This window comes from Bubalus kerabau, chromosome 1 (assembly GCF_029407905.1).
Source record: "Bubalus kerabau isolate K-KA32 ecotype Philippines breed swamp buffalo chromosome 1, PCC_UOA_SB_1v2, whole genome shotgun sequence".
NCBI classification, from domain to species: domain Eukaryota; kingdom Metazoa; phylum Chordata; class Mammalia; order Artiodactyla; family Bovidae; genus Bubalus; species Bubalus kerabau.
The window spans coordinates 170,086,283-170,230,461 of record NC_073624.1 but is presented as its reverse complement, the minus strand read 5'-3'; the positions used below and the strand labels follow the sequence as shown (position 1 = coordinate 170,230,461).

General features: G+C 39.7%; 1 protein-coding gene across 4 annotated transcripts; it reads left to right on the top strand.

Annotated features, from left to right (window-relative positions):
• Positions 1 to 37,236: 37,236 nt before the first annotated feature.
• Positions 37,237 to 119,944, top strand: CNOT6 (CCR4-NOT transcription complex subunit 6). Of its 4 annotated transcripts, none has more exons than XM_055539047.1 (12): positions 37,237 to 37,607; positions 57,948 to 58,061; positions 95,282 to 95,468; positions 97,372 to 97,457; positions 109,052 to 109,141; positions 109,238 to 109,306; positions 110,562 to 110,719; positions 111,506 to 111,660; positions 112,385 to 112,539; positions 113,431 to 113,661; positions 115,409 to 115,611; positions 117,607 to 119,944. In XM_055539047.1, the coding sequence occupies exons 2-12, from the start codon at positions 57,950 to 57,952 to the stop codon at positions 117,817 to 117,819; spliced, it is 1,659 nt and encodes a 552-aa protein (XP_055395022.1). In that variant the 5' UTR covers positions 37,237 to 37,607; positions 57,948 to 57,949; the 3' UTR covers positions 117,820 to 119,944. The 4 variants fall into 4 exon arrangements, with proteins under 4 accessions (XP_055395022.1, XP_055395021.1, XP_055395025.1 ...); XM_055539046.1 differs by having other exon boundaries at positions 37,238 to 37,607; positions 109,052 to 109,156; XM_055539050.1 differs by lacking the exon at positions 57,948 to 58,061 and having other exon boundaries at positions 37,240 to 37,607; positions 109,052 to 109,156.
• The last annotated feature ends 24,235 nt before the right edge of the window (positions 119,945 to 144,179 follow it).

Genomic DNA, 144,179 nt, shown 5'->3' with positions numbered 1-144,179 from the left:
TAATTGCAATAACAAAAGCAATGAAAAGCAAGTCAGAGAAAGAGTTTCCAATACGGAGTCAGAATTGGCTTCTCCCTGCAACAATTTCCCACTTTCAAAATCCATTCCACAACCCTGTGGGAAAAAGGGGATGACAGTCATTCTGCTTCAACAGATGGATCTTTCTGGGGGCATCTGCCATTAGTGCCCGTGTTCCAAATGTTAAGATATATACTTAGAAATACTGAACTTCAAACTCAGGAGGCAGCATTTCAAGTCAAGGAATTTAGTTCTTTCCTGTGTGTGGGAAGATGCAAGAGTTAGAGCTTATTAAAATCATTCTCCTGGTGTATACCCAGCTACCTGAGGCCTGGAGCCCTGTATTCTCAGAGCTTTCTCTGTGCTCACCATCGAGAGTGGCTGCAGTCTGATGGCCGCTGGCAGGTAGACCTTCCTCTGGGCTTACCAGCTCACACTGGAGAGCTGCAATTGCTGATTCCATTTTTCAGCTCTTCCCATCATGGTCAGGAGTTTGACCATTATTTGGGAGATATTTCATGATCAACTTTTGTCCCATGGTGCTGACAAGTTCATCCCAGTTCAGGCAAAATTCTTGGTATGCCATTCCAGGTGTTAAGCTTTGGACCAAACTCCATCAATAATTAAAATTCTCTGGATTCTGTCTAACTATAATCCAGGAGATATTTTCCTTGTTCCTTCTTCCTATGCCTACAATCACACTATTACAATTATTTTATGTCATAAATTTGATTTCCTCAAAATGTTTAGCTATAGAAGTTTTGTTGGAGGCCTGATTACACATTAGTTACTGCAAGAGACAACTAATTAGAATATAAGTAATGCAGTTAGTAGCGTTGACAATGACATAGAGCAGTAGGGAGACAAAAAGCACAATTTGAAAACAAAGAACAAATTTAAATAATGATTAGTGTAACTAATTACAATACAGTCACAATAATCAAGTGACCAAAGGAGCCCCAACTGATTTAATGAGCTACCTACATTTCCATTGTACCGGCCATGCATATTTATGCATGGCTTAATCTTATGAAAGTGAAAGTGGAGAGTGAAAAAAATTGGCTTAAAGCTCAACATTCAGAAAACGAAGATCATGGCATCTGGTCCCATCACTTCATGGCAAATAGATGGGGAAACAGTGGAAACAGTGTCAGACTTTATTTTTGGGGGCTCCAAAATCACTGCAGATGGTGACTGCAGCCATGAAATTAAAAGACGCTTACTCCTTGGAAGAAGAGTTATGACCAGCCTAGAAAGCATATTGAAAAGCAGAGACATTACTTTGCCAACAAAGGTCCATCTAGTCAAGGCTATGGTTTTTCCTGTGGTCATGTATGGATGTGAGAGTTGGACTGTGAAGAAGGCTGAGCACTGAAGAATTGATGCTTTTGAACTGTGGTGTTGGAGAAGACTCTTGAGAGTCCCTTGGACTGCAAGGAGATTCAACCAGTTCATTCTAAAGGAGATCAGCCCTGGGTGTTCTTTGGAAGGAATGATGCTAAAGCTGAAACTCCAGTACTTTGGCTATCTGATGTGAAGAGTTGACTCATTGGAAAAGACTCTGATGCTGGGAGGGATTGGGGGCAGGAGGAGAAGGGGATGACAGAGGATGAGATGGCTGGATGGCATCACAGACTCGATGGACGTGAGTTTGGGTGAACTCCAGGAGTTGGTGATGGACGGCAGGCCTGGTGTGCTGCGATTCATGGGGTTGCAAAGAGTTGAACACGACTGAGCAACTGAATTGAACTGAATCTTTGAGATAAGCATATGTTACTGGCAGGATTAACCAGGTAGACAGAAAAAGATAAATGCTACATTTCCACTCATGAAAGGCATAATCTACCAAACTACTGCAAGTTATAAATAGTTGAAGGAGAAGGTTCTTCTTACACCTGGAAAACACAGATTTAAACCAGTAATTTTTACATAGAAACCATAAAAGTTATAAACATATTCACTAGTTAATTCAGTCATTTTGTTAGTCTTTGTGAAGCCATCAGATTTCACATTAGAATCTTTTAATTTCTTACCCAGTTCAGAATTATGGCCTGAAAGTCAGGAACTTGCATTTATTCAAAGGTCCTTTTTATAAATCTTGAAGAGGAGACATTTTTGCAGAGACCTTAGAGAGAACCATAACTGTCTACAAAAGACTTAAGAAGGCACATTTAAATCTGATTACAGTGCAATTGACAAAACAAACTGGTTGCTGCTGTGTCATATAACACTTTCAGAAAATAACTAGAATTATGACTGATAATATTCTACCAGGACATATCAGATTTTTAGGAACTCCATATGATCTCTAGAATATCTGTATCATTTACCACAGAATATAACTTAAGACATTACTCATTTGACAACACTCCCCTTATATTATAACATACCAAGTGAGCCTAATTAGTTTAATATCTCCCTTTGGGGTGTTTCAGGGTCCTTATGAAGCACCCTGAAGCTGAAACTCCAAACTTTGGCCACCTGATGCGAAGAACTGACTCATTGGAAAAGACCCTGATGCTTGGAAAGATTGAAGGCAGGAGAAGGGGACAACAGAGGATAAGATGGTTGGATGGCATCACTGACTCAATGGACATGAGTTTGAGCAGGCTCTGGGAGTTGGTGATGGACAGGGAAGCCTGGTGTGCTGCAGTGCAAGGGGTCGCAAAGAGTCAGTCACAAGTGACTGAACTGAATTGAACTGATGAAGCACCCTAAAGTTAGCTAGAGGTCAAAGGAATTTTATTAAAATTGATTTGGGAAGCTTTGTCAAAAGAACACTTAAAAAAAAAAATTTAAAAATACAACAGGACCATAGGTCACTGTGAAACTTAGCCAAAGTGATAATTAAAGATTTCAAAGGCAAATACAGATTACTTAAAAGGTAAATAAACAAAATCTGTTATAAAAGGCAGTTTAGCATTTTCAGAAAACTTGTCTGTTTTAATAGAGAGAAAAGCCAAATTTATATTTTGCACTAGCTTAATTTTAAGGTTCATTTACTCAATTAAATTTGTTTTAAACTTAGTCAGTCCTAACTGATCACATACAAAACCCTTTTGGGGTTCCATTTTCCATAAACCTTTCATCATTTAACATACTTTAGCACAATTTTAATTTTTTAAGTTGTAGAATATCTAAAGATCATAAAACACATTTCTAAAGGTACACGCAAAACTCTTGTCTCATTTGTACTTTCTTTCCTCGAAAGTTTCTTCACATTGAGTTACTTTCCCTGCTGACAAATTTGTAAAGGATGTAATACCTTATGTAGCTCATGTTAAACCTAGGCACAATTAAAGTACTATACTTAATATATTTATATATATATTATATATATAATATATATATATAATATGTTGATGACTCATAACATGTCTATATTATATATAATTAGATCAACAAGCTTAAACATTAATGAAGTGAAAGTGAAAGTCTCTCAGTCGTGTCCAACTCTTTGCAACCCTGTGAGCTATACAGCCATGAAATTAAAAGATGCTTACTCCTTGGAAGGAAAGTTATGACCAACCTAGATAGCATATTGAAAAGCAGAGACATTACTTTGCCAACAAAGGTTCTAGTCAAGGCTATGGTTTTTCCTGTGGTCATGTATGGATGTGAGAGTTGGACTGTGAAGAAGGCTGAGCGCCAAAGAATTGATGCTTTTGAAGAGTGGTGTTGGAGCAGACTCTTGAGAGTCCCTTGGACTGCAAGGAGATCCAACCAGTCCATTCTGAAGGAGATCAGCCCTGGGATTTCTTTGGAAGGAATGATGCTGAAGCTGAAACTACAGTACTTTGGCCACTTCATGCGAAGAGTTGACTCATTGGAAAAGACTCTGATGCTGGGAGGGGCAGGAGGAGAAGGGGACGACAGAGGATGAGATGGCTGGATGGCATCACAGACTCGATGGACGTGAGTCTGGGTAAACTCCGGGAGTTGGTAATGGACAGGGAGGCCTGGTGTGCTGAGATTCATGGGGTCGCAAAGAGTCAGACACGACTGAGTGACTGAACTGACTGAGCTATACAGTCCATGAAATTCTCTAGGCTAGAATACTGGAGTGGGTAGCCATTCCCTTCTCCAGGGGATCTTCCCAACCCAGGGATCGAACACAGGTCTCCTGCATTGCAGGTGGTTTCTTTACCAGCTGAGGCACAAGGGAAGCCTTAAATATTAATGCCAGGTACTAATTTGATGTTAAATATTTCCTAGTTCATGTGAGCCTGAAACTCATTTTGTTGGGGCCAATGTGAGAAAAGCAGGAGAGACTCCATCTTGAAGCCTGTCATCCATCTTAAAGACAGGATGTGAACTGGGCCTGAACCCTGCCCAAGAGTGAGGAAACCATTGCTAATGAATACCAGGTCTCCTGGAGACTTCCCTCCTACATATGGCAAACAGAGATTGTAGTTGAGGTCTGGCTGCCCCTATTAGATTAACCATGGAGACATCCCCCCTTGATGTATAATCATTGTCCCCCGCCACCAACCTTAATTGTTTGTTCTCCTAGTATCCACTTGTTGTAAAAATCAATCATATACAACATACACAAGAGGTTGCTAACACATAACCAGTCACATAGCAGAGGGCATGGGGGAGCAGGAAGTGGGGGCAGGTCTAGAACTGGGCCTCTCAGAAACACCAGGGTCCTTTTTGGGTACTGATTTTCCTTGGACCTCCTGGCATAATAAACTGTACTCCATCGTCTTGAATGTCCTCTGTGGTGTGTTTTGTGACTCCAGATTCCACAACATTTCAACTTCTGTTTTATTTAGAATTGTTTGGTTTGTAAGCACTTATTACTTTTATTTAAGCCAATTAAATAGAGCTTTTTTATAAATCAACCATGACAGTGCTATCCAAAGACAAAGATGCATACAAATACAGGGAGGCCTTGATTCTTCTTTCAAGATTTCAGTCCTGAATCAGGTATAGCAATGTAAACCCATCAGTTTACAAAAGAGGTTGGGGTAAAATTGGGTTCTGACAGTTGGAACAAATCAAGCTCACTTGGCTAGATAGCTAAATATTTACCAAAAAAAGCAATTTCTAATTACCTTGGACAAGCCAATTTCTAAATTACTTTACCCTTTCTAAAATTTGCCTTTTAAAAAGACAGCAGAGATAAAGGTTCCTGAGAAGATCAGATAGGACATTTGCATCTCAAAGATACAGACAAGTTCTTCCTGTTGTTGTTCATTTGTTTAGTCTGTTCAACTCTTTGCAACCCCATGGACTATATTCCACCAGACTCCTCTGGGCATGAGATTTTCCTGTCAAGCGTACTAGAGTGGGTTGCCTTTTCCTTCTCCAAGGGATCTTCCCAACCCAAGGATCAAACCTGAATCTCTTTTAAGTCTCCTGCACTGCAGGCAGATTCTTCAGCACTGGGCCACCAGGGAGGCCCAAGTTAGTTCTTCCTAGGATGACTTTGTTACCCCTTTGTTTAATATTTACAAGCCTCTTAATATAAACAAGGAAGGTTTGGGGAGTGGTAAAAGGGTTTTTGGAGCCACCCTTCTGGTCTTGTAAAGACTACATTTGTAAAAACAAGGTCAATTTTGTTTTTCCTTTTTGTTTTGAAAGAATTGGGTGGCTACTTCAAAACTGAAGGACTGGCATACCCATTTACCTATGTTGAAAAATTTTACTTTTCCTTCTTTAGCTTAGGGGAGAAGGCCTCTTGGGAAGACTAAGAGGCAACACCTTGGCCCCTATAAATCAATCTGGACTTAAAGGGAAAGAAGTGAAGGTAACAGGATTCTTCAGACTAAAGAATCCACCTCATAGTCCTGCTGGGAAGGCAGTGACCAGGAAAGTGGGCTCTGTGTCTTGCTTGAACCAGTATGTGCCTGACACAGTGCACGGAGTTTTCTTGTCGGGGCAGACGCTCTAAGAGCCTGGTCTGTTCTGTGACCCCCTTATCCTGTCATGCTACTACTGCTGCTAAGTCACTTCAGTCGTGTCTGACTCTGTGCGACCCCATAGATGGCAGCCCACCAGGCTCCCCCATCCCTGGGATTCTCCAGGCAAGAACACTGGAGTGGGTTGCCATTTCCTTCTCCAATGCATGAAAGTGAAAAGTGAAAGTGAAGTCGCTCAGGCGTGTCCAACTCTTAGCGACCCCATGGACTGCAGCCTACCAGGCTCCTCCGCCCATGGAGTTTTCCAGGCAAGACTACTGGAGTGGGAGTCTTCAAATGGCAGATGCCTTAATGGCTTTTAAGTGTCTGACCCCATGACCTCATCATATTGATTGGCCTGGTCCTCAGTTTAAGGGAGGAAGAGGAAAGGAGAGCCCTCACCCACTTGGGTGGCAGCTACCAGGGCACAGTGGGCTGTGAGCCTTTAGAACACACAGGAGAGTAACCTCAGCCAGAGTTCTTCAATCGCTTCCACAGCTACTCACCTGTTCACAGAGGGTCTAAGGAGACAGAAACAAACTGTAGAGGAAGCCTTAGAGGAAACAGTTAGTACTAGATGTCTGTGCATCACCAAAGTAGCCAGAATAAACCAGAACCTCGCCAGCCAGAAAGTCACAGTAACTAACATGATTTCCCAGGCTCATTAGATTTGTGACCTTTCTCCCAAAGGTTGGAGTTTTCCTTCACATGGGAAGCTCTCTAAACTGGAGCTGAAACTCCCCATTGTCAAATTTACCAGGGGCTCCTGTAGAGGAAATTAGAATCAGATGTTTCAAGTCCAGGGGAGCCCGTAGTGGTGTTCATTATCACAGTGTTCCTCTCCTTTGCAAGGTGCTTCTAATTGTGAGATGGTAATATGCACTCCAAAGAGCTTTCCTTTCAGTTCAGTACAGTTCAGTCGCTCAGTTGTGTCCGACTCTTTGCGACCCCATGAATCACAGCACGCCAGGCCTCCCTGTCCATCACCATCTCCTGGAGTTCACTCAAACTCATGTCCATCGAGTCAGTGATGCCATCCAGCCATCTCATCCTCTGTCGTCCCCTTTTCCTCCTGCCCCCAATCCCTCCCAGCATCAGAGTCTTTTCCAATGAGTCAACTTCTCGCATAAGGTGGACAAAGTACTGGAGTTTCAGCTTTAGCATCATTCCTTCCAAAGAACACCCAGGGCTGATCTCCTTCAGAACGGACTGGTTGGATCTCCTTGCAGTCCAAGGGACTCTCAAGAGTCTTCTCCAACACCACAGTTCAAAAGCATCAATTCTTCGGTGCTCAGCCTTCTTCGCAGTCCAACTCTCACATCCATACATGACCACTGGAAAAACCATAGCCTTGATAGACGGACCTTTGTTGGCAAAGTAATGTCTCTGCTTTTCAATATGCTATCTAGGTTGGTCATAACTTTTCTTCCAAGGAGTAAGCGTCTTTTAATTTCATGGCTGCAGTCACCATCTGCAGTGATTTTGGAGCCCCCAAAATAAAGTCTGACACTGTTTCTACTGTTTCCCCATCTATTTACCATAAACTGATGGGACCAGATGCCATGATCTTCATTTTCTGAATGTTGAGCTTTAAGCCAACTTTTTCACTCTCCTCTTTCACTTTCATCAACAGGCTTTTGAGTTCCTCTTCACTTTCTGCCGTAACGGTGGTGTCATCTGCATATCTGAGGTTATTGATATTTCTCCCAGCAATCTTGATTCCAACTTGTGTTTCTTTCAGCCCAGCGTTTCTCATGATGTACTCTGCATATAAGTTAAATAAGCAGGGTGACAATATACAGCCTTGACGTACTCCTTTTCCTATTTGGAACCAGTCTGTTGTTCCATGTCCAGTTCTAACTGTTGCTTCCTGACCTGCATGCAAATTTCTCAACAGGCAGATCAGGTAGTCTGGTATTCCCATCTCTTTCAGAATTTTCCACAGTTTCTTGTGATCCACACAGTCAAAGGCTTTGGCATAGTCAATAAAGCAGAAATAGATGTTTTTCTGGAACTCTCTTGCTTTTTCCATGATCCAGCAGATGTTGGCAATTTGATCTCTGGTTCCTCTGCCTTTTCTAAAACCAGCTTGAACATCAGGAAGTTCACGGTTCACATATTGCTAAAGCCTGGCTTGGAGAATTTTGTGCATCACTTTACTAGCGTGTGAGATGAGTGCAATTGTGCTGTAGTTTGAGCATTCTTTGGCATTGCCTTTCTTTGGGATTGGAATGAAAACTGACCTTTTCCAGTCCTGTGGCCACTGCTGAGTTTTCCAAATTTGCTGGCATATTGAGTGCGGCACTTTCACAGCATCATCTTTTGGGATTTGGAATAGCTCAACTGGAATTCTATCACCTCCATTAGCTTTGTTCGTAGTGATGCTTTCTAAGGCCCACTTGACTTCACATTCCAGGATGTCTGGCTCTAGGTGAGTGATCATGATTATCTTGGTCATGAAGATGTTTTTTGTACAGTTTTGTGTATTCTTGCCACCTCTTCTTAATATCTTCTGCTTCTTTTAGGCCCATACCATTTCTGTCCTTTATCGTACCCATCTTTGCATGAAATGTTCCCTTGATATCTCTAATTTTCTTGAAGAGATCTCTAGTCTTTCCCATTCTGTTGTTTTCCTCTATTTCTTTGCCTTGACCATTGAGGAAGGCTTTCTTATCTCTTCTTGCTATTCTTTGGAACTCTGCATTCAGATGCTTATATCTTTCCTTTTCTCCTTTTCTTTTCACTTCTCTTCTTTTCACAGCTATTTGTAAGGCCTCCCCAGACAGCCATTTTGCTTTTTCGAATTTCTTTTCCATGGGAATGGTCTTGATCCCTGTCTCCTGTACAATGTCACGAACCTTATTCCATAGTTCATCAGGCACTCTATCTATCAGATCTAGTCCCTTAAATCTATTTCTCACTTCCACTGTATAATCATAAGGGATTTGATGTAGGTCATACCTGAATAGTCCAGTGGTTTTCCCTACTTTCTTCAATTGAAGTCTGAATTTGGCAATAAGGAGCTCATGATCTGAGTCACCATCAGCTCCTGGTCTTGTTTTTGCTGACTTATAGAGCTTCTCCATCTTTGGCTGCAAAGAATATAATGAATCTGATTTCGGTGTTGACCATCTGGTGATGTCCATGTGTAGAGTCTTCTCTTGTGTTGTTGGAAGAGGGTGTTTGCTATGACTAGTGCATTGTCTTGGCAAAACTCTATTAGCCTTTGCCCTGCTTCATTCCGCATTCCAAGGCCAAATTTGCCTGTTACTCCAGGTGTTTCTTGACTTCCTACTTTTGCATTCCAGTCCCCTATAATGAAAAGGACATCTTTTTTGGATGTTAGTTCTAAAAGGTCTTGTAGGTCTTCATAGAACCGTTCAACTTCAGCTTCTTCAGTGTTACTGGTTGGTGCATAGACTTGGATTACTGTGATATTGAATGGTTTGCCTTGTAAATGAACAGAGATCATTCTGTCATTTTTGAGACTGCATCCAAATACTGCATTTCAGACTCTTTTGTTGACCATGATGGCTACTCCATTTCTTCTAAGGGATTCCTGTCCATAGTAGTAGATATAATGGTCATCTGAGTTAAATTCACCCATTGCAGTCCATTTTAGTTTGCTGAGTCCTAGAATGTCGATGTTCATTCTTGGCATCTCCTGTTTGACCACTTCCAATTTGCCCTGATTCATGGACCTAACATTCCAGGTTCCTATGCAATATTGCCTTTACAGCATTGGACCTTGCTTCTATCATCAGTCACATCCAAAACTGGGTATTGTTTTTGCTTTGGCTCCATCCCTTCATTCTTTCTGGAGTTATTTCTCCACTGATTTCCAGTAGCATATTGGGCACCTACTGACCTGGGGAGTTCCTCTTTCAGTATCCTATCATTTTGCCTTTTCATACTGTTCATGGGGTTCTCAAGGCAAGAATACTGAAGTAGTTTGCCATTCCCTTCTCCAGTGGACCGCATTCTGTCAGACCTGTCCACCATGACCAGCCCATCTTGGGTGGCCCCAGGGGCATGGCTTAGTTTCATTGAGTTAGACAAGGGTGTGGTCCTATTGTGATTAGATTGACTAGTTTTCTGTGATTATGGTTTCAGTGTGTCTGCCCTCTGATGCCCTCTTGCCACACCTACCGTCTTACTTGGGTTTGTCTTACCTTGGACTAGGGGTATCTCCTCACCGCCACCCCTCCTGACCTTGAACGTGGAGTAGCTCCTCTAGGCCCTCCTGTGCCCATGCAGCCACCACTCCTTGGACGTTGGATAGCTCCTCCTGGCTGCTGCCCCTGACCTCAGACATGGGGTAGCTCCTCTCTGCTGCTCCTGTGCTGTCGCTGCCTGGTACTCTCGGCTGCCACCTCTGACCTCGGACGTGGGGTAGCTCCTCCCGGCCACCTTGACTGGTCCTCCTGACCTTGGATGTGGAGTAGCTCCTCATGGCCATTCCTGCATGGTCACAGCCTGGCACTCTTGGCCGCTGTCCCTGACCTCGGGCATGGGGTAGCTCCTCCCGGCCGCTGGCTCTGACCTCGGACGCGGGGTAGCTCCTCCCGGCCACCGCCCCTGACCTCGGACATGGGGTAGCTCCTCTCGGCCACGCTTGGTGCCGTTGCAGCTTTCCTTTAGGATAGATGAAATATTTCCCATTTTTATAAGTGTCATAATATTAAAACACAAAAGATATAGGCAAATTTCAACAAAAAACAGTACAAATAAATTGTATCAATGCTCAGATGATCCGGTTCCCAACTCAGGTAAATAAATTTACCTTACAAAAAGGAACTAGTTTCAACTAGGGTAGGCTTACCCCCATAACTTTCCCAATGAACCATTTCCAACTCAGATAGTCCAACAACATCTCCCCCATCCAACAGGGTAGCCCGACCAAATTGGCTTGTCCTGTAAAAGAAAAAGCCCAAATTGAGGTGAAATATGTTCTTGGTGTGCACACCAGAGTGATCTACCCTACAGAATCAAGCCCATCAACTCATAACACAAAAAGCATACACAAAACCACAAGCAAATGAACTGGCTATTGAATTGGGTAGATTTACTCTAAAAATAAGTTTTTTTCAGTTCCGTTTCAAAACTGCCAAGCACTGGGACAGTTGGCATTGTTTCAGGGAAGCTTGAAGCGAAGATCCTCAGGACAGATGGTCCCAACAGCTGCTTAGGGCCATGTCTCAATATTTCCTAATAGGGGCTGGCTAGCCATGAGCAGCAAGGCTCCTGAGTTGGCTCACCAAACTTGTTACCGATCCCAAGCTCACTCTGCTTGCTGCACGATAGTCCAATGAGTTCAAGAGGTGAGATGTTGAGGCAAGGAATGTGACCTGAGAATCCTGAGAAGAGGAACATGAGCCCCTGGGTACCTGGGAAGCAGATGATGACCAGGACCATGGAGGCATGTGGAACCAAAAGTCATGAATGACATCACTCCTAGTCCTCTGCCCAACTTGGTCCTGGCAGTGAGGTGGGCTTTAATCCTTGCTGCTCTAATGAGGAGATAGAGGGGATCAGTCCTAAACAGACCCATCTCCTAGAAGGCTACTCCCCAGGCCCAGAGATTTGTCTCTTTTGTTCCCAGAAGTGTCCTGAGTACCCACTGCAGGGCCTGGCACAGGGTGGACCACTCATCAATACTTGTGGAACCAGGGGAATACTTGCTGGTCACTAAGCAACCACTCTGAAGGGACAGGTGAGTCTCCTTTGGGGTGGACCCACGGCTATAAAGTGGCTACTGCGTTGTCTTTACAAGGAGACTGTTTTAAGCATCAGGGATACCCAGGAGTGGGAATAGCTCTGAGGACCAGGCCTTTCTCCTTTTCCCATTATGGCCCGAAGGGCAGGATCTGGCCTGATTGGGTTCCTGCACCCATTAACTCCAAGGGATGGGGTGAGCCTGAATATTTTTTGAATGGACAGTCCTTCAGACCCAAGGAAAGCTGGTTTATGCAGGAAAGCATCAAGGCTGTATACCCAATCTCAGCCCCCTCCCCACCACTGCCTTCAGCATCAGGTCTGGGCACCAGCAAGAGTGGAAACCCTGGAACCTTAACTCTGTGAAGACTTCCTGGACTTCCCTAGCACTCTCCTCAGGGGTTCTGGTCCTATCAGCAACCCCCCGCATTTCTGGGTTCAGGCCCATGACTCCTCCTGCCCATCCTTAACATCTGTCTCACATCCACACTTCTGAAGCCACCCTAATGCCCACTCAGCTGGATTCCCACAGCTGTGCTCCATGTTCCCAGCAGGACATCAAAGGTCTGGCTTCAGCCACTGGGCTCTGAGCCCTGCTGTGCAACTCCAGGAAGAGGTGGAGACCAGTGCTGTCTGGGTCCAAGATGAAAGACACGAGTTGCTTGCATCAGTTGAAATCTGAGGGTGGGCTACAGGCATCCCTTGGCAGGGGCTGGTCCCATCTCCAGGCCCATGCATCTCCCCAGGTTCTCCTGCCTTCTCCCAGCTCTGTGCTAACTCTCAGGAAGGTCCCAGCACTTCAGACTTCCACATGCCCAGCTTAACAAACCTACAGGAAATAGTCCCTACAAAAGTCTTCAGATAGGGTCCTCTCATTCTGGGTTCAACGGCTGCCCACCTCAGAACCAGTAACTTTGTCAAGGAATGGAATTCTCTGAATCAGTCTTTGGGCCTTGGCCCTGTGCCTAGAGTGGGGGTGCTAGGAGAGGTAATCTTTCTTGGACCCCATATACTGAGAGTGGGGCAGGGAAGATCTCCAAGGAAAACCTACTAAAATAAAGGTGGATGCTGAGTGGGCAGAAAGAGCTAAGAGCTGTTTCACCAAAACACATTGGTGTCCGCTGTGTCCTCCAGTGGCACTCCTCAGCACGCCTCATGTCTCTACTGCTGATGCTGCCCAGACATGGCTATGGAGCTGTGTCTGGCCACTGGATATGCCATTTGGGCTTCAGGGCCTCTCTTCTTTGTTCCCTCTGCATGCAAGCACCTACCCCAGTTCCAGCCCAATAGGCCCTTTTGTGGGGAATAGCCTGAACCAGCTGAGTCCTGCAGTGGAACCCTCCCCACATTCCCCACTGGAAGAGTCAGTGAGGGGCATCAGGGCAGGGAAACATGCCTGACACTTAATATTCTGGAGGACCAAGTCCCAGCCTCTCTGATCTCTAAATGGAGATTAGTGGCCCAGGAGTTATCAACTGAATTCCACTCAGAGGCCTTTGTGTCTTCCTGGGTCTGGCGTGGTCACCTGATGTTTGAGGCCCCCTATGTTCACATTCCCAAACCCTTCTACTCATTACCACGATTCTGTCTTTAAGGATGAGGATATCTTCTTAAATTAAGGGTGAGGATAGCTATGGGAGGATTATTCTTTGCAGAATAAGTCATTCTTGAATATAAGCTGGCCAACGTGTCTCCCAGGCAGTGCTTCTAATGAGGCAGTAAGCTTGGAGAACATGCCTTAGACATTCCTAGATGAGCTACTCTAGGTTGGAGATTATTGTTTTCAGGGACATAAACAGTGGTTCCTAAAGGTCATCCACAAGTAGAGGGTCCTCTGGAGTCTGGAGCAGAGGTAAGGGATGAGAATGGTCTGACTGAATTCAGTGACTGAATTCAGGGGCTTACCCAGCTCCTCCTTCCACAAGTTTCTTGCACCATCTCCCCACAACACCTGTTAAGAACACAGCGGTGAGGGGCAGGCCTGCTCAGGGCCTTGCCTCTTGCCCTCTGACAGGGCTAGGAGGGACAGCATTTGCTTTGGCTTCATTGGCTGATCAACACCCCACTCAAACCTGTACATTCAGAGTGTCAGGCCTATTCCACTCAGAAGAGAGCAACAGTGTGGGTGGAGAGAGTTCCCCAATCCTTCCCTTGGTGGGACTGTACCTGATCCTTTCTGAGAGCAAGAGAGCCTGGAGGGCTTGGAGCATATCAGATCTAACAGTATGTGTGCATGGGGCTCCTGGCAGCCCTTGAGCACTGGGAACTTAGCCAAGGCACAAAGGGAAAACTTGGCACAAAGCCCCAAATTGATGAATGAAGTTCTGCATAAGGCCCAACATTGTCCATTCCAAGTACTATCTTAAGTGGCACAGACAACTGAGTTCAGTCAGGAGGAGAGCACTAGGAGATGGGGCTCATCCAGGAAGCTCCTCAGAGAAAGAAGCCTGAAGTTAAGAGAAAGGGGAGCAGCAGGCAGTGTGTGTGGGTGAGGCCACAGTGGTGAGAAGGTAACAGGCAGGAAGGCCAAGGGTCTACAAACAGAGGAAATAGGCTGCAAGTGTCAGATATTTTTTATCTCTCCCATAAGCGGCAGGAGGAAACAAACTACAAGTGTCAAATTTTTTTCCTTCTCTATACAAAATTAAAAGGAAGTTTCTCTTAAAATTCTGTGTTGCCATGATGACACCTGGTTTTTCTCAAACCTTGAACTAACCAATGTGTTTTTCTTATGGAAATGTTTTTCTTAACCTATGTTAAGGAGACTACCTATTTGCTTTGGAATTTGCCTTTCTTCAAAATCATTCCACCTAAGACTAACTTGTTTTTTCTTTTCTCAAACCCTGGGCTGATAATAGCTCAGCAAACCAGTGTTCATAGCAATTGTTTTATAGCTGGGGGATGACACACCCAGTGCCATCCTATCTCAAAAATACATATTATGGGAGAGGGGTCTGGTGAAACTCCCTCAGCCTTGAGGTGTCTTTCCTATCTGATTAATAGCTTTCTAACAGACATAAAACATCTGGCTAAAGACTAAGCGGGGCACCCTGCTAAGGGGGGCACTCTTTCTGCCCCCCTTCTGATGTCTATGTCAGAAGCTTTGTCTATCTCTTTTATAATTTAATAAAACTTTGTCACACAAAAGCTCTGAGCAACCAAGCCTTGTCACTGGCCCCGGATTGAATTCCTCTGCTCCGGAGGCCAAGAATCCCAGCGTCTTTCGCAGCTCAGCAACAACTTTTCAGTGGTATTGGAGGCAAGAAATGGTGACTCAGGTTAGCAGCAGTAACAATCTTGGAACTCCCCAGGGTTTTCCAGAAGCCAGGGAGCCAGGGTGGAAAGGGTTATCCCTCCTGTCTTGTTCTTCCTACACCAGCTCCAGCTAGGAAGCCCTGGGCAGAACCCAGGGGCAGCTGGCACACTCTGCTTTTAGCAGAGATTCGAGGTGGGCTGGGAGGACTAATAGGAGGGAGGAGGGCCTGGGGCCCTGAGCCAAGGGCCCACCCTGCACTCAAGATAAGAATCCAGAGAGCTAAGGGGAGAGGGTGACAAAGGGGGCCAGCCCATCCAGCTATTGTGCAAGAAGAAAGGAATGTTTCTGGCCAAATTTCAAGGCTTGTGGAAACTGTTTACTAGTCCTGGGTTAGCTCATGTAGACCCCCTCCCCACTGACCTAGATCTGAAGTATGGAAGATAAGGGAAGCATTTCTCATTGTCAGGGAGAAGAGATTCTCATCCCAGTTTACAGACAAGAACATTGGAACTCAAGGAGTTGATAAAGCAGCCAAAGGGTCAGGCAAGTGGGAGCAGGCTGGGAGAAGCCCAGGGTTTCTAACTGCTGACACTGGGCTGTGGAAGGAGGGGCTGGATGGGCTTATGCTGGGAAAGGGCAAACCTCTGAGGCAGTTGTAATTACTGACTTGGAGAACAGGAGGGTGAGAGTCGGGAAGACTGACAGGAGTCAGGTTCAGAAGCCATGGCGATCTTGGGTCAGCAGGGGCAGAGCCATACTGTGGACTGATCCAAAGGGTATGGTCAGGTCAGGAGGCAGGGCATCAGGAGCAGCCCAGGAGTATCACTTGGATCCCACTCAGAGGCCTCTGGGGCTTCCTGGACCCGGCATAGTCACCCAGTGTTTGAGGCCCTTTGTGTTCACATTCCTGAACGCTTCTAGTCAATCCCATAATTCTGTCTTTAGATAGGTCTGTCTTTTATCTCACCGTAAGCACTTTCAGTCCCATCTCACGATTGACTGCCTGAACTAGTCTGTACTTACAAACTGCAGCTTACCAAAATTCTGAGCTTCTGCCCCCACTTCCAGTTTTATCTCACAAACGCCTTCCAGGAAGCACTCCTGCACCCGGAATTTCTCTGGGTCCTGGAACATATCAGTGAATCACTCAACACTGGCAGAAAAACTAGTGTGTGTCAGACACGCATGGAGAAAAGAGTACCCACCATCCTCACTTCTTGGAGCTGACATCGTTGAGAAGACAGCCAGCCAGGGGAAGGAGCAAATACACAGTGGCAACTTTGACATGGACTAGTGAAGGGAATGATCAGTGTGCTGAGAATGGAGATGAGAGAGGAGGCCTCTTTGAGGTGGGGAGGCCTCTCTGAGGTGGGGAGGAAACCTGCTGGCATTCCTGGGTGGACCTGAGATGGAGCAGAAGGGCAGGAGGCTGGTGCTGCCTGTGGGGGATAGAGGCCCCGGCAGAGTGGACAGATTGTGTGCACTGAGGGCCTGATGGCAGGTTTGGGCTTTGCTCTTAGGTCCATAGGAAGCCACCGTAAACTCCTGGGAAGTGTGTAATAATGATAGTAACTAATTTGAATTTGGGAAACTTCTCTGCCCGCTGTTGTGGGATGAATTGGAGAGTTCAAGGTTGGATCCTGGGACAATTTGAGGCCATGAAAGTCATCTGGTTCAAGATGATGTTCTTGGACCAGGGTGGTTGCAGTAGAAATAAGAAATAAATGGATTTGGGAAGCAAATCCTTCACGGCTACCCACCCTTCCAGATGGATTTCATTTGTACTCAGGACAGCCATCGCAGGTATGTTCCCAGTTCCCAAACCAAGCACTTCCTGCCAGATCTGGACCAACTCCCAAGCTCCTTCCAGACACTACACCTCAGGGTCCTCAAGCACCCCAAATCCCATAGGGCCAAACGAAACTTACATATCTCCCACCCTTCCCTCAAGCCCTGATCGCCCCTGGCTCCTCTTTCTCCTCCTGCATACTCTATCAGAGCAATGTCACAACAGCCACCACTCTAGACCAGGACCTTCAGACTCGAAGGTGCACGTGTGTGTGCGTGTTCAGTCGCTTTAGCTGTATCCGACTCTTTGTGACCCTATGGACTGTAGCCCATCAGGCTCCTTCTCTAGGCAAGAATACTGGAGTGGGTTGCCATGCCATCCTCCAGGGATTCCTGACCCAGGGATCAAATCTGAGTCTCCTGCAATTGCTAAATTGCAGGCAGATTCTTTACTGCTGTTTACAGCATCGGACCTTGCTTCTATCACCTGTCACATCCACAACTGGGTATTGCTCTTGCTTTGGCTCCATCCCTTCATTCTTTCTGGAGTTATTTCTCCACTGATCTCCAATAGCATATTGGGTACCTACTGACCTGGGGAGTTCCTTTTTCAGTATCCTATCATTTTGCCTTTTCATACTGTTCATGGGGTTCTCAAGGCAAGAATACTGAAGTGGTTTGCCATTCCCTTCTCCAGTGGACCACATTCTGTGAGGAAATGGAAAAGGTCAGTTTTCATTCCAATCCCAAAGAAAGGCAATGCCAAAGAATGCTCAAACTACCACACAGTTGCACTCATCTCACACGCTAGTAAAGTAATGCTCAAAATTCTCCAAGCCAGGGTTGAGCAATACATGAACCATGAACTTCCAGATGTTCAAGCTGGTTTTAGGAAAGGCAGAGGAACCAGAGATCAATTTGCCAACATCCCTGGATCATCGAAAAAGCCAGAGAGTTTCAGAAAAACATCTATTTCTGCTTTATTGACTATGCCAAAGCCTTTGACTTTGTGGATCACAATAAACTGTGGAAAATTCTTCAAGAAATGGGAATACCAGACCACCTGACTTGCCTCTTGAGAAACCTGTATGCAGGTCAGGAAGCAACAGTTAGAACTGGACATGGAATAACAGACTGGTTCCAAATAGGAAAAGGAGTACGTCAAGGCTGTATATTGTCACCCTGCTTATTTAACTTATATGCGGAGTATATCATGAGAAACGCTGAGCTGGAAGAAGCACAAACTGGAATCAAGATTGCCGGGAGAAATATCAATAACCTCAGATATGCAGATGACACCACCCTTATGGCAGAAAGTAAAGAAGAACTAAAGAGCTTCTTGATGAAAGTGAAAGAGGAGAGTGAAAAAGTTGGCTTAAAGCTCAACATTCAGAAAACTAAGATCATGTCATCTGGTCCCATCACTTCATGGTAAATAGATGGGGAAACAGTGGAAACAGTGTCAGACTTTACTTTTTGGGGCTCCAAATCACTTCAGATGGTGATTGCAGCCATGAAATTAAAAGACACTTACTCCTTGGAAGGAAAGTTATGACCAACCTAGATAGCATATTCAAAAGCAGAGACATTACTTTGCCAACAAAGGTCTGTCTAGTCAAGGCTATGGTTTTTCCTGTGGTCATGTATGGATGTGAGAGTTGGACTGTGAAGAAAGCTGAGCGCCAAAGAACTGATGCTTTTGAACTGTGGTGTTGGAGAAGACTCTTGAGAGTCCCTTGGACTGCAAGGAGATCCAACCAGTCCATTCTAAAGGAGATCAGTCCTGGGGGTTCATTGGAGGGACTGATGCTGAAGCTGAAACTCCAATACTTTGGCCACCTCATGCAAACAGTTGACTCATTGGAAAAGACTCTGATGCTGGGAAGGATTGGGGACAAGAGGAGAAGGGGACGACAGAGGATGAGATGGCTGGATGGCATCACCGACTCGATGGACAGGAGTTTGAGTGAACTCTGGGAGTTGGTGATGGACAGGGAGGCCTAGCGTGCTGCAATTCATGGGGTTGCAAAGAGTCGGACACAACTGAACGACTGAACTGAACTGAACTCTTTACTGCTGAGCCACCAGGGAAGTCCAAGTTACACATAAACCACCCAAATACAGGTACTGATTCAGCAGGTCTGGAAGGTCCAAAATTTCAAATTTTTGATAAGCCCCCAGGTGCTGCCACTGCTACTGGTCCTTGGAGCCCAGTTGGAAGAATGTGGCTTGTGGTCTTCCCTCTCCCTCACCCACCCACCTCCACATCCTGAATACTGTTTGAATCTGCCGTCTCCTTTCTTCCTACCACACCTACTTTCAGGTCCCATGATCGCTAACCTGGGCTGTTTCAGCACCTGCTGATCAGTCTTCCTTAGGTTCATGTTGCTAAGGGGTGTCCCCAGGAGAAATCAAATGTTCCATGAGAAGTACTACTTGGTCAGGCATCTTGACCACAATTGCCAACAGGGTTCTGGCCAAGGGCAGGCTGCAGAGTTGAAGATGTTCCTCACCACCAACTCTGAGCAAGGCTGGAGGCTGTGCACAGAGTGGAGTCCTGGAGGGGCATCAAGATGAAAGCCAGCAAACGGGCTTGAACGGAGTCATCCCATCAACCCTGGGACCCATCGGACAGCGGACCCGAAGGTCCTGGGCCAAGGAAGGACACTACATAATGATCAAGTGATCAACCCAGGAAGAAGATATAACCATTGTAACTATTTATGCACCCAACATATGAGGTTCTTAATACAAACGCAAATACTAATAGCCATAAAAGGGGAAATCAACAGTAACACAATAAGAGTAGGGGACTTTAACATTTCACTTACACCAATGGATAGATCATCCAGATAGAAAATTAATAAGGAAACAAAGAGTCACATTTTGGGGCAGCGAATTTTGCTCTCTTATGATATATGGACACACTGCACAGGAAACATCCCTAGGTCCTCCATAAACTAGTAGTGAAGGTTAATGATGTTTCTGGCATTATCATCTTTCACTTGATTTATGATAATTTTACAGGATAGATTTAAATCAAAATTTTTTACTTTTTAATCCTAGAAAATTTTTAAATAAGAGATTATACTAGATGACAATACATTTTGGTTTTTTCTCTTTTTTAAATTTTTATTGGAGTATAGTTTCTTTACAATGTTGGGTTAGTTTCTGTTGTACAGCAAAGTGGATCAGTTATACATATACATATACATATATCTAATCTTTTTTAGATTCCCTTCCCATTTAGGTCACCACAGAGTACTGAGTTCCTTGTGCTATACAGTAGGTTCTCATTAGTTATCCATTTTATAATAGTAGTATATATATGTCAACCCCAATTTCCCAGTTCATCCCACCCCCTCTTCTCCCCTTGGCAACTGTAAATTTGTATTCTACATCTGTGACTCTGTTTCTGCTTTGTAAATAAGTTCATCTCTACCAGTTCTCTAGATTCCACGTATAAGAGATATTATATGATATTTATCTTTCTCTTTCTGACTTACTTCATTCTGTATGATAATCTCAATATGGAATTGGCATTCTTTTATTCCTTTGAACAAAATAAAATTCCATTGTATATATGTACCACATCTTCTCTATCCATTCCTTTGTAAATTATAATACATTTTGAATTGGGGAAAGAAAAGAATTAAAAACCCCAAACTTCTATCAATTTCCTCAAAATAAAAATACATATAAAATTATATAAATATAGGTTAACTCTTCCCACTATGTAAATTGATGCTGCTGTTTGAAAGGCTTGAAAATTATTTTTCAAGTTTTTAAAGTCCATCTCAATCCCTCAATAAAGTATAACTATATTTTCTGAATGCTAGTTTCTGGGAAGGCTTCCCTGGTAGCTCAGCTGGTAAAGAATCTGCCTGCAGTGCAGGAGATCCCGGTTTGGTTCCTGGATTGGGAAGATCCCCTGGAGAAGTGATAGGCTACACACTCTGTATTGTTGGGCTTCCCTGGTGGCTCAGACAGTAAAGAATCTGCCCGCAATGCGGGAGACCTGGATTCGACCCCTGGGTTGGGAAGATCCCCTGGAGAAGGGAAAGGCTACCCACTCCAGTATTCTTGCCTGGAGAATCCTCATGCATAGAGGAGCCTGGAGGGCTACAATCCATGGGGTCTCAAAGAATCGGACACGACTGAGCGACCAAGCACAGTTTCTGGGAGAGAAACTACTCCATGTGCTCAACCAGCGGGTCTCAGATTTTCATAGTGTGTACTAAAATCACTTGTTAAAATGCAGATACCCTAGCCCCAATAGAGACTGTGATTCTGTCTCCTCTGGGGAATTAATATTTTATAAGGAAAAAACAACAAACCAAAAAAACCGTTCAGGAGACAAAGATGGGCATTCAACTTTGGTTCTGGCTGCTTTTCTTCCCTGATGCTAATGGCCCCACCTGGCGGTCTTAAGGTGAATTACAGGCACTCCTAAAGGAAGGTTACCAGACGAAAGGGTACAGGCTCAGGACATACGGTATTTCTTCTAATTTTCCTCAAAACTCCTTTCATGAGATAGCCTCATCCCATATCACTGACGGAAAAACTGAGACTCAGCAAGTAGAGGTGACTTGCCTTATTGATTGCTTTGCAGTTTCTACAAATATCATTATGCTGTATACCTGAAACTAATATAATGTTATTTGTTAATTATACCTCAGTAAAAGTAAAGAGGAAAAAGAAAAGGGAGTATTGACAGTTAAAAGTTTCCACAGAGAAATAGGGAGTGTGTGAATTGGGTAGCAGCAGAACCTCCTGAGGTCCTCAATGTCACCCAGCCCAGAGGGAGTTTGGGAACTATTCCCAGCTGCCGAAGGGGCCCAAAAGTACCAGGCTGACCCAGGCCAGGGGCCCTTACTCTCTCCCAGGACAGCTCTGTGGTGGCGGCTACTAGACAGCCAAGCCCTGCCTGGTTTTTCTTCCCTGTACATGCAAACAGAAGAACAAGAGCCATTTGGCACTTGAGGAAAGACTAATAGAATCCCCATATTGCATATTTTATCCTCACCTAAATGATGTCCACAGGCTTCCCTGATGACTCAGACAGTAAAGAATCTGCATGCAATGCAGGAGACTTGGGTTCAATCCCTGGGTTGGGAAGATCCGCTGGAGGAGGGAATGGCTACCCACTCCAGTACTCTTGCCTGGGAAATCCCATGGATAGAGGAGCCTGGCAGGCTTCTGGGGGTTGCAAAGAACCGGACACAACTGACGGACTCACACTTTCTTTTTTTTTTTTTTTTTCAAATATGTCCACAACTTGCTTTTTCTTTCTGTGTGGTTTTTCAGATTTTGTTGTTGTTTAGTCACTAAGTCATGTCTGACTCTTTGCAATCCCATGGACTGTAGCCCACCAGGCTTCTTTGTCCATGGGATTTCCTAGACAAGAACACTGGAGTGGGTTGCCATTTCCTCCTCCAGCGGATCTTCCTGACCCAGGGATAGAACAGATGCTTGAGAGGTGGATTCTTTACCACTGACCTGCCTCTTGACAAACCTGTATGCAGGTCAGGAAGCAACAGTTAGAACTGGACATGGAACAACAGACTGGTTCCAAATAGGAAAAGGAGTACGTCAAGGCTGTATATTGTCACCCTGCTTATTTAACTTATATGCAGAATACATCATGGGAAACGGTGGCCTGGAAGAAGCACAAGCTGGAATCAAGATTGCCGGGAGAAATATCAATAACCTCAGATATGCAGATGATACCACCCTTAAGGCAGAAAGTGAAGAACTAAAGAGCCTCATGATGAAAGTGAAAGAGGAGAGTGAAAAAGTTGGCTTAAAGCTCAACATTCAGAAAACTAAGATCATGGCATCTGGTCCCATCACTTCATGGGAAATAGATGGGGAAACAGTGGAAACAGTGGCTGACTTTATTTTTCTGGGCTCCAAAATCACTGCAGATGGTGATTGCAACTATGAAATTAAAAGACGCTTACTCTTGGAAGAAAAGTTATGACCAAACTAGAGAGCATATTCAAAAGCAGAGACATTACTTTGCCAACAAAGGTCTGTCTAGTCAAGGCTATGGTTTTTCCAGTAGTCATGTATGGGTGTGAGAGTTGGACTATAAAGAAAGATGAGTGCCAAAGAATTGATGCTTTTGAACTGTGGTGTTGGAGAAGACTCCTGAGAGTTCCTTGGACAGCAAGGAGATCCAACCAGTCAATCCTAAAGGAGATAAGTCCTGAGTGTTCATTGCAAGGACTGATTTTGAAGCTGAAACTCCAATACTTTGGCCACCTGATGTGAAGAGCTGACTCATTTGAAAAGACCCTGATGCTGGGAAAGATTGAGGACAGGAGGAGAAGGGGATGACAGAAGATGAGATGTCTGGATGGCATCACCGACTTGATGGACATGAGTTTGAATGAACTCTGGGAGTTGGTGATGGACAGGGAGGCCTGGCATGCTGCGATTCATGGGGTTGCAAAGAGTCGGACACGACTGAGTGATTGAACTGAACTGAGTTACCTAGGAAGCCCCTTTTGAGATGTGTTCATTGTAAATAAATCAAGTAGTTAAAATTTTCAAAATTCCTATATATGCATGTTTCTCAATTTATTGAATGACATGTAGGTTGATCAAACCAAACATGTATGGTTTGATTTGGTATAGCCCTGTGGCTTTGAAAAGTTACTTCGAATCTCTTTGAGCTTTTGTTTACAGAAGCTCAGTTTACAGATATTGATCTGTAAAAATCAGTGTAACATTAGGTTTGCGATTAGGAGTAAATGAATTCATAATTGTAAACAGCATATCTCAATCAGGATAATTTTGTGCCCAGGGAAAATTTGGCACTGTCTAAAGACATTTTTGGTTGTGACAACTTGGGGAAGAGGCTGCAGCTGTTACTGGAAGGTAGGTTAGAGGCTAATGTTACTGTGGTAGGCAGAGGCCAGGGATGCTGCTAAATATCCTACATTGTACAAGACAGCCCCCATGCACAAAGAATTATCCAGCCCAATGTATCAGTAGTGCTAAAGTTGAGACATCCTGGAATAGTGGATGGCACAAAAAAAGCACTCAGTAAACATTAGTTTTGAATTGGTGTTGGAGAATACTCTTGAGAGTTCCCTGGACTACAAGGAGATCACACCAGTCAATCCTAAAGGAAATCAGTCCTGAATATTCATTGGAAGGACTGATGTTGAAGCTGAAACTCCAATACTTTGGTCACCTGATGCGAAGTACTGACTCATTGGAAAAGACCCTGATGCTGGGAAAGACTGAAGGCGAGAGGAGAAGGGGTCGACAGAGGATGAGATGGTTGGATGGCATCACCGACTCAATGGACATGAGTTTGAGCAAGCTCTGCGAGTTGGTGATGGACAGGGAAGCCTGGCGTGCTGCAGTCCATGGGGTTGCAAAGAGTTGGACATGACTGAGCAACTGAACAGAACTGAAACATTAGTTATTTTTCAAGAGCAGCAGTGAAGATTCTCTTATTTTCTGTATACAAGCATAAGAATCTCTCATAGAAATAATCACTGCCTACAAATACTCATAGAACATTTACCAAAATTATTTTACTCAGCCATAAAGAGCACCTCAGCAAATTCTGCTGCTAAGTCATTTCAGTTGTGTCTGACTCTGTGTGAACCCATAGACGGCAGCCTACCAGGCTCCCCCGTCCCTGGGATTCTCCAGGCAAGAACACTGGAGTGGGTTGCCATTTCCTTCTCCAATGCATGAAAGTGAAAAGTGAAAGTGAAGATGCTCAGTCGTATCCAACCTTCAGCGACCTCATGGACTGCGGCCTTCCTACATCCATGAGATTTTCCAGGCAAGAGTACTGGAGTGGGGTGCCATTGCCTTCTCCACAGCAAATTCTAGAATGCAGCAATTGTGCAGAATATTTTCTTACCAAGAAGCAGTAATAGGGAATTCAACTACAGAAGGAGAGTTTCTTCCTGCCCCACCATTACTTCTCACACCTACTAGAATTCCAAGGCCACCAGAATTTTTAAATTTTGTAAGTAGCTCTTTTTAAAAAGAGTGACATAGAGTGAAATATTAATTTATAAAGTACTATCAATAATATATAATATATTAAAAGCTATTGAGCATAACCAAAAGAAAATGTAGGAATAAAACACACCACAATCTTATGAAATTTTATAAAGTAAATATTTTTTAACTTTTTAATTGAAGTATAGTTGATTTGTAATATCACATTAAGTTTCAAGTGTACAGCACAACAATTCCACTATATACGTGTGTGTGTGTGTATATATATATACACACACACTCTTTTTCAGATTCTTTTCCCTATAAGTTATTATATGATATTGATCCTGTGCTATACAGTAGGTCCCTGTTGGCTCCACACTTGGTCATGCTGTAACAAATGCTATCTTTCTCCTCCTTCTCTCCTCCTCCTCCTCCTCCTCCTTCTCTCCTCCTCCTCCTCCTCCTCTCCTCCTCCTCCTCCTCTCCTCCTCCTCCTCCTCTCCTCCTCCTCCTCCTCTCCTCCTCCTCCTCCTCTTCCTCCTCCTCTCCTCCTCCTCCTCCTCTCCTCCTCCTCCTCCTCCTTCTCTCCTCCTCCTCCTCCTCCTTCTCTCCTCCTCCTCCTCCTCCTCCTCCTCCACTGCCGACACCATCACCATCGTCACCACCACCACCATCACTCAGCCCCATCCTGGGCAAACACTTCCATGTGTTGCTTCTTAACGTTTTCACTGCAACTCCAAAAGGGAGAATTATTATTTTATAGATGCAGAAACTGAGGCACAGAGAGGCAAAGCCACCCACCAAAGGTCCTAGAGTCCCAGTGTGGTTGGGACTAGAGGGCAGCAAGTGAGCTGAGTCATACAAGTGCAGGGTCTGCTTTGGGCTTGATTGAATGAAACAAAGACAATTCAAAATAAATGAACTAAGCATTCACTTTTAGAAAGATAATAAGTAGTAAATACCAAGATAGTAAGAGGAAGAAATTAATAACAACAAAAAATGAAATAAGAAACAAAAACAGCCCCAATAAATACATATTTTTGTAGCCCGCCAAGTTCCTCTGTCCTAGGGATTTTCCAGGCAAGAATACTGGAGCAGGTTACCATTTCCTACTCCAGGGGATCTTCCTGACCCAGGGATCAAACCTGAGTCTCTTGTGTCTCCTGCATTGGCAGGTGGGTTCTTTACCACTAGCACCACCTGGGAAGAGAGGTAAAGAAACCCACAAAACAAAAATGCAGAGAAGAGAGGGGAAAACTTTCTGTTTTGGAGTACTTCCATGGTGGTCCAGCGGCTAAGACTCTGCACTCCCGATGCAGGGGGCCCAGGTTCGTTCCCTGGCCAGGGAACTAAATCCCACATACCACAACTAAGACATGGCACAGCCACATAAATAAATATATTAAAAAGTTTGGAAGCTAGAAAGCAGATATTGACACATAACTGACTTAGACCCCAGATAATCCACACAATAAGCCAATGAGGAAAGCTGAGAAACTCAATTAAAACCTTGGATTAAACCCCTGAACCACAAACTGAACCACGTGATCCACCACCAGCCACAGAGCAGTGAAGTCCCTGGCTACCACAGCTCTCACTCCACAAACAGTGCACGGGTGATGGTGGTATCTGCCTGCAGCAGCAGCCAAGTCTCGGAGTGTCCCAGATCACACACTATAATCAGGGACTAGCAGGCCCTGCAATGGCACCAGCAGGAAAAAAGCTATGCCTCCCTGACCTTCACCAGTGGCCAAAGGAGACCCAGCCCCATTATCTTCTGCTGTAGACATCAGTTCAGTTCAGTTCAGTCACTCAGTCGTGTCCAACTCTTTGCAACCCCATGAATTGCAGCACGCCAGGCCTCCCTGTCCATCACCAACTCCTGGAGTTCACTCAATCTCACGTCCATCAAGTCAGTGATGCCATCCATCCATCTCATCCTCTGCCGTCCCCTTTTCCTCCTGCCTCCAATCCCTCCCAGCATCAGAGTCTTTTCCAATGAGTCAACTCCTCGCATGAGGTGGCCAAAGTACTGGAGTTTCAGCTTTAGCATCATTCCTTCCAAAGAACACCTTGATCTGATCTCCTTTAGAATGGACTGGTTGGATCTCCTTGGACTGTGAAGAAAGCTGAGTGCCGAAGAATTGATGCTTTTGAGCTGTGGTGTTGGAGAAGACTCTTGAGAGTCCCTTGACCCTTGGGACTCTCAAGAGTCTTCTCCAACACCACAGTTCAAAAGCATCAATCCTTCAGCGCTCAGCTTTCTTCACAGTCCAACTCTCACATCCATACATGACCACTGGAAAAACCATAGCCTTGACTAGACGGGCCTTTGTTGGCAAAATAATGTCTCTACATTTCAATATGCTATCTAGGTTGGTCATAACTTTCCTTCCAAGGAGTAAACATCTTTTAATTTCATGGCTGCAATCACCATCTGCAGTGATTTTGGAGCCCAGAAAAATAAAGTCTGACACTCTTTCCGCTGTTTCCCCATCTATTTGCCACATGAAGTGATGGGACCAGATGCCATGATCTTCATTTTCTGAATGTTGAGCTTTAAGCCAACTTTTTCACTCTCCTCTTTCACTTTCATCAAGGGGCTTTTTAGTTCCTCTTCACTTTCTGCCATAAGGGTGGTGTCATCTGCATATCTGAGGTTATTGATATTTCTCCCGGCAATCTTGATTCCAGCTTGTGTTTCTTCCAGTCCAGCGTTTCTCATGGTGTACTCTGCATCTAAGTTAAATAATCAGGGTGACAGTATACAGCCTTGACGTACTCCTTTTCCTATTTGTAACCAGTCTGTTGTTCCATGTCCAGTTCTAACTGTTGCTTTCTGACCTGCATATAGGTTTCTCAAGAGGCAGGTCAGGTGGTCTGGTATTCCCATCTCTTTCAGAATTTTCCACAGTTTATTGTGATCCACACAGTCAAAGGCTTAGGCATAGTCAATAAATCAGAAATAGATGTTTTTCTGGAACTCTCTTGCTTTTTTGATGATCCAGCAGATGTTGGCAATTTGATCTCTGTAGACATCAAGCAGCAGGAAACGCAAGAAGTACATCCTGCCCCAACAAATGGCACCAGTCAGCATTGAGCAGGAGCTGATCAATACTAGAAGGACAAAGCTGACCACAATGCATGACAAGGACACAGAAAACTAAACTGTCTTTGGAACTGAATCTACAAAAGTAGATAGAAACCACTGACTAACGTGGTGACTGCCTGATAACATTGAAGATTAAGTGGGACTGAGAGTGCCCTCATAAAATAATAAAAATGGAAGAGTACCATAGAAAATCACTTGTCATACAAAGATGCAGGAAGACCACTATCCAAATGAGAAAAGATAGTCAAGTGAGGCCAATATGGAGATGAATCAGATGTTGGAATTATCTGACAATGATTTGAAAGCAGCTGGCATAAAAACCCAGATGGTCAATACTGAAATCAGATTGATTATATTCTTTGCAGTTGAATATGAAGATCTATACAGTCAGCAAAAACAAGACTAGAGTAGACTGTGGCTCAGATCATGAACTCCTTATTGCCAAATTCAGACTTCAGTTGAAGAAAGTAGGGAAAACCACTAGGCCATTCAGGTATGACCTAAACCAAATCCCTTATGATTATACAATAGAAGTGACAAATAGATTCAAGGGATTAGATATAATAGAATGCCTGAAGAACTACGGACAGAGATTTGTAACACTGTACAGGAGGCAGTGAACAAAACCATCCCCAAGAAGAAGAAATACAACAAGGAAAAATGGTTGTCTGAGGAGGCCTTACAAATAGCTGAGAAAAGAAGAGAAGCAAAAAGCAAAGAAAAGGAAAGATATATCCATCTGAATGCAGAGTTCCAAAGAATAGCAAGGAGCGATAAGAAAGCCTTCCTCAGTGATTAGTGCAAAGAAATAGAGGAAAACAATAGAATGGGAAAGACCAGAGATCTCTTCCGGAGAAGGCAATGGAAACCCACTCCAGTAGTCTTGCCTGGAAAATCCCATGGACAGAGGAGCCTGGTAGGCTGCAGTACATGGGGTCACTAAGAGTTGGACACAACTGAGTGACTTCACTTTCACTTTTCCCTTTCATGCATTGGAGAAGGAAATGGCAACCCATTCCAGTGTTCTTGCCTGGAGAATCCCAGGAATGGGGGAGCCTGGTGGGCTGCCGTCTATGGGGCCGCACAGAGTAGGAAATGACTGAAGCGACTTAGTAGTAGCAGCAGCAGCAGCAGCAGCAGCAGTAGCAGAGATCTCTTCAAGAAAATCAGAGATACCAAGGGAGTATTTCATGCAAAGATGGGCACAATAAAGGACGGAAATGGTATGGACCTAACAGAAGCAGAAGATATTAAGAAAAGGTGGCAAGAATACACAGAAAAACTACACACTAAAGATCTTAATGATCCAGTTAACCATGATGGTTATGATGGATAACCATGATCACTCATCTAGAGCCAGACATCCTGGAGTGTCAAATGGGCCTTAGGAAGCATCACAATGAACAAAGCTAGTGCATGTGATGCAATTCCAGTTGAGCAATTTCAAATCCTAAAAGATGATCCTGTGAAAGTGCTGCACTCAATATGCCAGCAAATTTGGAAAACTCAGCAGTGGCCACAGAACTGGAAAAGACAGTTTGCATTCCAATCCCAAAGAAAGGCAATGTCAAAGAATGTTCAAAATATTGCACAATGCACTCATCTCACACGCTAGTATAGTAATGCTCAAAATTGTCCAAGCCAGGCTTCAACAGTTCAACCATGAACTTCCAGATGTTCAAGCTGGACTTAGAAAAGACAGAGGAACCAGAGATCAAATTGCCAACATCCATTGGATCATCAATAAAGCAAGAGAGTTCCAGGAAAACATCTACTTCTGCTTTATTGACTACACCAAAGCCTTTGACTGTGTGGATCACAACAAACTGTGGAAGATTCTCCAAGCGATGGGAATACCAGACCACCTTACCTGCCTCCTGAGAAATCTGTATGCAGGTCAAAAAGCAACAGTTAGAACTGGACATGGAACAATGGACTGGTTCCAAATTGAGAAAGGAGTACATCAAGGCTGTATATTGTCACCTTGCTTATTTAACTTACATGCAGAGTACATCATATGAAATGCCAAACAGGATAAAGGACAAGCTAGAATTAAGATTATAGGGAGAAATATCAATAACCTCAGATATGCAGATGACACCACCCTTATGGCAGAAAGTGAAGAGGAAGTAAAGAGCCTCTTGATGAAAGTGAAAGAGGAGAGTGAAAAAACTGGCTTAAAACTCAACATTCAAAAAACTAAGATCATGGAATCTGGTCCCACCACTTCATGGAAAATAGATAGGGAAACAATGGAAACAGTGACAGACTTCATTTTCTTGGGCTCCAAAATCACTGCAGATGGTGACTGCAGCCATGAAATTAAAAGACGTTTACTCCTTGGAAGAAAAGCTATGACAAACTTAGACAGCATATTAAAAAGCAGAGACATTACCCACAAAGGTCTGTATAGTCAAACTATGGTTTTTCCAGTAGTTATGTATGGATGTGAGAGTTGGACCATAAAGAAAAGTTGAACACCAAAGAACTGATGCTTTTGAACACTGTTGTTGGGTTAGACTCTTGAGAGCCTTTTGGACTGCAAGGAGAGCAAACCAGCCCATCCTAAAGGAAATCAATCCTGAATATTCATTGTATCGACTGATGCTGAAGCTGAAGCTCTAATACTTTGGCCACTGATGTGAAGAGCTGACTCACTGGAAAAGACCCTGATGCTGGGAAAGATAGAAGACAGGAGGAGAAGAGGACAACAGAGGATGAGATGGTTGGATAGCATCGCCAACTTGATGGACATGAGTTTGCGCAAGCTCCCGGATTTGGTGATGGACAGGGAATCCTGCCGTGCTACAGTCCATGGGGGTCACAAGAGTCAGACACTAATGAGTGACTGAACTGAACTGGCATAAAAACACTTCAACAATCAATTACAAATTATCTGGAAACACATGAAAAAAGTTTCAGCAAAAAAAACATTTGTAAAAAAAGAATCAAATGAAAACTGTAGAATTGAAAAATACAACATCCAAAATTTAAAACCTCACTGAATAAACACAACAGTAGGTTGGAGACGACAGAAGATAGAATCATTGAACTTGAAGACAATCTGAACTACAGAGAATAGACTGAAAAATAATAAACAGAGACTCAGGGACCTGTGGGTCTATAATAAAGGATCCATATAATTAGGGTTAGAGGAGCAGAGGAAGGTGTGGGACCAAAAAGATAATCAAAGAAATAATGGTTGAAAATCTCCCAACCTTGGTAAAAGACATAAACCTACAGTTTCAAGATTCAGAGAGAATCCCAAACATGAGAAACACGAATAAATCCACATCAGGACACATCACAATTCAATGGCACCCCAATCCCATGGATGGAGGAGCCTAATAGGCTGCAGTCCATGGGGTTGCTAAGAGTCAGACACGACTGAGCGACTTCACTTTCACTTTTCACTTTCATGCATTGGAGAAGGAAATGGCAACCTACTCCAGTGTTCTTGCCTGGAGAATCCCAGGGACAGGGGAGCCTGGTGGGCTGCCGTCTATGGGGTCGCACAGAGTTGGACACGACTGAAGTGACTTAGCAGTAGTAGCAGCAGCAAACTAAAAACAAAGGGAAAAAACTGAAAAAGCTAGAGAGAAATAATGTACTATTTACAAAGCAACAGCAATTTAAATAACAGTGGATTTCTGATTTCTCTTCTGAAACCATGGGGCCAGAAGCAAGTGGCATAACATTTTTCAAATGCTGAATGAAAAACTGTAAACTCTGAAGTGTAAATCTGTTGAAACTATCCTTCATAAAAGAGAAGGCAATAAAAAAATTCTCAGATAAAGGACTTCTAAGAGAATGTATTGCCAGCAGATCTATTCTTAAAGAATGGCTAAAGGGAATTCACTAGAAAGAAAGGAACTCATGACAGAAGAGACTGGGCCTTCAGAAAAGAAAGAAGAATGATACAATTAGTAAACAGAAGTAAACACAATAGATTATCCATTACCACATGAGTTTAATTATATTTTATGGATGAAGACAAAAGGTGCTATAACATTTAATGTATTGACAGTATAACTTTAATGGGGGTGCTTTCCTGGTGGCTCAGCTGGTAAAGAACCCACCTGCCAATGCAGGATATGCAAGAGATGTGAGTTTGATCCTTAGGTTGGGAAGATTACCTGGAGAAGGAAATGGCAATCTTCTCAAGTATTCTTGCCTGGAAAATTCCATGGACAGAGGAGCCTGGCAGGCTACAGTCCAGGAGGTCAAAAAGAGTTGACTCATTGGAAAAGACTCTGATGCTGGGAGGGATTGGGGGCAGGAGGAGAAGGGGTCAACAGAGGATGAGACAGCTGGATGGCATCACCAACTCGATGGACATGAGTTTGAGTGAACTCCTGGAGTTGGTGATGGACAGGGAGGCCTGGCGTGCTGCGATTCATGGGGTCGCAAAGAGTCAGACACGACTGAGTGACTGAACTGAACTGAACTGAACTAGGCTGGTCATAACTTTTCTTCCAAGGAGCAAGCATCTTTTAATTTCATGGCTGCAGTCACCATCTGCAGTGATTTTGGAGCCCCCCAAAATAAAGTCTGACACTGTTTCCACTGTTTCCCCATCTGTTTGCCATGAAGTGATGGGACCAGATGCCATGACCTTAGTTTTCTGAATGTTAAGCTATAAGCCAACATTTTCACTCTCCTCTTTCACTTTCATCAAGAGGCTCTTTAGTTCTTCACCACTTTCTGTCGTAAGGGTGGTGTCATCTGCATATCTGAGGTTATTGATATTTCTCCTGGCAATCTTGATTCCAGCTTATGCTTCATCCAGCCCAGGGTTTCTCATGTTGTACTGTGCATATAAGTTAAATAAGCAGGGTGACAATATACAGCCTTGACGTGAAAGTGAAGTCACTCAGTCGGGTCTGACTCTTTGTGACCGCGTGGACTGTAGCCCACCATGCTCCTTTGTCCATGGGATTTTCCAGGCAGGAGTACTGGAGTTGCCATTTCCTTCTCCAGAGGATCTTCCCGACCCAGGGATCGAACCTAGGTCTCCCACATTGTAAGCAAGATGCTTTACCGTTTGAGCCACCAGCGAAGTCCTCCTTTTCCTATTTGGAACCAGTCTGTTGTTCCATATTCCATGTCCAGTTCTCACTGTTGCTTCCTGACCTGCATACAGATTTCTCAAGAGGCAGGTCAGGCGGTCTGGTATTCCCATATTTTAAGAATTTTCCACAAACTGTGGAAGAGTGGATTAAAAACTAATAACTCAACTCTATGTTATTTATAAGAACCAATACAATATTGTAAAGTTAAAAAAAAAAAAGAAAAAAAAAAAAAAGAAATTCACTTCAAACATGATGACAGAGGTAGCTTCAAAGTAAAAAGATGGAAAAAATATCTCCAAACCCAGATGGCATCACTGGAGTATTTTACCAAATATTCAAAGAATTAATAAATGATTTTAATCTATTTCAGAAAATAAGAGAGGAAGGACGCCTTCCAACTAATTTTATGAGCCTATACTATTCTGATCCCCAAATCAGACAAAAATAGCACAACAAAGAAAAACACAGACCATTATCCCTCATAAATTTAGATGCAAAAATCCTCAGAAAAATTTAGCAAATTAAAGAACATATAAAAAGATGATATACCACAACCAAGTGGGGTTTATCTTTCCAGTTATAAAGGTTGGTTACGTATTTCACAACCAAGACTGAAGGTCATATGAACATTTCAAATTACACAGGAGAAACATTTGACTAAATTCAACAAGTTCATCATTCATGATAAAAATTCTATGGAATAAAAAGGGACTTAATCTCATAAAGAACATTTACAAAGCCAATAGAGAACATCATACTTGATGGTGTGACTTTCCCCATGAGACTGAGAAAAGAAGGCAACAATATCTGCTTTCACCACTCCTACTCAACATAATACTGGAATTTCTAAACACTGTCACAAGTCAGTTCAGTTCAGTTCAGCTGCTCAGTCGTGACTCTTTGCGACCCCAGGAATCACAGCACGCCAGGCCTCCCTGTCCATCACCAACTCCCGGAGTTCACTCAAACTCACGTCCATCGAGTCGGTGATGCCATCCAGCCATCTCATCCCCTGTTGTCCCTTTCTCCTCCTGCCCCCAATCCCTCCCAGCATCAGAGTCTTTTCCAATGAGTCAACTCTTCGCATGAGGTGGCCAAGGTACTGGAGTTTCAGCTTTAGCATCATTCAGACAAGGAAATGCAAAAAAAAAAAAAAAAAAAAAAAAAAAATTGAAGATATCCAGATTGGAAAGAAGGAAATAAAACTTTCTCTACTTGCAGACAGCACGCTTGTTTATGTTGTAAATACCAAGGAATGTATAAAAATCATCTAGAATTAATAAGTGAGTTCAGAAAGATGGCAGGATACAAAGTTACTATGCAAATGTATTTCTATATGCTGATGACATTCAAGTGGAAACCAAAACTAAAGATACCATATAGAATTGCTCCAAAGAAATGAAACAGGTATAAATCTAACACAACATGCCCAAGATCAATGTGGTAAAATTTATGAAATGCTGATAAAGAGACATAACTTGTTCAAGATTTGAAAGATTCAACATAGCAAAGATGCTAATTCTTCTCAAACTCATTCACAGATTTACCACAATCCTCAACGAAATCTCAACAAGATCTCTTTTTATAAATATAGAAAGGCTTATTCAAAATTTTAGATGGAAAGGCCCTAAAACAGCCAAAACAAATCAAAAAAAGAAAAGTGGGAGTCATCATTCTTTTAAATGTGAAGTCTTTGCTACTAGCTACAATAATATTAATAATATCATATTAGCAGAGGGATAGTCATATAGATTAATGGAACAGATAGAAAATGAAGAAATAGATCTATACAAATTTGTTCATCTACTTTTAACAAAGGAAAAAAATCATTCCAGTGAGAGAGAGTTTTCAGTAAATGGTGCTGAAGTACGTACCTATAGCAAAAACAAAAAACCTTAAACTAATCCTTCAACTTTATACAAATTTTAACTCAAAATGGTGAGTTTTTACAAGTATGTAAAATGTAAAACTTCTAAAAAAAATATGATAAAATATTCAAGACCTATTAGGCAAAGAGTTCCTAACCAAAAGTATGATTCATAAAAGGAAAACTTGATTAATTGAACCTTATACATTCTAAAACTTTTGCTCAGCAATTGACCCCATTAATGAATATGAAAAGACAAATTACGGACTAGGAAATATTTGCAAATCACATATTTGACAGAGGATTTGTGTGTGGAATTTACAAAGAACATCTCAAACTCAAGATTTAAAAAGACAATCTAACTTTTAAAACAGGCAAAAAATATGCATCGATGTTTTATGAAATAAGATATGCATATGGAAAACAAGCACATGAAAAGACATTCAACATCATTAGGAAAATGCCAAATAAAACTGCATACCAAATAGAACTACATACCATTCATAATTACAGAAATAAATACAGTAATAACACAAATGATGGTGAGGATGTGGAGAAACTGGATCCATGATAAATTGCTGCTGGGACTGTAAAATAATACAGAGTAATATAATTTTTGTAAATGATATCTTGACCCCTTTTTGATGCCCTGGCTAGAGGTTGGTCAGTTTTCCTTCTTGAGCACCCAATTAAGCCCAAACTCCCAACTATTGATTTACCGGGCTCTCATACTCCTAGCCATTATTTGTTGTTTTTGATGTCAGTCACTAAGTCATGTCCGACTCTTTGAGACCCCATAAACTGCAGCACGCTAGGCTCCCCTGTTCTTCACTATCTCCCAGAGTTTGCTCAAATTCTTGTCCACCGAGTTGGTGATGCTCCTTCTCCTTATGCCTTTAATCTTCCCCAGTATCAAGGTCTTTTCCATGAGTTGGCTCTTCACATCAGGTGGCCAAAGTATTGGAGGTTCAGCATCAGTCCTTCCAAGGAATATTCAGTCTTGCTTTGCTTTTAGGATTGACTGGTTTGATCTCCTTGCAGTCCAAGGGACTCTCAACTGTCTTCTCCAGCAGCACAATTGGAAAGCAGCAATTTTTCAGTGCTCAACCTTCTTTATGTTCCAACTCTCACATCTGTACACAACTGGGAAAAACCACAGCTTTGACTACAGGGATCTTTGTCAGCAAAGTGATGGCTCTGCCTTTTAATATGCTCTCTAGTTTTGTCATAGCTTTTCTTCCAAGGAGCAGGTATCTTTTAATTTCATGGCTACAGTCACCATCCACAGTGATTTCGAAGTCCAAGAAAATAAAATCTGTTCCTGCAGCCACTTTTACCCCTTCTGTTTGCCATGAAGTGATGGGACCAGATGCCATGATCTTCGTTTACTGAAGGTTGAGTTTTAAGCCAGCTTTTTCACTCTCTTCTTTCACCCTCATCAAGAGGCTCTTTAGTTCCTCTTCACTTTGTGCCATTAGAAGGGTATCATTTGCATATCTGAGGTTGTTGATATAGCTCCAGCAACCTTGATTCCAGTTTGGGAGTCATCCAGCCCAGCATTTCACATGATATATACTCTGCGAATAAGTTAAAGAAGAAGGGTGACAATACACAGCCTTGTCCTACGCCTTTCCCAATTTTGACCCAGTCCCGTTGCTCCATTCATCTTTATTGGATTTTAACAGTCTGCAGGGCGAGCCTCTCGCCCCTATGCTGTGACCTTACACCTGGCAGGCTGGAGCCTGATTCTTCTCTCTGCCCTGGTTGGACCACAGGGCCTTGACCACTAGTTAACTAATGCACCTTCATGCAAACATCATCTATCAGCTCAGTCCTTTCTCTGCCCATTTTCAACCACCACCTTAATAGAATATCTTTATCTTTGAACACAGCTCAGGACAGTTACATCCGGCTAGGATCCCACCACCAGAATTATCCTTGAATTTACTGGACTGAACGACAATTTATGGACTGAAACGGGCCATTAACTATTATTTGCTGTATATCTGAGGCCAGAAGAATCATTCACGACTACATGTCTTGTCTTTAGAGAGATCAACATACTGGCTAAGCTGGAAAGTCTGAAAGCCTGTCCTGTTTCCAAGTAACTGACAGGCCAAATGAAAGGGAGGAAGATCAAGGAAAAAAGAAAAGAGAGGGACAAAAATGAACAGCCTGAGACAAAAAAAGAAGAAGAAGAAAAAAGAGTTAGTTGGCAAGAGTAGGAGCGTCAAAAAGATGATGAAGTAGAAACAACAGGCAGTAACAAGCGAAGTGTGCAAGAAGAGAACTCAGACCCTGAGAGGCGGGCACTGGTCACTGCGCCCCAGAGCCCGGGATAGGGAAGAGAAAGGGCGGGGCCTGCGGAAGCTGCGAGCGGAGAGCGACCGCCCCGGATGCTGAGTGGTTGCGCCCTGCGGCGGTGGCCAATGGGCGCCCGGGATGTTGGAGCGGCAGCGTCAGTCGCGGCGCTCTCTCGCTCGCTCGCCGCAGAGGGGGTGAGCTGGGGGAGGGGGACGGCGGCCGCCGCCATGATGCTTGTTTGCTTTCAATGAAAACAAGGGGGACGCGGAGGAGGAGGAGGCGGCGGCGTCGGTGGCGGCGGCGTCGGCTGCGCGGAGGCCAAGGCAGCGGTGGGTGCAGCGAAAAGGGAGAGGCCGGAGGCCGAGAGGCCGAGAGGGCGTAGTGGCGGCCCGTCGAGGAGGCTGAAGCGGGCGGCTGACGCGGTGGATCTCGGAGGGGGAACAAAGAGCGGCAGCTAAGGCGGCAGAGGAGCGGCGACGGCGGCGCTGCAGCTGCGGGCGGGACTGGTATGGTGGTTCCACAGGTCAGACCGCGCTGCACTCACAGGGAGGAGGCGGCGGCAGCGGCGGAGGAAGGCGGCGCACCCCAAGAGGTGAGCGAGACCGGCCCGAGGCCCAGCCGGGCGCTGCTCCTCGCACTGGCGGCGCACGGGCCGCTCTCAGTCGTGTCCCGGGGACCGTAGCGCGGGGCACTCGAGCGAGAGCACCTTAAGTTTTGTGGGCGGCGGGCCTGCAGCTTGGAGGAGATGGCGGCTATTGAGGGGTCCCTAGATGCGCATCTGTCGCGACCCCGCTGATTTCGGGACCGCGCCCCCGAGCAGAGTCCGGGGCTGAGGGGTGTTGATTGACGGCGGGGGTGGGGGCGCGCAGCGGGGCGCCGGGGTTAGGGGGAATGCCCTGGCTCTCGACTCTGGCTCTGGTCACTCGCAGGAGGAGAGTTGGTTTCTGGGACTCTCGGCCAGGATGGGTGGCAACTTTGGAGAAGTGGCAGTGTGGGATTGCGCGAAGTGTAGTATGGAACTTCGTAGTTACCGCAGAGCGGGAAACTGTTTGCCCCAAATGTGTTTAAAATTAAGTTTTAGGCAATTATTTTTGGAGGGGGGGCGGGGAATGGATTGGGAGGATGGGAATGGCATGGTTAAAGAAGCCCTTAGCGGCAGATGGAGAGATTAGGATATTGCTGAGGACTCAAGTGATACAGTTACTTGAAGCTTTTATGTTTAATAACCCAAATCTTATCTTTCCTCCTTTTTTCTAACTACCAGTAATTATTTTCTTCGGAAACTTTTTTTCTTTTAACTCTTCTCCTTCTATCCCTTTCTTGAAGAGCTTGCTAAGCAATACCTGTAATCGTTTCTTGAACTGTTAACTGTAAAATACCGCGTTGTGAATGGTCATTTTGCTTGTCCTTTTTGGATGTGTTATTGTGCTAAACTGACTTTTAAATAATCTCTGAATATGAGTTAACATACTTTTTTCCAGGTGGATTGCCCCATTAGTGGTAGTGCAGAATCTTCTTGCCTCTTTGTATCTGGGGATTTTAATTTTGGGGAGGAAGAGAGTGAATATGAACAAGTGAAAAATAAAATGGCATATAATTACACTTTGTGTTTTTCTGAATACACTAGAGTTTATCATCCCAAAACAGTTTTGTAGGCTGTAGGAGCTATGTCCATTGATCAAAAGGGTTTGAAGGCTTGTTTTGTAATTGCTATCTGAGTAATTATTACAGTCTTTAGAATATGATGACTTTTAGAATAAAAATTGCTTAATATTTTTAGACCAGTGATCTGGTCCAGTCGACTTGCTTTAAACAAAAATTCTTTTGAATAGCTACTAATGAGGAAACAAACTTAGGTTAAAGCGACTTGCCCAAGATATTACAGTTAAGAGGGAAAGGATTAGGTTTTGTGTAAGTGTGAGAGCACATGAGAGTGATGTACTTGCCAAAGATTAGTTCTTTGGGGAGGGCAGAGTGTGTTTTAATAAATGGAAGTTATTTGAGGTAGTTGAGTCTGATCAGTTTCAGTAGGTGAAAAAGATACTTAATGAAATGGTCAAAAAGGGAGGATGTGACAAAAGACAACGTTTCTTGTGAAGCTAAGAAGATTTTGCATAGTTTCAGAAGTGTCTTCATCAGTGGTAATGTGTTAATAGATGAAGAAGCTCTTCTGAATGCTTGTTTGTACGGATTTTCAGTTTTCTTAGACCTTGGTGGCAAAGTAGAACTTTTCAGACTCTTGAATAGACACGAATTTGGTTATAGAACTTAGTCCTGACTACAGATATTGGCATTTGCTTCTGTACTTGTGGTTTATAAATAATGTATTTTGGTTAATGCTTAGGCATTCCACTGTGTCCACATTAGCCTTTTTTTAATGTTCTTTAAAGCATAAACCTTTTTCATGTTGTAGTGCAGCAGAAAGGGGTAATGTGAAAGGCATACTGGAATAAATGGTTAAGGCTGCTCACAACTTGTAGCTTTTGGGTCATAAAGCATGAAGACTCTTTAGCACCCTTGTAACTTTCTCAAACTTAAGGTGCACTGGTTGAAAAACTGCTTTTAAAGTGTTTATTTGCATATAAGGTGGAGGCTCATTTAGGCTGCCTTAATCTTACCCTTCTCTGGGCTTTACCTCTCCCTCATCCATTTTAATTTTCTTGGTTACTAATGTGCAAGGAATAGTATATGCTGGACATAGTGTTGGGCCCTGAGAATTAAAAAGTGAATAATAGTTGCTGTCTTCTTGTTGCTGTAGTCTTAGTAGGTGTACAGAGCTGTGGGAGAACAGGAGAGAATGATTAAATTTGTAGAAGGTGTGGGAGCAGTTTACAGAAAATAACATGGAATTAGGTTTGTCAAACTGGGAAGACGGGTCTTTTCAAACATAAGGAACTCTGGGTGCACTGAGGCGCCAAATGTTGGGGTAAGGCCAGTGGTGACATGTTACTGAAAAGGAGAGTGATGAGATGAGCCTGCAAAGGTATGTCCATCTTAGATTTTGAAGAACCATGCTTATTAAGCTAAAAGTGAGGTTTATATCTTTATCCTATAGGAAAGGAAAGAGCAAAATATTTTTCAGAGGGGAGCAATGTGATTTAGAGATCATTTAGGCATCAGTGTGGATAACTAAGTGGAGGCCTTACATATAAGAAAGTCACATTTGAGATAGTGTGAAGTTAGTGAATCTGAATCTGTTTTAAACTTGGATATATAGGGTATTTTGTTTCTGTGATCCCTTTTGTAGTGGGCTTGAGGACTCGGTTCAGTTGCTCTGTAATAACAGGGTAATTTAAAATGTTTTGAAGATGAAGAGCCATGAAAACAATGAAACCCATATAGTGGTACTGTAGGTAGGCATTCAGGCTTTCAGAACTTGTCTTCTCAGTTAGGCTGAGGCAGATTGTAGTAGTTAAGCTGGAAAAATCAACTCTTTGCTCACCAGAAGTGAGAGCCACCAAGCTCAAAGGTTATGGCTATCCTGATGGTCTGTGAGGATATGGACTGTAAACATTTTGTGAAATTGGGTGGAGGACAGAGTTTTCCCTTCTGTATGGTGGTGGTGGTTTAGTTTCTAAGTTGTGTCTGACTCTTGAGACCCCATGGACTGGGGTTCCTGCCAGGTTCCTCTGTCCATGGGATTTTCCCAAGCAAGAATACCTGAGTGGGTTGGCATTCCTTTCTCCAGGGAATCTTCCCAACCCAGGGTTTGAATCCAAGTCTCCTGCATTGGCAAGTGGATTCTGAGCCACCAGGGAAGCCCAGAGCAACATATAGGTTCCTAAAAGTCACCATGGTAGGCAGAACTGTGCAGTAAAAACTATAGGCCTTTTGGGAAAAATGGTGCTGGGACACAACAGTCAGAACATTGTCAGTGACTTTATTTTTTTAAAAAGGAACCTGATAAAAATGGTACCATAGTTTTAATCCTAAATGATTAAGGAATACATAAATACCACAGGTGCTGGAGAAGACTCTTCAGAGTCCTTTGGACAGCAAGGAGATCAAACCAGTCATTCCTAAAGGAAATCAACTCTGAATATAGATGGGAAGGACTGATGCTGAAGCTGAAGCTCCAATGTGAAGCTGATGTGAAGAGCTGACTCATTGTGAAAAGACCCTGATGCTGGGAAAGATTGAGGGCAGGAGGAGAAGGGGACGACAGAGGAGATGGTTGGATGTCATCACCGACTCGATGGACATGAGTTTGACCAAACTCCTGGAGATAATGAAGGACAGGGAAGCCTGGGGTGCTGCAGTCCATGGGGTTGCAAAGAGTTGGACACAGCAGCTTGAACAAATACCATGATAAATGTGACACTTTACCTTGAAAAAGACCTGGTTTGCTTGTGGAAATGGGCATCAGAGGGGTTGCTGCTTGTGAGTTATTGTAAGGTGATGGAAAGAGGGTAACCTGAAATCAAATGGAATGTTATAACACCAAATGTGGATGGGTGTGGCTCAGCATATGTGTACACACAGACTGAACTGATGGAGCTGATAGATGTTTTCAGGTGTGTGTATTTTGTAAATTTCTATGTAGCTCTGTTCAGCCAGGGGCAGGTTTCCACCTTTTTCAAGTGTTTTTCTCAGACAAAATCATATGTAAGCAAATGGGAATTTTGTGTTATGCTCAAATTTTCTAATATATCAGTCACGTTGGAACAGATTATTTTCAAAATAAAGGATACAGCAGAACTAATTACGCTTCAACATAGCATTTTAAAGTAGTGCTAAAACTCAGTTCCAAAAATACCTGAAACACGCTATTTTAGACTTGCTACTGTAATTGGGATGGTTGGAAAGTGTCACCGACTCTGGACATGAATTTGAGCCAACTCTGGGAGATAGTAGAGACTGGAGGAGCCTGGTGTGCTGCAGTTTATGGGGTCGAAAAGAGTCAAGACTTAGTGACTGAACAACAACAACAGTAGTAGGGCTTATGCTCTTTTATTTCAAGTGGGCTTATAATTGTGCAGAGAGAAAAACAAATGAACCAATAAAGCGCTCATCAGGTTACATGAGGAATACACAAAGTATTTGGGGGATGCTAAAGAAGGAGCAGAGGCTTCCCTGGTGGCTCAGATGGTAAAGAATCTGCCTGAAATGCAGGAGACCTGGGTTCAGTCCCTGGGTTGGGAAGATTCCCCTGGAGAAGGGAATGGCTACCCACTCCAGTATTCTTACATGGAGAATTTCATGGACAGAGGAACCTGGCCAGCTGCAGTCCATGGGGTCGCAAGAGCTGGACATGACTTAGCAACTAAATCACCACCGCCAAAGAAGGAGCATCTAATTCTGCTTTGGAAACGGGGGAATTCATCTCAGAGGTCTTTGGGCTGAATTTTGAAAGTTGAATAGAGGTTTGTTAGACTGAGTGGGGGCATTTCAGTGGGAAGAAAGAGCATGTGCAAAGACAAGTTACATACAACTTGGACTGTGAAACAGGTTGCAAAGATGTAAGGGACAGGAGGAGTTGCCAGAAATAGTCTGTGAATGGTCTTAGGCTCTTAAAGTGTTAGGATGTAAGTTTGTATATAATAGGGATTCATTGAGAGTTTAGGTGGATGGGGTGGGGAAATTGTGTGTGTGACATACTTTTTCAGGAGACGTAGTAAAAATGTGAAGGCTTGATGAAGAGGGTCAAGAAACTGGGGTCATAAAGTCCTTAGGACTTCACTTAAGTCCTTATAAGAGAAATACTCTAGAATTGTTAAAGCCTTCATGATTTATGTGGTCAGCATTTTGTGAATAATTTTCTGTCTTAGTTTTCAGGGGGAAAAAGGACTAGAGGGTCAAAATTGATTTCTAGTATACTAGAACTTCCCAAAATGATTGTATGTATGACTTAACAGCTAGAATAAATGTTGAATGTCTCAAAAGGCCAAAATTGCAATGAGATGTGGTGTGGTCACTCACGTAGAGCCTGACATCCTGGAGTCTGAAATCAAGTGGGCCTTAGGAAGCATTACTACAAACAAGGTTAGTGGAGGTGATGGAATTCCAGATGAGCTATTTCAAATCCTAAAAGATGCTGTGAAAGTGCTGCACTCAATAAGCCAGCTAATTTGGAAAACTCAGCAGTGCTCATGGGCCTGGAAGAGGTCAGTTTTCATTCCAATCCCAAAGAAGGACAGTGCCAAAGAATGTTCAGACTACTGTACAATTGAGCTCATTTCACAATGCTAGTAAGATGTTGCTCTATATCCTTCAAGCAGGAACTTCCAGATGGACAAGCTGGATTTAGAAAAGGCAGAGGAACTAGATATCAAGTTGCGGACATTTGTTGGATCATAGGGAAAGGAAGGGAATTCCAGAAAAACATCTACTTCTTCTTCATTGACTGTGCTAAAGCTTTTGACTGTGTGGATCACAGCAACTGTGGAAAATTCTGAAAGAGATGGGAATACTAGACCCCCTTACCTGCCTCCTGAGAAACCTGTATGCAGGTCAAAAAGCAACAGAACCTTACATGGAACAACTGACTGGTTCCAAATTGGGAAAGGAGTATGACAAGTCTGTATATTTGTCACCCTGCTTATTTAACTTATATGCAGAGTACATCATGCAAAATGCCAGGCTGGATGAATCCCAAGCTGGAATCAAGATTACAGGAAGAAATATCAACAACCTCAGATACACGGATGATACCACTCTAATGGCAGAAAGTGAAGAGGGCTATAGAGCCTCTTGATGAGGGTAAGAAGAGAGTGAGAAAGCTGGCTTAACACTCAGCATTCAATAAACAAAGATCTTGGCATCTGGTCCCATCACTTCATGGCAAATAGAAGGGAAAAAAGTGGAAGCAGTGACAGGTTTTATTTTCTTGGGCTCCAGAATCACTGTGGATGGTGACTGCAGACATGAAATTAAAAGATACTTGCTCCTTGGAATGAAAACTATGACAAACTTAGACAGCATTTTAAAAAGCAAAAATATGTTGCCAATTAAAGTCCATATAGTTAAAGCTTTGGTTTTTCCAGTAGCCATGTATGAATGTGAGAGTTGGACCATAAAGAAGGCTGAGTGCTGAAGAATTGATGCCTTCGAATTATGGTGCTGGAGAGTCCCTTGGACCACAAGAAGTTCAAACCAGTCAGTCCTAAAGGAAATGAACCCTGAGTATTCACTGGAAGGACTGATGCTGAAGCTGAAGCTCTATCTTCAGCTAGAGCTTTGGCCTCCTCATTCAAAGAGCGGACTCATTGGAAAAGAGCCTGATGCTGGGAGAGACTGAAGGCAAAAAGAGAAAAGGGCAGCAGAATAGATGGATAGAGAGCATCACTGAGTCAGTGGACATGAATTTGAGCAAACTTTGGGAAATAGGGAAGTATAGGGAAGTCTGGTGTGCTGCAGTCCATGGGGTCACAAAGAGTTGGTTGCGACTTAGTGAATAAAAGACAACAAAAGGGGGTAGTTATAATAATGTGATCGTAAGAGAGGAAAGAGCAATTCGATGATTGAAAATCTGGCAAAAAAGAGATGAAAAGGTTTCTGTTGGCAGCCATCATTGTTGGATTGGTTGTTGCTTGTCTCATGCTAAGAGAAAAGATTTAGATTTAGTACTGGTGGTTGGCTCTCCTTACCTTTTTGATCTCAGTGATGTTTCACCACACAAATTTTGACTCAGCACCCTTCATATTAGTTGGCATTCAGCTTTGTTGATTAGATCATAAATCATGATTGTCTTAATATATTCTTTTGCTCTGTACTTCATATTTGACTTAAAATATAGAAATTAAGATTTCTACACTGAGAAGTATTTGTATTTTAAATTGAAATTTGTGGATGATCTGTATTTAGTGTACCTTTGTAGTTATATTTTGAATTGATTTATTGAGTTGAATTTGATAGTATTTGACCATTTTTGACCTTCAAAATTGGTAGTTTCCTGTGGTGTTGCAGTACACTCTCACTTCTCTCTGTATTTTATATTCAATCATGTTATTAGGCACAGGCACATAGTTAGAACTGCATTTTATCAGCAGTCTGTTGTGGTGGTTGGTGGTTTAGTTGCTAAGTTGTGTCCGACTCTTGAGACCCCATGGATTGTAGCCTCCCAGGCTCCTCTGTCCATGGAATTTTCCAGGCAAGAATGCTGTAGTGGGTTGCCATTTCCTTCTCCAGGGGATCTTCCCAACCCAGGGATCAAACCTACATCTCCAGCATTGCAGGCAGATTCTTTACTGCTGAGCCACCAGGGAATACCCCTTAATAGCAGTCTAGTAAACTCTTATACACGGTTGGTTATTGACTGGGCACTGCAGATACAGATGGGTATGCCAGTCTTCTCCTTTGAGAAATTAGACTACTACATCTGCTGTTTGACTCTGTATTTGGAGGATTATTTTATCATCATTTAAAAATCTTTTTTGCAGAGGTTTTACTGGTTGTAAGTTTTAGTTAAAACAATATGAGAAGTGAGAAGTGTTAGATGGTCTGTCATGTCTGACTCTTTGCAACCCAATGGACTATAGCCTGCCGAACTTCTCTATCCATGGAATTTCCCAGGCAAGAATACTGATGTGGATTTCCATTCCCTCCTTAAATTTATTTTTATTCTCTGTGAGAAAAGGATTTAAGGAATTCAGATTTTGGGACACAGGAGAAGATAGCTACTGAAACCTTAATTTTTTAGAAATACCACTGCAATGTTCTTTGCCTTTTTCATTCTCATCCTCTTATGCGTATACTGCGCAGTTTTTCATAGACCAACAAATGTGTGTGATATCTGATTAATTGAATTCAGAGTAGACAGGCTGTCTTCGAGTATGTTAGACTTTAAAGATTTTCAAAAATGTAAGACAGTGTCACTCTTCTTGCAAAATGTTGCTTTGTTTTTGAAAGTAGTTACTTTTCATTAAAATGCTGTGGTTAACATGTGCTAGGTTTATTATATTTAGTGAGTTAATACATGCCGGAGTCTAGCTCCAGCAGCCAGGAAATCAGCCTGAAGAGATGAGTGGTGTCGGCGGAAAATGATGCAGCCTCCAACCCACTCCAGTGTTCTTGCCTGGAGTATCCCAGGGACGGGGGAGCCTGGTGGGCTGCCATCTATGGGGTCACACAGAGTCGGACACGACTGAAGTGACTTAGCAGCAGCAGCAGCTGACTCAAGGTGCGGGACTGCATGTTTATTTCAAGCTTCAGGTTTTCTTTTATACGTTGACAAAAGCATTAGGTCAGAGGTTTGACATTTTCAGTTCCCCCTCACCCAGATTATTGTCTCATTGTTGCCCTTCAAACAGAGTTCCTGATTACATTGTAACTCATGCTTATGTCTGGGCCGCATACCACATTCCTCAGTTTATTTCTTATCTTTCTAAATCCTGCTTGCCCCTAGTCTTAAGCTCACTATCTCCTAAAAAGGCTTATAGCTATCTCTAAAATTCCTAATCGTATAAGCTGTAGTAAAATATGCCAACACTACAGTATTCCTTAAACTTTTAGCTTCTAACTATTCTTAATTATTCCTAAACCCTAAACTCGGCAAACTTCCTTTGCTATTAACATTCCCCTCACAAACAGGTCTTAACAATCCTTCCCATGGCCTCGAACTGCAGCCTACGTGCTCATCCTAGAACATTCTTTGTAAAGATCCTTGAACAAATGTCAATAGTTACTGTATACATTATTTTCTGGGCACAACTGCAGAAGGCTTTGTGCTTTCTCATGCTTCTTTTAAGAACAATAAGCACCTTAACATTCTTTCCAGCCAACTCAACCGAAGAAAGGAAAAAACAAGTCAGAATCACAAGACCTAACTCCTTCATCCCGGGACCGTGCCTGTGGGACAAGGAGAGGGGGTTGGGGCCGTGCCTCCACTTTGTCAGTAATGCCTAACGCGGCTCCCGACAAATACACTTTTAAATTCCTTAGTTCTTATTTCTAATACAGTAAATATTGATAGATAGAACTCACATACAAAAGGTCTTTGAGATACTGGAGTATAAGGATCCTGAGATGATAGCATTTGAGATCTGCTGGAGAAGGCAATGGCACTCCACTCCAGTACTCTTGCCTGGAAAATTGCATGGACAGAGGAGCCCGGTAGGCTGTAGTCCATGGGGTTGCTAAGAGTCAGACACGACTGAGCAACCTCACTTTCACTTTTCACTTTCATGCACTGGAGAAGGAAATGGCAACCTACTCCAGTATTCTTGCCTGGAGAATCCCAGGGATGGGGGAGCCTGGTGGGCTACCGTCTATGGGGTCGCACAGGGTCAGACATGACTGAAGCAACTTAGCAGCAGCAGCAGTCTTAAGTATTAGGCAGAGTTTGGGAGTAGAGAATCTGAGTGAAGAGTAGTTTGTAAAGATGATATATCTGAGAAGGCAACTCAAGGACTCATGGTCTTATCAACATAATATTTGAAGAATGAACCCAGAAGATCTTGGTTTCATCAGTGACAGAATTTTAGAGTTGTATGAGGCATTGGTGTACAGCTTGCAACTATATTGTCCTAGTTTCAAATCCTAGCTCTACTATTAGGTTGGTGCAGACACAATTGCGGTTTCAGACTGTGAATCATTATAACTAGGCTGAAACACAAATCTTTATTAATTAAAATAGGAACCATTACAATCCACACATGTTTGCCAATGAAAAAAAAGGTTTTGTTTATTCCTGTAGTATAAAAATCCATGCTTTGGGTTTTGAAAAACTCTTAGAAAGCATTTTCTGCATCCTGCTGGTTGTGGAAGTGTTTTCCTGGGGAAAAAGTTGAGATGCTTGAAGAAGTGGTAGTTGGTTTATGAGGACAGGTGAGTATGGCAGATGAGGCAAGCCTTTGTAGCCCAATTAATTCTTCAGCTTTTGAAGCATTGGCTGTGAGATATGCAGTCAGGCCTTGTCATGGAGAATTGGGCCCTTTCTGTTGACCAATTCTGGCTGCAGGCCTTGCAGTTTTTGGTGCATCTCATTGATTTGTTGAACATACTTCTCAGAGGTAATGGTTTTGCCCTGATTCAGAAAGCTGTAGTGGATCAGACTGGCAGCAGACCACCAAGTTTGGCTTTGGGAGAAGCTTTGGAGCTTTTTGGTTCAACCACTGTTGCCAGTTGTATAAAATCCACGTTTCGTTGCATGTTACAATCTGATTGAGAAATGGTTCATTGTTGTGTAGAATAAGAGAAGATGACACTTCAAAACAATGATTTTTTTTTTTTTCTAATTTTTGGTCAGCTCATGACCCACTTAACCGAGCTTTTTCACCTTTCCAATTGCATCACACGCTGAATGACTGGAGAAAGCTGGACATTGAAGTCTTCGGCAACTTCTTGTGTAGTTGTAAGAGGATCAGCTTTGATGATGGCTTTCAGTTGGTTGCTGTCAACTTCTGATGGCTGCCCACCATGCTCCTCATCTTCAAGGCTCTCGTCTCCTTTGCAAAACTTCTTGAACCACCAATGCACTGTATGTTCATTAGCAGGTCCCCAGGCCAAATGTGTTTTTGATGTTGAGAGTTGTCTCCCCTGCTTTACAACCCCTTTGAACTTGAATAAGAAAATTGCTCAAATTTGCTTTTTGTCTAACATCTTTTCCATAATCGAAAATAAATATAAAATACATAGAAAGTAATGTCAAGAGCGGGGGGAAAAAGGCAAAAACATGTATTAAAATGATGTATAGCATAATCACATTTATTTAAGAATGTATTCCAATATCAAACAGCAAATTTCAACAGTGCTAAAACTGCGGTTACTTTTGCACCAACCAAAGAAAGGCAATGCTAAAGAATGCTCAAACTACCGCACAATTGCACTCATCTCACACGCTAGTAAAGTAATGCTCAAAATTCTCCAAGCCAGGCTTCAGCAGTATGTGAACCGTGAACTTCCTGATGTTCAAGCTGGTTTTAGAAAAGGCAGAGGAACCAGAGATCAAATTGCCAACATCTGCTGGATCATGGAAAAAGCAAGAGAGTTCCAGAAAAGCATCTATTTCTGCTTTATTGACTATGCCAAAGCCTTTGACTGTGTGGATCACAAGAAACTGTGGAAAATTCTGAAAGAGATGGGAATACCAGACCACCTGATCTGCCTCTTGAGAAATTTGTATGCAGGTCAGGAAGCAACAGTTAGAACTGGACATGGAACAACAGACTGGTTCCAAATAGGAAAAGGAGTTCATCAAGGCTGTATATTGTCACCCTGTTTATTTAACTTATATGCAGAGTACATCGTGAGAAACTCTGGACTGGAAGAAACACAAACTGGAATCAAGATTGCCAGGAGAAATATCAGTAACCTCAGATATGCGGATGACACCACCCTTATGGCAGAAAGTGAAGAGGAACTCAAAAGCCTCTTGATGAAAGTGAAAGAGGAGAGTGAAAAAGTTGGCTTAAAGCTCAACATTCAGAAAACGAAGATCATGGCATCCGGTCCCATCACTTCATGGGAAATAGATGGGGAAACAGTGGAAAGAGTGTCAGACTTTATTTTTTTGGGCTCCAAAATCACTGCAGATGGTGATTGCAGGCACGAAATTAAAAGACGCTTACTCCTTGGAAGGAAAGTTATGACCAACCTAGATAGCATATTCAAAAGCAGAGACATTACTTTGCCAACAAAGGTTCGTCTAGTCAAGGCTATGGTTTTTCCCATGGTCATGTATGGATGTGAGAGTTGGACTGTGAAGAAAGCTGAGTGCCGAAGAATTGATGCTTTTGAACTGTGGTGTTGGAGAAGACTTGAGAGTCCCTTGGACTGCAAGGAGATCCAACCAGTCCATTCTGAAGGAGATCAGCCCTGGGATTTCTTTGGAAGGACTGATGCTGAAGCTGAAACTCCAGTACTTTGGCCACCTCATGTGAAGAGTTGACTCATTGGAAAAGACTCTGATGCTGGGAGGGATTGGGGGCAAGAGGAGAAGGGGACGACAGAGGATGAGATGGCTGGATGGCATCACCGACTCGATGGACATGAGTCTGAGTGAACTCCGGGAGTTGGTGATGGACAGGGAGGCCTGGCGTGCTGCGATTCATGGGGTCGGAAAGAGTTGGACACGACTGAGCGACTGATCTGATCTGAATACTAACCAAGCGTGTGTGACTTTGGGCAAGTTAGTTAAATGTAAGAGCCTCAGTTTCCTCATCAAAAGTAAAAAGAGGGTAGTGTCTACTTCATGGGCTGCTATGAGAATTAAATTGAGATAATACAAGGAAATAATTGCATAATGGTTGAAAGCCAGACTTTGGATCAGATTTGAGTTAGTCTCAGTTGTGCCACTGGTACCTGTGATCTAGGCAAGTGACTCTCTGACCCTTCCTTTCTTTATGTATGAAGAATAGTAGTATTTATTTCTAGGAGTTGTGAGGATTAAAGGACATAATGTATGTGAAGGGGCAACCAGTTGGTGAGTGCTCAGAATGTGTTAGCTGTTATATGCCCTGTGCAGAGTGTGGCAGACAGGCACCCAGCAGTTTTGTCATTACTGCCGCCTGTTTGAGGTTTGCTCTCATATGTCACTAAGATTATACAGTTTTTACCTTTAAGTTTGGGCTTTCCTGGTGGCTCAGTGGTAAAGAATCTTCTTGCCAATTTAGGAGATGTGGGTTTGATCCCTGGGTTGGAAAGTCTCCTGGAGAAGGAAATGGCAGCCTACTCCAGGACTGTAGCCTGTTCCCATGGACAGAGGAACCTGGCAGGCTACAGTCCATGGGATCGCAAAAGAATAGGACAGGACTTAGCAACTAAACAACAACATTCACTGAGCACCTACTATTTGCCAGGCTCTGAAAATATAAAACTATTTAAAATGTAAGTGCAAGGATCCTATAGTAGAGTAGGTGAATGAGATGTAAAAAAAAATTAAGGTGGGGTTAAAGAGGCAACATAAGAAATACCTTCAAGGTTCAGAATAGCTCAAAGCAGGAAATTATAGACTCCTGTGTTGGTGAGGGATAGGGAAGGAGTCCTAAATTAATGTTTGTAAAAAGAAAGGTTTGTAGTGTGATTACACTGTTGTAAGGTTTTTGTTTGCAACCCCCTCCCCCCACCCCGTAGATTAAGATCCAAGATCATGTACATGCTTCTTGCTTATTCTTTTTCCCCAGCACCTGACAGAGTGCTTGAAACAGAAGCAGAAGGTGCTTAGTAAATATTTGTTGAATGAATGATTCTGTAAAGAAAGCTTTCTTAAGGAAGCATGATTCAGTTGTATTGAATTACCTTTATTATTATTACTATTTTTAGTTTTCTTTGAAAACCTGATTTTGAGTTTGAAGGAAAGAAGGTTTAGACCACTTTATTAGTGTAACATGCTAGGTCTGACACAGGACGCTGGGAGATAACAATTGGACTGATAAATGCTGAGTAAACATGTGGTGTGCAGAGGAAAGAGGAGTGGATTTGTGCCTTTCTTGGGAAGGGCTTACAGGGGCTCTGATGTTAACTTGAGTTGCTGTGAAGGGGATGAGTAGGAGTTTCGAGTGAAGGTTGTCTGGTGAAAGGATTAGGATGTATCATTGAAAGATTGTCTTCGAAGTAGGTATGCTTTGATCAACTTCGGACTTGATAGAATGATGCACGTGTAAGTGTCTGAAGATGAGTGAGAAAATAGTGCCCTAAATCCAGGTCGTAAAGGACTTTGATGTTAGGGTTTTAACTAACTAGGTAGGCAGAAAGGGCCATGTTAGATTTTTAAGCAGCAGAGTTACATGGGCAGGCATCAATCAGGAAGATATAGAGAAGGTTGTTTAAAAGTTGTAGCTGATAAATGAGGGTGTGAATTAACTTTAATAGCTGTAAAAATGGAAAAGACAGGTTTAGAAGTCCTGAAGAGGTAAAAATCAGTTGGATTTAGTAAAAGATTTGTTAACATCTAGTGAAAATTTGGATTGGAAAAAGTAAATGGGCACCAAGGCTAGTGGCACTTGACCTTTCGTATGTTCCCTAACTTATAGTTCTTTGAGGAGCCTGATCAATAAAAAAAGGGTGTTTTTTTGAGAAATGAGTCTATTTCTCCTTTTTTCCCTTGCCTGCCTTTCCTCTGCCCCACTCACTCTTTTTCTTGGTGTTTCTGAAAGAAGTAAAACACCAAGAATGGAGGAGAAAATGTAACAAACAAGAAAAGGAAAAGAACTTACCTTTTTGTCTTGTCAGTTAAGATTGGCTGTACTTTGAAATTGGTCTTTTGTAGTGGTATGGATGAACCTAGAGTATGTCATACAGAGTGAAGTAGATCAGAAAGAGAAAAATATATATTAACACGTATATATATGTGGAATCTAGAAAAATGGTACTGATGAACGTATTTGCAGGACAGGAATAGAAACACAGACCTAGGCAAGGGACTTGTGGATGTGGGGAAGCAGATAGTGGGACACGTTGAGAGAGCAGCACTCGCATACATACACGGCCGTGTGTGAAATAGGTGCTGATGGGAGCTGCTGTGGAGCACAGGAAGCTACGCTCCGTGTTCTGTGATGACCTAGGGAGTGGGGCTGGGGGCTGCGATGGAGGCTCAAGAGGGACGGGATCTATGTATGCTTACATCTGATTCATGTTGCTGTACAGCAGAAACTGATGCATTATAAAGCAATCATACTCTAATTAAAAAATAAAAAAATTGGCTATGACTCAACCTTATTTCCCTTGGGAAAAAAAATCTGGCCATTACAATTAAATTATTTAACTTCAGAGTGTCTTTTAACAAGTTTTTATACATTGCTGCAATAAAATCTCATAATAATTTATTAATATTTCAGAATATGAACTAGGTATTGTTTCTCCAGCTGTCTGCAGAATGTTGTTTGTTGTGGATTTGTGGATCATTCATTACATCTCATTATATACATCTCTTCATTCTCTTCAAATCGATAATAGTTCTGACCCCAGTTTGTTGAAGGTAGCAGACCAGTTATCCTGGAGAAAGTCCTTCATTGCAGTTGCTGCTTTGGTGTCATCTAGCCAGTTGCTCTGGGCTTCCCTGGTAGCTCTGCTGGTCAAGAATCCACCTGCAATGCAGGAGACGCCAGTTTGATTCCTGGGTTAGAAGTTCCCCTGGACAAGGGATAGGCTGTCTACTCCAGTGTTCTTGGGCTTCCCTGGGGACTGAGACTGTAAAGAATCCACCTGCATTGCAGGAGACCTGGGTTCGATCCCTGGGTTGGGAAGATCCCTTGGAGGAGGAAATGGCAACCCACTCCAGTATTCTTGCCTGGAAATCCCCATGGACAGAGGTGCCTGGTGGGGTACAGTCCATGGGGTTGCAAAGAGTCAGACGTAACTAAGCACAGCACAGCACAGCCAGTTCCTCTAGTTCTGAAAAGGGTAAACATTATTGGTGTATTTCATATTCTGTCAGATCAAAAGACCCACAGTATCTGGTTCTGCCCCTTACTAGTGTTGAGAAGATTGATGAAGAGGTAATAGTTTATTCCTCTGTTGAACATTTTCTACCTTATAATCAAAAAACAACCTGGGTGGTGGTGTTACCTTAGCATTATGCCAGTGCCAGTGATTCATCCCAAGGTTTTAACTCAGTTTATAAGTCTTTGTTTTAGAAAGGCTCATTGGGAATTATGAAATGATATTGTTTTTATTTTTTCATACTTCATTTATTGTCTTTCTTTTGTAAAATAGGACTTTTTTTCACCTAGGCCATTTGATGACTGAAATAGAGTACCCATTGAAAGGATAGACGCTTAAATCTTTTTCTTTAGTACTAAATGTCTTAGTTTGGAAGCTGCCTCAAATGGTGTTTGACTTGCAGTTAGGGTCCCCCACGGGACCCCTTCCTCTCTCCTCCTCCCTCCACTTCTCTGTTACCCTTTCTCCTGTGTATTTTTAAGCCATTTCATAAAATCTTTAATAACATAAGCATATCTTTCTGTCTGGTAAATAATGTCCTGTATTTCTTTAAGGTAAATAATTATTTTATTCTAAGATAATGAAAAACCATTTCCCTGAGGTCTAGATCAGGGACAGATTTTATGCTGCCAGGATCAGTAATGATGTTTGGCATTGGATTGGGGGAGTTGAAGATTGACTAGTCTGGGGTTATATACATGCTGACTCTGGCCTAGCTATTTTTTAAAAGTCTTGTAATTTTCCTTGGCAGTTTTCCAGTCAGTTTTGGAAACCTTTTACTCTTTTCAGATAATAATCTGCAGCGACATACTGTATATTTTAGAGAGCAAGAGCTGCTTGTTGATTTCAAGGCCTGGGGAAAAATCCTGAATAGTTTGTGTTCTTATGTCCTTTTTACTACCTAGTTTCCAATACTATGTTCTGTTGGACTCCAAGAAAAATGGGTGGAATTGCTTAGTGGGCAGATATGCTTCTCAGAAGGGCTTGATTGTCCAGTTTGCCATCATTTCTTTTATTCTGTCATGTTCTTTTCGCACTCTCGGGGATTTGGAAAATAAAGATTGTGCCTCTTTCAAGTTTAGAGTGATGTGCTGTCTCTTAAATTTTAAGACAACCCATCACATGTCTTGAAAACTCAGAAAGGGAGTGGCTGGCTGCCTAGGCAGAAATCATGACTCTTGATGGAATGACCCCAGGTCTAGGACCTGGATTTCAGTTCGGTAATACTTTTATTTATTCTCTGAAGCATGAACTCTGGACATTGATTCACACTAACTAAGCTTGCATGAGATTGGTAAATCAGACTTCTGAACTTTCACTAAGAAGTCAAATGATTTAATAACTCAAAGGGAACCCTCTTACACTGTTGGTGGGAATGCAAACTGGTATAGCCACTGTGGAGAACAGTGTGGAGACTCCTTAAAAAACTGAGAATAGAACTGTCATACGAACCAACAATCTCACTGCTGGGCATACACACTGAGGAAACCAGAATTAAGAGACACATGTACCCAAGTGTTCATTGCAGCGCTGTTTACAATAGCTGGGACATGGAAGCAACCTTGATGTCCATTGACAGATGAATGAATAAGGAAGATATGGTACATATACACAATGGAATATTGCTCAGCTATAAAAAGGGACACATTGAGTTAGTTCTAATGAGGTGGATGAAATTGGAGCCTATTATATGAAGTGGAGTAAGAAAGAGAAACACCAATACTGTATATTAATACATACATATGGAATTTAAAAAGACGGTAATGATGATCCTATATGCAAGGCAGCAAAAGAGACAGATGTAAAGAACAGACTTTTAGACTATGGGAGAAGGGGAGGGTGGGATGAATTGAGAGAATAGTATTGAAACATATATATTACCATATGTGAAATAGATGACCAGTGGAAGTTCAGTGCATGAAGCAGGGCACCCAAAGCCAGTGCTCTGGGACAACCCAGAGGGATGGGTTGGGGAGGGAGAGGGAGTGGTTCAAGATGGGGGGGACACATGTGCACCCATGGCTGATTCATATCAATGTATGGCAGAAATCATCATAATATTGTAAAATAATTATCCTCCAATTACAGTATATTAGTTAAAAAAAATAGCTCATAGGACCAAAATACTAACCTTAGCTGAACACAGCAGCTTATCATTAAATTCTATTTGGAAAGCCAGTGAAGATCAGATGGTTGCTTTGTAAGTAAAATCTAGTCAGAACAGTGGCATTTGAGTGATCTTAAGGACTCGTAAGGGATGTTGTCATTAAGCTCTGGTCGCCTTACACAGTGTTTTGTTATTACTGGTATATTCATATGATTCACAGTAGGCACTTGCTTTGCCAGCTTGTCCTCTAGATGGAATAGGAACAGTTCTTGACAGTATAGCTCTTTGTTAGGTATGTTTTGTATTAGTCTAAAAACTTCAGTCATTTCTATTCTGGAGAAATCAACGTGTAGGAGAACAGTTTTATTAACAATATTTAACAAAACAAAAACTAGATATTCTGTTTCTTGTGCAGGTGGTTAGTCTCACCATTTACTTACCTTTTTCAAAAAGGGATTACTTACCTCTTCCTGTGTTTTGACTACATAGTCAAAACCATCTTTGTGTTTGAAAAATAGCTCTAGTTCTCATCAGTACAGAAGCGGCATAACATAATGAAAGTAGCTTTAGCCCTTTTCCAATTTTTTTACTGTGTAAAATATACATAACATAAAGTTTACCATGTTAACCATTTTTAAGTGTAGCATTCAGTGTTATTAGATACATTGATGATGATGTGCAGCCATCACGGTCATCCTTCTTTGTAACTCTTTTCTTTTTGTAAAACTAAAACCTCAAACCCATTTAGCAGTAATTCCATTTGAGGTAAGTAATTGCTGACTGGCTCACTTTAACTTCATATGATAGTGGGTTTTTCTCCAGCTTTGTTTAGCTGTGTAGGTATCCAGAGTAGGTGTTCAATTCAGTTGCTCAGTTGTGTCTGACTCTTTGCTACCCCATGAACTGGAGCACGCCAGGCTTTCCGATCTATCACCATCTCCTGGAGCTTGCTCAAACTTTTGTCCATCGAGTCGGAGATGCCATCCAACCATCTCATCCTCTTTCATCCCCTTCTCCTCCTGCCTTCAATCTTTTTTGCAGCATCAGAGTCTTTCCCAATGAGTCAGTTCTTCGCATCAGGTGACCAAAGTATTAGAGCTTCAGCGTCAGTGCTTCCAATGAATATTCAGGATTGATTTCCTTTAGGATTGACTGGTTTGATCTCCTTGCAGTCCAAGGGACTCTCAAGAGTCTTCTCCAACAACACAGTTCAAAAGCATCAATTCTCTGGTGCTCATCTTTCTTTATGGTCCAACTCTCACATCCATACATGACTACTGGAAAGACCGTAGCTTTGATTAGACGGATCCTTGTTGGCAAAGTAATGTCTCTGCTTTTTAATATGAATTTTAAAATAACCACAAGTAAAATGAACAGTAGTCCCAGTATCAGCTTAGATATAATTCTTCCAGTTTGTCTGATTCTCAGAAATGTTTTTTACACTTAATTTGGTTACATTAGACCCAGATGAGGTTTATACATTGCATCTGATTGCTGTGCCTCATAAGTCATTTAATATCAGTTTCCTTTTCATATCATTCATTTGTTGAGGAAATTGGGCCTTCTGTCATGTAGAACTTTCTGTTGTCTGCATCTGGCTGGCTGTATTCTTGTGGCATTATTTTAAGAGTTAAGAAAAAATTTTTTTACTCATAGTAAAATATACATAGCAAAATATGCTATCTTAATAATCATTTTAAGTGTGCAGTTCCGTAGTGTTAAGTATATTCACATTATTATGTCTTATGTTACTTTTACCATATTCCTCTGTCTCCTTACTTGGTGTAAACTGGTTCCAGATCTAGAGAGGCTTATTTGATTCAAGTTCAGTCTTGTAATTTTTTTTTGGATGAAGGGGCAAGAGTGTACTTAGTATTGACATATAAGTCTAGTTGTCCTAATACTGAGATTGATCCTTGGGTTGAGGTCTTACAGCCTAATCTATTTAAATTTTTTCCACTGGACATTTTTCACCTGATTCCTTTATTAGCCATTAATGGTCATCCGTTTTTTTTATTAGAGGTTGTGAAATAGTGGTTTCTCTAATTATGTAACTTTCTGCATTTATTAGCTAGAATTCTGTTAAGAACATTTCCTCAACTAGTTTCTGCCAGAAATGCTGGATAAATACTTGATTCTTTCCCTTTATTTTCCAACTTCAGGTGACAGGTTTTTTTTTTTTCCATCAGAGTTTTGGATTCATACAGTTTAAAATTGATTCATGGTCTTCCTTTTGTTGTTCAGATTGTCTTATCTTGGCCAGTGGGACCTCTTCAAGCTAACTCCTATGCCCTTCACAGCGAGAGCATCTTTCTTAGTGTCCAGGCTTGTTTATATTTTTCCAATCCCATTCTTGAAATCTTCCATTTCTTTTAGGAGTTCCTGGTTTGTTTTGGTGGGAAATTGTGTTTAGAGATCATAATATGGATGTCTGCTTTTTAAAAAGATGTTATTTTCAGCTATTTGACTCTTTCAAATATTGATTGGTTTCTTTTCTTGATTCAACAGGCATGCCCAAAGAAAAATACGAGCCCCCTGACCCTCGGAGGATGTACACAATTATGTCCTCTGAGGAAGCAGCAAATGGAAAGAAATCTCATTGGGTGGAGCTTGAAATAAGTGGTAAGCCATACAGGGCTAAATTTATGGTTTGGGAGTTAAGATCTAGTAATGCCAATACACAAGGGAAGCAATGCTATATTTTACCAATGCTGATTTGTCTTAGAAGCTGAAATGTTCAGTAGAAAGAACATGGTTTGAGTCAAAGTTCAGAACCCATTCATTGCTTATTTTCTCACTGTCAGTGTCCTTTTATAAAAAGAAGAAGATAATATCAAAGATAAAATGAAAATAGCATATGTAGCGACTAGTATATAAAGGTTTGTTCTGTTCCTTAATTCTCTGATGACATAGGGTAGGGATTTTTGTGTTATCCAGTTACAGGTTTCCAGTGAGGTGGGGAATGCCTGTTCTGCTGTAGATTCTGAGATAGATTTGTTTCTCCTTATTTTCTGAATTTGTGTTTCAGTCTGAGTCTTTGGGGACAGCCTTGTTCAGAAACACAAAATCTTGAAAGAGTTTGAAGCAGCTCTCAGGATTCCCTTCTGCCTTTAATGCAAGTCTTCAAAAATATGGCCAAGGGGCGTGATTGCTTCTTAAGGCAACCAGGGCTAAAGAAATTTTGTGTTCATGTTGGCCTAACATGCCTCCTCATGCTTTCCTTCTAGTTTTTCTTGACTCTTGCTTTCTGAAATAATATTGACCAAATTTTCTTTTCTTTCACCTGGCTGCCCTTGATATTTTTAAAAGTTTAATGCAACAAACATACTGAGTATATGCTATGTGTAAAACATTTTTCCAGGTGCTGTACTAGGCATATGTAGGATATATAGATGGGGGAAAAAAAAGGTCTGTTTCATTCTGACGCTTTTGGCATATTACTGAGTGAGAGGAAGGGACTATGCCAGTGTAAGTAACTAATAGACAAAATATAGCTGTGAAGTCTAAGTAGAAAAGTGCTGTACAGAAAGCAAAAGGAAGTAGTGATAGTAGCATCTCTCCCTTGTCAGCTCAAAGTTCTGATTAATTATTGAGTGAACCTAAGCACCTTCATGCAGCCATGGTAGGGGTTGGTACCTACATGGGTCTCTCCTGTTTTCCCTCTTCCAGTTTCTGGAGTGCTGGTGTAGAGTGGTGGGAGAGTGAAATTTCTCTCTTCTTTTGGCTGTCCTGTCGAATTTGATTTTCTCTCTCAGAGAGCCTTTGAAGCATAGGCAATTACCGTTCCAACTTCCCCTTTTAATTTCTGCAGGATTGGTATTTAACTATATTTTTCTTTTTTCAGTCTGTATTAGCAGTTTTTGAATTACAAGTCATTTGCTTCTAGGAAATTTGGATAATCTAGAAAGTGTTCACTTAGGTCAGTGAGGTTATATCTCTGAGGTGAAGGAGATTTTTCTCTGTCTGCTCACTCTACCTCATGTTTGGAACTCATTGGCAATTTTGAGTCATTGTTCTCTGCTTACTCTGAACTTTGGGAAGAGATCTGTGTAGAAGATAGGAATGAAAAGGAGAGATTTTTCCTTTAAAATAGCATCTTAACAGTTTTATCTTTACCAAGTGTTGTGGAGGATAAGCTGTTGATTGAATAGGTCTGGTGGAACAGGACCTTGTAATTAACAAAACCGCTATCAGGAAGGTCACTTTATTATCTTAATACATGAATATAAACTCCAGTGTGTAGAAATTTTGAAGACTGAATTCATTTCATGCTAAGATGAGAGTTATTTCAAGGCTAGAGTTATCATGTATATTATATACTCTAGCATTCCTTAAGATCTGTGATACAAAATTCTAGTGATCTGAGGTCACTGAATTCTGGACCTGAAGTAATCTCATATATTCTTCTGGTTCTAGGGAGATGGGTGGTTAGATCCTTGTGCCATTTGGAGGTAGCCAGATAATCCAAATGACTGTTAGTCATTTACTTTTTTAAAGAAGGCCATTTTTTTAATGGTAAAATGAAACACAGATAAAGAAAACCCCAGAAGCATATTAGTGAATTATTTTAAGGCCAGAAGCCTAGTAATACCCAGGTCAAGAATTAGAGGTTTTCTGATCAGTCCAATAGGCATGAAACGCATGTGGCTACTGAGCATTTGAAATGTACTTAGATTAGTCCAGGGCTTCCCTCAGTGGCTCAGTGGCAAAGAATCCTCCTGCCAGTGCAGGGGCCATGGTTTCCATCCTTGGTTTGGGAAGATCTCACATGCCTTGGAACACCTAAGCCCATACGCCACAACTAGTGGGCCTGTGCTCTAGAACGCATGCTCTGCAGCAGGAGAAGCCACCGCAATGAAAAGCCTCTGCCTGCAGCAACTAGAGAAAGCCCATGTGCAGCAACGAAGATCTAGCACAACCAAAAATAAATAAATAAATCTGAAAAAGAAATGTCCTTAGTCCAAACTAGGATGTAGTCTAAGTATAAAACATATGCCTGATTTCAGAGACTTATAAAAAAGAGATGTAAAAGCCTTTGTTAATAACTTGATATTAATGAAATAAATGTTTTAGATATAGAGGATTAAATAAAATATTATATTACAGTTTAAAAAAAAGGAATTAGAAGTTTTGCACTTGTCCCAGAACCCCTTCCACACCACAGCCAAACACAATCCCTTCCCCACTCCCCAAAAGTAACTGTTACCCTAACTTTTATAGTAATCACTTCTTTTGTTTCCTTAGGGCTTGCCTGGTAGCTCAGATGGTAAAGAATCCGCCTGCAATGTGGGAGACCTAGGTTTGATCCCTGTGTTGGGAAGATTTCCTGGAGGAGGGCATGGCAGTATGGCAATACATCTCCAGTATTCTTGCCTGGAGAATCCCCATGGATGAGGAGCCTGGCGGGGTTGCACAGAGTTGGACACGACTGATGACTAAACACAAGTGTTACGAGTTTAGTGCTCAATTTACATGTTCCCCGTCCATCCTTTTCTTTACAATTTATCTGTTGAACTTCTTATTACCCTACAGTATGTATTCTCCTGCATGCAGTTCAACATGTTTTCCATCCATATTTGCAAGTAGGATGCAGAGACTTGATCAAGAGTTGGATTTAAGACCCTTGACAGGATTGAAGACTGCGTTGTGTGTGTGGTATTATTCTTTTTCTTTAGGAGGCACATAAGATACAAAAGCCTTCTTTTCTACTGATGTTCAGTGCCTAGAGCCATTAATTCTTTGAAGGTTGCAAAATAGTGATACTCTTTTTTTTTTTTTTTTTTTAATTAGATGAGCTGTATCTGTTAAGAGATACTTTCCCTCATCTTAAAATTTTATTTTATCTTGGGCTTCCCAGGTGGTGCTAGTGGTAAAGAACCCTCCTGCCAATGCAGGAGACACAAGCGATGCTTGATCCTGGGTTGGGAAGATCCCCTGGAGGAGGGCATGGCGACCCACTCCAGTATTCTTGCCTGGAGAATCCCATGGACAGAGGAGCCTGGCGGGCTGCAGTCCACAGGCTCGCAAAGAGTCGGACACGACTGAGTGACCTATGGTGCACACAGTTGATTTATTCCCTCATTTATTAATTGATTGCTCAAGGTATAAATTTGTATAGGAGAGGTAGAAAAGAATGCTTCTTTCTTTCCTTTTATTTACGAGTTTTCAGGATAACCTGTTGTCCTTTGAAGGTGACCAATCAGATTTTTAAAGTTTCATTTTTAAAGTATCCAGTGGTTTTAAGAATCTGACTTCCAATTCAGGGAATTCAGGGTTGATCCTTGCTCCAGGAACTAGGATCTCACATGCTGCAGGGCGACTAAGGCCTTGCGCCACAACTACTGAGCCGATGTGCCACAACTGGAGAGGCCCCCATGCCACAAGGAACAATCCCACGCCGCAGCTGAGGCCCTGCCGAGCCAAAAATAATTAAAGAAATAAAGTATATTACTGTTATATTTGGGTTTCAAACATATGCTGTGAGTTGTCATTATTCCTCTTTATTTTATTGCTTAAAATTGTCCTGTTTTGCCATAGGCTTGATGGCAGTCAGATTTTTTTTCATTATTCAGTTCAGTTCCGTTTCCCAGTTGTGTCCTACTCTTTGTGACCCCATGGACTGCAGCATGCCAGGCTTCCCCATCCATCACTAACTCCTGGAGCTTGCTCAGACACGTCCATCGAGTTGGTGATGCCATCCAACCATCTTGTCGTCCTTCGTCCCTTTCTCCTTCTGCCTTCAATCTTTCCCAGCAGCAGGGTCCTTTCTAATGAGTTGGTTCTTTGTATCAGGTGGCCTGAGTATTGGAACTTCATCTTCAGCATCAGTCCTTCCAATGAATATTCAGGACTGATTTCCTTTAGGATTGACTGGTTTGATCTTGCAGTCCAAGGGACTCTCGAGAGTCTTCTCCACCCTCACAGTTCAAAAGCATCAATTCTTCGGTGCTCAGCTTTCTTTATAGTTCATTATTATTTTCTCTTTTTTGCTTAGATGCCCAAAGAATTTTTTCCCCTTGAAGTCAGTAATTTTTACTTGAATATATTTTGGTATTGGTTGTTCTACTTTGATATTCTTAGGTATAGTATGCTCTTTCAATGTGTAGTTTGAGTTTTTTCTCTTTTAATTTCAGGGAAGTTTGCTTGAAATTAAAATAGCTTGAATAGCTTTAGTGTTTGTTCTGAGTCCTTTCTTCACTTTTTCTTTCAGAGAGATTTATTCTCTGAATTTGAATATTTACATATTTGTCTCAGAATCACTTTTAAAGACCGAGTACAGTAAGTTCACTCCCTTACTGTTGTGATTCTTTTACATGTACAGTCAGACAGGCGTTCAGCCACCATCACAGTTACAATATGGAATGATTTCATCACTGCAGAAAACTTCACCCTGCTCCATTTTAGGCAGACTGTCCCCCCACTTTCGGCCCCTGGAAACTACTGAGTTTTAATTTTTTTTTTTTTTTTTTTTGACTAAACTGTTTTAGGTTCATAGCACCTTTGATGTAAAGTACAGTGTACGATCCTTCCACTGTCAACATCCCCCACCAGAGTGGTGCATTTGTTACATCCATGAATCTGCTTTCGCACCCCAAGGTCATAGTTTATGTTAGAGTTCACTCTTGATATTGTAGATTTTTGGGTTTAGACAAACATATAATGACATGTATCCACCACTGTCATATCATACAGAGTAGTTTAACTGCCCCGAGAGTCCTCTGTGCTCTCCCTGTTCATTCCTGCTTCACTCTGCCTGAACCCCTGATCTTTTTACTCTCGCCATTGTTTTGCCTTTTCTATCCTTGGGATCAAACAGTGTGTAGACTTCTTAGATTGGGTTCTTTGACTTAGTAATATGCATTTAAGTTCCTCCATGTGTTTTCATGGCTTGATACTTCATATATTTTTAGTGCTAAGTGATATTCCATTGTCTAGATACATCACAGTTTATCCATTCACTTACTGAAGAACATCTTGATTATTTCCAAGTTTTGGCAATTATGAATAAAGCTGCTACAGATGTCTACATGCAGGTTTTTGTGTGTTTGATGTAGGTTTTCAACTCCTGGGTAAATGGCAAGGCGCGTGATGGTGAGAATGTTTAATTTTGTAAAAAAAAAAAAAAAAAAAAAAAAAAAGCCAGACTATTCCAAAATGGCTATTATTTGGCATTTCCACTAGCAGTGAATGAGAGTTCCTTTTGCTCTATATCCTCTCCAGCATTTGACATTGTTCTGGGTTTTGCCCATTATAATGGGTATGTATAGTGGTATCTCATTGTTGTTTTAATTTTCATTTCCCTGATGATGAAGGATTAAGAGCATCTTTTCATATACTTATTTACTATGGACATATCTTCATTGGCAAGGTGGTGTCTGTTCAGGTCCCATCCCCCCCTGCCCCCCCAGTTTTTTTTTTTTAGATGTTTTTAAAAATTATTTTTAATTGGAGGATAATTGCTTTACAGTATTGTGTTGTTCTCTGCCATACATCAACATGAATCAGCCATAGGTATACATACCTCCTCTCTCTCTTGAACCTCCCTCCCTCCTCCCACCCCATCCTGCCCCTGCATCATACAGCAAATTTTCATTGACTGTCTGTTTTACATTATGGTAATATATGTGTTTTCATACTACACTTTCAATTCATCCCACCCTCTCCTTCCTCCACTGAGTTCATAAGTCTTTTCTCTTTCTGCAGTTCTTTGCTGCCCTGCAAATAGGTTCATCAGTACCAGACTTAGCAGCAGTAGCAGCATATATACACATTAATGTACAATACTCTTTCTGTCTTCATTCTATATAAAAAGTTCTAGATTCAGTCATTAGGACTGATTCAAATGTGTTCTTTTCTGTGGCTGAGTGAAATGTCATTTAATTTAGATGACCATTACATTACTACTGTAGGCAAGAATCCCTTAGAAGAAATGGAGTAGCCCTCATTGTCAACAAAAGAGTCTGAAATGCAGTTTTTGGGTACAGTCTCAAAAATGACAGAATGATCCTGTTCATTTACAAGGCAAACCATTCAATACCATAGTAATCTAAGTCTATCCCCCAACCACTAATGCTGAAGAAGCTGGAGTTGAACGGATCTATGAAGAACTAAAAGACCTCCTAGAACTAACACCAAAAAAAAGATGTCCTTTTCATCACAGGGCACTAGAATGCAAAAGTAGGAAGTCAAGAGATACCTGGACTAACTGGCAAATTTGGCCTTTGAGTACAAAATGAGGCAGGCAAGGGCTCACCGTTTTGCCAAGAGAACAGACTGTTAATAGCAGACACCCTCTTGCAACAATACAAGAAACAACTCTATGCATAGACATCACCAGATGGTCCATACCAAAATCAGATTGCTTGTACATTTTGCAGCTGAAGATGGAGAAGCTCTATACAGTCAGCAAAAACAAGACCTGGAACTGACTGTGGCTCAGATCATGAACTCCTTATTGCCAAATTCAGACTTAAGTGGAAGAAAGTAGGGAAAACCATAAGACCATTCAGGTATGACCTAAATCAAGTCACTTGTGATTATACAGTGGAAGTGACAAATAAATTCAAGGGATTAGATCTGATAGAGGGCCTGAAGAAATACAGATGGAGGTTCATAACATTGTGTAGGAGGTGGTGATTAAGACCATCCTCAAGAAAAAGAACTGCAAACAGGCAAAATGGTTCCCTGAGGAGGGCTTACAAATAGAAGAGAAGCGAAAGGCAAAGGAGAAAAGGAAAGATATATCCATCTGAATGCAGAGTTCCGAAGAATAGCAAGGAGAGAGAAGAAAGCCTTCCTCAGTGATCAGTGCAAAGAAATAGAGGAAAACAATAGAATGGGAAAGACTAGAGATTGCTACAAGAAAATTAGAAATACCAAGGGAATATTTCATGTGAAGATGGGCTCGATAAAGGACAGAAACGGTATGGATCTAGCAGAAGCAGAAGATATTAAGATGTGGCAAGAATACACAGAAGAATTGTACAAAAATATGAGTGATGCGGATAACCATGATGGTGTGATGACTCATGTAGAGCCAGACATCCTGGAGTGCAAAGTCAAATGGGCTTTAGGAAGCATCACTGTGAACAAAGCTAGTGGAGGTGATGGAATTTCAGCAGAGATATTTCAAATCCTAAAGGATGATGCTGTGAAAGTGTTGCACTCAATATGCCAGCAAATTTGGAAAAATTTGGAAGTGGCCACAGGACTGGGAAAGGTCAGGTTTCATTCTAGTCCCAAAGAAAGGCAATGCCAGAGAATGTTCAAACTACCACATAATTGCACTCATCTTATGTGCTAGCAAAGTAATGCTGAAAATTCTCCAAGCCAGGCTTCAACAGTACATGAACTGAGAACTTACAGGTGTTTAAACTGGATTTACAAAAGACAGAGGAACCAGAGATCAAATTGCCAACATCCATTGGATGATAGAAAAAATCAGAGAATTCCAGCAAAATGTCTGCTTCATTGACTACACTAAAGCCTTTGACTGTGGGGATCACAACAAACTGTGGAAAATTCTTCAAAAGATGGGAATACCAGACCACCTTACTTGCCTCCTGAGATACCTGTATGCAGGTCAGGAAGCAACAGTTAGAACTGTACATGAAACAGTGGACTGGTTCCAAATTGGGAAAGCAATATGTCAAGGCTGTATATTGTCACCCTACTTATTTAACTTATATGCAGAGTACATTGTGCAAAATGCCGGGCTGAATGAAGCTCAAGCTGGAATCAAGATTTCTGGGAGAAATATCAATAACCTCAGATATGTAGATGACACCATCCTTACGGCAGAAAGTGAAGAGGAACTAAAGAGCCTCTTAGTGAAAGAGGAGAGTGAAAAAACTGACTTAAAACTCAACATTCAAAAACAAAGATCATGGCCTCTGGTCTCATCACTTCATGGCAGATAGATGGGGAAACAATGGAAACAGTGACAGACTTTATTTTTGGGGGCTCCAAAATCAGTGGATCTGGTGAGTGCAGTCATGAGATTAAAACATGCTTGCTCCTTAGAAGGAAAGCTATGACCAACCTAAACAGCATATTAAAAAGCAGAGAGATTACTTTGCTGACAAAGGTTCGTATAGTTGAAACTATGGTTTTTCCAGTAGTCATGTACAGATGGGGAACTGGACCATAATGCTGAGTGCTGAAGAATTGATACTTTTGAACTGTGGTATTGGAGAAGACTCTTGAGAGTTCCTTGGAACACAGGCAGATCCAACCAGTCCATCCAAAAGGAAATCAGTCCTGAATATTCATTTGAAGGACTGATGCTAAAGCTGAACCTCCAGTACTTTGGCTACATGCGAAGTAGTGAAGTGAAATCTCTCAGTCATGTCCAACTCTTTGCGACCCCATGGACAGTAGCCTGCACCAGGCTCCTCCGTCCATGGGATTTTCTAGGTAGGAGTACTGGAGTGGGTTGCCATTTCTTTCTCCAAGGAAGAACTGTCTGATTGGAAAAGACTCTGATACTGGGAATGATTGAAGGCAGGAGGAGAAGGGGATGACAGAGGATGAGATGGCTGGATGGCATCACTGACTCGATGGACATGAACTTGAGTAAGCTCCGGGAGTTGGTGATGGACAGGGAGGCCTGGCGTGCTGTGATTCATGGGGTCGCAGAGTCGGACACGACTGAGCGACTGAACTGAACTGAAAATGTCATTGTGTATATGTACCACAACAACTTCTTTATCCATTCATCTGTTGATGAACATCTAGGTTGCTTCTATGTTCATGTTGTTGTTTTTCAGTCACTAAGTTATGTCTGACTCTTTGTGATCCCATGGACTGCAGCATGCCAGGCTTCCCTGTCCTTCAGTATCTCCTGGAGTTTGCTCAAACTCATGTTCATTGAGTCAGTGATGCCATCCAACCATTTCATCCTCTGTCTCCCCCTTCTCCTCCTGCCCTCAATCTTTCCCAGGATCAGAGTCTTTTCCAATGAGTCAGGTGTTCGCATCAGGTCACCAGAGAATGGGAGCTTTAACTTAAGGTTTGCATGGGTCCTTCTAATGAATATTCAGGGTTGATTTCCTTTAGGATTGAGTGGTTTGATCTCCTTGCTGTCCAAGGGACTCTCAAGAGTCTTCTCCAACACCACAGTTAGAAAGCATGAGTTCTTTGGCACTCAGCCTTCTTTTTGGTCCTGCTACCGAGTCCAGGCTAAATCTGTTCATAGCAAGTCAGTGAAAATCAGATGAGGTGTTGGGACCAGGAAGATGGGTGCCTTGTGCCTCAAAAAAAACTATTATGTTGGGGCCTGGATGTCAGATTCTTCTATGAATCAGGGATGAGGGGAAGTGAGGAAACAAAGTAAAAAGATCATTTCATTCCTGCAAATATCTCTTAGAATGGCAATACTCAGGTAGGGGGATATATTAGTTTCACTTTTTCACAGTCATTTCATGGGTAGTATGAAATGGAATATTGCCTGTCATACAACAAAGATGCCACATTTATCTGTGATTCCAGCCTCTCGAATTGTGAATTTCTGGGGCGAGCCTGTGAGCAGAAAATGAAGGATGCCTCACATGCCGTGCCTCATGCTGAGCCATTTGCCACACAAATGATTTAAGTTGTCACAGTCCTTCACAGGTGGGCTGGGTCAGGTTATCTTCCTGAGGCACACCATTATGTATGCTTAATAACAAAAAGGGTTAAAGTCACAGAAGCTGTTCTGGTGTAAATTCAAAATTAACCCTTCTTGGTTACAGTCCAACTCTAGTATCATTACGTGACTGCTGGTTTGACGATCCAGACCTTGTCAACAAAGTAGTGTCTCTCCTTTTTTAATATGCTGTCTAGGTATGTAACAGTTTTCCTTCCAAGGGCCAAGTGTTTTTAATTTCATGGTTGCAGTGATTTTGGAGCCCAAGAAAATAGTCTGTCATTGTGTCTGTTTTTCTTCCTGTCTATTTTCTGTGAAGTGATGGGACTGGATGCCATGATCTTAGTTTTTTGAATGTTGAGTTTTAAGCCAGCTTTTTCACTGTCCTCTTTCACCTTCACAAGAGGGTCTTTAGTTTCTCTTCCATGTCCTAGCTATATACAATAGTGCTGCAGCAAACATTGGGATACATGCGTCTCTTTCATTTATGAAAGAGTATATGCCCAGTAGAGGGATTGTTGGGTCATATGGTGTGTTTTACTCCTAGTTTTTTTAAAGGAATCTCCCTATACTGTTCTCCATAGTGGCTGTATAAGTTTATATTCCCACCAACAGTGCGAGAGAGTTTCCTTTTCTCCACTCCCTCTCGAGTATTGTAGATTTTTTGATGATGGCCATTCTGACCAGTGTGAGGTGGTCAGTGTAGTTTTGATTTGCATTTCTGAAGGAGATCAGCCCTGGGATTTCTTTGAAAGGAATGATGCTAAAGCTGAAACTCCAGTACTTTGGCCACCTCATGCGAAGAGTTGACTCATTGGAAAAGACTCTGATGCTGGAAGGGATTGGGGGCAGGAGGAGAAGGGGATGACAGAGGATGAGATGGCTGGATGGCATCACTGACTCGATGGACGTGAGTCTGAGTGAACTCCGGGAGTTGGTGATGGACAGGGAGGCCTGGCCTGCTGTGATTCATGGGGTCGCAGAGTCGGACACAACTGCGACTGAACTGAACTGAACTGAATACTGTGTGATGTTGAGCATCTTTTCATGTGTCTGTATGTCTTCTTTGCAGAAATGTCTGTTTAGGTCTTCTGCCCATTTTTTGATTGGGTTGTTGGTTTTCCTGATGTTGAGCTGTATGAGCTTTTTACATATTCTGGAGATTAATGATTTGTCAGTTGTTACTTTTGAAATTATTTTCCCCCATTCTGATCTTTTAATTTTGTTTATTGTTTCCTTTGCTCTGCAGAAACTTTTAAGTTTAATTAATTCCCATTTGTTTATTTTTGTTTTTATTTCCATTACTCTAGGAGGTGGGTCAAAGAGGATCTTGCTGTGATGTATGTCAGAGAATGTATTGCCTGTGTTTTCCTCTAAGAGGTTTATAGTTTCTGGTTTTACATCTAGGTCTTTAATCCATTTTGAGTTTATTTTTCTGTATGGTGTTAGGAAGTGTTCTTGTTTCATTCTTTTACACGTAGCTGTCCAGTTTTCCCAGCACCTCTTATTGAAGAGACTTTGCCCATTTTTTAATTGAGTTGTTTTCCTGTTGAGTTTTAAGAGTTCTTTGTATAAATAACAGTCCCTTATCAGCTATATCTTTGCAAGTGTTTTCTCCCGGTCTGGCTTGTCTTTTCATTCTCCTAACAGTCTTCCATTGAGCAGAAGTTATTTTAATGAAGTCCAGTTTATTATTTCTTTCACAGATTGTGCTTTTGGTATTATATGTAGTCATTGGAGAAGAGTGAAACAGAGACCAGAAACAGACCCCCATAAATACCAATAGACCCACATAAATATGTAGTCATTGCAAACTCAAAATCATGTAGGTTTTCTCCTATGTTGTTTTCCAGGAGTTTTATGGTTTTGTGTTTTATGTTTATTTCTATGATCCATTTTGAGTCCGTTTTTATGAAGAGTGTGAGGTTAGATTTTTTTTTTACTCGTGGATGTTCCAGCACCTTTCATTGAAATGACTTTTCTCTATAGTATTGCCCTTGCTCCTTTGTCAGAGATCAGTTGACTGTATTTATGTGCATCTGTTTCTGGTTTCTTGTTCATTCTTTTGCCAATACCACAGTCTTGATTACTGTAACTTTGTAGTATTGAAGTCAGGTAGCATCCAATTTTTATTCTTCAGTTTTGTGTTGGCTATTCTGTATCTTTTCCTCCTCTATATAAACTTTAGAATTAGTTTGTCAGTATCCACAGAGTAACTTATTTGGCATTTAGAAGTCTTATGTTCTTTTATCATTTCTTAATACCTTTCAGCTCATTTTGAAATTGTAGGTGATAGTTTTGAGGTGTGTTTGGTATGTTTTTGTTGTCTGTAGGGAGTTTTTCCTGCTCCTTATATATATGTTTTCCTGTTATTTATATATGTTTTTCTTATATAATTTTTAGAACTATATGACAACTTTTATAGGATTTGACCTTATAACTTCTGTTCATTTTTATTTAAATTTAATTTTTATGAACTTTTAGGTGTGATTCAGGATAGTTTTTCTAACTTTAGAGCTCCTTCTCCTTTGTTTTTTGTTTGCAGAGCATTCACAATTGTGGTAATGTATTTTATTTTCTGAAACTTTCTGGTTCTGTTCCCTTCTTTCATTTTTATCTGGACTTTTCCCCCCTTTATCTCTTTTATACCTGTCGTACATTATTTTATTTCCTATTTTTTTGAGTTTTTTTTCTTGTTTCTCAGTGTGGGGCCTTGGCTGGTCAGTTTGGAGAAATTCTGGGACCCAGGCTACTGTGAAATGTACTATCTCCTGCCATATCAATAAACAAGAAATGTCACAGCCATCAGCAGTTTCGGGCCTCCAGATGTGAGTGAGGGCTCTCAAAACGGAACACAGGGCAATCCAGCACAAGTTGCCACCTTCCCCTGCCCCGTGTGGTGATTGCTGAGGCGCTGAGGGGAATGGAGGCAGCAGCCAGCCCCACTCCTTAGGGTGAAGGTGAACAAGGCATTAAGGATGTAAGCAATCAGGAAACTGGATTTGGCTCCAGATAGCTGAGATGCATATGACAGGAATGAATTCAGTGAGCCCAGAAGCTTGCATCTTCCCTTACAGAGAGGAATACCAAATTCCTTAACTCAGTATCTGAGTTTCCTTACCTCGCGGTAATCTTTGATGTTCAGACTGCCTGCTCTCTTTGTTGCAGACTTTGTTGCAAACTGACTCCCCCTTTAGTGTCCTCTTCAGATCTCCAGAGCTTTCAGTCTGTGTAGTCTCTCCTCTTTGGTGCTTTTGCCCTGTCACCTATAGCCACCTTGGCATCTTTGGACTCCCAGCATCATCTCTTCAGTTTACATAATGTTGCCAGACTCCATTTGGCAATGTACTACTCCTTGTACTACTTTGGAAACTGTAGCAGTAAAGTGGAACAGACTTAAGGGCTCACCTTGTTTTCCGTCTCATCAGTGATCACTGTTCTGTGTTGCCTATTGTCTGTCCAATGCCTTAAACTCAATATTTCATATATTTGTCTGGTTTTTTAGTTGCTTTAGGTGGGAGGGTAAATCCAGATCATGTTACTCTATCTTGCTTAAAATTAAGTCTGTCAGTTTTTTTTTTTTTTTTCTCTTTAATATTGTGTTTGGTAACTCCAGTATCTAAATCTCCTGAGCGTTCTGTTTTGCTGTTTCTCTTTTTTCTTCTGTTTTTCATTTGTTTGGTCTGGTAATGTTTATTAAATAATAGGAATTATATGTTAAATGGTAGAATAATTTGATGGTCAGGATGGTATTCTTTTTCTTAGGAGTGAATTTTCTTTTTTGTTTGTCAGACAGTTCTGTAAGGAGTGACCTTAATCTAATCAGGGATTCATTCATCTCATTTAAACTTGGTGTTGGCATTGGTTTTAAGAGTTGACTTACTGCAGAGTCACCCCTATTCCATTTATAGATGCCAGCTGGAATCTTGATGGTTGACAGAATCAAATTCCTTAGTGGTTCAATTCCTGTTTTGCATTCCCAGCTGTGTAAGAGGACTTAATGTTGTGCTCAACACTTCACCCTCTCGGCCCCAACTTTCATTTCATCTGCTTGCTTCTGCTGCTTGTGATTCAATTCATTCTTTCAGAAATAATGTGGTGGGATGTGTCTCACTCATTACTTCTATATTTGCTTCCCTTTTCTCCAGGTTCTTTGTCTCTCATGTCTTGCTGCCTCTATAGTCCTCCATTTCTTTTGAACCACTCAAAAGTGGTGGTTTTCCTCTTTTTTAACTTAGTTTTTCTTTTGCTCAGTGGGATTATTGGTCAGCAACAAATGGCTCTCATTATAGTGTTGGAAATGCTCTCAAACGGTGTTGCAGGAATAAAACAGACAATTGAAAATGGCTCTGCAAGGTAGTCTTTACTTCTTCAGAAGGGTGTGCTACAGACTCAGGTCTGGGAGCAAGCACACCAAATGGGAAGTCTGTTTGGTCTATTCCTAAGATGCAGATTCCCTCCCCTGGCTCCTCATAGATTGAGGACCACAGAGTTTTACAGTCTTTCCCAGACATTGCCTAAGTTTTTTATTGGACAATTGATAACTGTTTTCCCCACCCTTTTAGTTCTTTGCACATGTCCAGGATAAAGCCCACAAACTTAGCCTGCCAAAATGTTCTTACGAGGAAGGAGAATCAGGACGTGAAGAGCAAAGGATTGATACCGAGCCACCATTTAGAAATCTTATTCACAAGCTGGCTATAGACCTTTCTGTTCAACTATTCTAAGAATGAATCACTTCTTTATTTCTTATACCTTCTCCTTTGATAGAAAAGACCATAAAGTGAAAAGTGAAGTCGCTCAGTTGTGTCTGACTCTTTGCGACCCCATGGACTGTAGCCTCCTCCATCCGTGGAATTTTCTAGGCAAGAGTACTGGAGTGGGTTGCCATTTCCTTCTCCAGGGAATCTTCCCGACACAGGCATCAAACCCAGGTCTCCCTCATTGTGGGTGAAGGCTTTACCATCTGAGCCACCAGGGAATCCCAGAAAAGACCATATCTTTCTTAAATAATTGGAAACAAATACAGATGTGTACTAATTTGAAAATTCTGCTTAAAGAATCTGCAGATACCAAACTTCTTTCCTGTTCCTCATTTGGTGGTGGTCTTACTGTTTTTTCATTGTGTGGGGTAACACTGGTTACCTGTTTTTAGGTACATCTGTAGCCCAGAATAACTGCTTATTCCCAGGCTCTTGAGGTAGCAGTGTAGGGCAAGGACAATATACTGATCAGAGCTGCTCCCAGGAATCTTGCTCCCAGGAATCTTCCAGTAAGTAGAGCCTTAAATCTGCACTCCTTGGTAGTCATTAAATGATCTTCGAACTAGGTGACCTGGCTGTAGGTTACATATCAGTCTTAACTACTTTGTGACATTTTCTAGCATTTTGAAAGCTTGAGTTTATCACGAAGTTAATCTCTATTCAGACTTAACTGTTTTCCACTGGAAAGTGATAGACCATGTCTCCCAAATTCTGAATCAAATACTTCTGATTAAAAAAAAATTTTTTTTTAATATTGTTTTTGGTTCTTTGATAATGTGGTAAGTAACTTCAGAGTCAGGTAGCTTTCATTATGTTATCAGCTTGTCCATGCCCACCCTCTGGACAACCCTGGTGTCTGCTGTATGGAAGTTCATAGTGGGGATGGGTAAACAGGAGAGGAGGGAGACCCAAGGAGATAACAGCAGATACTGAATGGTGGCTCTGAGGCCATCATTAGAATCACTTATATGTCACTCATTCATTTATTGAAACTTTGGTGGGACAGAAGATTTCAGTAATCCAGCAGACTGTAGGAAGAAATTCCTTCAAGAAGGTACTTAATCAAACCTTGATAAATACAGGGGAGAAAGCTTGAACTGTTTGTCATTTTTAAGATTGTCTTAACCAGGAATCACAGAAAGCATCCTTAAAATAGCTGACTTTTGAGTTAATGATATTAGGAGAGGGTGGAGTTAACAACATCTTAGGAAGAGGGGACATGGAGAATATAAAGTACAATGGAAGTCTCTCATCCCCTTGTTACACTTCCTAGCAATCACAGGCACATGACCATTCACATACAGCTTTATTAATTTCTTTTGCATGCTTTTAGAGTCCCTCTATGTATATATAAAATAAATTCTTGTTCCATCCCTTATTTTTAACTCAAAAGGTGTTGTACATTATATACAAATTTGCACTGGGCTCTTTCTTTAAACGTAACGTGTTTTAGAGAGATTTCTTAACACGTATATTGATATGTTTTAAACTCCATATATTCTGTCACATGTATACTGTAATTTCAGTGGTACAGTACTGATGTCTGACAAGCAGTGCTGTAGTAAATAAACTTGTAGGTGATTTTGTATTTCTGCTAATAAATCTATAAGTCAGAGGGTATATGCATTTATAGTTTTGACAGATGTAACGTAATGATTGGATGGGAAGAATAAAACAATGATTTCTTACTCTTTTACTATAGGGAGTCAAGTGTAAAAGTGAAGCATGCAGTTAAAACTGTAAAGAATCAGCTTTAATGTTTTTTAGAACTTAGCTTAACCATAGAGGGATTTTAGAAAATCTTCTGTAGCAAAAGAAAACAAAGTTTGAAGGTCTGTATTTCCATTATTTTTTCATTTTTTTCTTTTATTAAATCAAATTTAAAGAAGCTTTCAGTCCATTTTCATTGCTTTTTATATTAACATATTAATGTGATACAATGGTAGTCATGCTAGGTGATAGAATTTTGGTTTTTTTAAAAATGATGCTGTGTTACCACGTGGTAGAGCTACTTAGTGTTAGTTCAGTTCAGTCACTCTGTTGTGTCTGCCTCTTTGTAACACCATGGACTGTAGCTCTTAGTGTTAGAGCCAGACTAGAACGTAAGTCCCCTGACTTGAATGCATCATTCTTTTCTGCATCACACTGTGGTGGTCATTTTATTTTCAACTAACATTTTCACCTTTCTCTCAATTTTTGTGTTTTTCCTAATAACTTAGTTTTAGTCTTCCCATTCTCAAGTTCTAGGCTTTTTGCTTTGAGCTATAATCTTTTGCTTAAATCAGATCTGTTTAGTTTGAACAAGCTGCATCTTTTTGTTGCTATTAGGACATGAAAATGGCAACTCACTCTGGTGTTCTTGCCTGGAGAATCCCAGGGACGGCGGAGCCTGGTGGGCTGCTGTCTATGGGGTCGCACAGAGTCGGACACGACTGAAGTGACTTAGCAGCAGCAGGACATGAATTCCTTCCCACAAGAGTTCAGCAATGTGTATATATACCTTTGTGATTGCGTTTTCCTTTATGAATTGAAATTTTTGTTAACTCAAATGCTTGGTGCATTAAGTTCATTTTCTCCCTCGCCAATCCTACTATTTTTAAACTAAGCGTTATTACTGTATTTAATCTGCCAAGTGTTTTCCTTAGCACCCTTTGTGTATTTTAATCTGGTCTCTTTCCTTCCTTTTAATCCAATTTGCAAATCTTAAAATTGAATCTTCCTTTTGTAAGCTTGCAGATTCCCTTGCTAGAAGCCTGAAATCCTAGTCTTGAACTTCAACAGGAGTGTAGACTGGAGAAAAATTTAAATTACCACCGTTTCCAATTATAGTTGATTCTCATTATTCACTGTAGTCATGTTCTATATAACCACCTGAATTAGCAAATACTGAACTGTTACTCTCAGATGAAATCGTGAGGTTCCTAGCAACCTCTGGTGGTAATATTTCTGTCAGCTGATGATACATAAGCTGTTTGACGTGTGTTTCTATTTAAAGACAACTTATTTAATGTATGTTGTCACTCATTAAACTCATGACCAGCAACACTGTAACTTGTGCCTGAAGGAAGCTTATCTAAGGCATATCACACAGCCTTGTGTTTAGCACTACACTTAGGGGCTGTAATCACTCATAAAGCAAAACAATGCAAAAACTGGCAGCAAATAGTGAAAAAGATAACTTGTTTACATTGTGAGAGCAGCAACAAGAAAGAGTATTACCTGTTGGACCTCAGCTGGAACCTTGGGCAACTCCAGTTTTTACTACTCTGTGCTTATTTGTGAATGACTATGAAATTGTAAGAATTGATTTGGCAATTAGAAATAAATTTGAAGTGAAGTGAAGTGAAAGTTGCTCAGTTGTGTCCATCTCTTTGCAACTCCGTGGAGTGGGTAGCCTTTCCCTTCTCCAGGGGATCTTCCCAACCCACGGTTTGAACCTAGGTCTCCCACACTGCAGGTGGATTCTTTACCAGCTGAGCCACCAGGGAAGCCTGAGAATACTGGAGTGGGTAGCTTATCCCTTCTCCAGTGGATCTTCCTAACCCAGGAATCGAATCAGGGTCCTCTCCATTGCAGGCAGATTATTTATCACCTGAGCTATCAGGGAAGCCCAGGGAATAGGCAGATTTGCAAATACAGAATCCAGGAGTAATGAAGATCAGCTGTAATTCCTGATATTTCATTAGAGTTTCAGAGATTTAGTCAAGATTTCTTCCTTGTTTTATCTCAATCTGCAAGTGGGAGATAGTGATTTCTCTATAGATAATCCTAATTATAACACCCCAAAAAGATGTCCTTTTCATTATAGGGGACTGGACTGCAAAAGTAGGAAGTCAAGAAACACCTGGAGTAACAGGCAAATTTGGCCTTGGAGTACGGAATGAAGCAGGGCAAAGGCTAATAGAGTTTTGCCAAGAGAACGCACTAGTCATAGCAAACACTCTCTTCCAACAACACAAGAGAAGACTCTACACATGGACATCACCAGATGGTCAACACCAAAGATGGAGAAGCTCTCTACAGTCAGCAAAAACAAGACCAGGAGATGACTGTGGCTCAGATCATGAACTCCTTATTGCCAAATTCAGACTGACATTGAAGAAAGTAGGGAAAACAACTAGACCATTCAGGTATGACCAGAATCAAATCCCTTATGATTATACAGTGGAAGTGAGAAATAGATTTAAGGGGCTAGATATGATAGAGTGCCTGGTGAACTATGGATGGAGGTTTGTGACATTGTACAGGAGACAGGGATCAAGACCATCTCCATGGAAAAGAAATGCAAAAAAGCAAAATGGCTCTCTGGGGAGGCCTTACAAATAGCTGTGAAAAGAAGAGAAGCGAAAAGCAAAGGAGAAAGGAAAGATATAAGCATCTGAATGCAGAGTTCCAAAGAATAGCAAGGAGAGATAAGAAAGCCTTCCTCAGCGACCAATGCAAAGAAATAGAGGAAAACAACAGAATGGGAAAGACTAGAGATCTCTTCAAAAAAATTAGAAATACCAAGGGAACATTTCATGCAAAGATGGGCTTGATAAAGGACAGAAATGGTATGGACCTAACAGAAGCAGAAGATATTAAGAAGAGGTAGCAAGAATACATAGGAGAACTGTACCAAAAAGAGCTTCATGACCCAGATAATCATGAGGATGTGATCACTGACCTAGAGCCAGAAATCCTGGAATGTGAAGTCAAGTGGGCCTTAGAAAGCATCACTACGAACAAAGCTAGTGGATGTGATGGAATTCCAGTTGAGCTGTTTCAAATCCTGAAAGATGATGTCGTGAAAGTACTGCACTCAATATGCCAGCAAATTTGGAAAACTCAGCAGTGGCCACAGGACTGGAAAAGGTCAGTTTTCATTCCAATCCCAAAGAAAGGCAATGCCAAAGAATGCTCAAACTACCACACAATTGCACTCATCTCACACGCTAGTAAAGAAATGCTTAAAATTCTCCAAGCCAGGCTTCAGCAATATGTGAACCATGAACTTCCAGATGTTCAAGCTGGTTTTAGAAAAGGCAGAGGAACCAGAGATCAAATTGCCAACATCCACTGGATCATGGAAAAAGCAAGAGAGTTCCTGAAAAACATCTATTTCTGCTTTATTGACTATGCCTTTGACAGTGTGGATCACAAGACACTGTGGAGAATTCTGAAAGAGATGGGAATACCAGACCACCTGACCTGCCTCTTGAGAAACCTATATGCAGGTCAGAAAGCAACAGTTAGAACTGGACATGGAACAACAGACTGGTTCCAAATAGGAAAAGGAGTACATCAAGGCTGTATACTGTCACCCTGCTTATTTAACTTATATGCATAGTACAACATGAGAAACGCTGGGCTGGAAGAAGCGCAAGCTGGAATCAAGATTGCCAGGAAAAATATCAATAACCTCAGATATGTAGATAACACCACCCTTATGGCAGAAAGTGAAGAGGAACTAAAGAGCCTCTTGATGAAAGTGAAAGAGGAGAGTGAAAAAGTTGGCTTAAAGCTCAACATTGAGAAAACGAAGATCATGGCATCTGGTCCCATCACTTCATGGGAAATAGATGGGGAAACAGTGGAAACAGTGTCAGACTTTATTTTTTTGGGCTCCAAAGTCACTGCAGATGGTGACTGCAGCTATGAAATTAAAAGATGCTTATTCCTTGGAAGGAAAGTTATGTCCAACCTAGATAGCATATTGAAAAGCAGAGACATTACTTTGCCAACAAAGGTCCGTCTAGTCAAGGCTATGGTTTTTCCAGTGGTCATGTATGGATGTGAGAGTTGGACTGTGAAGAAAGCTGAGCCCCAAAGAACTGATGCTTTTGAACTGTGGTGTTGGAGAAGACTCTTGAGAGTCCGCTGGACTGCAAGGAGATCCAGCCAGTCCATTCTGAAGGAGATTATCCCTGGGAGTTCTTTGGAAGGACTGATGTTGAAGCTGAAACTCCCAATACTTTGGCCACCTCATGTGAAGAGTTGACTCATTGGAAAAGACCCTGATGCTGGGAGGTATTGGGGGCAGGAGGAAAAGGGGATGACAGAGGATGAGACGGCTGGATGGCATCACCGACTCGATGGACATGAGTTTGGGTAAACTCTGGGAGTTGGTGATGGACAGGGAGGCCTGGTGTGCTGCAGTTCTTGGGGTTGCAAAGAGTTAGACACGACTGAGCAACTGAACTGAACTGAATTATACCTAATCTGTTTGCTAATCATCCCTTTGATTTCAGGGAGCACCAATGAGATTCTTTCTGTTTCTTGGTATTTAGCAATTAAGAATTCTGGGCACTTTAGAATGAATTTGCCTATCAAAACAGGGCTCTTAACTTAGACCAGGATAATCCCAGCATTTCTGAAGTCACTATAAACTGCTTAAAATGGAATGCAAATTTTTGAGTGCTCATGAATATGTTTAGTTTTTATAGAAAAATAAATAGATATCATCAGAACCTCAGAAAGTCTGTATTCTTCTTTGACCTCTATCAGAAAATTAGGAACTTTAGTTTCTTGAATAGCCTAGTTCCCTCAGTAGAGATTTATCTTTCTCTACAGTATGTTATATTCTTTTGCTTTTATAACTGTTGATCTTTTAAACCAACATCTTTTCCCAAATGGAGTACTGTAATGTTTTGAAATTTGCTTTTTTCCTCTTTTTTTGTTGACCATCTTTCCATATCATTGTATATAGCTCTACTACACTCTCTTTAATAGCTGCAGAATATCATTGTGTATATGAGTCATAATTTAAGTATACTCTATTAATGATCATTGGTTATTTCACATTTTTCCCTACTACCAATAGTATATATTTCTTGGCATTCTTGAATATATTTTTATAAAATAAACCTCTAATTGTAGAATTGTGATAGGGCAAAGAATATTCAAAGTTAAATTTTAGTAGCTATTATTCCAAGATTGGTTTAAAATATGGTTGTATGTTTCCCATAATGAATGTGTTTTTCCCTCTTAGCCTTGCCAGTACTGGGTATTAATCTTCTTACTTTGCTATTTGCATTGGTAGAAATGTTTTATTTAGATTTGAATCTCTTTTATTACTGAAATGAACTTTGTAAAATGACTGACCCTTTGTTTTTTATTGATTAAGTTACTTGGTCTTATCTGTTGTTCATTTTCCTATTGCTGATTGCTATTTTGATTATGGAGCTCACATAAAAAAATCCTGAAGTTGGGAACTTTGTCTTATTACCATTCTGTTGCCACGCCACACTAGTCACTAAATGTTGGCTGAATTAATGGATGTTGTCTCTTTAGCTGCCAGACACGTTGGCAACTCCACCATATACAGTTGAGCCTTGAACTTGCCTGTTTGAACTGCGTAGGCCCACTTAGGTGCAGATTTTTTTCAATAATGTGTACTATAGTACTACACCATCTAAGATTGGTTGAATCTGAACAGAACTGCATATTAAGAGGACTGGCTGTAAGTTATGTGTGGGGAACTCCGCATTGTTCAAAGGTCAACTGTAGAGGTTATCTCTTCACTTACTTAGGACTCCTTTCATTTTTTTTTAGCATTCTTTTGTAGTTCTTAGTACACTTGGATTCTGCACTTTTTTTTTTTGTCAAATTTGTCCCTAAGTGTTAACCTAAGTTTGATAGATAATAATATATAACTGTGGATAATTCTTTAAGAGAAAGGAATACCAGACCACGTTACCTGAGAAACCTGTATGCAGGTCAAGAAGCAACAGTTAGAACCGGACAACAGACTGGTTCCAAATTGGGAAAGGAGTTGTATATTGTCACCCTCCTTATTTAACTTATATGCAGAGATCATCATGCGAAATGCCAGGCTGAATGAATCACAAGCTAGAATCAAGAGTGCCAGGAGAAATATCAAAAAAACTCAGATATGCAGATGACACCACCCTCCCTTATGGCAGAAAGTGAAGAAGAACTAAAGAGCATCTTGATGAAGGTGAAAGAGGAGAGTGAAAAAGCTGGCTTACAACTCAGCATTCAAAAAACTAAGATCATGGCATCCGGTCTCATCACTTCATGGCAAATAGATGGGGAAACAATGGAAGTGATGGACTTTCTTTTCTTGGGCTTCAAAATCACTGCAGATGGTGGCTGCAGCCATGAAATTAAAAGAGGCTTGTTCCCTGGAAGAAAAGCTATGACCAACTTAGTAGCATATTAAAAAGCAGAGACATTACTTCGCTGAGAAAGGTCTGTCTAATCAGAGCTGTGGTTTTTCCAGTAGTCATGTATGGATGGGAGAGTTGGACCATAAAGAAAGCTGAGCGCTGAAGAATTGATACTGTTGAACTGTGGTGTTGGAGGAGACTCTTGAGAGTCCATTGGACAGCAAGGAGATCAAACCAGTCATTCCTAAAGGAAATCAATCCTGAATATTCATTGGAAGGGCTGATGACTGAAATTGAAGCCCCAGTCCTTTGGCCACCTGATGCAAAGAGCTGACTCATTAGAAAAGACCCTGATGCTGGGAAAGATTGAAGGCAGGAGGAAAAAGGGATGACAGAGGATGAGATGGTTGGATGGCATCACTGACTCAATGGACATGAGTTTGAGCAAACTCTGGGAGTTGGTAATGGACAGGGAAGCGTTGCCGTGCTGCAGGCTGCCGTGGGGTCGCAAAAAGTTGGACACGACCTAGCGACTGAACTGAACTGAATTGTAAATGCTACAATTTTAAAATTTCAGTTCCTCATTGTTCATTGCTAGCATACAGATATACAGTAGATATTTTTGTATATTGATCTTTGTTGTACAACTTTGCTAAACTCACTACTGGTAGCATTTTCATAGATTCCATAGGATTTTTTTTTACATAGATGATTTGATATTTGCAAATAAAGATTTTTATATCTGCCTTTTTAATTTCTCTTGTCTTGGAATAGCTAGAACCTACAATATAATGTTGAATGATAGTGGTGAGAGTAGATATATTTGCTTTGTTTCTGACCTTAGGGAAAGAATTTATTTCTTTATCACTACGCTTTTTGTAGATGCCCTTCATCAAGATTGAGGAAGTTCTTAGCTTACTGAGCATTTACATTTTTTTTTTTCGTGTATAAGGGGATTTATTTTTATTAAAATTAAAAAAAATTCATATATTTATAGAGGTTACATGCTGTTTACAGTTTATTGTATGATATTGGCTGTAATCTGTGTTGTGCAGTCCATCCTTGTGGCCTTTCACACAGAACCCCAGTATTGCCCTCCCTTCCCACTGGTAGCTGCTAGCTTGTTCTCTGAATCTGTGAATGTACCACCTTTTTGTTATTACACTAGTTACATTTTTTTAGATTCCACATATAAATGATACTGTACAGTATTTGTTTTTCTCTGTCTGACTTAGCTCACTTAGCTCAATACCCTCAAAGTCCATCCATGTTGCTGCAAATGGCAGAATTTCATTAATGGCCAAGTGGTATTTTACTATATATATATGTATATATATATTCATTCATCAATTGATGGACACTTAAGTTTCTTCTGTATCTTAGCAGTTGTAAATAATGCTGCTATAAAGATTGGAAAGCATGTATCTTTTGGAATTCGTGTTTTTGTTTTTTTTGGATATATATCCAGGAATGGAATTCTGGGTCCTATGGCAGTTCTATATTTAATTTTTTGAGAAACCTCATACGCGTGTCCACAGTGGCTATATCAGTTTACATTCATACAGCATTGTAGAAGGGTACCTTTTGTTCCTCATCCTCGCCAACATTTCTTATTTGTGTTCTTTTCAGGGATAGCCATTCTGACAGGTGTACGGTGTTATTTCATTGTGGTTTCAAGAAGAAATAAATGAATTATTCTGAAGATAGTTATCCCATTTGCTGAAACATGACATGATGGGGAATTCATAATTCAATAGTCAGTCATTTTTAAAAGGTAATGAATACAGCTGACCATGACAGTATGCCCCTTCATCTTTTAAATTTGGCTGACTTTTCTCATTTCACACTATCTGTCCCTTACTAATCAGATAATTTAGTTAATTTTCAAATATATCCACTTAAACCTATCTTATTTTTCCTTTTATGCTCAGTCTTTGCCCCATTAGAAATATTTGAGGGACTTCCCTGGTGGTCCACTGGTTAAGACTCCATGTTTCCAATACATGGAACTCAGGTTCAGTCCCTGGTTGGGAAACTAAGCTCCAACATGCAATGCAGTGCAGCCAAAAGAAAACAAGAGAAGGAGTGAAATATTTGAAATGAATATTAAAGAAGGTAAAATGTAAGACTGTAAGACATGGGAAAGTTGAGACTAGTCTTATTGGACAGCTTCCTTTTAAATACCCAATCAAATCCTACTAAAATGTGCTTCCAACTGCTCTGGTCTGAATATGTATTTCTCTAAATTCATATATTTATCCAACCAGTCCATTCTAAAGGAGATCAATCCTGGGTGTTCTTTGCAAGGAATGATGCTAAAGCTGAAACTCCAGTACTTTGGCCACCTCATGTGAAGAGTTGACTCATTGGAAAAGACTCTGGTGCTGGGAGGGATTGGGGGCAGGAGGAGAAGGGGATGACAGAGGATGAGATGGCTGGATGGCATCACCGACTCGATGGACATGAGTCTGAGTGAACTCTGGGAGTTGGTGATGGACAGGGAGGCCTGGCGTGCTGCAATTCATGGGGTCGCAAAGAGTCGGACACAACTGAGCGACTGAACTAAACTGAATGATAAGTGATGTTGAGCTTCTTTTCATGTGCCTGTTGGCCATCTGTATTTCCTCTTTTGAAAACTGTCTATTCAGTTCTGCCCATTTTTTAATCAGGTTGGATTTTTTTTTTTTTTGGCTGCACTGGGTCTTTGCTGCTACTCATGAGCTTCCTCTAGTTGTAGTGGGTGGGGGCCGTTCTCCACTTGGTGCGTGGGCTTCTTGTTGTGGTGGCTTCCTATGTTGCAGAGCACAGTCTCTAGTGCACACAGACTTTAGTAGTAGTGGTGTGTGGGCTTAATTGCCCCGAGGCACGTGGACTCGTCTCAGACTAGGGATCAAATCCAAGTCTCCTGCACCGGCAGGTGGATTTTTCAACCACTCGACCATCAGGGAAGTCCCGGTTGGTTGTTTTTTTGATACTGAGTTGTATGAGCTGTTGAATATGTTGATATTAATGTTAATATTATGTTGATAGGTCATAACATTTGCAAATATTTCCTCCCATCGAGTAGGTTTTTTGTTTGGTCAGTGGTTTCCTTTGCTGTGCAAAAGCTACTTAAGTTTAATTAGATTGCATTTGTTTATTTTTACTTTTATTTACTTTGAGACAAATCCAAAATAAAAATTATTGTTGTGATTTATGTCAAAGAGTGTTCTGCCTGTATTTTCCTCTGGGAGTTTTTCAGTATGTGGTCTTAAATTTATTTATTTATTTTTTTAAATTTTATTTTATTTTTTAACTTTACAATATTGTATTGGTTTTGCCATATATTGAAATGAATCCGCCACAGGTATACATGTGTTCCCCATCCTGAACCCTCCTTCCTCCTCCCTCCCCATACCATCCCTCTGGGTCGTCCCAGTGCACCAGCCCCAAGCATCCAGTATTGTGCATTGAACCTGGATTGGCAACTTGTTTCATATGATATTATACATATTTCAATGCCATTCTCCCAAATCATCCCACCCTCTCCCTCTCCCACAGAGTCCAAAAGATTGTTCTATACATCAGTGTCTCTTTTGCTGTCTCGTATACAGGGTTATTGTTAACCATCTTTCTAAATTCCATATATATGCATTAGTATAAGATCATGGCATCTGGTCCCACCACTTCATGGGAAATAGATGGGGAAACAGTGGAAACAGTATCAGACTTTATTTTTTTGGGCTCCAAAATCACTACAGATGGTGACTGCAGCCATGAAATTAAAAGACGCTTACTCCTTGGAAGGAAAGTTATGACCAAACTAGAGAGCATATTCAAAAGCAGAGACATTACTTTGCCAACAAAGGTTCGTCTAGTCAAGGCTATGGTTTTTCCCATGGTCATGTATGGATGTGAGAGTTGGACTGTGAAGAAGGCTGAGTGCCGAAGAATTGATGCTTTTGAACTGTGGTGTTGGAGAAGACTCTTGAGAGTCCCTTGGACTGCAAGGAGATCCAACCAATCCATTCTGAAGGAGATCAGCTCTGGGATTTCTTTGTAAGGAATGATGCTAAAGCTGAGACTCCAGTACTTTGGCCACCTCATGTGAAGAGTTGACTCATTGGAAAAGACTCTGATGCTGGGAAGGATTGGGGGCAGGAGGAGAAGGGGACGACAGAGGATGAGATGGCTGGATGGCATCACTGACTTGATGGACGTGAGTCTGAGTGAACTCCGGGAGTTGGTGATGGACAGGGAGGCCTGGCGTGTTGCGATTCATGGGGTCGCAAGGAGTCAGACACGACTGAGCAACTGATCTGATCTGATCTGATACTGTATTGGTGTTTTTCTTTCTGGCTTACTTCACTCTGTATAATAGGCTCCAGTTGCATCCACCTAATTAGAACTGATTCAAATGTATTCTTTTTAATGGCTGAGTAATACTCCATTGTGTATATGTACCATAGCTTTCTTATCCAAATCTATTTTGAGTTTATTTTTGTACATGGTGTTAAAGAATGTTCTAACTTCACTTATTTACATGTAGCTCTCTAGTTTCCCCAGCACCATTTATTGAAGAGATTGTCTGTTCTCTGTTGTATACTCTTGACAGAGAAGGCCTCCTTTGTCATAGGTTGACCATGAGTGTCATAGATTGACATAGATTGTCATGAGTGTCATAGATTGTCATGAGTGACATAGATTGTCATGAGTGTTATAAATTGTCATGAGTGTCATAGATTGACAGATTATCATGTGAGTGTCATAGCTTGTCATGAGTGTCATAGATCATCATGAGTGTCATAGGTTGACATAGCTTGTCATGAGTGTCAGATTGACAAAGATTGTCATGAGTGTCAGACTGACATAGCTTGTCATGAGTGTCATAAATTGACATAGTCATGAGTGTCATAGATTAACATAGCTTGTCATGAATGTCATAGCTTGTCATGAGTGTCATAGATTGACATAGATTGTCATGAGTGTCAGATTGACATAGATTGTCATGAATGTGCCGCTTTATTTCTGGACTTTCTGTCCTGTCCTGTTTTTGTGCTGCTACCATACTGTTTTGAGTCCTGTGCAGTATAGACTAAAGTCAGGGAGTATAATTCCTCCTGCTTTGTTTTTCTTTCTCAAGATTGTTTTGGCTATTTGGGAGTCTTTTCGGTTTTGATACAAATGAAAATTTCTTTGTTCCACTTCTGTGAAAAATGCCATTGGTAATTTGGTAGGGATTGCATTCAATCTGTTGATTGCCTTGGATAGTATCATTTTAGCAATATTGATTCTTCTAATCCAAGAACATAATATACATTTCTGTCTACTTGTATCTTCAATTTCTTTCATCTTTAATTCAAGATTATTTAATTATAAAGCTGGATAACTGGAAAAGAATTTTCCATTAAAAATAGTTTCAGAGCTAGAAAGTAATAAACTGGTTAACAGGTTATGACTTTAGTACAGTAATATGATTGAATAGAAATGGCTTGAATCTTCTGGATGCATTAATCTACATTTGCTGTTGGTTCAGATATTTACAAATAAATTTCAAAATAAATTATAATTCATCTTGATTTTTCTTTCCAAATCCATAAAATAAAGGTTTTCCTGATCACCAGTTTATCATGCAAGAGACAAGTAAATCTCATGACACTACCCAGAAATGTGTACACCTTAGGAACTTCACAGCAACTGGCTTCTTAACAGGAAGACAGTGAGGATCTGATAGTTTCTGGAGTAGTCTTTTGCCTCCTTAGATAGGTTTACTCCTAGGTATTTTATTCTTTCTGAATAAAAATAAATGGGATTCTTTCTTTAATTTCTTTCTGATAGTTTGCTTTTAGTGTATAGAAATGCAGCAGATTTCTGTATATTAACTTTATATCCTGCAAGTTTACTGAATTCATGAATGAACTCTAGTAGTTTTCTGGTGGTATCCTTAGGATTTTCTGTGTATAGTTATGTCATCTGCAAAATAGTGACAATTTATTTCTTCTTTCCTAATTTGGTTCCTTGTATTTCTTTTTCTTGTCTGATTGCTGTGGCTAGGACCTCCAACAAGACTATGTTGAATGAAAGTGGGAAGAGTGGGCATCCTTGTCTTGTTCCTGATCTTAGAGCCATACTCCCCTACCTTTTTGGCGCCAGGGTTGGTTTGATGGAAGATAATTTTTCCCAGACCAGGAGATTGAGGGAGATGGTTTCAGGGGGATTCAGGTGCATTGCATTTACTTTGCATTTTATGTCTATTATTATTACATTATGATGCACAGTGAAATAATTACGCAGCTTGCCATAATGCAGAATCAGTGGGAGTACTGAGCTTGTTTTCCTGCAACTAGATGGTGCCATCTGGAATGATGGGAGACAGTGATGCCCACCGTGTGTCGCTTGTGTCCAGTCTACTCTAATCTCGTTTCAGTTGCTGTCACTGCAGAAAACCCCTTTTCACAAAGATAGGATGTTGGAAATGGAAGCAGGCTTTTCAGTACTTTTGTGGCCATCTCAGGCTATTCCACTTTGATTTTAACCCAGAATGTATGGAGATTTGAAGGTGTCTCAAACATACTTTAAAGGCCAAATCATTTGCTGTCTCAAGCAGTTGATCCTTTTCTAGCAAGGACAAAGTCGTTTCACCTGTCTTATTCACAGATGGGTTGTGGATCTATTCCTTCCCAGTTCAGGGTCTTTTGTGGTTGGGAAGTAATTCTCAAACTTATTTGAAAGCTGAGATAGGTGATCATGCACCAGCTGGGAGAAAGAAGTCCCTGGCTCAGTCTCTTTCAAAATCTCTGCCAATGTTTGAAACATGTCAGAAATCCCCGTGTTCACTTGTCATCCCCATCATTCCAGTTTGGCGTTGAATGCAACCACTTTTTGCCATTTCATACTGTTCGTGGGGTTCTCAAGGCAAGAATACTGAAGTGGTTTGCCATTCCCTTCTCCATTGGACCATATTTTGTCAGAATTCTCCACCCTGACCTATCTGTCTTGGTTGGCCCTATGTGGCATGGCTCATTCATTGAGTTCGACAAGGCTGTGATCCATGTGATCAGTTTGGTTAGTTTTCTGTGATTGTGGTTTTCATTCTTTCTGCCCTCTAATGGATAAGGATAAGAGGCTTGTGGAAGCTTCCTAATGGGAGAGACTGATGTGGGATAAACTGGGTCTTGTTCTGGTGGGCAAGGCCATGCCCAGTAAATGTTTAATCCAAGTTTCTGTTGATAGGTGGGGGTGTATTCCCTCCCTATTGTTTGGACTGAGGCCAAACTATGGTGGGGTTAATGGTGACCTCCTGCAAAAGGACTTATGCCAGCACTGTAGTATTCAGTGCCCCTGACCCCATAGCAGGCCACTGTCAACCCACGCCTCCACCGGAGACTCCTGGACACTCACAGATAAGTCGGCTCAGTCTCTTGTGGGGACACTGCTCCTTTCTCCTGGGTCCTGGTGTGCACCAGGTTTTGTTTGTGCCCTCCAAGAGTCTGTTTCCCCAGTCCTGTGGAAGTTCTGTAATCAAATCCCACTGGTCTCCAAAGTCAGATTCCCTGGGGATTTTCAGTCCCTTTGCTGGATCCCCAGGTTGGGAACTCTGTTGTTGGTCCTGGAACTTTCTTAACACTGCAAGGATTTCTTTGGTGTAATTGTTCTGCAGTTTGTGGGTCATCTGCTCGGTGGCTCTATGGTGGGGCTAATGGCGACCTCCTCCAAGAGGGCTTATGCCACATGCCATGTGTCCCAGGTCTGCTGCAGCCAGAGCCCCTGTCCCTGTGGCAGGCCACTGCTGACTTGTGCCTCTGCAGGAGACACTCAAACACTCAAAAGAAGATCTGGCTCAGTCTCACTGGGGTCTCTGGGTCCTGGTGCACACAAGGTTTAGTTTGAGCCCTCCAAGAGTCTCTGGTGGGTTTGGGGTTTGATTCTAAATGCAGTTTCACCCCTCCTACCATCTTGTTGGAGCTTCTCCTTTGCCCTTGGACCTGGAGTATCTTTTTTTGGTAGGATCCAATGTTCTCCTGTTGAAAGGCAGAAGAACCAGAGATCAAATTGCCAATATCCATTGGATCATAGGAAAAGCAAGAGAGTTCAGAAAAACATCTGCTTTATCGACTATGCCAAAGCCTTTGACTGTGTGGATCACAACAAACTGTGGAAAAAGAGATGGGAATACCAAACCATCTTATCTGTCCCCTGAGAAATCTCTATGCAGGTCAAGAAGCAATAGTCAGAACTGGACATGAACAACAGACTGGTTCCAAATTGGGAAAGAAGTAGGTCAAGACTGTGTATTGTCACCCTCCTTATTTAACTTATATGCAGAGAAAGTCATGCGAAATGCTGGGCTGGATGAAGCATAAGCTGGAATCAAGATTGCCAGGAGAAATATCAATAACCTCAGACATGCAGATGACTCCACCCTTATGGGAAAAAAAGAAAGCGAAGAGGAACTAAATAAAGAGCCTCTTGCTGAAGGTGAAATAGAGTGAAAAAGCTGGCTTAAAGTTCAACATTCAGAAAATTAAGATCATGGCATCCAGTCCCATCACTTCATGGCAAATAGATGGGGAAACAGTGACAGACTTTATTCTTTTTGGGTTCCAAAATCACTGCAGATGGTGACTTCAGCATGAAATTAAAAGATGCTTTCTCCTTGGAAGGAAAGCTACAACAAACCTAGTCAGCATATTAAAAAGCAGAGACATTACTTTGCTGACAAAGGTCCATCTAATAAAAGCTATAGTTTTTCTAGTAGTCAGGTACAGATATGAGAGTTGGACCAAAAAGAAGGCTGAGTGCCGAAGAATTGATGCTTTTGAAGTGTAGTGTTGGAGAAGACCGTTGAGAGTCCCTTGGACCTCAAGGAGATCAAAGCAGTCAATTGTAAAGGAAATCAGTCCTGAATATTCATTGGAAGGACTGATGCTGAAGCTGAAGCTCCAGTACTTTGGCCAACTCATGCGAAGAACTGACTGATTGGAAAAGACCCTGATGCTGGGGAACATTGAAAGCAGGAAGAGAAGGGGATAACAGAGGATGAGATGGTTGGATGGCATCATGGACCTAATGGACATGAGTTTGAGCAAGTTCCAGGAGTTGGTGATGGACAGGGAAGCCTAGAGTGCTGCAGTCCATGGGGTCACAAGAAGTTGGACATGACTGAGCATCTGAACTGAACTGAAAGAAACCAACAAGCCATCTAGTCATGGCAGCCACTCTATCCATGCATATACAGACACAAAATGACCAATTCTGTTTCTCTGATGTGTAATCATTTTTGAATAGTTCTGCAGCTGTGATGTTGTTGCCACAAAAGTGCATATAACATATCCTCATGCACATGTCACACAGAGACAAGCACCTTTGTCCTTTTGTCAACATCATAGACTTTCAACCTGGGTTGCGTGCAACAGTGACTTACTGATCCTTTCTAATAATTGTGCCGTTTCATCCATTCGTCTACTTACGGTGTTAGCCTAAAGAGGAACTCGTGTCACCTTTTGAACTGCAGCATCTCCTAAAAGTTCATTATAAGTGAACTTTAGCAGCAGTTAGGATCAACTCTTCACCAATAGTAAAGGGCTTTTAGTTTTAGCAATGCAGTTAGCCACTAAGAATGATGCTCTCAGTGCAGACACATTTGATGACATGGTGGCCTTCAGTAATTGCTTCTGTTTTTCATATTTGCATGTTTATTTTTTAACTCTAAAGCCTTGTTTTTTAATGAAATATGCTTGGTCTCCATATGGTGAAGCAGTTCTCATGGCTTCATGGCTTCTTGGATAACTGGTTGCCACATATTACATAAAGTGGCCTTGGAGAAGGTGAATCACTTGTTGCAATGAACCCCTAATTTAAATAGGACTCTGGTATTTAAAATACAGCTTTCTTTTTGTTAGTAGTCTTGGAGTCTTCTGCTGTCTCATCATTGGGTCTTTCGCTCTGTTCAAAGACACTCTCCAGCAACGTTTGTGTTTTACTCATTTTGGCTGGGATTACCTTGTGGGCTTACCAAAGCTGATTAAGACAGTATGCAGTGCAGGAAAGAGGCACAGATGGAAGTGGTAAAGAAGATAATGGGTGGGCCACTCATGGACTAAAATAGTGTCGAATTCTGACTTAAAGCCTGCCACCAGATGCAGCTGTACAGTTGAAGTATGTCAACTTACTTGCAGCTGTAAACCCTAACACCAGATGCTGCTTAACTGTCTCTTGCCACTCACTGATAGGGATTTGATAGGAGTCTGCAAGCAATTGATTTATTATAGTCTCTGTGCAGTCAAACCGCTCTGCTGATGATAATGTGTATTTGCAGCTGCTCTTCAGTGCCAGCATCAGTGCCTCAGCTCCACCTCAGACTCTCATAAGGAGCTCAGAGTGTAGATCCCTTGCATGTAGTTAACAGTAGGGTTCATGCTGCTATGAGAATCTAATGCCACTGCTGATCTAATAGGAGGTGGAACTCAGATGGTGTTGTCAGCAATGGGGAGAGGTTGTAAATACAGATGAAGCTTTCCTTGCTACCCCAGCCATTCATCTGTGCAACCCAGTTCCTAACAGGCCATGGACCAGTGTGAGGATTGGGGATCCCTATCTTAGAGGGAATGCTTGCAGCTTTTCATAGTTAAGTATGATGCTAGCTGGAGAGAACCCACAATCTCTGGAGAGATTTTTTGTCATAAATGGATTTGAATTTTATCAAAAGTGTTTTTGCATCTGTTGAGATAATCCGATGACTTTGTAAAAGATTCATTCATTCATTCATTCATTTTTGGCTGTGCTGGGTCCTCATTGCTGCATACGGGATTTCTCCAGTTAACTGTGAGTGGGGTCTGCTCTTCATTGTGCTCGGCTTCTCATTGCGGTAGCTTCTTCTGTTGCACAGGCTCTGGGGTGTGCGGGCTTCGTCGGTTGCTGTTCTCAGGCTCTAGAGCACAGGCTCTGCAGTTGTAGCACACGGGCTCTTTTGCTCTGAGGTATGTGGGGTCTTCCAGGACCAGGGAATATTCCTGTACTCTTGAATGTTTATTCTACTGCTTTCAGATGGAATATTCTGTATGTTTATCAACTAAGTCAGTTTGTCTAATGTGTCATTCAAAGTCTTTGTTTCCTTACTGATTTTCTCTCTGATGCCTTGTCAGTTGTTACTGTTGGTTTCTCCTTTTATGTCTGTTGACACATTATCGACCACGGGAATTTGTACACAAACTAACGCCTGTGGCTGGTGATTTGTTATGTAAGTGAATGTTGACATGCTCATGTTTGAGTAAATACTAACAAGTTTTTTTTTTGCACTTAATGTATTTATTTGAAACTTTGTACATGTGTTTCTAAAGCCTTCTAATATTTTGTTAGCATGTGATAGACAGTACATCAGGCATCTCTGTGCAGAGGAACAGAACATCTGTTACAAATATACTGTTTCACTGTGCTTTCCCTGGGAAGCACAGACTCTCCACTTTCTGGCAGGATTCTTTTTTAGTCCTGTGGGTATTATTTCCTCTAGAACATGTTCTTTTATTTTACCTGATAATTAACAAGGTGGATCTCTGAAGGGGGCTCTTTTTCAAATGAGAAATTTTGTGATATGTCGTTTCTGATGGTTTTACAGCAATAAACTTGTGTTTATAATATTTAGAAGGTTGAAACAAAATCTTAACGGAGCAAAATGTGAATGATAATGACAACCACAAGTTGTATAATGAACCCTTGATAAGTTTTAAGTTGTAACAACTTCGCACAGTGATGTTAATTGTAAGTTTTAAGTTGTAACAACTTCGCACAGTGATGTTAATTGTACCACTCTCTAAAACTATTGATCTCCCTGGTCAATAACGCACAGGTAACAAAAGACATATTAATGTGTCATTGGTCAGTACTGTGTTAGTATTTGTATTATGTATTGAGGTGCTCCTATGTTGGGTGCATATATGTTTACAATTGTTATAAACATTCCTGGATTGATATTTTAATCATTATGTGGTGTCCTTTTTTGTCTTTTCTAACAGCCTGTATTTTAAAGGTGATTTTTTTTTTTTTTTTTGGTATGATAAAAGTATTACTACTCTGGCTTTCTTTTGGTTTCCATTTTGCATACACTTCCTTTTTTCATTCAGTCACTTTGTGTGTATCATTAGTTCTGAAATGAGTGTCTTGTAGGTAGTATATTTATGGGTATTGTTTCTGCTTCCATTCATCCACTCTTATCTTTTGGTTGGAACATTTAGTCCATTTACATTTAAGGTAATTATTGATTTATATATAATCAGTATTACCATTTTGCTCATGGTTTTGTTGTTTTTTAGGTCTTTTTGCCCTGCTTTTATTCTTTGTGATTTGATGACTGTCTTTAGTGTTGTTTCAATTACTTCCTTTTTTTGTGTATATCTATTTATACTTGGTTTGCAGTTAACCACGAGGTTTTTGTATAACAGTCTACATTTGGCCCCAGTAGCTCAGCGGTAAAGAATCTGTTGGAGATGCAGGAGACACAGGTTTGATCCCTGGATCCGGAAGATCCCCTAGAAAAGGGAATGACAATCCACTTCAATATTCTTGCTGGGAAAATCCCAAAGACAGAGGAGCCTGGCAGTCTATGGGTTTGCTGTAATTTTTAAAAATTATTTTTAAAATAAAAATGAAAATTTTCAGTTTCTGCTGAAAAATCAACTGATAGGAGAGGTTTTTAAAAGTCAGAAATGGATACTGATTTTGTCAAATGCTTTCTTTTCTGAGAAAACATTTTTTAAATTATATTTTTAAAATGTTCAACAAACCTAGCATTTTCTGGCACACATCTTACTTGGTCATTATCCCTTTTAATGTATTTTTGGATTTGTTTTTGTTAAATTCACATTTATGTTCATGAGGATGTTGTTTTGTAGTTTTCTTGTCCTAGTGTTGTGTGGTTTTGGTATCAGGATGGGGTTGACCTCATAATGAGTAGGAAAGTATCCTTTTCAGTTATCTGGATGAATTTGTATAGAATTGTTTTTAATTCTTCTTTGAATGTTTGGTAATATTCACCAGTGAACCCATCTGGTTCCAAAATACTCTTTATGGAAAAGCTTTTTAGATACATTCATAATGTGCATTTGTCACTACCATCCATCTCCTTAGCTCTTTTCATCTTGTAGTTTGCCTTCACTTTTGAAAATATCTGTCTTGGTTGCTAGATCATTGCATTAATGTGGGAATTTTTCTGCCTATGTGTTTGTGTGTCTGTCTCTCTTTTGGTGGCAGCTATAATTGGTAACAGTATAATTCACACAGTTCACCCACTTAAAGTACAAATTCGGTAGTTTGTATATATTTTGTTGTGCACCCCTTACCATAGTTAATCTGAGAACATTTTCATGGTTCCCAGAAGAAACCCTGAATACATTAGCAGCCATTCTCCATTTCCTCTTAACCATGGTGTTTAACTTGAGAAGTTCAATATGAGCGTCTGTGCTGTCTTGTTCAGTTATCTAGCTTTTGGCAGTATGGAATATAATTAAAGTAACTTAATATCTCTACTAGTTGTATCATTGTTATCTCTTGTGGACTGGTCTTAATTGACTGATTTACAGTCTCTTTGTGTACCTAGTAATTTTTAAGTAGGTGCCAGATATTGTGGATTTTACCTTAGTGAGTGCTGTGTGAACCTGAGTGATGTGTGAACCTAGGGATTATTACCTCTGCTCCTTTTGGGTGTTTTTTTCCTCTGGCTCAGGCAGTTTCTCACATGCATCTGCTGATCAGTTGATAACTTGAGGGGGAAAGTAAATCTCTAAACCTCTCTCTTCATCTCTCTCCTCTCTGGTACTCTGCCTTTATAAATTCTAGTCATCCTGGCTTCCCTGGACATATGCTCTGTATCCTGTACTTGGGGGAGATCTGTGTTCCTCCCCTGGAATCCCCTAACTGTGCTGAACTGTTCAAGAAGTAAGCTCAGATAATAGTAGACCTGACTTGTTTGTTTCCCTTCCTTAATGGGTCACTCTCCTGCCTTGATTGGTGTCTGATCTCTGAAATTGGTTGATTCATGTATATTAGACTTATTACTATAAATTACTCATACTTCTTCTTTTCATAGCTGAGGCTAATTAAAGGATAAAGTCTTTCAACTATTGTGCTCTTAAAAATAACAATGCAATCTAAACACTGATATATTTCCTTAAATGAGTTGTGGTTAGTTTGCTAAGTGGAGAGTTTATAACTTAATCCTAGCAGTGAATTGTTCTAGAATCAATAAGGTGTTGACCCCTTTCTCACAATTTTTTGTATGATAAGTTATTACTCAATAAAACATCTAAATGTTACTTAATCCGGAGACCAAATTGTAGAGTTAATTCTTGTCCCATTTTTTTTCTTTTACAGGAAAAGTAAGAAGCTTAAGCTCATCTTTGTGGTCACTAACTCACTTGACAGCTTTGTATCTAAGTGACAATTCCCTGTCCCGCATTCCTTCAGACATTGCCAAGCTTCACAATCTGGTGTATCTGGACCTGTCCTCTAATAAAATCCGAAGTTTACCGGCAGAACTCGGAAACATGGTATCACTCAGGTACACAGATTCAACTCAGTGCATAGTTGTATACCCTTAAAAGAAAATATTATTATATTGTTAGGAAACACCACTTTGTTAGGAAACAACATTGTCAATTTAATGTTATTTGAACAAAATTAAACATGAGGTAAAGTTTTCTGGGAAAATTGAATGTCAGCTAATAAATCATAAGTCACGTAGATCCATTGCCTAACATTTATTTCATTGCTGTTTTGTGTAATATACTTCATATTTGAAACAAAATTTTAAGACAAAGTGGAGCAAACAAATAGAAAGTGCTTGTGTTATTCCATATATGCACGCACTTGTGACACAGTTGAGGTGCTTTTTCTCCACTAAATTCTGGGGCCCCTTATCCTTAATACAGGATCTAGGAAGTCATTGCCAATTAGTGATACCTTTTTGACTGTCTCAGGGCTTCTGTGCATGATAGTAACAAAGATGGGACTTGAAAGAAGCTAGAATTAGTGATTGAATGTGGGGGACTGTAGTGTGGAGTATAGGAGGCAGATAGAATGTGGAGTCATACAGAGTTCAGATTAGAAACTTTGTCGTTTATAAATTGTGTGATTTGGGGCAAGCTTCTTATAACCTTGCTGAGTGTTCCTTTATCTGTGAAGTTGCTGTAATAAGGACCCAGCTGATATCAGCAATATTTGGGATACTGACTAAAAAGCTATTAGCAACCCTGTTTGGCAAATACTGTATTAGTAAATGGTGATGCCTGTAACCTCTGTTTTCTAAGATAGATGAGATTTACTTAAGTTGAATATAAAGCCAATTTCTAGCTATTATGTTAATCCTAATGGAAAATCTTGTACCATTTCATATTACCTGCCTTTAAAAAAAAATTACACTGACTTTTTCTGCTGCTTTCTATCATTTCCTGCATAATAAAAAAAGGTATAAGGACCTTGTGAGAGGTGTTTTTTTTTTTTAACCTCTGTTGTTTCCAGACAGCCCTTTGACAATTTCAGGCTTAATGAGTATATACCATGACTTTTAATCCTCTGAACCAAATTTACTCAAAGGACCTCCTTTCCAATATGATAGATGTGGAAATAACAGGTATTCAGAACAAGTTTTTCTTGTTCATTTTATGGCCTCACCAACCTCTGGTTTTACTCAGTAGTAACCAAGCTTCTTTTAAATTCTAAGAACCAAGGATTTCATAAGTAGTTCTCATTCACCTGTAAAAATTGACAAAACTTACTATTATAGGATATTACCAGTATCTTCATATTGGATCTTTCTTTTTTCCTACTGAAGGTGTCTTTCATAGTTAAATTTTCTATGCAAAACAAATCATTAAAATAATCAGTGGTTATTAATATAGCTGCCATTATTTATAAAATGAAACAGTAAATTTGGAAAAATATTAATCATAAACTTATTATGCAGCTACCATAAAGTATTTTGTTTCGGCATGATATGATCATTTAAATTCTATTTTCACAGTTTACATGTTAGGCGGGGTTTTCATTTCCACTTTCTGGAATGTGTGGGAGGCATCCGTCTGTGCTGGCCCGGGCAGTCTCTGGACTGTGCCAATTCAGAGTGTGTCACCAGCTTGCAGTGAGATACACAGCATGTATCTGTTGAATCTCATGCTCTTAAAAAATGGGCTTATATTTTGTTGGTCTTTTTCTTTCTCACTTTTACAATAATTGATTTTTCCCCCCCATGTGTTTTATAAATGTATGTCTTTGGCAGTTTGTGATCTTTTTTGTTGTGTCTTTTTTTTTTTTTAACCACATGAGAAGCACTGTACTAGACATTAGCTTATAATACTAAATTTGTATTAAGAATTTATATCTTTATATTCCTAGAAATCATATTGTCGATTTTAGCTGTTAAAGTTAATATATCTTTTGACTTCCTGGAATTTTTACATCTACAGGGAACTCCATTTAAATAACAACCTGTTACGAGTTCTACCTTTTGAGCTGGGAAAACTGTTTCAGTTGCAGACTTTAGGCCTGAAAGGTATGACTTCCCATATTTGTGCTGCTTATGGTTTATCTGTATGTCTTTGAGTCTGAAGAAGGCGTAAGGGAATCTTTGCTGGGATCTGCAGGTTCATTCTTCCCCAGAGTTCATCCGTTTGTTAGATGTAGCCCACTAGTTTTTTCTCTTTTTCACTGATAGATTGTCTGCTAGTCTTTTTGTTTTTTCCTCCTAGCCTAGCATTGCTTTTCTTGCCCTTATTTCAGTCACCTCTGTTTTGGTTATACATTCTTGATATCAGACTTTATTTCATCATGCTGTAAAACAGCTTATTTCTTTTTTTAATGTTCAGGTCTCAAAAAATTGAGATTCTGACAAAGTGCAGAAAACAGTTAGAAAATTTTGATCCATTTGAATCCTCTAATATAAAGACCAGTATTAAAGTATTTTTTAAAAAATCAAAAAAATCAAAAATAAAATTGATTAATAAGGACTTCATTAATATGTTAGAACTTGGGGACATAATTGACGTAGTAAGAAGTATTAAGAAATATTTTTTTAAACCAGCAAGGTTAAAAGTTATATTTTAAGTATACGTTAATGCCTGTAATTTTTTTTTTAATCACATTATGATTCTTCACTAGTCTTGTAGACGTGGCCAGCTTACTCAATAATTGATTCCTAAATAGAGAGCACGGGGAGACTTCCTTCTCCATCAAGTGGCTGTGGCTCTGCCCTTGTACTGCAAGGGGCCTGCATTCGGTCTCTGGTTGGAGAACTAAGATCCCACATGCTGTGTGTTGTGCCGCCCCTTCCACCCCAAAATCACATGGTTAGGTCTTCAAGAATTTTACTTCTTAAAAATAGTTATAGAATGAGGTTTTGTTTATATAAATCCATGTCATATTATAAAATTAATGTTATTGTTCACAAAAGCAATTGGAAGAATATAAATAATACCTTTACAAATATATGTAAAACCATGTTCAACAGACATCACCTTTATAAATGGTTCTTTGGAAAGGTTTTATCTATGTGGTTACACTGGGTGAGGCCTCTTAAAATGGATGTCAGGGAAATGTGAGTTGCAAAAGCCTTTTTCTGTTCTATTTCCCTATGGTAAGTCTGATTTATTCTTATTTTCCTGTTTTTAAATTTGAAAAACAGAAAAAATATAAAATGTAGCCAAGTGTAATCCATATAAGGACTACCAGAATTAGCAATATTTTGTCACTTTTGTGTCTGTTCTTTTAATGTAAAAGAAATAAAACGTTACAGAATGTTAAGGCCCTCTTCTTTGTTCCTCTTCTAGTCTTTTTCTCCTCCCAGGGGCAGCTACTGTTGTATGTCCTTCTGGTTTAAGGTTTTTTTGTAATCTTATAGTATATATATATTTACAAACCTTAGCCTATATTCATTTCTCTAAAGATTTTGCTGCTGTTGTTCAGTCACTAAGTCATGTCCGACTCTTTGCGACCCCATGGACTGCAGCACGCCACGCTTCCCTATCCTTCACTGTCTCCTGGAGTTTGCTCAAACGCATGTCCATTGAGTCTGTAATACTATCCAACCATCTCATCGTCTAAAGATTACAAACTTTATTTGAGGTTAGGGTCATTGGTCACAGGTTTTACACTGATTTAATGTATGTAAAAGCCTGTGAAAGTAAATGCTGGGGATGGGTAGGAAAGTCTTTATGGCACCTTCAGTTTTGATTCCTTGGTCTTCCATTTCAGAAAGATCCTTTACCATTTGACATTTGTGCTGTACGTTTCTCTCTTGGAAGTATAGTTTCACTGAGATGTTTGTATAGCTCAGCAATTCTGTTGGACATTGTTACGTATCTGTCTATAACAGTAGTTTTAAGACAGATCTCTGTTATTTTCCTGAGCTTTGCAACTTTGCATTGTAATGTTGTGCTAGCTACTAAAAAACAGTTACATTACCCTTTCTCTCTGAAAACTTTCATAATTTCTCATATCACTGTTCATTATTTGAAAGAGAAAATGTATCACCTTGTTCAAAAATCAAGTCTATTTGCTATATCATCCATTCGTACAGAGCCAGAGTATTTCTGCCATGTAAATCAGTTCATAGCATTTTCTTTAAAGTTGTTTGCCTAAGGCTAGCATGTGTCTTTTTTTTTTTAAGTTTTTCCATGTTCTTCAAAATTGTTCTACTGTGAAAGATAGGACTATAACCTTAGATGCACATTCATTTTTTAAAACAAATTTTGAGGTACTTAAAAGATTCACATGAACCTGTAAGAAATAATGCAGAGAACAATTCATATGCCTTTACCAATTTCCCTCCAGTGATAACATCTTTCAAACCTATAGTACAGCTTCACAACCAGGGTATTGGTTGGGAAGCTCCCCTGGAGAAGGGAATGGCTCCCCACTCCAGTATTCTTGCCTGGAGAATTCCATGGACAGAGGAGCCTGGCGGGCTACAGTCCATGGGGTCACCAAGAGTTGGACACGACTGAGCAACTACACACATACGCACAGTCAAGGTACAGAACGGTTCCATCACCAAAGGATCCCTCCTATTGCCCTTTAATAGCTACACTTGCTTCTTCTTGCCCCAGTTCACTCCTTAATTTCTTAAAACCACGGAAAAAACTTTCTGTAATTTTGTTATTTCAAAAATAATATGTAGAACTTGCTGGTGGCTCAGTGGTACAGAACCTGCCTGCCAGTGCAGGAGACAACAGGTTCAATACCTGATCTGGGAAGATCCCACATGCCTCAGAGCAGTTAAGCCCATGTGCCACAGCTTTTGAGCCTGTTTTCTAGAGCCTGCGAGCCTCAGCTCCTGAGCACAAGTGCAACAACTGCTGAAGCTCAGGCACCCTAGAGGCACTGCTCTACAACAGGAGAAGCCACCGCAATGAGAAACCCGTGCTCCGCAGCTGGGGAACAGCCCCTGCTTTTTACACCTACAGAAAAGCCCACACAGCAGTGAAGACCCAGTACAGCCATTACATTAATTAATTAATTAAACTATTTTTTAAAATACTATGTAAATAGAATTATGCTGTGTCTAACCTTTTGAGATTTTTTTTTTTTAATTCAGGTTAATTCTTTGGAAAGTCGCCCAGGTTGTTGGGTGTTTGCTTGTTTATATTGATGAGTAGTATTCCATAGATATATATCTTCATGGGTTGTTTAACCATCTTACTGGGTTTTTATGGAGGCTCCATTTTGTAGGTCTAGTTGATTAGATCATTGGCTCTTGGTGTTTTGTCCCTTCTGGGGGTGGGACTGAAAGTTCCAACCTTCTAGTCACATAATAGTTCTCTTAGCAATCAGCCCTGTCTTTCAGAGAAATCTAAATATCACCTCATTAACATAAAGCATCTTTATCAATCTCATCACTTAGGAAATTTCAGAAGTTTTAGGATCTATGTACCAGGAATACCAGACAGAAAGTAAATATATATTTCTTATTGTAAATCATACTATCACACAGGGTATTTTATTGTAAATCATACTATCACACAGGTATATATATAGCAAAAGTCTTAAATTTTGATAAAGTCCAGTTTATCAGTATTTTTGTTTCTGGAGCTTACTTTTGGTGTCAAGTCTAAGAACTCTTTAAAATAGCTCTACATGCCCAGTTGCTCCAGCACCATTTGTTGAAAAATTTATCCTCCATTAAATTGCTTTTGCACTGTTTTCATAAATCAGTTGAACATATCTATGTGGATTCTCTTCTTTTCATCAGTCCCTGTGTCTGGCCTTCTGCCAATATCACATAGGTTTTGGAACTTGAAATAGAGTAATAAGTCTTAATAGATAGATTGATTCTTCCTCTGTAGTCTTCTTAAAAATGATTTTAGCTATTCTAGTTCTTTGGCCTTTCCATATACATTTTAGAATAATTTTGTCTGTGGTTATAAAAAAATATTGCTGGGATTTTGATAACTTGTATCAAATTGGGGAGAACTGACATCTTTACTATGTAGTGTCTTCCAATCAAGGAATGTGCTATATCTTTCCATATATTTAGATCTTCTTTGATCTTTTTCATCAGTGTTGTATAGTTTTTGGTATATAAGTCCTGTAAATATTTTGTTAGACTTAATACTTGTCTTTTTGTTTGAGTGAATATAAATCATAATGTATTTAAATTTTGCTGTCTTTGTGTTCATTCCAATATTTGTGTGGTGTGTTAAGTGGCTTCAGTTGTGTCTGACTCTTTATGACCCTATGGACTGTGGCCCAGCAGGTTCCTCTGTCCATGGGATTCTCCAGACGAGAATGCTGGAGTGGGTTGTTGCAGTGCCCTCCTCATGTTCATTCCCTGTATATAGAAATATAATGGATTTTTAAAGTTTTATTTTATATCCTTCTACATCATAGAACCCTATTTTAGTTTTAGGAGTTGGTTTTTCTTTTTTTTTTTAATAGGTTATTTGGTAATTACAAAATTTTTTTCTATGTAGAAAATTAGTTACTTGCAAACAGGAACAAGTTTATTTTATTTTTTCTAATATGTATGCTTCCCCCCCCTTTCTCTTACCTTATGGCACTGACTAGAACTTCCAGCGCTATGTTGAGTAAAAGCTGTGAAAGCAGATATCCCTCCTTTTACTTGATCTTAGAAAGTATTGTTTTCATTTATGAGTATAATGTTAGCAGTAGGTATTTTGTAGATTCTCTTTATCAATTTGAGGAAATTTCCTTCTGTCCTTTTTCTGAGCATTTAAAATCATGAATGGGTATTAAATTTTGTCAAATATTTGTTTTATATCAGTTGATATGATGTAAAATGTAATTTTTCTTTAGCTTGGTAACTAATTTTTGAATAGTGAACCATGCTTGCATTCCTGGAATAAAATCTGCTTGATCATGATGAATAGTTTATTTATTGCCCATGTGTGTATCCTAATATTTTCATAAGGATTTTTGACTCTCTATTCATGAGAGATGTTTGTATTTTTGTTTTTTGTTTGCTTTATACTCACCTTGCCTGGTTTTGGTATCAAGGTGATATTCAGTTCAGTTCAGTTGCTCAATTGTTGTGTCCAACACTTTGTGACCCCATGGACTGCAGCACACCAGGCTTCCTGGTCCATTACCAACTCCCAGAACTTGCTCAAACTCAGGCCCATTGAATCAGTGATGGCATCCAACCATCTCATCCTCTGTCATCCCCTTCTCTTCCTGCCTTCAGTCTTTCCCAGCATCAGGGTCTTTTCCAATGAGTCAGTTCTTTGTATCAGGTGGGCAAAGTATTGGAGCTTCAGCTTCGCATCAGTCCTGATGAATATTCAGGACTGATTTCCTTTAGGATTGACTAGTTAGATCTCCTTGCAGTCCAGGGGACTCTCAAGAGTCTTCTCTAACACTACAGTTCAAAAGCATCAATTCTTTGGCACTCAGGTTTCTTTATGGTCCAACTCTCACATTCATACATGACTACTGGAAAAACCATAGCTTTGACTGGATGGACCTTTGTTGGCAAAGCAATGTTTTTGCTTTTTAATATGCTGTCTAGGTTGGTCATTAACTTTTTTTCCAAGAAGCAGGCATCTTTTAATTTCATGGCTGCAGTCACCATCTGCAGTGATTTTGGAGCCCAAGAAAATAAAGTCTGTCACTGTTTCCATTGTGGCCCCATCTGTTTGCCATGAAATGATGGGACTTTATGCCATGATCTTAGTTTTATGAGTGTTGAGTGGTAAGCCAGATTTTTCAGTCTCTTCTTTCACTTTCATCAAGAGGCTCTTTATTTAGTTCCTCTTTGCTTTCTGTCATAAGGATGGTGTCATTGGCATATCTGAAGTTATTGATATTTCTCTCGGCAGTCTTTATTCTAGCTTGTGCTTCATCCAGTCCAGCGTTTCACATGATGTAATCTGCATATTAGTTAAATAAACAGGGTGAAAATACTCAGTCTTGACATACTAAAATTACACTTGGAGACATTAATACTCCTCTCTCAAAAATTGATAGAACCAGACAAAAGTCCACAAATGCCATCAGTCCAAGAGGTATTAGACAGATATACTGGATATAACTGATATTTATAGACCACCTACCCAATAATAGCAGAATACAACTCCTGTTCAGTGCCCAAGGGACAAAAAGGTTCATGCCTGGGCCATAAAACCAAACATCCACAAATTTAAAAGAAAGGACAATAGGAAAATGTAAAATTACACTTGAAAGGACAATAGAGAAATCTAAAATTACACTTGGAGATATCAATACCCCTCTCTCAAAAACATTTTGAGTTTTGTTACTTAATGAGTACACATTCAGAATTGCCAGTTCTTCTTGAGGATTGGCCCTTTGTCATTACACAAGACCACTCATGCTGTGGTAATTTTCTCTGAAATTTACTGTATTTGATATTGATATAATCACTTTGGCTTTTATTTGATTAATATTTGCATGATTTTTTTCCCCCCATCCTTTTCCTTTCAACCTGCTTAGACTGGTATATTTGAAGTGAGTTTCTTGTTTATAGCATATAGTTGGGTCATGTTTTTAAATCCATTCTGCCAGTCTCTATCTTTTAATTGGTATATTTAGACCATTTACACTCACTGTAATTATTGATTTATTGGGGCTACAGCTGCCTCTTCATTTTTTGTTTTCTATTTTTTCTCCTTGCTTGGTTTTTTGTTTTCTTTTTCTTGCTTTTCTATGGTTATTTGAGCATCTTTTTATATTACCATTTTAATTTGTCTAAGTACATTTGAATGATCTATTTGTATATCTTTAGTAGTTGCTCTTTATTTCTTTGGTGTTTAGCTGGAATAAAGATGCTGCTATCTATGAGTTTTGTTTTGTTAGGTTGCCGTTTCCTGGTCTTTCCGCTTTTGTTGGATTTTTTTTTTCCCTTGTTCCCATTTATATGTTCACGTTGCTGGCTTTTTCAGTTCTGTATCTGGCGTATGTTAGGCAAATAGTGAATTCAAGGAGTTCTCTACTGTGTTCCTCAGGCCCTGATCATTCTGCCTTCTTACCCACATTTCATTCAGTCTTATGTTTCTTTACAGAGGCTTTAGTTGTTTTTGGTGGGAAGAACAGGGAAAAGTATGTTTACTTCATCTCTTCAGAAGTAGCTTCTCTCACTCACTTTTCTTCCTTAGTTTTGAGGGCTCAACATCATGTTTTAATTGCAGAATTGTGTTGTACTTTTTAAGTTTACCCTACGTATATTATTTTTCCAGGCAATGAAAAGCCAGATTAATTATAAATTTAAAGGAATTTCAAAAAAAGTGCACGTATGTTGTGGAAAATATACCATTTGACTTCATCCATTTATTGTTATTCAGCCACTCATTGATGTCTGATCTTTTGCAACCCCATGGACTGCAGCACACCATGCTTCCCTGTCCTTTACCATTTCCCAGAGTTCGCTCAAACTCATGTCCATTGAGTCAGTGATGCTATCCCACTATCTTGTCCTCTGTTGTCCCCTTCTCCTCCTGCCTTCACTCTTTCCCAGCATCAGGGTCTTCTCCAGTGAACTGGCTCTCTGCATCAGGTGGCCAAAGAAATGGAGCATCAGCTTCAGCATCAGTCCTTTCAATGAATATTCATGGTTGATTACCTTTAGGATTGACTAGTTTGATCTCCTTGCTGTCCAAGGGATTCTCAAGAGTCCTCTCCAGCACCACAGTTTGAAAGCATCAATTCTTTGGTGCTCAGCCTTCTTTATGGTCCAACTCTCACATCCATACATGACTACTTGAAAAACCATAGCTTTGACTAGTCGGACCTTTGTTGGCAAAGTAATGTCTCTGGTTTTTAATGGGCTGTCTAGGTTTGTCATAGGTTTCAAACCTTCCAAGAATCAAGCGTCTTTAAATTTCATGGCTGCAGTCACTGTCTGCAGTGATTTTGGGGCCCAGAGAAAGAAAGTTTGTCAACATTTCCATTGTTTCCCCATCTATTTGCCATAAGATGATGGGACTGGATGCCATGATCTTAGCTTTTCTGAATGTTGAGTTGTAAGCCAGCTTTTTCACTCTCCCCTTTCACCTTCGTCAAGAGGCTCTTTAGTTCTTCTTCCCTTTCTGCCATAAGGGTAGTGTTATGCATATCTTAGGTTATTGGTATTTCTCCTGGCAATCTTGATTCCAGCTTGTGCTACATCCAGCCCAACATTTTGCATGATGTACTCTGCATATAAATTAAATAAGCAGAGTGACAGTATACAGCCTTGACATACTCTTTCCCAGTTTGAAACCAGTTCATTGTTCCATGTCTGGTTCTGATTGTTGCTTCTTGACCTGCATACAGGTTTCACAGGAGACTGGTGAGGTGGTCTGGTATTCACAACTCTTTCAGAATTTTCCACAGTTTGTGTGACCCACATAGCTAAAGGCTTTAGTGTAGTCAGTGAAGCAGAAGTAGATGTTTTTCTGCAATTCTCTTGCTTTTTCTGTGATCCAATGGATGTTGGCAATGTGATCTCTGGTTCCCCTGTCTTTTCTAATCCAGCTTATACATGTCGAAATTCTTATTTCACATACTGTTGAAACCTAGCTTGGAGGATTTTGAGAATAACCTTGCTAGCATGTGAAATGAGTGCAATTGTGCTGTGGTTGGAACATTCTTTGGCATTGCCCTTCTTTGGGATTTGAATGAAAACTAACCTTTTCCAGTCCTGTGGCCACTGCTGAGTCTTCCAACTCTGCTGGCATATTAAGTGAAGCACTTAAATAGCATCATCTTTTAAGATTTGAAATAGCTCAGCTGGAATACCATCACTTCCACTAGCTTTGTTCATAGTGATGCTTCCTAAGGCCCACTTGACTTCACACTCCAGGATGTCTGGCTCCAGGTGACTGATCACACCATTGTGCTTATCTGGGTCATTAAGATCTTTTTTGTATAGTTCTTCTGTGTATTCTTGCCACCTCATCTTAATATCTTAGAAAGTCAGATCCCTGTCCTTCACCATCTCCTGTATTTTGCTCAGATTTATGTCTGTTGTGTCGATATCATCCAACCACGTCATCCTCTGTCACCCCCTTCTCCTCTTGCCCTGGATCTTTCCCGGTGTCAGAATGTTTTCCAGTGAGTCAGCTCTTCACTACAGGTGGCCAAAGTATTGGAGCTTCAGCATCAGTCCTTTCAATGAATATTCAGGGTTGGAGTTGATTTCTTTAGGATTGACTGATTTGATCTCCTTGCAATCCAAGAGACTCTCAAGAGTCTTCTCCAGCACCACAGTTTGAAAGCATCAATTCTTCAGCACTCTGCCTTCTTGATGATCCAACTCTCTCATCCATACGTGACTCCTAGAGAAACAATAGCTTTGACTATAGGGACCTTTGTTGGCAAAGTGATGTCTCTGCTTTTTAATATGCTGTCCAGGTTTGTCATAGCTTTCCTTTCATTGAGTAAGTGTCTTTAAGTTTCACGACTGCAGTCACTGTCTTCAGTGATTTTTAGAGCCCACGAAAATAAAATCTGTCACTGTTTCCACTTTTTCCCCTTCTGTTTGCCATGAAGTGCTCGGACCTAATGCCATGGTCTTAGTTTTTGAATGTTGAGTTTTAAGCCAGCCTTTTCACTCTAGTCTTTCACCATCATCAAGCATCTCTTTAGTTCCTCTTGCTTTCTACTATTAGAGTGGTAACATCTGCAAATCTGAGGTTGTTGATGTTTCTCCTGGCAATCTTGATTTTAGTTTGTGATTCATCCAGCCTGGCATTTCACATGATGTATTCTGTATATAAGTTAAATAAGTAGGGTGACAGTATTTAGCTTTGACCACGTCCTTTCTCAATTTTGAACCAGTCCATTGTTCCATGTCTGGTTCTGTTACTTCTTGTTGACCTACATGTAGGTTTCTCAGGAGATAGCTAAGGTGGTCTGGTATTCCCATTCAGAATTTTCTAGTTTGTTGTGAGCCAGGCTCTAGCATAGTCAATGAAGCAAAAGTAGGTATTTTTTCTGGAATTCTCTTGCTTTCTCTGTGATCCATTGGATGTTGGCAATTTGTTCTCTGGTTCCTCTGCCTTTCCTTTTTTATATCCAGCTTTTACATCTGGAAGTTCTTGTTTCACGTACTGCTGAAACCTAGCTTGAAGGATTTTGAGCATAACCTTGCTATCATGTGGTATGAGTGCAGTTGTACAGTAATGGGAACTTTCTTTGGCATTGCCTTTCTTTTGATTTGGAATAAAAATAGACCTTTTCCAGTCCTGTGGCCACTACTGAGTTTTCTGTATTTGCTGACATAGTGAGTTCAGCACTTTCTCAGCATCATCTTTTAGGATTTTAATTAGCTCAGCTGGAATTCTGTAACCTCAGTGATTGCCTTTAAATATTTTTTACGCTAGAAAGTAGTAAAAAAGACAGTGTTAAGTGTAATCTGGTTAGAATAGGATGCTTACCTTGTACTGAGAAATTTTTAGTTGACTTCATTTTCTCAACACACCCATAGGGTCCTGGTAACTTTCAAGTTATAGCTACTTGTTTCATAGGATTGTGACTAAATGAAAATTTCAGGACTCTGGTATCTGTAAAGAACTGTACACATATGTTGTAACTTGTTTTCCTGTAATTAATACTTTGCATTTATAGGAGCACATTTTTACCTTTACAGTTATTAAAGTTGTAGAGATCTTAAAAGCCAACTAATTTAGCTGTTCTTCCCACCCATGTAATCTGGCTTTTTATGAAGGATATTCCACTATCTCACAGGTGAGCTGGCTTTCTATTAGATCCTGTCCCTTGTCCTCATTCTGCTTTTTGTGTTTGTTCTTTCACAAGAGAAAAGAATAAATGCAGATTGCTTTTTTTCTCTGTTTGGTGATGATTCTTAAATTCCATACTTAAAAAAAATTTCAAATTAAAATGTCTTATTATTTTAACTGTCTTCAGTCTATAGAATTTACTAGTCTTTCTTAAAATGGAACATGGATAAGAACTTTGGTTTTAAACAGTGTACTGTGTTGTTACTTCTCATATGTAAGAAACCCTTCTGAGAGATTTCAGACTCTTAACAGTACATGTAAACCATTGCATTTGCTTTCATTTTTGGCACTTATGAAACAGTGATTGAATTTGCTGTTGGAATACTGCTCTGGGGTTTTCCCCCTTCATTAGTGAGTTAATCTTAAACCAAATCTGTCTCATTTTGCTATTTCATTCTTTAGAATTTTGAAAAATCTAAGTGCTAGACTGCATTTCTCAGTAGGATATTTCCTTATTAACTCTGTAGCATTCTTAAATTATGATTCTCAGGTTGATTATATTGGCTCTCACCTTTCCTTCTCCTAGTCCTTCTTCCCACTCTTCCCCCAATCCCGTTTTGCTTGCTTTTGATCATTATGAAAGTGTTGAAGAGGCAGGGTCAAATGCAGAGCACTATTAGATATCTTCTAGATTGACATCAGTCCATTAGTAATCATTTTTGGATACTTGTATGTAATGTGGTATGAATTATTTTTACTCTTCACATCAAAAACTGAAAAAAATATTTTTTCTAGTTTGATATATTGAGTTAATATATATATATTTATATATGTGGTTAATATATACAATTACATAGTTAATACACAAATGATCTGATAGTTTTGGTATATTTTTAAGTTTTGAAATATTTTAATATTTGTCTTTGTTTCATTTTACCTATTTTAAAAATATTTCCAGGAAATCCACTTACCCAGGACATATTGAACCTCTATCTGGAGCCAGATGGAACAAGAAGGCTACTGAACTATTTGCTTGATAATTTGGCAGGTACTGCAAAAAGAAGTAAGTGGTCATTTGATTAAACCGTTTTTTTAGAAAGACGTCTAAGAATATTGTTTAATTTTGTGTTTTATGTTCAACTAGTTTCAACAGAACAGCCACCTCCAAGATCTTGGATTATGTTACAAGAACCAGACAGAACACGGCCAACTGGTTGGTAACCTGATTTTTTTTTTTAATCTTATTTTTACTTTGTCTTTATAAACCTAATAGTATTGTTGGTATCCTTTAGATTATGGGCAGTATTACAGTAGAACGCTTAAGGTTGATTTGATTTGAAGATAATAATAATAATAATAAAGGCTTGTGTGAGTGAAGTGGAAGTCGCTCAGTCGTGTCTGACTCTGTTCTCCTGGACTGTTGCCTGCCAGGCTTCTCTGTCCATGGGGATTCTCCAGGCCAGAATGCTGGAGTGGGTGGCTGTTCCTTCCTCCAGGGGATCTTCCCAATCCAAGGATCGAACCCAAGTCTCCCGCATTGCAGGCAGAATCTTTACTGTCTGAGCCACTAGGGAAACCCTGGTGTAACTGGCCTTTATATAATCATTGTCGAGGAAAGTTTGGTATAAGGCAGTACTTCTCAGCCAGGGGCGGTTTTATCCCCCAGAAGACATTCAGCAGCATCTGGAGATATTTTTTCATTGTCAACAAGTGGTAGATGTGCTCTTGGCATCTTGTGGCTAGAGATCAGAGATGCTGCTGTGCATAGCACAGCCCTCAACAACAAAGAATTACCTATTCATGATGTCCATGGTGTTGCTTTTGAGAAACTCTGCTCTAAAGTATTGATCAAATTCAGTTATAATAAACACACCCAAATCTTTCTATATTGTAATTTCCCAAATTCTACAGTATTCCAGATGTATGATAATACAAAATTATAAGATAGCGAAAACACCTACTTGAGAGAGAAATCAAGCTAATGACCTCTAATCTTTTAAAATTGTATGAAAATAGTTTGGGCACTTCTGTCAGGGGTGCAATGGTGTTCTTCTTTCATGTGAATTAATAGTTGCTTTGTAGAAGAAAAGCAGAGATGACTGTTAAGAAAAAACTTATGTTTTCTTAGATAAATGTCAGAGTACATTCTACATTAATAATTGATGAAGTGGTGGAGGGAGCATAGAAATGAGGAGTCTTGGTCTTAGAAGCTGAAGGACTCAAGATCTTAGTCTGTTTCCTTTTGAACCTTCTGTCTGTACTTGTGTAGTGGGAAACACAATTGTTATTTATATTTGTTCATATATCTGTTCTTCCTTTATTATCTGACTTATGCCATGTCTGGCATATGATAGCTTTCCTGTGAATATATTATTGAATGAATAAAATCAAACTTAGTTTTAAGTGAAACAAAATTAATTTTTTTTTTCTGCCACGTGTGTGAATAAGTAAAGTTATCTTTCCTACAGCCTTATTTTCTGTCATGTGCTATAATGTTCTTTGTGATAAATATGCGACCCGGCAGTTATATGGCTACTGTCCATCATGGGCACTAAATTGGGACTACAGGAAAAAGGCCATTATTCAAGAAATCTTGAGTTGCAATGCTGATATCATAAGTCTTCAGGTAAGTCATCAGAAGAATACTTGTTTAAATTGCAGAAATGCCCCTTGATCAAGCAAGGAATAGCTTGAGTATGTATTACATTAACACATTTGAAGTCCTGGCTTTAGCGGTTCTTAAAATACGGACTTTTCCTGTATTGACTGAATTCCGGGAACATTTACTGCATCCTGTGCTTTTAGTACTGTGCTGCCAAGTTAAGCAAATGGGTTAAGCTGGTGTTTGCTATTACAGCTAAATGTTTACCTGCTCCTCCCTTATGTCCCTCCACACTATTTTTAATTGGGTGGCAATGTTCTGAAACTGTGGCACTGTCAAGGTATAATTTTGTTTTACTACCAGTGGTAATTGAATAATTAGGGCCAAGTGGAAAGAACATTGAATCTGGTAGACAGTAACTGGGTTCTCAGTCCAACCCTCATAATAACACATGACCTTCGGCAAGTGACTTTCTCCTTGTGGTCTGAAACTTGATCTGTGGAGTTCCTTCTACTGCTCTGATTTTTGTTTACCCCAGTTTTAAAATATAAGGAAATACATATGCATAGGGGTATATGGCTTTCCATTCTTTACTCCTAAACAGCAAAAAGGTACTTTATCAACTGGTACCTGTAAAATGACCAGTAGGTGTTATGATTGATTTCAGATAAATTACATTGAAAAGATGTAATTCTTCATTCTTCAGATCAGTCCTTTGAATTTATTTTAAGGTCTCAGACTGTACATATAAAGATAGTGCATATGACTGGTTTTTGTCTTATGAAATAACTGCTGTTTACAATTTTTCAGGAAGTTGAAACAGAACAGTATTACAGTTTTTTTCTGGTAGAACTGAAAGAACGTGGCTACAATGGATTCTTTAGTCCTAAATCTAGAGCTAGGACAATGTCAGAGCAAGAAAGAAAACATGTTGATGGCTGTGCAATATTCTTTAAAACAGAAAAGTAAGTCATCTTCTTTCTTTCTTCTTTTTTTTTGGGGGGGGGCGGTCCATGCCATGTGGGGATCTTAGTTCCTTGAGCAGTGATTGAACCTGTTCCCCTGCAGTGGAAGTCAGAGTCCTAACTACTGGACCACCAGGGAATTCCCCAGTCATCTTACTCTTAAAATATTCTCTGTATTTGCAGGATGAGGGTCAAGGGAATGGAAATTAGTTGGCAACTAAGAGAATGAGGCACCATATTATTTCTCAAGAAAACAGTACTATGATTTAAAGGGTTTTGTTTTGATTCATCAGAAAAAATGTTTTTGGAAGACATGTTGAAAGTTCTGCTGTTTTTTCAGGTGTCTTCTAGGGTTTAACTCCAGTTGTTAATTGAAACACTTTGTGATTGCATTCCCTCTGGGATGGTAGAGAGATTCTTAAGCCCATACTTTGGAAGAAAATTATTTCAAAATTGTAAGATGAAATATTCCAACATGAAACCTAAATAGAAAATGACTGCATTATCTTAAGTTGTAAAAGTTTTTCAAGATGTTATTTGTATCTGTGGCAGACTGAGAGCAACTGAAATGGACATGGGAAGCTTAGTGCTAAGTGTGGAGGATTTTCTGTAATGTAATTTACATGTCATCATATCTGTTAAGGAAGTTGGGGGGAAATTGCATTTACCACAAAACGAATGTCTTGGTATTCCCAATTTTATATTTGTGTATGTTTTGTTTTAGATTTACTTTGGTTCAGAAACACACTGTTGAATTTAATCAACTAGCCATGGCAAATTCAGAAGGGTCTGAAGCCATGCTGAACAGAGTCATGACAAAAGATAACATAGGAGTTGCCGTACTGCTAGAGCTTCGAAAGGAATTGATTGAAATATCATGTGAGTGACCTTTCCACTTCCTGTAAAATTTGGCCTCCAAAATGGAATAAAAGACAGAAAATGTTTCATATTAATACTCTTGTCTAATGCCTGAAGAAATGCAGAATTTAAATCTTTTCTAAAATCTCATATCCATTTTTCTCTACCACAAAGCTCAAGAAGAGGAAGCATTGCCTAGAAAAGTATTTCAAATCTTAAAAGGCATAAAACAAGGTTTTTTCTGCTCGAGAATTTTTCACATAAAATGCTGAAGTAAATATTAGTTAAAATAACTGCTCAGAGAGAAGAATTCTGTACACTTAATACAATTTCTTGGCAACAGGGATATTTCTGTGTTGACTTCTCTTCCTGACCTGCTTTTAGTCATTATTTTAAAGGTCTTAAGTCTTGGAGAAATGGACCACTTATTTCAAATTAAATGTATATTTAGAGAGCGATCATCATGCTAAGAACTGAGACTTCCGTCACTTGAGGAGCAGTTGGAAATGGGGATATTTAATCTGAGGGACAGAAAAGATGAAAGATGGAACTTAGTGACTGTTTTAAATGTTTTTTAAGAAAAGATGTCCGTTTAATTTTGTGATGCTCAGTTTAGGATATCTAGAAGATCAGAAGTTTTAAGGAGCTGGAACTATTTAAAAACCAAGCTATCCCAAATAGAATGGGCTCTCTTTGTTCAAAGAGTGAATACCCTGTGCTGGAAGTACTCATCCCAGAGGCCAGATGTCTGTTTCTCAGGTTTGTTACAGAGGGTAGATCAGTTTTCAGATGGGAGATTTTCAACCAGATTTTAGCGTTCTTTTTTTTATTCCCAGGACTCTGAGATATTACTTGCTTTCAGACCATGTGAGAATATATGGGCTTTGTTTCTTTTCTTTTTATCTAATATAGCTGGAAAGCCACATCTTGGAACAGAAAAACAGCTTATTCTTGTGGCTAATGCTCATATGCATTGGGACCCTGAATACTCTGATGTGAAGTTGGTTCAAACGATGATGTTCCTCTCAGAAGTGAAGAATATTATTGATAAAGCCTCGAGAAGTCTCCAGTCCAGTGTATTAGGAGAATTTGGAACTATTCCACTAGTGTTATGTGCAGATCTTAATTCTTTGCCGGACTCTGGTAAACAAAACAAGACTATTTTACATAGAACACTTGCTGACTTAAAATGCTTTTGTAATGTGTTGTTTCTGATAATTCCAAATCTAGTCAAAATGAAAATTCAGTTTATAGTGGCCGCTATCAATCAGGTTAAAAAAATTTTTTTTATGTGGAGTAGGGAGACCATTTTGAAAATGAAATGGTATTATTACCACTTCATTATAAAATGAAATAGTAAATGGTAATGGTATTATCCTCTGGTACCTCCAGAGGAAGGATATTAATCATCTTCAGAAAACACATGGGCATATTTTATTATCCCCATGTTATATGTATTGCAGACTCTGAAAAGGTTATTAAGACAGACTCTGGGATTCCAGCATGTGGTAATATAATCCAGTTTAAATTTGACCATATATCATACAATCTCAAATTTTGGTAGACGTGATTAGAAACATTGTGCATCTCAGGTGGAATTTGAGATTTTTCTATTTACAGAGGTCAGACAGTGGTTTTAACAAAAAAAGATCAAGAATGTTGATATTTAGTCACAGAGTGGAAGAATACAGAAAGCCTTATTCTTAAACTTTTCCATAGATAATACAGTGAGTAACAACCATACTTTCTTGGATACTCAAGAGAACTTTTCCTTGAACTTACTTGCATGCATGAATGCATGCATTCACACACATATGCACTTGGAGTAGTTAAATTCAGTGGCATATTGCTGCTATCACAATAGATGAAAGAAAAGATAATGAAATAAAATTTATATTAAAATCTGATTTCGGGGAAATAAAGGTGCCTAAGATCCATAATTCTTTAGTCCCTCTCATCAAAGCCATCTGGGGATTACTGGAAAGTTCTTTATTTGCTTTTCATCCTCTTTAGCTACAAAATATGTGAGGGGCAAAAAGAGACTCTTGTCACATGATACAGATCTTAAGACTCATTTCTATGTTGCATGGTAATAACAAAACACATGGGAAAATGTCTAGTTTTGCTAAGTGATTAAATGAAAGTTAAATATTTGCAGAGCCCACCTTATTCCTCTGTGTGTGCTAAGTCACTTCTGTCATTCTGACTCTGCGATCCCATGGACTGTATCTGTCCAGGCTCCTCTGTCCATGGGATTCTCCAGGCAAGAATACTGGAGTGGGTTGCCACACACTCCTCCAAGGCATCTTCCCAACCCAGGGATTAAACTCAGGTCTCCTGCAATGCAGGTGGATTTTTTACCATCTGAGCCACCAGGGAAGCCCCACCTTCTGCTTAGCACACTGGAAAAAGTGTCCAGAGATGGTGAGATGGCTCTGTCATTCTTTCATAATTCATGTATTCATAAGCACAATGAAGCCTAATCTTGGTATTTCATACTAACCCTGAGCAGAAGCCTACATACCAAGATGCTGATTGTGGTGGTAATTTAAAAAAAAAAAATAGGAATAACATGAATTTTTTTTAAGAAATAGGAAACTGGTTTAACAAATACTATTTGTCAGCCCTGTTGTATTACACAATTATTAAAAAAATAATTGAGATGATGTAAGTTCATATGGTACAGTAAAGTGTAAAATATTCACTATGATTAAAACCATGGAAAAATGTGTTTATACAAGTTTTGGCAAAGGTGGAAAATAGTGAAACATTTTAAAAAGTGAGAATATGTGTGATTTAAAACTTTACTATTGAATTATCTGTTTAGTTATGTATTGCACATAGTATATTATACTTAACAATGCAGAAAGTACATTTATATTCTTTATAGGTGTTGTGGAATATTTGAGCACTGGTGGAGTAGAAACAAATCATAAAGACTTTAAGGAACTGAGATACAATGAAAGTCTTACAAACTTCAGCTGTAATGGGAAAAATGGGACAACCAATGGAAGGATCACTCATGGCTTCAAGTTAAAGAGTGCCTATGAGAGTGGCCTGATGCCTTACACCAATTACACATTTGATTTTAAGGTGAGTTTTGAGATGAATAAACATTTAAAACTCCATTTTTTTTTTTAAGAGCATTTTTTAATTTTGTGATGGCTTTAAATGTTAACACTCAGAATGGAATTAAGCCATCTCGAATTAGCTGACAGCAGTATTCTTACGTAGAATTCCGTGTGATTAGAATTCCACCCCTACTTTATAGATATTATTAGAATCATTTCCAGGGTTAGAAATCAGATGAAATAATGATATTAAATCCTGAGTTACCTGTCATCTCTTTAGGACTTTTTTTTTTTAATGGGCTCATTACTAACAGCTGGATATGCAGGACCATTGTATTTTATTTGATGTTAGTTTGATGTTCCATTTCTTTTATTTCAGTTTAACTGAAACAGTACTATTTGAGAACCAAAATATAGTTTACTATTAGCTGTTGTAAATTTTATAATACACATATTGTTTATATGCCTTCTTATACAATTAATGTATTATTACAATATGGGTTTTTTTTCCTTAGTAATTCTCCTCATTTTTATGATCTGTGGTTGTTTAGGACTTGTGTTCAACTGTCCTTTTTTGCCATCTTTTGCATTTTTGCTCTCTTAAATCCTAGTTTTCCATTTCTAACCATTCAGGTTAGAAATAATAATCATTTATTATAATCAAAATAATAATCAAAAATAATCATTCAGGTTAGATTGTCTAGTGGAATAGTGTAAATACTTGTGTTAACTGTTGCTTAATTTTAGAGGGGAGGGTTATTTAGACTCCTTTGAGAAACTGTTGAAAACTAAAAAAATTTTTTATTTGACTTTTGAGGATCTACAGAACTGTAGATAATGATTTAACACTGGGAAGAGATGAGTATGTATAGTTAAAGAGAGACTAGAGTAGACTGGGCAAAACTAACATGTAAATGATGTTAGTAACCAAAGAGGTGGAAAACCGTGACAGTATAAGGAACTTAAATGCCAAGGAAAGAAAGCCTTTCTAGGGAAAGAGGAGTGAGTGTTAAGCTTCAGAAAGATTTGCTCAGAGTTGTCTGTAGAGATGGTCAGAGAAACTAGAATACAATGAGTTGAAGAGTAACTGAGCAATGAGAGAGAAAACCAGCTACAGATTTTCGTTTCAAGGAGGTTGATGGCAGAAGAGGGGAGGATGATAACCAAAAGGTGGGCGAGATTAGAGGTGTTTCCCTTCTGACTGCTGTTACTGGTAGAAAGTTGGGAAGAATTTAGAATGTGCTTAAATACTTTGGCCAAGAGCATGTAAAGCACAGACTGTTACAGTTACTGGACAGAGAGGAGCAAACTAAGAGTATCCTAGCTGTGTGCCGGATGCTGTGCCTGAGTGCTGTTGAAGGTGTGAAAGGCAGAGATGTGCTTGGCCTTTGTGACATCATGGTCTGGTGGGAATGTAGATCTCAGCCACACAAATGAGTATATAGTTGCACTTTAGGGTATGCATTAGCAAGGGAAAAAATCAGGTGGTAGCTTTAAGTGGATGAGGGTAGGATTCCAGAAGGCCTTGCGAAAGTAATTAAACTTGGCACTTGAAGGTTAAGAAGGACTTAGCCAGGTGACAAGTAGAAGAAAGTGTTCCAGACATGTGCGGAGGACCTGGAGGAGGATGGAGCTTATCACCTACAGGAATTGTACCTCATTTCACACCCTGCTTCCCCAAAAAGGGCTAGTGTGGCAGTGGAGTAGTGAGCAAGGAAAAGTGTCACAAATTAAGTTAGGAAAAAGAAGCAGAGGCCATATCATGAAGGATTCTTTAGGTCTCGTTAAAGATTTTGAAACAATCTATATAAGAGGAAGAATGATTACCATCCCTAAGGTTTCTTCATTTTCAATTTGGGGATGCTATTTGATCTGTGTAATAACTGCCCTTTTCTACAGGCCAGTAAGTTTCTTTGTTTACCAAACATGACTGGGGATATGTCTTGAAAGTTCTCAGTATTTCAGTGTCATTTTATGTGCCATTTTCTTATTTTTCTTTCTGCCTTCTGTTTTTCAGGGTATAATTGACTACATCTTCTATTCTAAACCTCAGCTGAACACTTTAGGCATCCTGGGACCTCTGGACCACCATTGGCTAGTTGAGAACAATATCAGCGGCTGCCCACACCCACTCATCCCCTCTGACCACTTCTCACTTTTTGCACAACTGGAGCTCTTACTGCCTTTCCTGCCCCAGGTTAATGGCATTCACCTTCCTGGCAGGAGGTAGTCAAGTACCTTCAGAGGATGACCTCAGTTTTACTCGTAAACTTGTAAAAATTCTGAATATAGGGGAGTGAGGTATGGCCACTTAGATTTGTTTATTTGTTTGTTTTTTCTTAATGATGATTTTTCAGTCTGATCATTTGATAAGGATATAGTATGAAAGCCAGGTGCTAGCAAACAAATTCTGAGCCCAGTATGCTTTATATACTGTTAGACAGGGATTGGTGTGTTTGCACCTATCTTTAATTTGTTGCAAATAATTTTCCTGTTTCTTCTATCCAATTTAATATTTTCATGCCTTGAAATAGGAAACTGAACAGCATATTCTCTTTGCACAGAAATCTGTAGCACTACTTTTTTGAGGCCAGTAATAACATCCAGAGATCATTCTTCCATACTTTACTCCCTCCTTTTTCAGACTTGTTTGTAAAATATAGAATTTGAATTTAGCCTTTATGATTGTATATGATCCACAGAAAACCTGATTTATGAAATTTTGTACTAAAAAAATCAGATTTGGAAATGATTGTATTGTAATCTAAGGCTAAGGTTTTTTTTACCTGTTTCATGTGTTATAAAGCTTGTAAAAGAAGTTGCAACAGACTTTCTCTGCTGATGATTTGCACTGTTAGGGTTTTGTTAGCCCTTTTGTACTACTTTGTTTTTAAATTGAGAACATTGCTCTTTAAATTTAACTCTCTTTAAAGTTTAGGACATTTGCTTGGACTAGAGACAACTTACTGATGAATTCCTGGATTTTTGCAAAAAACTATTTACCAGGACAGATAATCTGAGTAGTGAATGATCTGAAGGCATTTATGGACTGAATGTGTAATGGTTGATGTATGTACATTCTGATATTTTTAAATCCTTAACTTTTTTAAGTTAAAAAATTATGGCTGCTTAGGTACAGCTTCTTAACTCCTTTTTGAGACACTTCTTGTCCTATCTCCACTGTGCCTGCCTGAATTTGTTCCCACCAAGCACTGCCTGTGCATGCAGAGAAAATCTGTGCATCCTCTTTTGTATTTTTTAAATACTGTTTAACATTTGTGAGAGTTTTATGAAAATCCTTTTGTATGAGCTGTGGGTTTTTCCATTGTGAAGCATTGAATATCACATTTTGGAATGTGTTCATAGGGTGGGGAGCCCTGGGTCTTTGTTTGCCAGACCCAAGCACTGCTTCTTGGCGTCATTGCACAGTGCTGTTCGTCACCCAGAGTACTACTATCATGTGAATTCTTTTTGTTTTCCATGTATTCCTTAGTTTCCATGTTTTTAAAAAATCATTCCCTTTTTTTAAAAAAGAAAAAAAGTAATTTTCCGTTTATGAAGCAGTATAAAATAAATGAGATGTATTTTCAAAACAGGTCCCTAAGACAATACTTCAGATCATTTTTAAAGTGACCAAGTCATTTTAATATGTCAACCAAGATAAAAGATATTATACCTTGTATTTTGCCTGTAGTGCCATTAGTAGAATAGAGATTAAAGCCAGCTTTAACTTTGCAAAGTTAACTCCTTTATGTTCTGTTTTCATTCATTCATTCTCTCAAAAAACAAATGAATTCAGAGGGAACTTGGTCTAACTGCTTTTGTTTCAGCTGCAGGCAGGGAAGCAAAAGGACACCATGTACCCAGTGAGCATTAAGAGAAATTGTTGAATGTTAATAACAGTTTTTATACAGAGAATGAGTCATTTTGGATAATGACTTAAAATTTTATGAAAAATGTTCAGCACTTAAATGTGCTTATTCTAAGAGAAAATAAAATTACATACTGTTTAAGTAAAAGATTCTTTTTTTTTTTCCTTTAAAAAAAAAATTCTACAAAAGGTTTTGATCTTGAATCTTTGTCTGGGACCTGGTTTTTCCTTTGAGGTTTGCTTTTTCTTTCTTTCTTTCTTTTTTTTTTTTTTTTTTTTTTTAAAGATTTTGTTGTGATAGTTTTTTATTTTTTGCCTTCCGTTTTAAGTTGTGCTGACACCAAACACATCTGGTTTATAATCAGTACATTGGAAAGCTGGTATTATTGATATAGAACCAATGCATAGCTTTCTTTAGGGTTTCTTTTTGGGTTTTTGTAAAGTGTGAATAAAAGGTGTGTTTACTCATTTTTCCTAAACACTGTGTTGGTAGTGTGCATCATGACAGTTTCCAGCAAAGGCAAGCTGGAGCTGGCTGGACTGATGAGATGAAGGAAACTGCTTGAGCTTTATGGAAGAAGGGGAGAAGCACTTACTCTGTTTTTAATGGAGGATGTATTCTTTTCATAGATGCTGGAACTAGAGTGCACTTGTTAGATGCTAAAGGTTTGAGCTTTACACAAAATATTTTCATCTGTATTTGTTATTGTCTACAAAATATTTTAATTTGGAACCAGCATACTAAGATATAATGGCTGGTTATGTCTTGAAAATATTTGTTCTTGCCTCTTCTGGGCATACTGCATTCTGTGGGTCAGTTTGAACAGCTTCTCCACCTTATTAGATAGTGATAAATTGAACCAGAAGTATAGATTTACAACCATAAGCTTCAAAAGAGAAAAAATATTTTCAGTCTATAGTGAATAAATGATCACACCAAAATAGACCAAAACTTTGGTTAAGCAAGGTTTGTGTTTTAAATACTTTATGTGTTCTGGATAATTTCCAGTAATCCATACTCCCTAAAATGCAGTTAAAAAAAAAAAAGAAAGAAAGAAAAACTAGTAAGTTTTCACAGTATAGGTTTTCTTCAAAAATTCTGTAACAAACATATTTAATGTGGTGTTGCCATAATGTAATTTCAGTGTTCTTACAGGATAAATCCATCTTATGAATATTTTGCAGAAAATTTGGGGTATATTTTCCTTTTAATGATCAGAAATTCAGAGGTGCTCAATTCCTTGTAAAATCTCTTGACATACAGTTTACTGTATTAGTGGCTGATTATTTATGCTTTATGAACTTAAATAATGTTCATCAAAATTAACTTACGGCATAATTTTAAGTTGTAGAAATAAATTGTTGATTGCAACTTAACAGTCCTAGAAGATAAGCAGGGAACAACTCCAAGAAATGTTTTCTATTTTACTTGATTTAGTGACAACCAGGAAAACTTGAGTTAGCACTTTGAAACCTAAGGACATGATTAAATTGGGTGGAATGCACTTCTAAATGTTGAAATTAAAATTTCAAAGCTCTTCTAAGATGTCAAGTTTTCAATAATAAGTTTTAAGTTTTTGTATTTGACTTTTTACTACTTAAACTTACAGAATTTCCATAGTAACTTTTAAGGTTTGGGGGTTATGCTATATAAGTACAAGATCCATCCTGGGCAAAACAACAATTTACAGCAGATTTGTTCTTTTAATGAAACAATAAGAATACCCAGCAGAGATGCTGCAGAGAATTCAAAGAACCTTTATAGCAAGTGTTTATCCCCCACTTGTAAACAGTGTTTTAAGATGTTCACTTTGCTCTCTTTGGTTACATAAATTTTAGTAACCGTTCTATTGAAATAGTGTCTAAAATAGAGTATCTAGTCTTTATTCACAGTACATTATATTATGTAATGCACTGGACTAACTTTTGTTTACCATTCATGTAACAAAACCCAGCACGTTATCTGCACTAAACTCAAGGAATGTCCCATTTGCCTAGGCAGCTCTTTAATAAGGGTAATGGGAAACTGAATATGACCTATGGACTGATGGTAACAAGGGCTTTTACTGTTCTTTTCAGTGGAACCTTCATTGTAACTAGCTAGTATTATATTTATATACAGGGTCTCTTTTCTTTACTGATGTATTTTCCTACTCATAGCCAACCAATAAATTCAATTATCTGTTTCAAATATTTTTAAAGTGTAATTTGTATAGCTGTAGTACTGAGGTTTGAGGAGATACACGTTAATCAGCAGACCACCTGTTTAAAATTCTGAGTTCTCTGGAACAGAGTTGAACTCTTTGAAAGGGAAGAGTGAACAGGGCCCGTGATGTGAGGAGATGGTGTGAAATTAAGGATCTCCTTATTGCTGTGTTATCTTTGCCAAAGATCAGTTTTATATTTAGGCAACTGATGGTCCTTTTGCATTTAGGTTTTTTGTTGTTGTTACCATATACCTCATAGCATAAAAAATGGGCTCATGTGTCTTTCATCCTTTGGAATGAGCTTGACATATTTTGAATAAATGCTTTTAAATACAGTAGCAAACATTGTATTGGTGGGGGTTAAACTAATTAATTAAATGTTTTAATTGTTACATGTATATTTTGTTGTATATATAAACTTAAAATGTCTGATTTCTCAACTCTTCAGAGCATTACGTCTATTTACTTTTTAGAAACTACTTCTTTAATAAATAAATGTAAATTTTTATGTAGACGCTGGGAAAAAAATCCTTTAAAAATACAGCACAATTTAGATAAAATGTTTGCTGAGATGTCCAGTTTTTAAAGCAGGCATTTTCTACATAATCCTTAATATATAATTTTACCTCTATAACAGAAGAATTTTGCTAGATATAAAGAAAGATCTCTGGGATTACAAGGTGACTGAAGACCAGTTTCTACAGTTACTTTAGGAACATTAACATTTTAAATCAAATGAGTATGGAGATGTCCATTTTCTCACTTTCTTTGAACTGCACACTTCAAATAACTTGAACCTGTTCAGAAACTACTGAATTATTTTGGGCCTGTCATGAGAAACTTTGTTCACTATACCAACATGACTGTTAAGTGATCCCAAGAGCTCTTACTGCCAGACACTTTTCAAGCTTACCAGTAAAGTGAATTTAAGCTGTGGGATCTCAGAGCCTGCTTAATTAATTAATTAATTAAAGACTTTTGACTCTCATCCCTGTAAGCCCTGGTGATTTTGGTATCTCCCCTTCATGGCAATCCTGCTAGTAACTTTTTTCCCCAAGCTTTGTGTAATTCTTGAAAGGATGGTCCTTGAAAGACTTTGAAAAGGGATGCTGGTGTGATCAAATTCAGGCAGAAGAAATCTGCAAAATTGTAGGACTTGCTTTCCTTTTAATATTCATAGTGATGAAGATGTGAGGGGTATGTGCTCACATTCTGAGCTTTATATGGGAAATAACTTTCTCCTCTCTCCATTAACATGATGCTTCCTAGTGGTGACTTTGAATAGACCTGACGAGTGGGAGAACTGTGTGTACTTGGTCCCTTTTGATTAATCAATTTTCATTAATCTACTTTTCCTACTATACTGATCAGCGTTACTAGTACTATACTGATCAGTGGGCTTCCCTGGTAGCTAAACGGTGAAGAATCTGCCTGCAACTCAAGAGACCTGGGTTTGATCCCTGGGTCAGGAAGATCCCCTGGAGAAGGGAATGGCAACCCACTCCAGTATTCTTGCCTGGAGAATCCCATGGACAGAAGAGCCTTGCGGGCTATAGTCCATGGGGTCGCAAAGAGTCCGACACGACTGAGCGACTAACACATACATAAATACTGATCAATACTCATTTAGAATTTCTTCTTTTCAACCCCATGTTTAGATTAGAAATAGAGATTTATGAGACATGTCCTCTGACTTTAAGTTGTTCATGGGTCATTATAATCTAGTGTAATATGTGCTAAAGATATACCAGGTATGAAGGGAGCAAGTCTGTCTACGTGGGTCTATAAAGTCTTCAGAGGTGACTATAAAGCTGGTTTTAAAGGACTAAGAGCTTGTTTACTGTATGACTAATGGGAGCTGTATTAATTAACATGGTGTATTCATATAGTAGGAGCTGTATTAATTAACTGTATTATATTAACATGGTGAGGATCTTTCAGTTGAAAGTGCCCTAGTGTATTGTCTGGAACACAGTGGGCATCTTTGAACTTTGAAGCATGTACTAAAGTTTGAATTTCATCCTGTAGGTGGTGGTAAAGAGCCACAAAGGGTGTTCAGTGGGAGTAGCATTAGCCAGTTTGTGTTCTGGAAAGGTCCTAGCAGTACCGTGGAGGGTGGATTAAAACAATTACTGTTAGCTGGTTTTCTTGTGGTCCATTTGTCAGATGATAAACTGAGAAGAAATTGCAGGGCAGTAAGAGTAGAAGGGAGATTTGACATATTTAGGAAATAGAATCAGTGAGAAACTTGATCCCTGCCTTGTGGGAGAAAAGACAGGTAAGTGAATTTTGCTCATTCATTATTTCCATTAGAAAAACCCTGACTCAACATCTCATGTCTTTACCACCAAGGCCCTTGTTTTTCAGGCCCTTTACTGGCCTGACAACATTTAGTCAAACATTTTTTTCTCACGTTTCATTTTACTTCATTTCCCAGCATAATTCATTCAGATTTTAGTCTGCAGAAGAGATCCAGTGTGCCTCTACTAGACAGTTAAGTAATTCTGGAAAATAAAAGAAGATAACATTTGATGCTAATTTGATTGTTTTAGCTTGTTTCTTCTAGGCTCTTTATGTCCTTGAAAATGCCGTATGTATAAAAAGAGTTTTTTAAATCTAGATTACTAGGTAAGATTATTCTTTAGAAGATGTTTCAATAGAGGAACCCTTAAATGGGAGGAATCCAGCCATTCTAAACCCACTTGTTTCCCTTCATGCAATGAATTAGACTGCTCAATATGATGCCCTCTAACCACATGGTGTTGGAGCACTTGAAATACGGCTAGTGTGATTGGAGCTGTAAAATGCTTTCTGTTAAGTGAAACTTAATTTTGATAGGACCACATTTCCCTTTATCTCTTGCACCGTGCTTGTTCATACTACACATAAAACATCACCAGTTGATGTCAAAAAACTGGTTCTGTTCTAATTGTGATTTACTAACCAAAGTAATACGTGTTCATCCAAATGCTTTATGCAAGCAGCACAAGCCATTGTGCCTATGTGAATCACAATTAGTAATTGAGATACCTATATTCATTTTGATATCATTAAATTATTTTTTCTAGTTCAAAAATAAATATGAACAAATTGCTAAATTTAAAATCAGTTCTACTAATATAGAACTGAGCTAGTACCACAACTGGAAGAGACTGGGAGATGAATTTTACAGTGAAATAATAATTTGTGCACAGAGCATAAGAAAAACTTTTTATGCGAAAGTAATAAAATGAACAATATTAAGATATATTTTGTTCAAATGCATATTGGGTTTATTGTTTTAACAGTCAAAAAAGTATGGATGAAATTAATCACCTGAAATCAGAATTAAAAGTCCAACAGAGTAAGAGGATAAGAACTTACATACTTGGCTAGCTAAAGAAGATCTTGTACTCAGGCAGAGAAAAAATTTTTTTGATGGATTTATGGTTTATAGTATGGAAATCTTGTTGGAAGTTGTGGAAAAGACAGTGTTTTACAAAGATGAAATATATTCAGTTAAGCAAGCAGATTACCTATAGACTGTAAGACCTTTCTGATAGTACTAAAGATTAATTAATTCAAAATTGAAGTATTGGGTTGCCCCAAATGTTTGGGTTTTTCCTTAAGTAATATGTTACAGAAAAACCTGAATGAACTTTTGGGCCAACCCAATGTTTTTTTTAGCTTTAGATGAGCTATGATGTAAAAGACACTGCTCAGTTAACAGTTTGTATACTTTGTTTTAAAGGAGTTCCAAATGTACCCGAAAAAGGTGAATTCTCAGCCTAAAAAAAAATCACTTGTGGCATGTTTTTGCAACTTTGACATCTGCTGAAGAATTTTGCTAAATATGAAGATAGAGGTTTCTATCACTACAGAAAGTGTTTCTGCTATGTCAGGTCAAAAATCTGGATTTCTTATGACTTTTTTAATAAGCCTGGATTTCTCTTACTGTTTTGTTTCATCTAGTGATGCTTATTGCAGATAAGTTTTCTGAAATAGACTCTTTGAAGAGCGTCACAGTTGTCAAACCTTGATCAGTATATAGGTTCAAATCCAACCGCCATAACCAGTTTGTAATAAAAGACAATTTAATGATCTTGTCTACCGTAATGCTCATTGGTTGAATTGTTAATTTCTAACAATTTATTGTTCTGTTAATCCCAGTTTTGGATTTTCTTGCCAGATATCCAGTAATCAAAAGCAAAACATGTCAGTATAATACACATTTTCTTGCCTGTATCACAGAGTGTATTAGTAAACCAATACTGAAACTCCAAGGAAAGGAAAAACCTGTCACATTCACAGCCAGGTGTAGAAATCTGTGTTGAAGCATGATGATACAGATCAAGAAATGGTGATTGTACATATTTTCTGACATTATTTAAAAATTTTCATTGTAATCAGGCAAATTGGCAACAAAAGCAACCAGAAAAATTTGAAGAACACTGTTGATATTAAATAAGTTTAGAGTTTCTTTACAAATTATGCAAATACCTTTTAAAATTTGATTTAATCTAGAGTTGACAAGGATTGATACTTGAATAGAAAAGTTACTAATTTGGAGAAAAATTGATAACCTTTTGCTAAAAAGTTAAATAGGTTCTTCTACAAAATATTTGTTGCTGTGGATCCAAAAAGAAGGTCTTAATGACTTTCAAGTAGTTGATTCAGTTGTGGGAAAATAAGTACATTTCGAGCAATTTGGATTTATGAGTCTACTTAACTATGAACTCAATTATGAAATGGAGAGCAAAATTTATAAAAATTAAACTGTTACACTGGAAAATACTTTACACAAAAAGGAATAAATGAATAGCAACCCAAAAAAGCATGAGATGCTGAAAAAAGTAAAATGGTAGACCTAAGTCCAATGATGTTAAATGTGAATGGATTGCTTCTATCAAAACACAGAAGATCAGACTGGATAAAGATAAACATGATCCAACTATTTGCTGTGTATAGGAGACATACTTTAGATTTAAAGATACAAATAGTGAAAGTAAAAGGATGGGAAAAGGTGTCAGGCAAACAGACTATCAGAAAGTTGGAGTGGCTATACTAACATAATAGGCTTAAAAACAAAATATGCTATTAGAAATAAGAGGAGGCATTTTATAACTGCGCAGCACCAATGATAAGCAACCTCAAACTACAGAAAACAAACTGACAAAATGGAAGGGAATAATGGACAATTCAACAGTGATAATTGGACACTTTAATTATTGTTGCTGTTTAATCACTAAGTTTTGTCACATTCTTTGCAACCCAATGGACTGTGCCCCATCAAGTTCTGTCCATGGGGTTTTCCAGGCAAGAATTCTGGAATGGATTGCCATTTTCTTCTCCAGGGATTCACAGGGAGATTCTTTACCCCTGAGCTACCAGGGAGGCCCAAACACTTTTAATACCCCACTCCCCAGTGGCTCAGATGGTAAAGGATCTGCCTGCAATGTAGGAGACCTCGGTTTGATCCCTGGATTGGGAAGATCCCCTGGAGAAGGGAATGGCTACCCACCCACTCAAGTATTCTTGCCTAGAGCATTGCCTAGATCACAAAGAGATACGACTGAGCAACTAACACACTGTCAATGGATAAACCAGGGAGACCAACAAACAGCAGTCTCTAAACTGCAAGGCAACTCCACACCAGAATGCATGTTGTTCTCAAGTGCATGTGGGACTTCAGTATTCCATAGGCTACATCAAAAACAAGCTTCAAAATTTTAAAAGAACTAAAATGAAAAGTATATTCTCCAATCATAATGAAGTTAGATACTTCAGAAATGTATGGAACTTTGGAAATATATGGAAATTAAACAATACACTCCTAAAAACCAAAGGGTCAAATGAAGAAAGAGAAATTAGCAACACTTTGAAATAAATGAAAAAGGATAACATACCAAACCCGATGGGATGCAGTCAAAGCTTCATAAAGGGAAATTTATAGGTATAAAAGTCTAGATTAAAGAAAAAATAAGAACCCTAACCTTTCAGTTTAAGACACTGGAAAACAAACAGCAAAGTAAACCCGAAGCAAGCATAAGAAACTAATGATTAGAGCAGAAAATAATGAAATAGAGAATAAGAAGACAAATGAGAAAGGAACAAAAAATTTGGTTCTTTGGAAAGATCGGCAAAATTGATCAAAGAACACTCAAATTAGTGAAATCAATAAGGGGGAGCATTACTACCAAATTTACAGAATAAAGATTATTATGGAATACTATTGTAAATGAATCAAATAACAGACAAATTCCTAGAAAGACACACTATCAAAACCGATTCAAGAAGAAATAGAAAAAGTTGAATAAACTTCAGGGAAGAGATTGAGTTAATAATGAAAAAAAGCCATGAAAAGAAAATCCCAGACACAGATGGCTTCACTGGTGAATTTTAAGAAAAGTAACAATTCTTCACAAAGTCTTCCAAAATTTGAAGAAGGAACACTTAACTCATGTGAGGGCAATATTATCCTAATACCAAAACCAGACAAAACTATCACAAGGAAAGAAAACCACATGCTAACATCACATAGGAATATAGATAACAAAATTCTTAATCTAGCAAAACAATCCAGCAAAATGTTAAAAGATCATACACTATGACAAAGTAATATTTATCCAGGGATGCAAAGTTGGCTTATGATCCCCAATTAATGTAACAGACTGTAATGCATGCAAAAATAATTACTACAACAAAGCTAATGGAGGTGATGGCATTCCAGCTGAGCTATTTCAAATCCTAAAAGATGATGCTGTGAAAGTGCTGTGTTCAACATGCCAGCAAATTTTGGAAAAGAGCAGTGGCCATAGGACTGGAAAGGGTCACTTTTCATTCCAATCCCAAACAAAGGCAATACCAGCTGCACTTATTACACATGCTAGCAAGATAATGCTCAAAATCCTTCAAGATAGGCTTCAGCAGTATGTGAACAAAGAACTGCCAGATGTACAAGCTGGATTTAGAAAAGGCAGAGGAACCAGAGATCAAATTGCCAACGTCTGTTGGATCATAGAAAAATCAAGGGAATCCCCCCCCCCCCCCAATCTGCTTCCTTAACTATGATAAAGCCTTTGTGTGGATCAAAACAAACTGTGGGAAGTTCTTAAAAGAGATGGAAATATCAGGCCACCATGGCTATCTGCCTCCTGAGAAATGTGTATGCATGTCAAAAAACAACAGTTAGAATCAGACATGGAATGGTGGACTGATTCAAAATTTGGAAAGGAGTACGTTGAGGCCATATATTGTCACCCTGCTTGTTAACTTCTATGCAGAGTACATCATGTGAAGTGCTGAGCTGAATGAATCATAAGCTGGAATCAAGATTGCTAGGAGAAATACCAATTGCAGATGACACCACTCTAATGACAGCGAAGAGGAACTAAGGAGCTTCTTCTTGAAGGTGAAAAGGATAGTGAAAAAGCTGGCTTAAAACTCATTCAAAAAACAAAGATCATGGTATCTGGTCCCATCACTTCATGGCAAATAGATGGGGAAACAATGGAAACAGTGACAGACTTTATTTTCTTGGGCTCCAAAAATCACTGCAGATGGTGACTGCAGCCATGAAATTAAAAGATGCTTGCTCCTCAGAAGAAAAGCTATGACAAACTTAGGCAGCATATTAAAAAGCAGAGACATTACTTTGCCAACAAAGGTCCTTCTAGTCAAGGCTGTGGTTTTTCCAGTGGTCATGTATGGATGTGAGAGTTGGACCATAAAGAAGGGTGAATGTCAAAGGAGTGATGCTTTTGAACTGTGGTGTTGGAGAAGACTCTGGAGAGTCTCTTGGACAACATGGAGATCAAACTAGTCAATCCTAAAGGAAATCGATCCTGAATATTCATTAAAAGGACTGATGCTGAAGCTGAAGCTCCAGTACTTTGGCCACCTGATGCAAAGAGCTAAATCACTGGAAAAGACCTTGATGCTGGTAAAGATTGAGGGTAGGAAGAGAAGGGGGCAATAGAGGTTGAGATAGTTGGATGACCTCACTGACTCAATGAACATGAGTTTGAACAAACTCTTGGAGATAGTGAAAAACAGGGAAACCTAGTCTGCTACCGTTAATGGGTTTGCAAACAATTGGACATAACTGAATAACGATAACAAAATCAAAAGGCAAAGGAAAAAATGACAGGAATAGAATAGGCACAGAAAAATTATTTGACAAAATTTAGACTCTTTCATTGAAAATAACAACAGCAAAAACCGACTCGCCAAACTAGAAATGGAAGAGAACTTCCTCAACCTGATTAAAAGCACTTACAAAGAACCCACAGCTAACATTCTACTTAATGGTGAATGATTGAAGACTTCCTCCTGAAGATCAGGAAAAAAAGAAAAGTCCACTCGTAACACTTCTATTCAGTGTTTTATTAGATGTTCTAGCCCAGGGAAATTAGGTAAGAAAATGAAATAAAAGACATTTTTTATTGTTTGTAATACCATATGGCATGTGTTATTCTTTGGAAAGATTAACAAAATTGATGGGCCTTTAACTATACTGTTCAGAAAAAATAACACTCAAATTACAAAAACCAGAAATGAAATGGCTAGATTACTACCAACCCTACAGAATAAGAAGGATTATTATGGAATCCCATGAACACTGGTATGCTGATGAATCTGGTAATATAAGTGGAATTGATTGGAGAGGAAGAAGTAAAACTATATTTGCAGTAACATAATCTTGTGCATAGAAAATATTAAAACCTGTTAGGATTAACAGATAAGTTCTGCAAGATTACACAATAACAATATCAATATACAAAAATCAATTGTATTTCTACTCACTAGCCATGAACTATTCCAAGTATAAACAGTTTTATTTACAGTACTTTAAGCAGTAAAATACTTAGGAATAAATGTAACAAATGCACAACTTGCACACTGAAAACTAAACATTGAAAAGAGACGTAATTAAATGGAAAGTCTTGTCACACGTTGGCTGTGGTGCTTCGTTTTTCATATTCATCCTTAGTTTGCTGCGGAATTTTAGAGGTAACTTTCCTACTGCTTGCCAGTGCCCTCTCGCCTTATAACCTTTAGGGTTTTGAATGACGTGTTTTGAAAATCTTAATACTGTTAGGATGACAGTACCCCCCAAATTGATCTACAGAGCCATTTCCATCCCTAACAAAATCTTACTGGCTTCTGTTTGTTGCAGAAGTTGACAAACTGCTCTTGGAAATTTCTACCAAAACCTAAGAGACCCCAACAGCCAATCTTGAACAAATTTGGAAGACTCAAATTTCTTGATGTCAAAACTTATTACAAAGCTACAGTAATCAACACACTGTGGTATTGGCATAAGGAACGCATATAGATCAGTGGAATTGAATTGAGAGTCTAGAAATAAACTCTTCCATTTATGGTCAGTTGATTTCAAACAGAGATACCAAGATACCTCAATAGGGAAAAGAATATTGTCTCCAACAAATGATGCTAGACACCTGAACATCTACAAGTAAAAGAATGACGTTAGACTTATAACATACACCATATATTTACAATTAAGACAAATATATAACATTAAATGTAAAGGCTGAAACTACAAAAACTGTTAGGAAAACACATAGGTATAAATCTTCATGACATTGGACTAAGGTAGTAAATAACTTAGATAAGACAACTTTTAAAGCACAAGTAACCAAAGACAAAAATAGATAAGCTGAACTTAAAAACTTTTGTGCTTCAAGGGAAAAAGTAAGACAACCCATAGAAAGGGAGAAAATATTAGCAAATCATGTATTTGATGGATCTACTCCCCAGAATATATAAAGAACACTTACCGCTCAACAGTGAAAAGACAGCCCAATCTAAAAATGGTTGAAGGATTTGAATAAACATTTCTCCAATGTAGAGTGACTTCTAAGGGGGTATAGTTTCTTTAGGGGCTGATATAAATGTCCTGAGATTCAGTAGTGGTGATAATTGCACTACTCTGAATATTCTAAAACCTCTGAATTTACTTTAAAAGGGTAAATTTTATGGTATATGAATTATCTCAAAAATAATACATGTGTGTCAACTTAAAAAATTAAACAGCATGAGAGTTGTGAGTTAAGTTTTATTTGGGCCAAAATGCAAACTATAACCCAGAGAGAGCACCTCAGAGAGCTCTGAGAAACTACTCCAAAGAAGCAGGGGGAAGACCAGTATATATGTTGTCTTTTTTTGCTTTTTGCTTTTTTTTTTGAAGAAGGAGTACATGTAATCAGTCACATTTTTTTGGGGGGGGGGGGAAGGTTTCTGCTAGTTACCATGAAGGATTTTAGTGCTTTTCTAGATGTGAGTATAAACAAGAATTGGGTTCATAAAATCAGCTCTTGAAAGTATCTGTCTGAAAACCTGTTCTGCCTGTTTTCCTAGACCACAGAGTGCCTCACTTCTGCTCCTTACTGTGGGGTGTTTGAAAATCAGCAGCTGCAGCAGCTCATGATTTAATCCTTGTAGATGACAAGTGCCAATTTATAGTTGACAGGGTCCCCTCTTGGTCATAAATTATACCATAATTTGTGAGGCATTTCATGACCATTTTGTCCCACAGTGCTAGGAAGGCTCATTTCTAGGTCTGGCAAAGATTTCACTAACTCAGTGTGCTGTTACTGAGCAAGGTCTTATCAAAAGTAACCAAAGGACTCAAGACTGTTACTAATCTCTTATAGTCCAGGAAAAATTCCCTCTTGTTGTGTCTTCCCATAGCTAGAGTTACACTATTGCAATCATTGATCTCATATAAAACTACATATTTCTGTCAGGAGCTTAGTCACACATTTGGTAATGCAAGAAACAACAATTTAATAAAACAGGCAAAGTACAAATAACATCACTAGCAGTATTATTAAAGTCATAAGTAATAATTAAGTGAAGAACTTCCATTAGGTGCTGCCCAGTATATTCTCAGGTTGTCTAAATTAGTCTATTTTATACCAGTCTTTTTCTTTAGAGGAAATTATATATTGGTCCTGTCCATCCGCTTTCAAGGTGGCACAGTGGTAAAGAATCCACCTCCCGGTGCAGGAGGTGCAAGAGATGTGGGTTCAACCTATGGGTCAGGAAGATCCCCTGGACTAGGAAATGGCAACTCTCTTCAGTATTCTTGCCTGGAAAATTCCATGAACAGGAGAGTCTGTGGCTTACAGTCCATGGGGTCACAAAGAGTTGGACGTGACTGAGCACGCACGCACACACTGTCCATATGGCTCCCAGTCTTGTTTCCTAGTGTTATTGAACTGGTTATCCTTAGCACAATTTCATTATTCCCAAGATAAAGGGGGAGTCTTAAAACTTAAGTGAACACAGCTTGATTTTAACCACATAAATCCATCCCATAATTTTGGGAGGTTTTATTCCTTGGCTGAACTTTTGCTTGCTGTTCAATCAGCTTGAGTAACTAGAAGAAAATTCACATCTATAGCCACGGTCAGAGCAGGTATTATTAATTGGCCAGGTAAGAGGATCCCAATCAGTAATACCAAGAATGGTCTGAATAGGACTGAGCTTTGTTTCTTTTAAAACAATTTCCTAAGGGCTATCCAATCAGAGCCTTGGAGGGGAAAAATCCACCAAAATAACCCCAAAGTATTAAACATAGGTAATTGACCACAAACACAATAATTGAATTGATTTTTAAAATTAGATAGGGTTTTGTCCATGACAGAAAACATTTAATTTATATGGAAAGGTCTAAGAAGTCAAGAAAACATTAGAAATGATCATGCAAGTCATGTCCAGCATCTTGGGTAAGATGTCTACTTCTGACATCTCATTTCGGGTGGAAGTACAGTTTCTTCAGTTTGAGCATTGTTTTAAGGTGAGTTTGAGGTTATCAGTCCTTCCGATAGACCAGTCCAGTGCAGGAATCCTGTTGAGGATCTTTGCATCTGGGTTGTAGTGAGTCTATTAAATGATGCCTTTTCCAATATACATAATTTCCTGGTTGAATGTTGTAGAGCATCTGATCTTCATCCAAAAATTACTAAGATAAGCTTCAGAAGTATTTTTTAATGAATCAGTTAAACTTTACATTAATGGAGCATAACAACAAGGAATTATCCGGAAAGTGAATCTTAGTAATACAGACCTCCATTAAATTGGAAATAAGTATTCATTGAAACATCTTTTTCTCTCTAAAATCACCTGCATTTCTACCAAATATATCCAAATTAAAGACTAATATGTTTGTAAAATATGTCTCGTGTGAAAAAACTTGGCCTGATAATTTATATAACTATAATTGATCATACAGGCCTTTTGCTTTCCTGAAACTTTTATGAGGAGTCTCAGACTGAACTTTTAAAATATCACTCAGAGCTAGGAAGGTCACGCCAATGGCTTATCACAGATCCCACCTAACAGATTTAGATGAATTCCTTCCTTTTCAAGGTCCCCAAAATACCTTGAGGGACTTCCCTCATGTCTCAGTGGTAAAGAATCTGCTTGCCAAGTGGGAGATATGGATTCGATATCTGGATCAGGAATATGCCCTGGAGAAAGAAATGGCAACCCACTCCAGTATCTTTCCTGGGAAATCTCGTGGACAGGCAGGCAGGTTACAGTCCATAGGGTCACAAAAAAAGTTGGACATGACTTTAGCGACTAAATAGCAACAATAACAAAATACCTTGAGGTTGCTGTACCTGCTAGTGAGGTAGCCTTCATAATTTATCTGATAAACCTGCTGGGCCTAAGAGTTTAAGAATCTCTGGAGGGAACAGATAGAGAAAAAACATTTCAATTCTGCTTACAAATGTATAATTTACCAAGTTACTGTGAATCATAATTAGTTTGAGGGTAAAGTTTCCTTATACATAGAAAAAATGTAAACCAAATAGAAACCGTAAAAATTATGACCATATTCACCAGTTCACTCAGTCTTATGTAACTAACTCTTTTTGCTAACAGTTTATGAAGCCATCAGGTTTCTCATTAGGATTTTTAATTTTCTTAACTAGTTCAGCATTATGGTCTAAAAGTCAGAAACTTGTATTTATCCAAAAGTTCTTTCTGTTAATCTTGAAGGGGAAACATTTTCCCAAAGGCATAATAAAATCACAACTGCCTATAATGACAAAAAGACTTAAGACATATATAAAATCTGATCATGATGCAATTGACAAAGAGACTTGATTAGTGCTGTGACATATAGCACTTTAATAACTAGAATTATGACTTATAGCATTTACAAGGATATGTCAGATCTTTAGAAATTCCATATAACTTCTAGCATGTCTATATTAGTAAGCATTTATCCTCAATATAACCTGAGAAGATTCATTACTCATTTAACAATACTTCCCAGGTAATTTAACATATCAAATACAACTAATTAATATCTCTTTGGGATGTTTCAGGGGCCCTTTGAAGCATCCTAAAGTTAGCAAGAGGGCAAAGGACTTCATTAAATTTTGATTTAGAAAGTTTTGTCAGTAAATATCAAAGGGGTTTAGAATACTCAGGCAGATAGGATTATATGTCACTGTGAAAAATAGTTGTTCACTTAGCAAAGTAACAATAAAAGATTTCAAAGCAAGTACAGAATAGATCACTTAAAGGGCAAACAACTTAAAATCAGTTATCAAAGGCAGTTTAGAATCTTAGTAAAACTTATCCTCTTAACAGAGAGAAAAGTGAAGTTCAAGTTTTATATAGCTTACTTTAATTTTTTTAACCTATCAATAATTATTTTTTTGCATTTTTTAAACAATTATTTAATTTAATTGGAGGATAATTACTTTACAGTATTGTGAGGGGTTTTGTGATACATCAATATGAATTGGCCATAGGCATACATTTGTCCCCTGCATCCTGTACCATCCTCCCAACTCCCTCCCTACCCCATCCCTCTAGGTTGTTAAAGAGCAATGGCTTTGTTTGCCCTGTGTCATACGTCAGACTCCCAATAGTTGTCTATTTTGCATATGGTAATATATATGTTTTGGTGCTATTCTCTCAAATCATCCCACCTTCTCCTCACACTAAGTCCAAAAGTCTGTTCTTTACATCTGTGTCTCCTTTGCTGGCCTTGCACATAGGGTTGTGAGTATGATCTTTCTAGATTCCATATATATGCATTAATACATGATATTTGTCTTTCTCTTTTGGACTTACTTCACTTTGTATAATAGGCTCTAGTTTCATCTACCTCATTAGAACTGACTCAAGTGCATACCTTTTTATAGCTGAGTAATATTCCACTGTGTATATGTACCACAACTTACTTATCCATTCATCTGCTGATGGACATCTAGGTTACTTCCATGTCCTAACTACTGTAAATAGTACCACAATGAATACTGGGGGACATGTGTCTTTTTCAATCTTGGTTTCCTTAGGGCGTATGCCCAGTAGTGGAATTGCTAGGTCATTTGGTATTTTTATTCCTAGTTTTCAAAGGAATCTCCATAGTAGTTGTATAAGTTTGCATTCCCACCAACAGTTTAAGAGGATTCCATTTTCTCCAGCATTTACTGTTTGTAGGCTATTTGATGATGACCATTCTGACCAGTGTGAGATGATACCTCGTTGTGGTTTTGATATGCATTTCTCAAATAATGAGTGATGTTGAGCATCTCTTCATGTGTTTATTAGTCATCTGTATGCCTTCTTTGGAGAAATACCTGTTTAGGTCTTCTGTCCACTTTTTGATTGCGTTTTGTTTTTCTGGTTTTCAGCCACATGAACTACTTATATATTTTGGAGATTAATCCTATATCAGTTGTTTTACTTACTATTATTTTCTCCCCTCCTGAGGTTTGTCTTTTCACCTTGTTTATAGTTTCCCTTGCTCTGCAAAAGCTTGTAAGTTTAACTGGGTCCTACCTATTTAGTTTTGCTTTTATTTCCATTTCTCTAGGAGATTTGTCATAGAGGATCTTGCTGTGATTTATGTCAGAGAGTGTTCTGCCTATGTTTTCCTCTAAGAATTTTATTGTTTCTTGGCTTATATTTAGCTCTTTAATCCATTTTGTTTGTTTTTGTGTATGGTGTTAGAAGTGTTCTAATTTTATTCTCTTACATGTAGTTGTCCAGTTTTCCTAGCACCACTTGCTAAAGAGACTGTCTTTTCTCCATTGTATATTTTTGATCCTTTGTCAAAGGTGTCCAAAGGTGTGTGGATTTATCTCTGGACTTTCTGTCTTGTTCCATTGGCCTATATTTCTATTTTTGTGCCAGTACCATACTGTCTTGATGACTGTTTTTCTGCAGTATAGTTTGAAGTTGGGAGGGTTGATTCCTCCAGTTCCTTTCTTCTTTCTCAAGACTGCTTTGGCTATTCAGGGTCTTTTGTGTTTCCAAACAAATTGTGAAATTATCTATTCTAGTTCTGTGAAAAATACTGTTGGTAGTTTGATAGGGATTGTGTTGAATCTATAGATTGCTTTGGGTAGTGTAGTCATTTTCACTATATCGATTCTTCCAACCCAATGCTGGCCAGAAGAGAATGGTGGGATATACTTAAAGTGATGAAAAACCTACAATCAAGATTTCTGTACCTAGCAAGGATCTCATTCAGATTCGATGGAGAAATCAAAAGTTTTGCAGGTGAGCAAAAGCTAAGAGATTTCAGCACCACCAATCCAGCTCTTCAATAAATAGTAAAAGAGCTTCTCTAGACAGAAAACCAGAGAAGGCAATGGCACCCCACTCCAGTACTCTTTCCTGGAAAATCCCATGGACAGAGGAGCCCGGTAGGCTGCGGTTCATGAGGTCGCTAAGAGTTGGACATGGCTGAATGACTTCACTTTCACTTTTCACTTTCATGCATTGGAGAAGGACATGACAACCCACTCCAGTGTTCTTGCCTGGAGAATCCCAGGGACAGAGGAGCCTGGTAGAAGGCTGTCTATGGGGTCGCACAGAGTCAGACACGACTGAAGTGACTTAGCAGCAGCAGCAGCAGACAGAAAACACAGAAAAAACCCTTAAGCAAACCCCAAACAATAAAGTAAATGGTAAGGGGATCATACTTATCAATAATTACCTTAAACATAAATGGGTTAAATGCTCCAACCAAAAGACATAGACTGGCTGAATGGATACAAAAACAAGACCCCTATATATGCTATCTACAAGAGACCCACCTCAAACCTAGGGACCCATACAGACTGAAAGTGAGGGGCTGGAAAAAGATATTCCATGCAAAAAGAGACCAAAAGAAAGTAGGAGTAGCAATACTCTTATCAGATAAAATAAACTTTAAAATAAAGACTGCTATAAGAGACAAAGGACATTACATAATGATCAAGGGATCAATCCAAGAAGAAGGCATAACAAAGCACCTCAGCACATAAGGCAAATGCTAACAACTATTAAAGGGGAAATCAATAGTAATACAATAATAGTAGGGGATTATAATACTCCACTCACACCAATGGACAGATCATCCAGACAGAAAATTAACAAGGAAACAGAAGTTTAAATGATACATTGGACCAGTTGGACCTAACTGACATCTATAGGGCATTTCACCACAAAACAGTGGAGTTCACCTTTTTCTCAAGTGTACATGGAACATTCTCCAGGATAGATCACATCCTGGCCCACAAATCAAGCCTTGGTGAATTTTAAAACACTGAAATCAGTTCAAGCATCTTTTCTGATCACACACTGTAAGATTAGGTATCAACTACAGAAAAAAAAATTATAAAAACACGAACACATGGAGGCTAAACAACATGCTTCTGAATAACCAACAGATCACTGCAGAAATAAAAAAGGAAATCAAACTATGCCTAGAAACACGACAATGGAAACACAACAACCCAAAGCCTATGGGATTCAGTAAAAGCAGTGCTAAGAGAGAAGTTCATACCAATACAAGCCTGCCCCAAGAAACAAGAGAGACATCAAATATAAACCTAACCTTACACCTAAAGCACGTAGAAAAAGAAGAACAAAAACCCACAGTTAGTAGAAGGAAAGAAATCGTAAAGATTAGAGCAAAAATAAAGGAAAAAGAAATGAAGGAAACTAAAGCAAAGATCAGTAAAAACCAATAGCTGGTTCTTTGAGAAGATAAATGAAATAGACAAACCATTAGCCAGACTCATCCAAAAAAAAAAAAAAATGAGAAGACTCAAATCAATAAAATTAAAAATGAAAAAGGAGAAGTTACAACAGACAACACAGAAATACAAAGGATCATAAGAGACTACTATGAGCAACCATATGCCAATAAAATGTGCACTTAATTGGCATAACTGAAGGTTCATAACTGTTGTAGGTACCCCATTTTTTCTTAATGATTGTGAAAAGTTGCTCAGCCAGTGTAAAAAGGACATTTTTATATAAATCTGACCAACTTAGACTGTCTTTTGACTAGAGTAGCCAAATACTCATCTAGGTCCAAATCCTCCATCTAAGAGGTGTAGTTAGGCAAAGGATCATTTTGGTGGTTAGAAAATGATTTAAATGTCAAGTCAGAATATTGCTTTAAAGTTTTTTCAAGCATTTCACCATAGTTCAGAATTGATTCATCTGATCTTTTCTTGCACTGTTGAATCTGTCCAGTCTACATTTTTTGAAAAAGCTCTGGGATAAGTTTGAGTAATTTCTGTGCTCAGTTCAGTTCAGTTCAGTCTCTCAGTCATGTCTGACTCTTTGTGACCCCATGAATTGCAGCACGCCAGGCCTCCCTGTCCATCACCAACTCCTGGAGTTCACTCAGACTTACATCCATCGAGTTGGTGATGCCATCCATCCATCTCATTCTCTGTCGTCCCCTTATCCTCCTGCCCCCAATCCCTCCCAGCATCAGAATCTTTCCCAATGAGTCAACTCTTTGCATGAGGTGGCCAAAGTACTGGAGTTTCAGCTTTAGCATCATTCCTTCCAATGAACACCCAAGACTGATCTCCTTCAGAATGGACTGGTTGGATCTCCTTGCAGCCCAAGGGACTCTCAAGAGTCTTCTCCAACACCACAGTTCAAAAGCATCAATTCTTCGGTGCTCAGCTTTCTTCACAGTCCAACTCTCACATCCACACATGACCACTGGAAAAACCATAACCTTGACTAGATGAACCTTTTTTGGCAAAGTAATGTCTCTGCTTTTGAATATGCTATCTAGGTTGGTCATAACTTTCCTTCCAAGGAGTAAGCTTCTTCTAATTTCATGGCTACAGTCACCATCTGCTGTGATTTTGGAGCCCCCCAAAATAAAGTCTGACACTGTTTCCCCATCTATTTGCCATGAAGTGATGGGACCAGATGCCATGTGTCCTTAGCTTTAAGCCAACTTTTTCACTCTCCTCTTTCACTTTCATCAAGAGGCTTTTGAGTTCCTCTTCACTTTCTGCCATAAGGGTGGTGTCATCTGCATATCTGAGGTTATTGATATTTCTCCTGGCAATCTTGATTCCAGCTTGTGCTTCTTCCAGCCCAGCGTTTCTCATGATGTACTCTACATATAAGTTAAATAAACAGGGTGACAGTATACAGCCTTGATGTACTCCTTTTCCTATTTGGAACCAGTCTGCTGTTCCATGTCGAGTTCTAACTGTTGCTTCCTGACCTGCATATAGGTTTCTCAAGAGGCAGGTCAGGTGGTCTGGTATTCCCATCTCTTTCAGAATTTTCCACAGTTTATTGTGATCCACACAGTCAAAGGCTAATTCCTTGCATTTAGTGCAAGCCTGTTGTTCAAAATACATTAAGGCATTGTCCCCTCCTGCTTTCTTTATTCATTTCCTTGCTTTGTTTTCGTATTAGTTGATATATTAATAGATTTGAATACCCAGGGTCATAGGACTGGGTGGTTAACTCAAATTCCTTAGAAAATTCCAATGCATCCTGACTTAGCTAAGGCTAAGCTCTAGGTTCTGTTTGGGTCCAGGGTGTGTACGTAAGGACTAAGGACAGGTCACCTCTTCCTATGATAGGCTTCTCCTTAAAGGGAGAAATCACTTCTGATTTTTTAAATCCTCCTTTGCTGGAGAAAGGGGAGCAGCAGGAGGCTGAAGAGTTGGAGGAGAAAAAAAAAGATAGTGTCTGGGCCAGGCAATTCAAATAGAAGAAGATACATGGGAGAAACAGACAGAGAGTACTTCTAGTGACCTTTTAAAATTCTGATATAGTTTCAAGCAATCTTGTTGGTTTTCTACATAGAAGTTACTCCGTCATTTCCTCTTTTAGAAACTTCTAAATATAAATAAAAATACCAATCCATTCAGTATGTTGATCTTATGGCCAGCATTATCTAATGTATGTGTAAAAATATCAATTTTGGAATATCAAAAGAACCTCAATTTGACCATTTTAGGTTGACATCTTCTTTAGTATAATTTTCCCAATTAACTAGGTACTTGCAAGTATGAGTTTTGTATGTTCACAATCCTGGCCAAGGTGTGTTTTAGAGGTTGACTTTCTGATGGCCCTTATTTCTGTGTTTGAGAGGTGCTATTTCCCATTTTAAAGTTGGATTTGTCAGGGATAAAATTTACTAGTGAAATTCTGTGGTGGACCAGCTTGTGAGCTTATCTCCTCTAGTCATCACTCTCTATAGAGTCATTTCAGCCCTCTTACATGTCTTGGTTTTTTTCCTCGGCAGCTTAAGACCAGCATGGGTGATTGGATCATTGAATGCAATTATTAGTTGTGATCCCTGATGAGCAAGTGTTTAGTTAATGAGTGGGTTTCCCTGTGGGACCACTGCACAGTATGAGGACTCTGCCTCCACCACTCCTGTACATTTTTCAGTTGCCTGAGAAAGCCCACTTTTCTTCAGAGCAAAGTTCTCATATCTTCCCAAATCTTGACAAATTCTATTAAGGCAGCTGAATTGAGGAGAAGGAAATGACAACCCACTCCAGTGTTCTTGCCTGGAGAATCCCAGGGACGGGGAACCCGGTGGGCTGAAGTCTATGGGGTCGCACAGAGTAGGACACAACTGAAGCGACTTAGCAGCAGCAGCAGCAGCAGCCAAATCAGCCTCTTACCTAACCACTCAGACAAGACTGTCTCCTACAACTTAGAAAACTCTGAAGTCTTTCAATCAAGCCTGTCCCCCCAGTATCTTTCACCTGGGTGGGTATTCCCTGGTAACTTTCAACCAGCACCGCCCCCCACACCCCGCCCCCGCCCGCAGTTTCCACTGGAAAGATTGACCAGTATCTTTCAAAGGGCTCCCTCCCGCCAGTATCTTTCAACTGGGAGGGGGCAGATATCTGCTATACAACACCAAATAAAGCTCAGGATCATCAACCAGTATGGGAGATCCAAGAACCAGGACAGACTTACCCAAGTTTCTCTGGACTTTCTGAGGAGGCAGATGGGCACAAGGACCTCTGCTACTACAAAGACTCCAGTTCAGTTCAGGTGAAGGTGAGATGTCCACTGTGGGTCCCTTTATGGTCACTGTAAAACTTTCAATTAAAAAAAAAAAAGCAGCACAATGTAAAGGCTGTGAGTTAAATTTTATTTGAGGGCAAAATGAGGTCTGTAGCCCTCAGACAGCACCCCAGATAGCTTTGAGAAACTGCTCCAAAGAGGCAGGGCGGGGGCAGGGAAGATCATTTTGGTGAAGGGGGAGCACATGCAATCAAGCACAATTTTCTTTTTTTTTTACTTATTTAATTTAATTTAATCTTTTTTTTATTTTTAAACTTTACATAACTGTATTAGTTTTGCCAAATATCAAAATGAATCCGCCACAGGTATACATGTGTTCCCCATCCTGAACCCTCCTCCCTCCTCCCTCCCCATTCCATCCCTCTGGGTCGTCCCAGTGCACCAGACCCAAGCATCCAGTATCGTGCATCGAACCTGGACTGGCAAATTTTTTTTCGCAGAAGGTTTCTGCTATTCACGAGAAGGAGGTGTCACCATGAAGGATTTTAATGCTTTTCTAGATATGATTATATACAAGAATTGGGTTCATAATGTTGCTCCTGAAAGTGTCTAACTATCTGAAAACCTGTTCTGCCAGTTTTCCCAGAGCACAGAGTGCCTCATTTCTGCTCTCCATCTTGAGCTCCTTACAGTGGGGTGTTGAAAATCAGCAGCTGAAGCAGCACATATTTCAATAATCTTTGTAGATGTCAATAAAGAGTGCCTACTTGTAGTTGGCAAATAAAATCATTTTGTATGATTTCTTCTGGGACTTGAATTCTTTGGTCACTGCATTTCTGACATTCATTCATGTTAATACATGCACTTGTAGTAGCAAATGTGTTTTCACTGTATATGATACTGTATTTTGTGAATATTCCAAAATATATTTATTCATTCTTCTCTGCAAGTGTCTTTGAATTGTTGTTTCTAGTTTGCTTCCTCCTTACCCCTGCTCTTAAAAATCATTCTGCTCTGAACATTCTGGTAGGTGTTGGAGTACAAGAGCTTCTCTGAAGTATTAACTTGAGGGTTGGAATTGCTAGGTGGTGATGGAATTCCAGTTGAGCTATTTCAAATCCTGAAAGATGATGCTGTGAAAGTGCTGCACTCAATATGCCAGCAAATTTGGAAAACTCAGCAGTGGCCACAGGACTGGAAAAGGTCAGTTTTCATTCCAATCCCAAAGAAAGGCAATGCCAAAGAATGCTCAAACTACTGCACAATTGCACTCATCTCACACGCTAGTAAAATAATGCTCAAAATTCTCCAAGCCAGGCTTCAGCAATATGTGAACCGTGAACTTCCTGATGTTCAAGCTGGTTTTAGAAAAGGCAGAGGAACCAGAGATCAAATTGCCAACATCCGCTGGATCATGGAAAAAGCAAGAGAGTTCCAGAAAAACATCTATTTCTGCTTCATTGACTATGCCAAAGCCTTTGACTGTCTGGATCACAATAAACTGTGGAAAATTCTGAAAGAGATGGGAATACCAGACCACCTGATCTGCCTCTTGAGAAATTTGTATGCAGGTCAGGAAGCAACAGTTAGAACTGGACATGGAACAACAGACTGGTTCCAAATAGGAAAAGGAGTATGTCAAGGCTGTATATTGTCACCCTGCTTATTTAACTTATATGCAGAGTACATCATGAGAAACGCTGGGCTGGAAGAAGCACAAGCTGGAATCAAGATTGCTGGGAGAAATATCAATAACCTCAGATATGTAGATAACACCACCCTTATGGCAGAAAGTGAAGAGGAACTCAAAAGCCTCTTGATGAAAGTTAAAGTGGAGAGTGAAAAAGTTCGCTTAAAGCTCAACATTCAGAAAATGAAGATCATGGCATCCGGTCCCATCACTTCATGGGAAATAGATGGGGAAACAGTGGAAACAGTGTCAGACTTTATTTTTCTGGGCTCCAAAATCACTGCAGATGGTGACTGCAGCCATGAAATTAAAAGATGCTTACTCCTTGGAAGGAAAGTTATGACCAACCTAGATAGCATATTCAAAAGCAGAGACATTACTTTGCCAACAAAGGTCCGTCTAGTCAAGGCTATAGTTTTTCCAGTGGTCATGTATGGGTGTGAGAGTTGGACTGTGAAGAAGGCTGAGCACCGAAGAATTGATGCTTTTGAACTGTGGTGTTGGAGAAGACTCTTGAGAGTCCCTTGGACTGCAAGAAG

Excerpts from the sequence above, each read along its gene's own strand:
- CNOT6 (XM_055539046.1), top strand. The coding sequence starts at position 57,950 with ATGCCCAAAGAAAAATACGAGCCCCCTGACCCTCGGAGGATGTACACA. Across the intron at positions 110,720-111,505 it reads CTGATATCATAAGTCTTCAG|GAAGTTGAAACAGAACAGTA; the intron begins GTAAGTCATCAG and ends ACAATTTTTCAG. Across the intron at positions 115,612-117,606 it reads ATTACACATTTGATTTTAAG|GGTATAATTGACTACATCTT; the intron begins GTGAGTTTTGAG and ends TCTGTTTTTCAG.